This window comes from Pinus tabuliformis, chromosome Q (genome assembly GCF_031772625.1).
Source record: "Pinus tabuliformis cultivar Carrire ecotype Pingquan chromosome Q, CPIR1, whole genome shotgun sequence".
In the NCBI taxonomy this organism is placed as follows: Eukaryota; Viridiplantae; Streptophyta; class Pinopsida; order Pinales; family Pinaceae; genus Pinus; species Pinus tabuliformis.
The window spans coordinates 1,112,761,792-1,112,905,970 of NC_142296.1; the positions used below are offsets into that span (position 1 = coordinate 1,112,761,792).

A 144,179-nucleotide genomic window follows, 5' to 3' on the forward strand; every position below is an offset into this window, starting at 1 on the left:
TTAGTTAAAATTTAGGAAAAGCAAGAGTTTCCTTTATTCAAAATAAGGTTACCATCGTAAGCTTAGGAAGATCTTTTGAATACTTTAAAAACCTAAGTTTATGATAAGAAAAATCTTTAAAAAAGTCGCATCATAAAATGACAGAAAAACACCTCCATTTGGGTATAATCCTGGTATGTGCAAGATTCTCGTACTAAGCAATATATTGCATCGCAATAAGGTAATTCCAATGAGAAAGACTTCAAGATTTTCCGATTTGCGATAACCTCGATCGCAAGATCGCATATCACAAGGAATTGGCTAACAAAATATGGCAAGCATAAAACTTTTGCGATCTGCGATGTTGTGATATCGCGATAAAGCGATGGTTGCGATATTAAGCCAAATCAACTCTGCGATGTTATATTTGTGAGTCGGTGCGAGAGCACGATAGTGCGATAATGCGATGTCGCGATCTGCGACGATTGCGAACCAAATCGCAAAATCACTCCATCACGAATCTTTCAGGCATGCTATTCAAGAAAAGCCACTTACCATAATCTGACTCAAGATCATGCGCTTTTAATGATAATAAAGGAATTAGTTGTCATCTATTAAATGTAGACGTGTGCTTTTGCAAAGAATTACTTCACGTAAGGTGGCATATTTGATATATCTGCTGCATTTAATACTCTCCCATCACCTTTCTTGATCAGTCATTTCCATTTGTGAGCTGCAGGAACGAAGAACGAAGGGCGATACGAAGCCATACGCAAGAAGAAATGGGAAAGAAAAATAAGACTCAGGGCTCTGATGTGAAGGAAATGGCACCTTTATATACAGACACAGCTTGTAGCAGAGACGCGGGGATATCGACGTGGGAAAGCATGTACAGACTACTTGAAGAAGAAAACCCCAGAATAATGAAGGTTACCGCTGTCGCAGACTCACAGGGCTCTTCCGAAGCATCCTTAGAAGAACTAGCGTGCTCATTCCTTCATCGGATAGCAGCAAGGCCTAAAATTCTCCCATATATGGATATGATCAAGTGGATACTTGACAATGCAAAAACGAACGATAGACAGTTCAAGATTCAAGGACATGGGCTCATCGGGTCATTCGCTGCACAAGACTTAAAGCTCATGTATCATCTTCCTGAACCGAAGGCGACTTACAATTCACAATTCATTAAAAAATTTGTGGCAGAGAACCCAAACCTATCAGAGACCAGCAAAGATTGGTCTAGAAAAGATGAACCGCTCAAGAAAGATAAAAACGGTATGTACAGCACTGGTTCCCTCACCTCTCCGTATTGTTTTGCTACGGCCATGCTTTGTAGATTATTTGGGATGCCAGATATCAATAAGTTTTCGTCTGAATGGTTACCATTAATCGATGCTGCCCCAAATGTCGTTATTATATATTGGGCCAAGATATTTTCTGATAACCTATTCACGGCTATTATCAATTACCGGTCTAAAAGATCCATGTCTCAAAGGATCTATCTTCCTTTTTACCTATCCGCATATGTTATGGATTCTATTTGTTATGTGTCTAAATTTCCCGCTATGGGTTGGAAATGGACAACTCAGGACCCATTACCCATCCATGTTTATCATAAGATATTATGGGATTCTCAGTTCATTCCACATTTCTACCAGATTTGTCACGGGCTTATCTTACCCATGTATAGAATGATGTATGATAAAGAACCCCCGAGGTGCTCACCTGAGGCACAGATAGATATCATCCCCATTGCAAGATGGTTCGGAGAAGAATGGTTCACCTATATTAGAGTATTTGGAAGCACCGTCCCCCCTCATATCCTGCCTTTGTATATTCCTGACAAACTTCTGGCTCGAGAAATTGCATATCAAACTTGTTCAGAAGGCGGCATAACTAAAGACCTAAAAGACAAAAAGAAGGCCATATGGCCTCAGTTTCCTGTAGCTTGTAGGGTCTTTTCATTGTTCGATGTAGGTCACGCGTTCATCGAAGTAGAGAATGTGACGTGTCTACAATTATTTAAATTCACAGCAAGGCCATTTGACCCAAATGAGGTTGCCTAGGATTTCACAACGACAGTCGAGATAAAAGTGTTCGTTGGAAAGAAGGATCTATTTGATGATTTATTTTAGAGTAAAAGCTCACTCCAGGAAATTTTGCGGGAAGCTCAATCGCGATTGTCTCCAGATGACCTCCAAAGATTCATGGTATACAGGGAAAGAAGACTAGCCAGTGTTCCTCTAGAAAAGCTGCAACTACCTGCCAGAGAACCTACTCCAAGCATTAGCCTTAGTGGGAATTCAAGCGCTTCCGGATCTAAATCTAAGACTGGACAAGAGATGCCTGAGCATTCTAAAAGATCTGAAAACAACCAAGATAGAGGCGAAGAGTCAGCTAAGGACACCGCTCAGTCAATGGAATTTCCACAGCAGCAAGTTATCGCCTCCTCGTCAAGAGATGTCCCCCCTCTCGTCATTGAAGCACCACCCGTCACAACAGAATTAGATAAAGAATGGGAAACCTTCAACGAACTGATCAATCTTGAAGGACAGGCCCCAAAAACACCTGTGAGAAATACATAAGTAGCACAAGAAGTGGGCCCAGCGTTGCTCTTCAACGAGTGGGATGATCAAATCAGGGAGGCAGAACAAGCAGAATGGAAGCAGAAGGCGCAAGAAAAGGAAAAAGCGGTCCAAGCACTAAACAGGTTAAATTGGGAGTGTTACTAGGCATCCTTGGTGAAGCCGCATAGTCAGTGGATGACTGTGAAATGTATCATAAATGCGGCCAAAAAAGTGGTGCCAGCTCTCATAGATTATGTTTTCTCAGCCCAGCTCAAAGCAGAAGTCAGCCAGCCGACTCTCCTCAAACCAATGATGAATGCATGCTACTTTAAAGACCAGATTCAGAAGTAGCTTAATTTAGAATGTTGTTTTTTTTCTTAAAAATTAGATTAGAAAAAGGACGGTCATTTGAAAACCGCATCCTAAATTTTGTAAATAAACTATTATTAGAATTAGGAAGTAGTATTTAAACCCTTCTCATGCATTTAGAGAAGGGTCCAGAAATTTGTCAAAAACTTGTCCTCAGAACATGCACTTCTGCACCCTCAGAGGAGGCTTTGATGAATGAATGGATCGAGGTTTATTAATGTTTGCATTTGATATCTGCTACTGATGTTGCACTTCTGTACTCTTAGTAGATATTAGAACAAGTAGAGATAAATCATTGTTGCTTGAATCTTATGAGTAGGACCAGTCATAAATGGTACTTTTATCTCTTGGCCATTTCTGCTTATATTCTTAAAGTGATATACAATTTTTAGTTGTTTATATGTTATTGCATGAATGTTTGAGTTACCATTTGGCACTTTTGTACGGTGGAGTCATTTATTTATGTTTGATATATGAATAACTTATTATGCGATATGTTGTTCACAATTGTTTTGCCTAAATTTTTATGCAAAGTGGTTCATCTTAATTGATTTCCATTCTTATGATAGCTGAATGATCTTTATTACCAGTTATTATTTGAAATCTCTTTAGATCGCATAATAGAAGAAATACATCCCGGGTTAGCATAGATTAGATGTGTTGTTTTCATTAGATTACAATAGCATAGAATTAGATTAAAGTAGCTTAGATTAGAACCCTTAGATCAGCATCATCCAACTCTGCACACACACACACCCTTAGATTGGGAAACTGGTCCCATTATCCCCAGTCGGACCCGCTATACCAAACGGATAAGGAGCTGCCAACCAAGGTCCGGACCGAGGGGTATCCCCCTTGTTGTCGACCCGATTTTCGGGGATTCAATAGTGGGCCGGGACCTAAGCGTGCTGCCCCCCCCCCATACCAGCCGATCCACCACTTCAAATCTTAGTCTCGGTACATTAATGACGGGGACGAGGGGCCAGATCCATACGGTCGTCGGATGCTGGGAACGAACCGGGTGAGCCTGCTCTGTGATAGGGACTGTGTTACGGATCGGGCGCGCAACACTGCGAAGCTCTGGCTTTAGAACAAGTATCGAACCGCCCTCTTTTACCCCCTGCCTTTGTTGCTGCTACTCGATCTGCTACCATGTGTTCTGAGTGATCAATATTGTGTCATTTATTATTTTGAGTGTGTGATCATGATCAAGTTTTGTCCTTGTTCCCATTTACCTCATTAATCCCGCACTTAGCCAAATTCTGAAAACTTCTTTCTCGAGCAACTTGGCTTCACTCATCCCTCATGAACTATGTATTGTGTAGTCTTAGCCCTCAATATTAGCCATTTCCTCTTGGAACTACATAATGCACAATTCTTTCCTTCCAAAACTGCACACTGTGCAATCTCAGTGCTCAAACCTAACCTCTTGAGCTCGAAACTGCACAGATCAGCTCAAGCTAGCCTTCTTTTATTCATTGCGCAATGTTAAGCCTCAAGCTTCCAGGGTGGCTCCTTAAGCTACGCAAATGCACAATCCCTAGGCTTCTTTATCCCCAGAACTGTGCAAGCATAAACCTCAAGCCTCAAGCCTCAATCTTTCCTCCTTGAGCCCCTCAACTGCATAGTCATCCTGCCTTGACCCTCATGAACTATGCACTACGCAGTCTTAAGCCTCAGTACTACTTATTAACCTCTTGAGCTATGCAACTTCGTAATCCTTGAGCCAGACTCTCTGTGTAGCATCGAGTTCTAGCTCAAGCAGTGATTTTCATGAAGCATGTTAAGCTAGGAGTTATCAGACTAATATCATCTTGTCATGAGTGGATTTTTAGCTGTAGTTATTATATCTTGTTATGACAGGATGATGATGAAGGAGATTAAGAAGGAGACCCTGCTATAAGGCACCTTATAGCTACAAATATAAGTTGATCATTGAACAAGAATAAGGGATACCATATTGTGACAGTAGCTAGAGACCAAGATCATAGTGAAGACTCCCTGCCTTCAAGCCTTATGGAGGAGGAACAAGAATAACATGTACAATCTTAAATCAAGACAAAGATATAACAACAAAAATAATGGATTAACATTTCCATACAATAATTTAGTCCATGTCATCGATGTTATGTCATTTATTGTCAAAGTGTCATGTCAAGATGTTATATGAGTTATTAGTTGCCACATCATTTGAGGATTATGTAATTTTCATGTATGAGAAATGTAATGTAAAATGGAATTCCAAGAGTTATCTATAGAATGTGAAAAATCATGAAGGATTCAAAAGATCATATGGAAGTCAAACAGTCATGAGTGTAGTCCAAGAGTCACAAGGGAGGTGAATAGTCACCCGATTTCTTATATGTACACCCTCATAGTTCATGCAAAGGTCTTTTCATCTTGGCTCCTCCTACCAGGAATTAAAGAGGAAGATACTTCTTTTGGAGGAGCAAGTGGTCTCTCTAATGATCCATTATTGGATCTAGTGGTGTTCATTGTACTAATGTATCTTCGAAATTTTGCTTAATACTCGAATCTCATTGAGCCAGGACACTTTCATGCATATGTCATAAATTTTATAAAACTTTTCTTTGAATGTTTGCAATATATTTCGTTTTGATCTATATTAAAGAAAGTGAACTATTTCGGTGGCTTTGGTTCTTATCTTATTGAAGATGTGTTGTATGTGTTTTAACAATCATTGACGATATGTGAACTATTTCCCTAGTTGTTAAATGATTCATTCATATATATGCTTGTGTGTATTTATTAGATCAGTACTATTACTCCTATTTTAATGTATCAATTTTATTTCCCCTCCAGTAGAAGAACCTTGATACATCTACAACTAAACATTCCACAAGGCATACTCACTTGTTCATCTGAAAGTGCATGTGCATTACTCTCTTATGTTTACCATTCCAGTCAACAAAAATCTCTTAGAACATATGGTAGTCAGGCCTTATTTGCAGAAGGGCTCCCACACCAAACAGTGTGAAGTATAATTGGGACTTTTCACCAGGGAGACAACTTGCATGTTGGCAGGATTCAACACCGTCAACATCCTCCTTCAAGCACCAAAATGTTGACAGGGTTGGATCCCGCCAACATGCAAGGTGTCTCCCTAATTAAAAGTTTTAATTAGACTTTGTGTTTGGTGTAGGATCCCTTCCAGAAATAAGGTTCGACTGCCATATTTTCCTAGATATTTTCCTTGACTGTGATGGTTAGCATAAGAGAGTAATGTACATGTAATTTCGGATGAACAAGTGAGTATGCCTTGTGGAATGTTTAGTTACAGAATGTATCAAGGTTATTTTATAGGAGGGGAAATAAAAGTGAGCCTTTAAAAGAGGATTAATAGTATTGATCTAATAAATACACATTATCATATATATATGAATGAATCGTTGATTACCTACCAAAATAGTTTACATAAAAGCAATGATTGTTAAAATACATACAACACATGTTCAACAAGATTAGCACCAAAGCCACCGAAATAGTTCAATTTATTTAGTACATATGAAAATAACATATATCGCAAACATTCAAAGAATACTCTTACAACATTTATGAGAGACGCACGAAGGTGTGTTGGTTCAAGACCTTCGATTATTAAGAAAAAGTTCCAAGATACATCAGTACAATTAACAACACTAGCTCCAATAGTCGAGCATAAGAGAAACCACTTTCTCCTTCAAAAGAATTATCTTCCTCCCTAATTCCTAGTAGGAGGAGCGAAGGTGAAAATTCCTTTGCATGAGATATGAGGGTGTATATATAACAAATGGTGTGACTATCACCTACAGAGTTAGCTTATCAAGATCTACATTTAGCATATGAGTATTCATATTCCTTGTGTTAGTGTCGGTATCTTCATCCCTCCATCAGTGATCAAATTCTCTTTTTGCATACATTTTAGGTGCCCCATCCGATCAGCTGCATTCCATTAGGTCATGGATCAACTGATGGTAGTGGTCCATTATCAAATTTCCCTCATGTTCTTTACTTTCTAGCCTATTTTCACAAGTTCAGGTCATTTACAGTCATTTTTTGTCATTACATTTGCAAAAGCCATTTTTAGGGTTTTAGGTCTCATTAGGTCTAGGGTTTGCCACCATAGTCATGGAAAAGCTCAATAAACGGTCAGCAGGCACATGAGGAGGTCAAATAAGTTCATAAAATCAAAATTTCAATGATGATATACTCAATAAGTGAGTTTTTCCTCAAAACCCTGTTTTGAGGTAAAACAGAGTTTTATTTTCTATGTATAAAATTTTATGTAATTTTAATTTTTTCTATATGTAATAAGTTCAGAGCTACTACCCTTGGTCACCTTGCCAACTCCAGCTACTGCAAGAAACAAAAACATCAATGCATCAATTCATCAAGTGATCAAGAAGAGTCAAACTGCAAAATGAAAAACAGAGCTTTTAAAAGCAAAGTGAAAGAGACTTTAGAAAAGTGGGTTTGTAAATGAAAAATTAAAACCAAGGGGATATAAAGTTCTTCTTTGTGTTTGAAAGTCTTCATTTTGTGCAAAGAGAGTGAGCCAAAAGGAGAAAATCGGGTTTGTGGGAGAAAATTAAGCAAACAACCACGAAAATTTGTTGGCACTACGCACTTGCCTAGCGCTATGCATTTGGCGCAGGTTTTGAACTAGAATTTGGTCATGCGCTACGCATACAAAGTGTGCTATGCACCTGGGAGGCAGCGCTATGCATCTGTCTGTTGAGCTCCAAATCAAATTTTATCACCCTCCTCTGCCTCCAAATGCACAAGTAACCTCTCAACAAGTAAGTAAAGCCTCACATCTGGTCTAGCAAGGGATTTTTTCATTTGTTGGTGGTGATTTGTGTGTCTAAAAAACAAACCCTAGCTATCTCTAAAATTGTCTTGCCAAATTTGCATAGGGTTTTGTTTTCTGTTGTTAATTCCCCTTTGATTATCTTCCACACCCCATTCCCTTCCCTTGCCACTAAATTTCCCTAAATCAATTCCTCTTATCCCCCCAAAAATCATTGGCACTCACTCCCTATTACCAAACCCCAAACCCTATACATTATTCCTAAACATTAACCCTATACATTCCCAAAATCCTAATCCCATTTCCTATTCCCTCATTACATTCCCTCCACCATCAAAACCCTCATTTACAGTCATAGTATCAGTCAATCTCTCATTTCCCAAAAGGAAAAATAGTAGTCACCCTATTCACCCTCATACTTTAAAAAAAATCTCTTCATACTCATCATTTTTCACTCCAAATTTGCATGGAGACAGACTCAGCATATGAAAGGGATGATGAAACTACCAGTGATTCTTCCCAAGAGACTCATTCCCCAAGAAAACCACATAAAAGAGGAAAACATATCAGGGAGGAGCCCAACACTCTTACAGAGTTACTTGCTTTCCCTCTTGCAGTAACCTGTTTCAAACATCAATCTTGTTACTAGTTTTGTGAAATGGTGGAGAGGGTGTAATATCACCATGAGCTTGCTAGGTTATTTTTTCTTCATCTTCACCATGCTTAGGTGAACCTAGCTGGTGTCTCTTTCACCTTGACACCTGAAACCATAGCAGCAGCAACAGGCATCCCTAATGTGGGTGAACAGTGGAATAAGGGGCAGCATGTGGGCAGAGAGCATTATGAGCCTTACATCAAGGCTAGTTATCGGAGGCAAATCAGTAGGGTCTTTCCTTTCAAATACTTGCAAGATACTTATGCTCCACTCATGAAACTCATCATCAAATATTTCACCTGTGAGGGAAGGTTTTCCTGTCTATATACATACCATGTCAGATTGTTGATGCATTTCACAAGAGTGAGGATGATGAATCTCCCATACTTTATATGCAGGAATATTGAGAAGATGGCTCATTATTTGCAAAGGAAACCTCTTCCTCAGCATTTCAGTAGCATTTACCATTTCTCATTGATTAAAATTGTTGCTTTGCATCAGCTAAGCTTGCTAAATATTTCATGGGATATCTTCATTACAAATGAGGTTTTCAAAGGCCCTCAGTTGACTCCATCGATGCTTCATGAGGAAGGAGGGCCTTCAGACCAGCCATATGTTCATAAGACTGAACCTATAGGTTTTCCAGTGTTTTTCACTTATGAGAAAGGCACAAGGAGACTATTTGCAGCTGCCAAACGAGTATTATCTCCACCAGGGGTGGAAGGGGTCTCGTTCTCTTCACCAAACAACAGGCAAATGTTATCTTCACCTGGGGTGAAAGAGGCTTTGCCTTCTTCTTCAACAAAGTAGGTACAGGATAGAGGAAAACAGCCATTGCATGATGAAGGGCCTTCTGAAGGCCAAGACAGGGATTTCATTTTGATTGAGGAAGAGGACATTGATTTGGGCTCCCAAAGCTCAAAGCTCAAGGATGAGATCATCAAGGAGAAAGAAGCTGAGATCCAAAGCCTATCACTTGACCTTGAGAGGGCTAAATGGATCATTAATTACCTTGAGCAACAGAACAAGCAATTGGAGGACAAATAAACAATTATGGAGCTGCAAACCATAAGGGAAAACCGGCAATTGGCAAAAAGAAGGAAAATCAAGCTAACTTCACTAGAGCAAGAAATAGAGGCTGACCAAGAATCATGGTTGGAAAGAGTGAATATCCACCTTGAGAAGCTGCTGGACAAGGCTAACAAGGAGAAGAAAATGTTGCGCCACATGGCTTATCACTATTTGGCTCGGAACAAAATTTGCAAGACAAGGATAAGAAGCCTAAAAGCCAAGTTAAGGAGAGCCTTGAAAGTCAAAAAAGAGAAAGATAAGCTCAATATCTTGGCTGAAGCATCATTGGCCTAGAATAGCACATAAAGAGGATCACTCATGCCAAATTTCAAGAAATTTGGTGAATTTTTTGTCATTTTCTTATTTTTGAGGCAAAAAACAGGTTTTTTTGGCAGGCGCATAGCGCCACCGGAGCTACACTTTTGATGGGGGCCTCCATTTGCAAAAAAATTTACATTTTTGGAATCACCATGAAAATTATGCATGCTCAGAAATGACTGAGAAGTTTTGACAAGATTTGGACCTCCAAAAGGGCCAAAAACACCCAAAACGTGCCCTCTCTACCACTTTTTTGCCACACAGGAAGCAGTCTTCAGAGATTGCATTTTTGGAGGGACAAATGGACTCCAAATCGAAAAATTCAAGTTGTCCCTAAAAGTAGACTCACAAAAATTTCCAATGATCTATTCTGCACCTGATTTGGACTTCGGGAAGCCTTCCAAAACTGGCATGGAAAAAGCGCTACGCATAGGAGAAAATTTTGCCAATTTTGCTCAAAACTCAAAATTTTCGCCTAGTTTTCTATCAGTTTGACTTTTTCTCTCTCATGGTCAAATTCATGATGTAAATTGATGTAATTTTATGTAAAAATGATTAAAATTGACTTAAGGAGGTAGAAACATCAGTTTTAGGTGGTTTTGAACTAAATGAATTAGTTCCAATAGTTTTAGAGGCAAGTTGTTCCACTGCCTATTTTTCAGTTCCTAATTTAGATCTTGTTGAAACAGCTCCTTGACTCTTGGATTCGACCCCTAATGGCTAGCATAGGTGGTTTTATGCCTATATCTTGTAATTTCTTATTCATTTGTCAAGGTTGGACTCTTGTGGATGCATTGAGCTACTTTGTACATCATTTCTGCAGTTTGGCAAGGAAATAGACCAAGGTTTTGCAGCATTTTGTGGGATTCATGTGGTAATGTGATTTAGCATTGTTTTCTTCTCTGTAATTCAGATTATATTATGTTTATGTGTGCCATCATCTCTCTCTTTCTGCATAAATAAATGAATCAAGTTTGAAAGGTGGAATTCATTGGTGTTTCAGTGCTCTACCTTGGGGTTTATTTAGTTCTATATGTTTTCTACGGTTTGAAGAGGACTCATGATACTTGCATGCCCTCTCTAGCTCCTCACCAGTATTTAGACTTACCATTACACTCATTTCAAAGTGCTAAAGCACTTGCCTACCTCACCCCACAGAAATCTCTGCAAATCTGTGTTCATTTCCCGAACCCAAAGCTGCCTTCCCCGTCTGAACCAGCAACAAACCATTAAATTCAAGAAAATTCCTCTGAGAAAGCATACCTAGCCTAAAATTAGTATTTATATCAGTCATCTCAATCCTTCCTTGATAAATTTTCATTGATATTGACAAGGAGAGAGCCCTCTCCCGACCTGATAGGGCTAGCTACCAGGTTAAGCATGATTTAATGCTACCCTAGACCTGCCTTTCTCAACCTGAGGTAGATTTAGGCCCTAACACCTTGGTTCAAGCCAATGGTACCATTTACTCTCCTGTCGCAACTCCCTCTATTGATTTATTTGATTTTGTCTTTCCTTATGATGAGGCGATCATGGAAGTCATGTATCTAGATGAGTAGCCATGGGATGAGTTTCATCATCGTGCTTCAATCCCTTTTTAAACTGAATTGGGCATGTACCCTTTACAAATACTATAGCTTAATGGAACTGAGATTTTACCTTCCCCCTTCACCATTGTTCATGAGTTAGATGTAGAAGGAAACTTAGGTAACTTATCCAAGACAATGCTTATTGACATATCGATCAAAATAGATGTCCTAAAAAACATCCAAATTAGAGTGGGTTGCACTCCCAAGGAGATTGCTAGCTTCACCTACCTCTTTAAAGAAGTTTCTGCTTAGATTTATCAAGAAATTCTTGGCATAGATACATCTATCATTAAACATGACATCAATACATATGTTGATGCCAATATCGTTCAGAAAATATAGACCAGTCCACCCTCACAAGTCAACTACCATCAAGACAGAAATTGAAAAATTGCTCAAAGTTGATTTCATCTACCCCATTCCTCTGACGGAATGAGTGTCTAATGTAGTTCCTATCAATAAAAAACAAGGAACCATCTATGTGTGCATCAATTATTGTGATTTCAATATTTCTTGTCCAAAAGATAATTATCTTACACATTTCATTGACCAGATCATCAACGACTACGCCAGATGCTAAGGTTTTTCCTTTATGGATGGTTTTTCTTGCCACAATCAAATCGCTATTAAAACAAACAATTACCATAAAACTGTGTTCATTTATCCTTGGGGAAAATTTTCTTACCATAAACTTCCTTTTGGTATTAAGAATGCGAGATCCACTTTTCAAAGGGCCATGGCCTATGCATTTCATGATATTAGACAAATTGTTTAGGTTTATTTGAATCACCTAGCTCATATTCAAGCTATTTTTTTTAAGTGTCATTTTTATAACATTCGTCTGAATCCACACAAGTGCATTCTTAATCGAGTCTGGATGTCTCCTTAGTTTCATCGTCTCTAACACATGGGATGTAGGTTCCTCCCACTAAGGTCAAGGCAATTCTTCAATTCCCCCTCCTCAATCTATTATTCAACTCAAAGTTTTCAAAGGAAGGAAAAATTCTTACGTTGTTTTGTCATCAACCATGCCGAAATCATGAAAGGATTCATGCACCTACTAAATAAATGTGTTCCCATTTTCTGGGATGATCAAGCTCAAATATCATTTCATACCTTTAAAAAGGCTTTAACCTCTTATCCACTACTGAGTCCTCCTAACTACAGTCGCGACTTTGCGTTGTATCTTGTAGCTTCACCATCCTCTATAGACATGGTGCTCATTCAATAAGATGACACTCATTGTGAGCATGTCATCCATTACATCTCCAAAGGCCTTGTTGGGCCCAAAATCAGATATTTACATGTGGAGAAACTTTCTTTAGCATTAGTCTTTGTTGTCAACTAATTCCAACATTACATACTCATGTTCCAAACTATCGTTATTTCTCTAGAGAACCCTATGATACATATTTTGTCTCGTCATATCATTGGAGGGAAGTATTCCAAATGGATAGTTATACTCCAAGAATTTGACTTAGTCTTCACCACCACAAAATCCAAGAAAATCATTCGTCTTTGTTGAGTTATTGTCTAATTTTCCCTAAGTCGACACAGATGAAGTAGCCCATGATCCCATGCCAAATGAATTATTTTATTTGTTCAACTCTTCTAACACGTGGTACAAAGATATCCTTGTGTATCTTCAGACCCAACGTTTCTGCCAACAACTATCTAAAGGTGATCGTTGTCATATTCACCACCATGTGGAACATTATTTGGTTTTTAATGATACATTATATCATCGTGGTGTTGATTCTATTCTTCGACGTTGTCTTACTCATGACGAAGCATAACATATTTAAATGAATTCCATGTTGGGGCATGCAGCGGTCATCTTTCAAGCATGGCTACTTCCCAGAAAATCCTAGATGTTGGATACTATTGGATGACTCTTTTTAAAGAATGTATAACCACGGTCCTATAGTGTCGTCCCTGTCAATTTTTTACAAAGAAAATGGGCGTGCCCCTTGCCCCTCTTAACATGGTAGTTAAGATTTATCCCTTTTCTAAACAGGGTATTCAGTTTGTTACATGTAATCTCACTTTTTCTAATTTTCATGGTTACATTATTTTTGTCATGGACTACTTCAATAAGTGGATCGAAGCCATTCCTACTTTCAAGGCCAACGGAGAAATTATTGCCTTATTCTTGTTCAATCAAATCATTTGACAATTTAGTGTGCCTCAAACTATCGTCACAAACCATGGATTGCATTTCCAAAATCACATGATGTCTGAGTTGACATTTATGCTTGTTTTTGGCAAAGACCACTCGACTTCCTACTACCAAAAGGCTAATGGCTTAGTCAAAGTTGTCAACAGAATCCTCAAAACCATGATCTGATGGATAGTAGGTAACCATAAAACCAATTGGCATACAATGTTACATTTTGCACTCTAGGCATATCGGACCTCAATCAAGACTGCTACATGCTTAACACCTTTTCAACTAGTTTATAGCTTGGAAGTAGTCCTTCCTATCAAGTGATAAATACCATCATTGAAACTTGCCACTGAACTTCTGCCCAACACCTCTACTGAAGAGGAATGTTTGAACTTCATTAGTTATATGAAACTCATCAAGATGTTGCACTACCTCTCAAAGCTCACAAGCGACGAGTCAACCCTCAATATAAAAAACATGTTAAGCCTCACTCTTTCCAAGAGGGTGATCTTGTTCTTATTTACTACCAGAAGAATGACCTCTTGGGGGAAACAAATTTTCAACCAATCTGGATTGGTCCTTTTATTTCCAGATGAGTCCTTTTTAAAGGGGCATATGACCTTATAGTCTGTGATGGAAATCCACTCATGAAGCCTTGCAATGGGCTCCATCTAAAATTATTATGCCTAACATCCCATTAACATATGCTTTGTAACTTTATGTATAATTTTTTGTCTCTTTTGGTGTGCTTATTTTCTTTTGCTTGTTTTTGGATAAATGTAGTTATTTTCTTCATGCTTGTCTCATTTAAAAAGATGTCATCATCACCCTCACCATAAATTCGATACACGAATGGTGCCAGTCATCATACTCAACATGTTTCATCAGTTTCCTAGGTGCTTTATGCACCTACCTCAGACCTACTTAGTTCTGGAGGAAGCTTAGTTGGTCACGATACTAATAATTTTTTCTACACTACAATTATCGAACTCCTTTCAGAGGCTATTTCTCTCAGGCATTTCATACTAGGTAGTTAGGTTAGACTCCCAACTGATAATTATGCATCTGAATAATCATTATCACATTCATCATCCGATATTGCTTCGTTAATTTGTAAGGGTTCACCTTTTGGAATGAAATTTTGAGTTTATCACTCATGGGCATGATCCAAGAGCATCTAATGCATTAGTTGATTTGTTACAAAATTATGTGTTATATTGGCATTTGTCACATTCATTATAGTTACTAGCATGTGTGCAAATTTCCATCAAAACCTTACACAAAAACATAAAATATACGATAAAAACCAAAAAAACATCAAATATACTATAAACGCCAAATATACCATGTAGCCTAATATGGTTTAATTGTAGGAAATGGAACAATTTTTGAGATGATTTCTATGCATGGGCTCAGAGTAGACAACAAGGAGATAATGTAGGGGGTTTTCCACCTCTTTAACTCCCTCAAGCAGCCCAAGATCACAACAATTTCTCTCTCATCAGCTCGAGGTCATTGGCAGCCAAACAAGTGAAAGTAACAAGGTCATTGACAGCCAAGCAAGTGCAAGTAATGAGGAACGAGATCCACCATTATTGAGTTGTAGGAGACAAATATTCCTATTTTCTAGGGAGATACTAGTAGCTACCCTCTTTTATAAATAAGCATGTAGAAGAGATCATTACGATTCGTGTTTTGTTTTCAGCTAGGTAGTTATTGAGCTCAAGAACTTGGCACAGTTATTTTGATTGGTGTTTGATATATTAGACATTGATTCAATGATAATGAGAAAATTCTTATTGATTCATCATTGAGTTAGTTCTAGAGGGATGAGGCTCTTGGGTTTGGGCCCAACCCTATGGCTTAGGTATCTCTTGTGTATTTGTGTCTCTTTTAGTTTCAAAGCACTTCTTAGTTTCTTTCATTTCAGTAGAGAATAATCCACTAAAAATTTGTATGCAACCTCTACCTCATCTCTCTCATGGGAGCATGAATAGAAGGATTTACAACCACAGTCCAAAAGTATTATGTTTATGATTTATTGGAAGTATATTTTGTTAGTAATCTTAGTTTTCATGTGCTTTTTGTAGCTTAGGAGTTGGTTTATTGATTAGATCAGATTTTTGGCATAGATTAGATAGCATTTAAATTCAACTCATCTTTTCCACTATTAGTTGTTTCATTTTGTCAATGATAAATGGGTATATGCATGTGATGATTACAGTTTTGTCTGCAATTGTAAGCAAGGGAACCTTCACCACCTCCATCTTGGACTTCCTCATCTTCTCTTGTGAACCCCAAATTCTATCCAAAAAATTATGCTCATGAGATCACTTTCCTAGGGTCACTGAGAGCATCTCTCCTAGTGAAAAATAGGCCTTCAAAAGGTTCTGAGATTGGCTAGGGGCTTTGGCCACCCTTCACTCATTTACCTCAACCTCCATCCACATTTCCATACCCTTAAACCATCATTTCCACCTCTTAAACCTTCTCGACAGCCCTCATGTAACATTACAGGCCTTCCTGTAGCAATACATGGCACCTATATCACACCTATAGTAGCATGTTTCTTCACCAGTTTTGATCCTTGCTGCAATTTGGACGTAGTTTATAAGTATGGTGACACCCAGTTGTGACTTCATGATCAAGGAAGCTCTTAGGTCACTCCAAACCCTCCTTTTCCTTCACTACAAAAATAGAATAGTGTTAGTTTCCTTATCACATATTTGGCACAAATAGAACACTGAATTATATGCAAGTGTGAGCTAGTTAGATGGTACATAGAATTTTGAATTATGGTTTGGTAAGTTAGATTATTTTCCGCAAGTAGATATGATAACTAGATGGATGATTGCAAGGTAATGTAGTTTCCTTTCTGTAAGTAGTTTAGTTATTAAACCATAATTTCCACCTCTTAAACCTTCTCAAAAACCCTCCTGTAACATTACAGGCCTTCCTGTGGCAATATAAGGCACGTGTATAAGCTTCATGTAGAAATTCCCAGTGTAGATCACCTGACAATGCAATATACTAAAGAAAAATATTTGATCTACTTTTACAAACAAACTTGCTGAAGCTTAATCAATTTTGAGAAAGATCAAATAGAACACATATAATAGAGAATGAGAAATCAATCACACATGAACACAAAAGAATACTCTGGGGAAAGCCTCAGCTAAAAACCCCAATCTATGTATTATCATACAAGTGGAAATATCTTCGGATTACACAAAGCTTTAGCTCACAAGCTATCCAACTCTCAGTACAATCCCTCAATGCTGCTCATAGACTGAATAGACACAACATATGCCTTCCCTCAGTCCTCCAAGCCTCCTATTTCCTTGTGCAGTTTCTCCTGGGTCCTATAGCTTCCACATGTGTGAATTCACCCTTCACACAACTCACCAAACTCAGAAGTAACTGCGCAATCTCCAAGGAATGAATTCCTTCTGCATATAAGAGATATCCTCAATGGAATATTCCTGCAACTAATAGTACATTATCCCATCATCTGATCTCAACTGGGTCTCTGACTGAACTGACATGCATGAGTTATTTATGAGAGAATATTCAGTTATCTGAAGTACACTAGTTACATGCATGCATGCATTAACTAACTAAACTCACAATCAATTCCAAAAACTGTTGGAACTAATCTAACTAGACTTAACTCGGTTAACTGAGCTAACTCATTACAACTCCAAGTACAACTCCTCTTGATCTCCTTAATTAAGGGATAACTTCCTCAATCAGAGGGAAAACTGTTGCATGTCTTCACATATACTTCATGTTTGATTTTCTCAACCTAATTAACTCAAGATGAATTAATTAATTATTTTATAAACAGCTGCTAAGATCAAATTTGAATTTTAATTCTCAATTTTAGTTCAAGGACTAACTAAAATTGGTATGTACCCAAAATACTATTTATAACAATGTTATTTTTAGCACTTCTATATTTAGAATTTCTTGTTGCTATTTTCATCACTCCCTCTCAACAAGAAAGGGATTATATGTCACCCCAATCATGTCTCTGTGGAACTCTAACTTGCATTTTGACAATTCCTTAGTCAAAATATCTGCATCCTGCTCCTCGGTCGAAACATACAGCAACAACATGATCCTCTTCACCACACAATCTCGAAGATGATGATACCAAATATCGATGTGCTTGGACCTGTCGTGAAATATTGGATTCTCAGAGTTTGATACAACTCTGGTTATCGCAATAGATCATAGTTGGATCCATCCTCTGACCAAATAATCCAACTAGAATTTTCACATCCAAATGGCCTCACATGCTGCCTGACTGGCAGCCATGTATTCAACCTCTGCTGAGCTAAGTGCAATTGACCTCTGTTTCCTATTGTACCAAGAAACTGCAGTTGAACCAAGGTTGAAAATTCCTCCTAAAGTGCTCTTCCGGTCTGATGGACACGCTGCCAAATCTGCATCGGTGAAGCCCTAAAGCTTCACTCCCTCTTTCCATCTGTACCATAATCCATACTAATATGTGCCTCTGAGGTATCTCAGCACATGCTTCGATGCCTTCCAAAATAGCTTGGTAGGTTGAACAATAGCTTGACTCAGCTGGTTCACCGCAAAGCACAAATCTGGTTGTGTGTTCACTAAATACATCAATGAACCCACAAGCTACTGATAAATAGTAGCAACTACTACCTCACTTGAAATAGCATCCTCCTTCCTCCAGTTACCAGCTAGAGGAGTTTCATGGGATTTCAATTCTCCATGTGGAATCACCTGAGTATCTCATTGGCATACTTACCTTGAGACACAAACACTTCCCCATCCTTATGCCACACTTCCATGCCTAGAAAGTAGTGCATAAGACCCATGTTTTCCATCTTGAACCCTCTTGCAATGTCCTCCTTGCAAGACTTGATCAATTGATCATCACCTGTTAATATCAGATCATCAACATAAAGAACAATGATCAATGGCTTACCTTCTACCATGATGTGGTAAAGGTTCACATCCGCTTCACTCTTTGTGATTCCCAACTCGGTGAAATGGTTGTCAATCCTGGTGTACCAAGCATGAGGTGCTTGCTTCAGCCCGTACAAAGCCCTCTTGAGTTGGCACACATGCGACTCACAATTGAAGGTCTCAAAACCTTTCGGTTGATCTATGTACACCTCTTCCTCAATCTTGCCATTGAGGAACGCAGTCTTCACATCCATCTGATGGATCTTCCACCCCATCTGTGCTGATAGTGCCAACATCGATCTAATAGATGAGTACCTTTCTACAGGAGCAAAAGTCTCATAATATTCAATCCCCTCAACTTGTGAGAAACCACGGGAACCAAACCTTGCCTTATGTTTCTCCACATTGCCATCACCTGCTTGCTTTACCTTGTAAAGCCATCGGGAACTCACCACTAACTTATCCTCCGGTATTGGGACAACATCCCAAACACTATTTTGAACTATGGAGTCATACTCCTCCACCATAGTATCAACCCAGATTAGTTGCTTCACTGCTTCCTCGAAGGAATATGGTTCGGTCTCTACACACTCCCCAACTAGGACCATGTAACCAGTGTACCGCTTGGGTGATCTCCTATGTCTGTGCTAAGAGGATGGCTTTCCCACATTCTCTCTCGCATCCATCACCAATCTGTCAGCTTCCCTTGAGCATTTCTGCCCATCTCTGGAAGACTTTGGATGAGTGGATGTCTCCACTCCTGGATCCTCTGCATGCGGCTACTCTGCATCAGTCTGAGGCTCCTCCTCCTTAGGAACCAAAAGTTCTTCCTCTGCATGAAACTTGAGCTACCTCTCAAGGGAAACTCGCATGGCCTTCTGCTCGTCGAACTTCATATCTCTGCATACCACTGTCCTCTAACTGGTAGGCAATAACACCTGATAGTTGTGGGGTGTATCAGTGTACCCCACAAGTATCCCAAACTCATTTGTTGGCTCTAGATTCTTTTGTGCATGTTTGGTCACATGGAAATAAACCAATGATCCAAAGATCCTGTAGTGACTCACATCTGGTCTCTTCCCAAAGAAGGCCTCCATTGGTGTGTTCATCCCCAGTATACAATGCGGGCTTCTATTCTGCAAGTATACTATTGTATTGCATGCCTCAACCCACAAATGAAGTGGTGGGCTTTGGTCATGCAACATCGCCCGAGCTGCTCCCACAATCGATCTGTTCTTCCTTTCAGCCACCCCATTCTGTTGTGGGTTATGGGGTGTCATCAACTCCCGTTTAATTCCTTCTACTACACAGAAGTCATTAAACTGTTGGGAGACATACTCTCCACCATTATCGCTTCGCAAGGCTCTTATTTTCATTCCAGATTCTTTCTCAACCAAGGCTTGGAACTCACAAAACCTTGATAAGGTTTACTCCTTCTTCTACATGAAGTAGATCCAACATCTACAAGAAAAATCATCAATAAAAATAACATTGTACCTTTGTTTAGCGGTGGAGGCTGTATAGAATGGTCCACACACATCTATATGAACTCGCTCCAAGATTGCTCCAGCTCTACTATCTCGATCCTGAAAGGAATATTTTGCATACTTACCCAAGGTACAACCTTTGCATGTATCCACTTGCTCCAGTTTTCCCTTGGGAAGTATGGTAGAAATCTCTTGCATGATTTTCAAGGCCCCATGGTGCAAGTGGCCCAATCTTCTATGCCATATCTTGCCAACATCTTGGCTTTGCACCAACTCTGCTTTGGAACTCAATGCAGCACAGTTGTCTACCTCTAGCTTGTATATATTCTTTACTCGAATCCCAATCTTCTTGGTCTGTCTAGTGTCGATATGCCTTAGGAATGCCTTTCCTTTACTAAATACTACATCATAGCCTTTGTCTTCTAGCATAGCGACGGACACAAGGTTCTTCTTTAGACCAGGCACATACTTTACATCAGTCAAGGTGAGAGGAGCTCCATGCTCCCTCTGAAACACAACCGTACCTTCACCTGAAGCATAGTATTTTCCATCATCGCCCATCTCTATGCGCATCTGGAGGTCCTTCTCCTCCAAGGTACTGAATAGACTCTTGTCGTCGGTCATGTGGAATGAGGCTCCACTGTCCAGGTACCAAACACAACCCACCATCAATTAAACCATGCATGCGATGAGGGTGAAATCCAATTCAAACTGTGAGGCTAGTGCCTCACCATATGATCCCTTCGAGGATCCCTTCTTGGATTTCTTTTGTGGAAAATTTGTAGCATAATGGCCCACCTCATGACAATGAAAGCATCGCACTTTTGATTTTTCAATCTTCTTCCCACCATGGGAAGAACTTGATTTGGAATGGGAAGACTTCCCCTTCCCTTTCCTCACCTTACTCGCTAAGGCTAGATTTTCTTCATCATCTTGCTTTGATGAAGATCCATCTCTGGTGCTTCTCCTTATCTCCTCCTGCATTAGTTCCAACCAAAGTCATTCCTAATCTGGCAGTTTCTCTCTTCCATTTACTAAGTCTTGGTAGCTATGCCAGCTCTTAGGAAGACTGAGGAGAGCAAGACTCACCATGTCATCATCGGTTGTCGTGATCCCTACACTTGCAAGCTCATCCCTGCAGGTGGTGAGCTTGTTCAAATATGTAGAGATCGTGTCGCCTTTTCACACTTGATTTTCTAAAGCTTGTCTTTCAGCGCCAGCTTCCTCTGATCATTGTTGTTTTGATATAGATCCTTCAATGTTTTCCACATTGAAAACTGTGTCTCCTTCCCATGGAGACTCGAGACAATGTGGTCTCGAACTCCCTCCAGAAGGATTCTCCTCGCTCTAGCCACACATTTCTTCCATTATGCCAATTCTTGGGCATTAACAGCTGCTGGTTTGGGGACTTCCTGATCAATGAAGTCCTTCAAACCGTTGTCCTCTAATACCACTTCCATGCGATCCTTCCAGGCTATATAATTCAAGCTACCATCAAGGGCATACTCGAGTCTCAAATTGTTGAACGCCATTGGTGAAATTTGAGATGTGATAAGAATTCGAATTCTATAATCAGGAACTTCAAACTTCGAACTTCTCCCTTATTTGTATATTTTTCTTCGTTTTGATCACCTTTGCTCCAATACCATGTATAAATTCCCACTATAGATCACCTGATAATGTAATATACTAAAGAAAAATACTTGATCTACTTTTACAAACAAACTTGCAGAAGCTTAATCGGTTTTGAGCAAGATCAAATATAACATATATAATAGAGAATGAGAAATCAATCATAGATGAACACACAAGAATACTTTGGGGAAAGCCTCAGCTAAAAACCTCGATCTCTGTATTATCATACAAGTAGAAATATCTCCAGATTACATAAAGATTAGCTCACAAGCTATCCAGCTCTCAGTACAAACCCTCAATGTTGCTCATAGGCTGAATAGACACAACATATACGTTCCCTCAGTCCTCCAAGCCTCCTATTTCCTTGCGCATTTTCTCTTGGGTCCTCTGGCTGCCACCTGTGTGAATTCACCTCTCACACAACTCACCAAACTCTGAAGCAACTGCGCAATCTCCAAGGAATGAATTCCTTCTACATGCAAGAGATATCCTCAATGGAATATTCCTAAAACTGATAGTACATTGTCCCATCATCTGATCTCAACTGGGTCTCTGACTGAAGTAACATGCATGAGTTTTTTATGAGAGAATATTCAGTTATCTAAAGTACACTAGTTACATGCATGCATGCATTAACTAACTGAACTCACAATCAGTTCCACAAACTGTTGGAACTAATCTAACTAGACTTAACTCAGTTAACTGAGCTAACTAATTACAACTTGAAGTACAACTCATCCTGATCTCCTTAATTAAGGGATAACTTCCTCAATCAAAGGAAAAACTGTTGCAGGTCTTCACATAGACTTCATGTTTGATTTTCTCCAACTAATTAACTTAAGATGAATTAATTAATTATTTTACAAATAGCTGCTAAGATCAAATTCGAATTTTAATTCTCAATTTTAGTTCAGGGACTAAATAAATTGGAATGTATCTTGAAATGCTATTTATAGAAATTTTATTTTTATCACTTCTATATTTAGCATTTCTTGTTGCTATTTTCAACACAAATCTCAATAAGGATCAAAACTAGCGAAGAAACAAATCTTAGTAAGTGGGAAGTTGTTAGGTCACTCCAAACCCTCCTTTTCCTTCACTGCAAAAACAAGATAGTGTTAGTTTCCTTATCACATATTTGGCACAAATAGAACATTGAATTACATGCAAGTGTGAGCTAGTTAGATGGTACATAGAATTTTGAATTATGGTTTGGTAATTTAGCTTATTTCTACAAGTAGATCTGATAAATAGATGGATGATTGCAAGGTAATTTAGTTTCTTTTTTGTAAGTGGTTTAGTTCTTAAACCATCATTTCCACCTCTTAAACCTTCTCGACAACCCTCCTGTAACATTACAAGCCTTCCTGTGGCAATATAAGGCACATGTAGAAGCTTCATGTAGCACACTTGTAGAATCTTGTTTCTTCACCAGTTTTGATCCCTACTAAGATTTGGACTTAGTTTAGAAGGTTGTTGACCCCCAATTGTGACTTCATGATCAAGGGAAGCTCCTAGGCCACACCAAAACCTCCTTTTCCTTCACTGCAAAAATAAAATAGTGTTAGTTTCCTTATCACAGATTTGGCACAAATAAAACTTTGATTTACATGCAAATGTGAGCTAGGTAGATGGTACATAGAATTTTGAACTATGGTTTGGTAGGTTAGCTTCTTTTCTACAAGTAGATCTGATAACTAGATGGATTATTGCAAGATAATGTAGTTTCATTTCTGTAAGTAGTTTAGTTCTTGCCTTTTAATGAATTGTTTCCATAGCATTTTCAAGCTAAAGTTAATATAATTTAACTTTTCATAGTTAGAGGTAGCTTCTAAATTACACCTTCATTAGCTAGCTTTCATTCTAATTCAGTAGAAGGAATGGTCTTGGAGCATTGTTGATCATATGTCCTACTTGAGGGTGGCATGAGTAGAATCCCATCTATAGTACATATAGCATCGTCACCTCAAAGTTTGTATGAACCTCGGGTTGATAAATAGAGGTGAGGATCCCTTGGGAGTTTCAGCATTTTTGGTGTAATACCAGGGCTCACCACATTTTTGCGTCATTGCCAGGGAGGTGTTATAGACAATTTTGTGCCTTACAGCAACAGGCATGAATTGTCAATAATCCAAGGGATCCAAAGTTCCCTAAACATGATGTTCCTACCCCTAGAGGAACAAGGTCAGCAAACCAACAGCTCTCAGATCAGTTCTCCACCTGAAAACACTCAAAAACAAGCAATCCTGAAATCAAAGCAGGTGCTCCACTAGGCTTCTGCGCTGAAACTCAGATCCTCCATGGTGTACCTGCGTTGCAAAGCAAGTGGAACAAAGGCCACCTGTGTTGAGCGAGATGGGACAAGTGGCACACTGAGTCATTGCTCCAAAAAGGACACTTGGATCAGGGATTTCGCCTTGTGATGAGTCAGAGGCTCTGTTTCTCCAAGTGGAAGCAAGGTTCTCCAAGTGGACTCAAGAACTGAAGATCAACTAAAGATTAACTGAAGAGAGAGAGGACACAAGGCAGCTACACATCAGTTGCAAGCTGACTCATCCTTTCTCAATTCATCTATATATTGAGCTCTCTCCTATGAGCTCAGGAGGCTGGAATTTTGTGCAAAGTAATGCTATGCTGTTGGTTTCACTATAGAGCTATTGGGTGATTGCTTGAGGGAGGTGAAGAGGAGAAATTCTTTCTGCTGGGAGGTGTTGCTGGATTAGGACCTTCAATGGTTGTAACACTCTCAGAACCTTTACTTCTTCATTAATAAAAGCTATTGAGGTTCTTCTATATGCATTTGTTCCAATGATGTTTTGTGATAATTATATATTTGGTTTATGCTAATCCGTGAATCAGTTATGATTGCATGCCTCTTGTAGTCTCCTTCTTTGTCATTTTGCAGGATCTCATTGTAGCTGGGCCGGCAAAAGAGCAAAGAGCTGGGAGCAAGCGGCCATAGAGAAGAGTTTGGATTCGACATTAAGCGCAAGGCAACGGTTAGTGCATTTATCCACTCTCTTTTGCTTTCATAAAGAAGTAAACCTTAAGTAGTTTTCTTTACAGTTGTTGCTGAGGTACTATCACCCTTAGAGTGGGATAGGGTCATCCGAGTCGGATACTTTTCCCTACAACAAACTGGCGACTCCGCTGGGGATCGTATCTGTTTGATTGTTTGTAGTATTTTGCTATTCATTTCCTGAACAAAAGAGTACCAAATCGAAAAGCTTTTGACTATATCAAAAGCGAAGTAGAGGGCAGCTACTCTAGCTCATTTCTGAGCATGTTCATGATTTGAAGAGCTGGTCTACAAGGATCCTTGTAAGCTCTTAGTGATAGCTTTTCATCCTCCTAATCATCCCTTTGAGTGTGCTTGACTGATTGCTTCTGATTTGAGCAAAAACTGTGCATTTTTGAGAAAATTGTGACCCGGAAACTGTGAAAACGCAACTTTCGTTTTCCAAAGCAGGTAGTACACAGGCTACCTGCTTTGCAACGCAGGTCCCGAAGGGGCTACCTGCGCTGAGAGATAGACTGGCTGTGCAGCACCTGCGTTGGCCCAATTTTGCCTTGTGCAGTTGGGGTTTCCTCCCTTTCTCTTGCCTTTTTTCACTATAGATTTGGCAGCCAGTTACCAGTCTTGTACCTGTTCTGAAACCAACCTTACTTGCCATCATTCCGCCTCTGTTATATAACGAAATTGTACTTGTTCTTTGTATTTCTTACTCATTTACAATTTCCCATAACGAAGAGTAAACTAGTCTTGCTTTTGGCCTCTTAGATCTGAACCTGTGTTAGGCATTTTGCTGGTCTAAAGAGTTAGCTTGTTTGTTGTCCATAGCTGATTAGTCATTTTACTTTCGTCATTATGGTTTGATTTCATGCATTTCCAGTGATTAAGCAAGTAAATCTTAAGGTGTCTTTTGATTTTGGACAAGCTTGTTTTTTTTCACTTTAAATCGAAATCAAAGTTATATAACAACTTTCTTTTTGTAACCCATCTACATTAAGAAAGGGAAAAGAAAATACATGCATTGTGCATTTTGCATTTGACTGTTTGCTTGACGATTTAGGAAAAATTTTCATTTAGTGTGTGCTCTATGATCTGTGTGAAAAGATTTGCCTTTCTTTTCCCTCAGTAGTTAAGGTTTTCAAAGTTGAAAGATTGAAAAGTTTGCTTCTCATCTTAGACTGCATTCAGGGATTTGTTACATACATCTCGTGGTGATCCTTAAAGGCAAACTACTAAGCAAGATCAACATTAAAATAAATTCAATTTACATAACAACGCTTTGAAACATAACGCAAACACATAGAGGTCTAGGTAGAGACGTGTTCCGGCGTCGTTAAACATAGTGACTGTCGATCTCTACGAAGGTGGGTGATTCCTCCTGAGAGTCAGTGGCACTAATACGGACTTGTGCTCCCACGTACCGTCGCGTATATATTGGGAGACCCCTATAGGCAATTATCCTTTATCCATAGGAAGCCGTGTCGGCCGCCCTACTGATCGCGATGCAGTGAACACAACATTCACGAAGATCGACCACCCGTACCGTAAAACGTATTATGTGGTTTCGCGAAAAGTTTGGCACACCCTCTGCCTAGAACTCCAGAGAAGTTTCTTTTGGCCTTTTTCAAACTCTATAACTGAAAAAGTCCATTCGAGCATTTGTCACTTCGGGCTCGTTAATACATCGAAGGAGACTAGAGTCATCTTTAGCTTTTTCTCGACTCTTAAAACATGAAAAAGCAGAGTTGTGTCTAAAGCGTCGTTAATAAAATTTATTTTAAATCGGAACATAATCACCTGTTATTCCCACGTTGATCTTTCAGTTGAAAAGTATGGAGCCCACCAACCAAGGAAGTAACCTTGGCGGAAGTCCCAATCCCTTCTCCTCTTGGGGAGATGTTGGTGCGCCTCATATGGCCACATTGTCACTTCCAGGATTGACAATTGGCCTACCCGTATGGCTCTTTTCAACTAATGTAGTGCAGATCGCCACTAATCCTGAGCAGTCGAATCAACAGTCAGACCAGTCTAGAACTACCCACCAGCCTTCCACTTCTTACAATACTTCCTCTGATCCTTCATCTTCGCAAGGTAGAGCCGACAAAAGTCAGCCTCCCATGGAGAAGAAAGAAAAGAAGAAGAGAGAAAAGAAGCAGAAGGGGCCTATGGCGAAGGCGACTGGGGGCAAGCAAAAGACATCTGACAAAAATCCACACACTGCACCGACCGGGCCTAAATCGCCATGTGTCATTTGCAAAGGGACCCACTTCCATCGTGATTGTCCTTCTATTCCCCGGATACTAAGGGACTGGTCCCCAAGGTTGCACAATCCGGTAGCATCAACCTCTGGTAGTCATGTTGATTGCAGTCCGTCAACTAGCGAGAGTGAAGGATGAAGAGGGAAACCAAGATCACCCTGTATGCTGTGTGAAGGCGATCACGCCATCCACCGATGTCCATTCTTAGATGAGGCGAAGAGAGTTTTGGAAGATCGTCCGGTATCACCGTTACGACTTCCTCCTGGATACCAAAAACTCGTGCCTAATCCCTCGATAGTTGAAAATCCAGCTGGCCCGCTCAAGTGGTCAGCTGAAGTGTCGGTCATTGAGAATGAACCTACTGAATCCAGACCAGACGGAAGTCTAAAGGTCGAAACGGCAGTTGACCCGGTTCTTCCTTCAGAGGTTTCATCCTCAAATGACACCGTCATTGAAGATTCATCTTCGAATGACACCCTCACTGAAGAGAATAAGGATGACACCATCCAAATTCTTTTCATCAACACAGACTCTGATGAGCATCAGGGCAATGCGCCCATTCCTTTATCGCAGGAAGGAACATCGTCAGGGTCGTATCCGGCCGTGTATTCGGTCCCACCACCAAGCAACCTAGTTGTATCCTTTGATTGGAATCAACTAGGCAGACCCCGGTTACCAGCCAGTATCCCATTCAGAATCATAGTCCAAATCTACAGAATGGTGATGGCTGGAACTATCATTGATGAAGGGGCATCTGTGAGTATCCTTTCCTCTATTGCTTGGAAAGCACTGGGTTGCCCGGTGATTTTACCTAAGATAAGAAATCTATCAGGTTTTGATAAAGGAACCAGTCACCCGTTAGGGATTCTCCCCAATGTTCCAGTTACATTGAAAGGGAAGACAGTTCATATGAACATCATGGTCGTCCAGGGACCCTTGGTTTATAACTTACTCCTTGGACGAGACTATATATATTGCATGGAGGCAATAGTGTCCTCGCTCTTTAGAGTCATGTGTTTTCCGCACGAAGGAAGAATGGTCAAGCTCGTAGACCAACTTTCATTTCCAGGATCACGCATCGCAAATAGTCAAATACCATCCCTTAACGGTTTATTCACTCAAGGAATGCCACCACCCCCGGTTCTACTTCCCGATGAATGCGAGTAATTCGGAAAGAAAGAACTGGGACCCAGGGGGCATGCACCCTGGCCTGCCTTGGGCAGAGAAAACCTTGGGTATAAAGTTAATTTCCGCAGAAGAATGGACTAGTCCGTACCCCATCCGAAAAAGGAAGAGAGGGTTGTTCTAGGATAAAATTCTTTTGTCAAAGTTATGTGAGCGAAAAGATCGTCTCCCTTTGTCTAAAAAAGTAGGCTCTCCTAAGGAGGAGATCCATTTGTGGCAGCAAGTAGCCACCATATTTGAATGTCAAGCCTCACCCATTAAAACAATATGTTTTGAAGGATAAGTAGGGGCAGTCTCCAAAGAAAGAGATGAAATTGCTGAAACAAGTAGTCACCATCCTTAGCAACCTAATGATAGACATCGCCGAAAAGAGAGTTTAGTTTGCGGCAGCGAACAAAACCATTTTTCGGATAATAAGTAAGAGGACAGAATCTCGAAATTATACTTTATACCTGGGGGCATGCAAACCTTTTGGAGTGCAAGCACGGGACGACTATTTATTTTTTTTAAATTTTTAGGTCCTCCCTTTAAACCTGTAGGTCTAACCCGTTAAACTCGTAGGATTAGCCGTTTCCATCTTGCATAAAGAAAGGATGAAGGGCAAAAGTTAAAACCTGCCAAATTGGAGTAATTAGTGAGGTATCGCTCCTTAAATAAGATTACCTCACCTAAGGCATTCCTTGTATTAAGACTGGTAAATCGAGCAGTTTTAGCAATGTTCATGCTCGTTAAAAAATAAACGCAAGAATTCGAGCAGTTTTTGTACAGATTTCATGCTCGTTTAAAAAATAAACATAAATTGTGAGCAATCTTTCCCTACAGTTCAAGCTCATCCAGAAAAAATGAACCGGTAAATAACCTTGAGAAATGTAACCTTTGACTGCCATGTTAAAAGCCCTTGGTCGTGTTTATATGCCATCACCTCCATCCGTTCATTTGGCCAATCGTTCATCTCCATATGTTTGTTTACCCATTTTGAGGAACAGCTGCGAAGAGTGATTTCACTTAGCCATCCTTGTGACACTGCCGTGATTGGAAAATTCCAACCTGTACCTGGAATCTGCTGCTATCCCTGTTTATCACTCGTTCCTCAAAAGACGAGTCTTCTTTGAGCTCTTTTCACTGACTCGTAAAATATGAAAAGTTTGCCGAGTTTTGGCCTTCCAGCTCGTTAAAAGGACCAGAAGAGCTATCCCTCCTCTAGATTTTAATCTTTTTGGACCTGAGGGATTATTGCACAAAAAGATCGAGCGCTTGTTTTGTTCGGCTCGTTAAAGAAATCGAAAATTCATCCCTTTTGTATTGTTTTATACTTTTTCGGACTTAAGGGATTAGATGACGAAAAAGGAATTTTGGAGTTAACTTTCCGTACCTTTTCAGACTCTCTAAAAATGAAAAGGACCGAGTTTTCCTTGTCGTTAGACTCGTTAAAATGATTAAATAGCGACAAACTTGTCTTTAGACGAGAACGAGTTTCCCTATCGCTAGGCTCGTTAAAACATAGCGATGGGCTTGCCCGAAGGGCAGGTTATAGAACAAGCATATGTTATCCTCCTCAAGCTTGACAAAAATAAAGAGGTACTGGTCAGCAATGACTGGGGAAAAATTGGGAGAACCTCACAGCATTAATGGTAGCAAGTCGCTCTTGAACATGACACTTTGTCCTCCGTATCACATCGGGTTGGGTTGTTTCATTCACCGGTCTCATAACCATGGTCCTCGCCACACCATCCACAATTGGGGTAATGCTACCAATCCATCACATCAGTGTCGTTATATGTTCAAGAGATGTGGTTCTGCAAAGAGTCAATTGTGTCCCATCCACTGCCATACATTATCCTTCATCCACTTCATGGCCGCCACCCTGAATCATACATCACAGTTTGTTTTCACCTCATCACAATCACTAGCTCCGTTCCGTGTCACTGATGTGGGATTCATTAAGGCCCTCCTTTGACGGATCGCTCCTTGTCGACATCAGCTCATTATCCAAGGAGTTGATCTAGGAACAACCCCTTCAGTACTTTGAAGCTTGCATGCCTCAATGGCAAGTTTCTCACTTCCGGCGACAGGTATACATCAATGACCTTCGACCAGAAGATTTTGCATGGTGGTCGACGCCAAGTCCTTTATTCCCACCATGTGAATTGTACTGCCGTACCTTGAGGGTCATCATCCTTATCGGTGATTCCTCTCGCGCTTGTTAACAGTTCACATCATTGACCGGTAATCAAGTGATGTCTTTCCATGTTCGACTTCAAGAAATTCTCACATGGATCGACTTGTACGTCGAGTGAAGATCGGAAGAGATTGAAGACCCCGGATCTAGTTTCATCCATCCGGGCTGCGATATATATTCAGGACATAAATACATTTGATATGTACATCATTACAGCAGATGATCATTCTTCTCAAAGGATGATAATTTCAGCAGAGAATTATCGGTCTACAATCAGACGATCGTCTGTTCTATGTACGAAAATGTATTTATAAAGCTGAGCATGGGAATGCCCGCCTCAGCTAGATCATGAAAATGTATGAAAAATAATGTATTGTATTGTATCTTATTACAGGACACTTCTCAGCAGATTGAATGAACTTCGGATCCTCTCAATAAAGCATTTCACCCGATAAACGACCTCATACTTTAGGGGGCATCTGTTATAGACAATTTTGTGCCTTACAGCAACAGGCATGAATTGTCAATAATCCAAGGGATCCAAAGTTCCCTAAACATGATGTTCCTACCCCTAGAGGAACAAGGTCAGCAAACCAACAGCTCTCAGATCAGTTCTCCACCTGAAAACACTCAAAAACAAGCAATCCTGAAATCAAAGCAGGTGCTCCACTAGGCTTCTGCGCTGAAACTCAGATCCTCCATGGTGTACCTGCGTTGCAAAGCAAGTGGAACAAAGGCCACCTGCGCTGAGCGAGATGGGACAAGTGGCACACTGAGTCATTGCTCCAAAAAGGACACTTGGATCAGGGATTTCGCCTTGTGATGAGTCAGAGGCTCTGTTTCTCCAAGTGGAAGCAAGGTTCTCCAAGTGGACTCAAGAACTGAAGATCAACTAAAGATTAACTGAAGAGAGAGAGGACACAAGGCAGCTACACATCAGTTGCAAGCTGACTCATCCTTTCTCAATTCATCTATATATTGAGCTCTCTCCTATGAGCTCAGGAGGCTGGAATTTTGTGCAAAGTAATGCTATGCTGTTGGTTTCACTATAGAGCTATTGGGTGATTGCTTGAGGGAGGTGAAGAGGAGAAATTCTTTCTGCTGGGAGGTGTTGCTGGATTAGGACCTTCAATGGTTGTAACACTCTCAGAACCTTTACTTCTTCATTAATAAAAGCTATTGAGGTTCTTCTATATGCATTTGTTCCAATGATGTTTTGTGATAATTGTATATTTGGTTTATGCTAATCCGTGAATCAGTTATGATTGCATGCCTCTTGTAGTCTCCTTCTTTGTCATTTTGCAGGATCTCATTGTAGCTGGGCCGGCAAAAGAGCAAAGAGCTGGGAGCAAGCGGCCATAGAGAAGAGTTTGGATTCGACATTAAGCGCAAGGCAACGGTTAGTGCATTTATCCACTCTCTTTTGCTTTCATAAAGAAGTAAACCTTAAGTAGTTTTCTTTACAATTGTTGCTGAGGTACTATCACCCTTAGAGTGGGATAGGGTCATCCGAGTCGGATACTTTTCCCTACAACAGGAGGTGTCTAGGTAGATGTTATTTCTGCATAAGCATTGTTTTATGTTTTTGTTGAGGCCACGAAAATCGTTGCAACAACATAGGGGAAACCACCCGGTCCGGACCTTAGTACAGCTCCTTTTCCGTTTGGAATAGTGGCTCCGACTGGGGATAATGGGACCAGTTTCCCAATAATGGATAAAAGTGGGATGGATGAGAAACCTATGATGTATGATGGTGGTAAGCGAACAACTAAAACTATCGGCGAAATATATTAACTATAATCTAATCCCGGGACTTATCAATCTTTCAAAGCGTAGCGTTTGATAATCTGTGCTTTAAGGCAGGCATATAGATGACTATAACACTAAAGCATAGACGTTTAAACCATTTAAGATTGCTCTGCATAATTAGTTATGCAGAGCAATAATAGCAAATTACTACACATTGTCATTCATATCATTGCTACATGCATGATTAAAAGAAAGGGCATATCACAAAACATCCAATAGTGGAATGAAATGAAGATTTTTTGTTACAGCGCATACATGTATTCAACAATAGCAAAAATAATAACACAGCAATTCATATAAGAGGAAAGAAGACAGATGCAGATAAAAATACCATGTAAGCTGCTTAACAATCCAGTATATTAATCGCTATGTCGCAGTCCTTCCTTCAAACCAGAAAGCATTCCAAACAAGAGACAATAGTGCACAATTGTATAAAACAGCCTTCTCGTTAAATTAAGAACTATTGGTCGAGTTTCACAAAAGAATATAGACTGAAGCACAGTAGTGCAAACTTCAGCCTTTAAGTCTGTTACAAAATTTTACGACCCTTTCCAAAACAATGAAAGGGTCTATAAATACTAATCTAATCTAAATATCTAAGAAAAACTGAAAAGCTATTAAATTGGCATCAATAAATATTTTTCCATCTTCCTTGGCGATCTGGCAGTCGGCAGCAATGCTTCATTCGGTGGGCTCTTTGCCTTTAAACCTCAGCTGACATATCGCCAGCATTGGCTCTACTTCCGGTGGAGTGTTGAGACGCGAAGTGAGCTAGGCATCATATGTGGCATCCTGAATGTCGGGGATCAGGCATCCGAGAGCATCTGTTAAACACTTGAGGGCCGACCTTTGAGTGTGTGGCTTGATTAGAAAGAGCCAATATGCCTCGGAGGTCAAAGTATTTACTCCAGCGATTAACCTTCCCCTCTCCTCCAAGTCATGATAACTTGTTTGTTCAATCATGTTTGTTGTTGTTATGCTTCCAGGTGTGCACTGGGAGATCATGTTTGCCAAATAGAGTGTATTGTTGACCAAATCAATCATATTGTTGGCAATCATCTTACACCTTGAAGCTGCCCTTTCCGCTTTCATCATCTGAGTGTTCCATTCCACGAAGAGTATGTCTTTGTATGTCTCATAGATTCTAGGCAAGTTCGTTGCCTTCCCCACATCAGTATCTTGCCAATCAAGATATTCGGTTATGGTTTCTTCGACCTGATCTAGTTCATTTCTGGCTTGCTCTATCCGCTGACATACCGTTGTAGATATTTCGCATAATGGCTCAGCCTCTGTAAGTTGCTGGCATAGGAGTCTAATCTGAGATATTAATGCGCCATTTATTTGAGCTGCTTCTGCTCTGAAATCCTCCACTTTCCGGGTGCCCTTGATGTCTTCAAGTTGCGCTAATAGTCGAGCTATTTGCTCGTCTTTTGATTTCGTCATCAGCTCATTCGCCTCTCTCAACTGTGCCAATGCCTCCGACAATTCTTTCTGCTTCTGGATTGTGCTCTGGTCGATTCTCTGTTTTTCAGTCTGCAGTTGCTGGGTTAATATATTGTTTTCTTGCTGTTGTGCCAGCAACTGCTCTTCTACCTGCGCTGCCTTGTTTTTCGCCTCGGTTACTTCTGCTTGTAATGTACAAATCTCCTGGTCCTTAGTCTTCAACAGAAGACTTACCTCCGATGCTTTGTCAGTAGTCGCTGCAGAATAAGCTCCCGCATACTGCGACAGCTTTGTTAGATCATCGGAGGGATCCAATTCCTCCTTCCAAACTACATTGCCCGTGATTGTTTGCTCAGGAAAGATAGAAGGTTTATCAAGCCTTCGTCTCTTCCTTGAGCGCTTAACAACAGCTTTATACTTTGGGCTATAGAAAACATCCAGGCGAGGAATATCTTCCACCTGGAGAACAATTTGATCGGAAGGATCTATAGTAATTACCTCAACATCCTTTGAAATGGGTGGGCCGCTGGTTCCGCTTAGAACCTGAGAAGAAGTGGTTTCTGGCGCATCGCTTGTTTTAGAGGTGTCTGTATCTTTGGAGCCTTCCTTTCCACTGATAATGGAATCGAATTGGTTCCATTGTTTAAGCAATTCAGGATCAATGGAGCTCTGTTTATTTTGCTCTGTCTGGGATTTACTCCGCTCTTTTTCTTGTTCTAACCTCTGCTGCTCCTCTAACTCTTTTCGCTGCTGCTCCTCTAACTCTTTTCGCTGCTGCTCCTCTTGCTCTCTTTTCTGCCTATCTGCCAATTCCTTTTTCTTCCTATCTGCCAGTTCTTTCTTTTGTTTCTCCTCTTCTTCTTTCTTCCTCTGTTCCTCTATCTCTTTCTGCTTTCTCTGTTCTTGATCCTTCTGCGCCTTTTGCTGTTTTTCTATCTGCTCCTTCTTCTGCCTCTCAGCTTGCTCTTTTCTTTGCTTTTCTGCCTGCAGCTTCTTTTGCCTTTCCTCCTGTTGTTTCTTTTGATCATTAGTTGTAACAGGAGGTTGACTCGTCTGTTTCCGACCAGGCTCACTTGAGGAAGACGCTGGGGTTGTTGTCAATAAATCTAGAGGCAGAGTTTGCAACCTCTGCTCTCTAAGTTTATTGAACTCAGTTAACGTCTCATCATTATATCTCATTCTAGCAAGCTCTTTGGTCTGACCGATTGTATCGGCGGCGGCGAACAGGTCATCAAACATATCCTCTTGATGGTCAACTTTTGTTAATTTGGCCTGTTCTAGGGCAGTGTAGACAGTTTTACGTGGATCATAGAGTCTGCTTGGGAGAGTGGCCAGGGATAAAGCTTGCATCTTTGTTGCCTCTTTTTCTGCATGCTTGAGATCATGCAGAGTATAAACACCAATTCTCAAGGGAAAAGAGGGCCAGCCCCTCTTCTTTTCTTTCTTGAGAGTTTGTGTGACACTCTCGGCCATAATCTGGTAGGAGATTTCTCGGGCCAACAATTTGTCTGGAACATATAAAGGGAGGACATGCGGCTTGGCCTGGCTCCCAAAAACCCTAATATAGGTAAAATGCTCTTCTCCAAACCAACCTGCTACAGCTGGTAAGTCGAAGGAAGCGAGATAGGAGATTTTGGGAATAGGTCGATCAAAAATGGAATAATGAATAGGAACCATAAAACCATTGCAAATTTGATACAGATGGTCCTTGTAAGAGGACTTCCACAATTTCTGATGATACAAATGAATGGGTGAGGGGTCTTGGGTGGTCCACCTCCAACCGAGGATAGGAAACTCAGAATTAAAGCACAAGGTATCCATAATGTAAGCGCTATAATAAAATGGTGGGATTTTTCTTTCGGAGACTCTGGATTTGGCTCTAAAGTCACGAACAGCTACGGCCAACTTATCAGAAAGAATGGTGGCCCAATCCATGATTATACTATTAACAGCTGCTTCCATCAGGGGAACCATTTCTATGTCGAAATTAGCAGAGTCATGTAACCCCCATAGCCTACACATCATAATCCCCGCATAGCAATAGGGTGAAGCCAAAGAATCGACGGAGTACTTACCCGAGCTTTCGTGCTTGTGTTTGGCCGGATTCTGCCTCCAATCCCGGATGGGTTCAGATTGTACTTCATTCTCGGCTGCAAATTTCTCCACGAAGGCTTTGTTATAGATTTTCTCAGGCTCGGGCAAATGATACATTTGCCTTAGGTGCTCTGGCTTGAACGACCCGAAAATCCTTCCATCCATTGTGTGGAACGTTCTATCAATGATTGGAATTTCCTCGATTGCCCAGCGTACTACATCAGTGTAGGGAAGGACCTGCTCTCTGGCTGCTATCCTGTGAAGAAAGGAGTCGGCCAAGTCTTTGAGAGTAGCATCGGACTTCTTTAGTACATCCACACTAGCCTCTGTCACTGTCACTTCAGGTTGCTCAGCTTCTAATAGGTTATATGTGCCCTGCCATGAAGTCCTATTGAGACCAGTGCACGTAGTGTCTGAAATTAGGCCTTTCTTCTTATCCGCGGCAGCTTGTCCTGCAACAGATGCAGTAGCGGAGCCCGCGGTCCTCTTGGATTTCTTCCCCATCATGCTCAGACTTCTCTCAACAAATGAATTCTACACAAAGGCAAGAGAAATCGTAACAAGGAAATAACAATGACAATCCATAAAGGGAAAGATATATCATTTGAAGCGTGGTGATATTAATTCTCAAAAGTGGCTGCGGATCCAATCACTGGGAAGATATTGCAGATGCATTAATGGTGATTTAAGGCCTGCTACCCATTAAATGAGTATCACACCGTTATCCGGCTGAATGACCCCCTTAAGCGTGCAACAGATATTTTGGCGGTTAAACGCAAGTGTTCGTTAATCGAAGGGGCAAAGTTTTAAATACACATGCATTACCTTGTCCCTGCATTTAACGGCATTTTGAAACTTGCGCTTTATCAACTGGATATCAATATAGCTTTAAGGCTTCCAGCGATGACTTTTCGAGAATGCCGACCGCCGATGAGCGATATCGCATCGCATCGGGGAATAGATGGTACACAATTATTAGGAAAAGATCCTGCCGAGTGCCGATTGCGACATCGTATCGGACTAGTGCGTGGAAACATTACAAAGTGCATATAAAGTGATTTGCCGATTTCTGATTGCGATATCGCATCGCATCGGGGTAAGACCCGAACGCCTTATCAAAGTGCATGAGATCCTGCCGACGGCCGATAGCGATATCGCATCGGGTCGGGTGTATAACTTAAAGGGTTTCTTCCCACATGAGGGAGCGCCGATAGCCGATCGCCGATATCGCGTCGCGTCGGGGCGTGAGTTATGTGCCTTTTTTAGGTGTGCATGGAATATCGCCGATCGCCGATAGCGATATCGCATCGGCGGAGAACAAGGTGTTGTTTTTAATGTATTTCTCATGTCATTGCGATATGCGATCTTGCGATCGCTTTATCGCAATAACCAAAGATTGCTTTATTATTGGAACACTATTATTGAAAAAGGCTTCAATACATAAACTCATTTGATTATCATACCTTTTTGAACACAAAAGCATTGATGCCAATTAAATTTTAAAAGGGAGCCATTCCATATAATAATGAAAATGTTATGAAATGGGGGGTTGTTGTAGAGCACAAAAATTGGTGATTCGCTGGAAGAACCAGTTATCTCTGAAACTAATACAAACACTTAAGCTTTTCAAAACTAGAAACTCAATCAGAAGGGAAAAATTTTAATTTAACTGGATATTCGTGCGTTCTGAACAAAGTGAACTTATTCTGTTAACTTCTTCCCTTTTGGTTTCAAGAAAATAAATACATTCTAAGTCTTTAAAATAGGCCTTTATTGGTTTATAATGATAAAACAAAAACTTTCCCAAATCAGCTTTTATAATTAACCCCTCTGTCATAGGTAGAGCCTCTGTTGCCAGCAAACGTTTATAGTCTCGACAGGGATACCTTTTAACCATAGTATTGTTCACTTTTCCATTCACATAAGAGTGTAGTTAACAGAATGAATCCAAAATATGTTCTCATATTTTATTTTTTACCTGTTTTTTCTTCTTTTTTATTGATAAGATAAAAAGCCATTGTCCTGGTTTGGTGGCCAGCTGTTGACAATGCCATTCACTGGTAATAATTTAACTGAACAAGCTGGCTCGTGATGAGACCTCTTGTCTTGAAATTTCAAGCCATTACCCTGTTTTGGTAGGCAGTATTGGTAATGTCAGTCAAGCTATTTTCCTATGAACATGGTAAGCATGCTTGTAATAAGACCTCTTATCTTTAATCTTTTATATTTTAGAATTACACTCTGAGTAACCATAAACTTTAGTGAATGGGGTGAACAATTTTCTCCTTAAGAGCAGATGGATGACAGGTGAAGAGTTGAAGATGCTGAAAATGGGTTAGTTTCTATCTTAAAATGGATAACCTTTGGAGACCAGTTTTGAAAACAGAAAATGATTCACAGAACTTTTACCTTTTGAGAAGAGTCTTCAAAAGTTAGATTGTAGTTTCAGAACGCAAGGATATCTAATTTCCTAAAAATTGTTCCTTTTGATTGAGAGTTCTACTATCTAAAAGCAAATATTCTTATTATTTTTTGTGAGACAGCTTTCTCCAAACACAGCAAAAGGTCAATGGGGGTACTCTACAGTTTTATTTCCTACCGATCCTACAAACTACACAAATCTACAAAGAGGAGAAGGGATTACCTTCTCAATTAAAGAATTTCTTCAAGATCAGGCCATTAACAGGGAGAGAATCTCTCAACCCTGATAAGTCTTGCAATATAAAGGTTGAATGGCCTATCTTCTCACAGATCTGAAATGGTCCAAGCCACATTTTCTGAAATTTGGTATGCTTACCTTTATCTTCATGGGCCTTGTCCCATTTGAGAACTAAGTCACCAACTTGAAAGTGTTTGGAACCGGATGAGGTTAAGTCAAAGGATGCTTTGATGATTTGTTGATGTTTGGCATGAGTGATTCTGGCTTTTTCCCTTTCTTCTTCTAATTTGAGAATTTGGTCATGTCTAAGTTGGATAGAGGAAGAAGGAATCTCTTCAATGTACTGTACTAGGGCTAAAGAGGGTAGAACAAGATTCGTAGGCAATACTGCTTCTTTTCCATATACCAGATTAAATGGGGAGGAACCTATAGAAGCCTTTTGTGTAATCCTATCAGCCCATAATGCAAACACTAAAGATTTGTGCCAGTTTCTATGATTCTGTTCAACAGTTCGCTTAATGATTTTGATGAGATTCTTATTAGTAGATTCGGCTAAACCATTTCCCTGGGGATAATAATTAGCAGAATACTTCAGTTTAAATCCCCTTTTAATAGCGAAATCATATATAGCATTTCCTGAGAAATAGGAAGCATTATCAAAAACGAGAGCGTTTGGGACACCAAACCTGGTAATGATGAATTGGTCTATGAACTCGATGATTGCCTCTGAATTTGTTGTCTTCAAAGGAATAGCCTCCACCCATTTGGTAAAATAATCGGTAGCAGTGAGGATATACCTATGTTGTTTGGAAGATGGTGGAGTAATTTCCCCGATGATATCTAATCCCCATTGTTCAAATGGTTGTTCAATGTTGACAGGTTGCAGAGGGAAAGCTGATTTCCGTTGTCTTCCACTAGAAGTTTGGCAATTGAAGCATTTTCTTACGTATTCATGAGCATCTCTAAACAGAGTAGGCCAATAATATCCAGCATGAATAACTTTGTGAGCTGTTGTGTCTGCTCCAAAATGTCCTCCTGCTGGTCCATCATGTAGCTCCTGTAAAACCTTTTTAGCTTCAGGTTTCTCAAGACATCTTAACAGGATAGAATCATAATTTTGTCTAAAAAGCACATCATCAATGAGAGTGAAATTCTTTGCTTTTAACCTAATGGCCCTTTTATTTTTGTAAGATAAATTTGGAGGAGCATAACCGTTCTTCAAATAAAATATTAAATCTGCATATTGAGATTCAGAATCAGTGACACTTATCTGATTGATTGATTCAGTCTGATCCATATCGCTAGATTCTGGAATGTTTGATGCTCCTGCCAATATCCTACCAAAACCTTGGCCCCTAACAATCTTTGCTGGCTTTATTTCTAAGTCATATTCTTGAAGCGCTGTGACCCAATTGGCCCTTCTTTCACCCAGTTCTTTTTGAATTAATAGTTGCCTTACCGCTGGGAAAGGGACTATAACTTTCGTGTGAGTTTTCAAAAGGAAGGGCCTGTAATGTTTGACTGCTTTAAACACAGCAAAGGCTTGTTTCTCCACATCGGAATAATTTAATTCGGCACCCTGAAGATTTGAGCTAAAAAATGAAATGGGTGCTTCCAAGTTGTGAGCATTTGGCTGCGTGAGAACTGCAGCATAGGATACATCGGACGCAACGGTATACAATGTAAAATGATTAGAAAAATTGGGAGTATTCAAGGCTGGGGCATTGATTATTGATTGCTTGATAACATCAAAAGCTTGCTTTTCTTCTGATCCCCACTTGAAGACTGAATTCTTCTTGATCATTGTCTGAAGTAGTAATACATTTTGAGAAAAATCTGGAACAAATCGTTTGACAAAATTAATCTGACCCAAAAATGACTGCATCGATTTCTTATTGTGTGGGAAAGGGATTCAGAAATTTCCTTAATCCGATCAGGATCAATATAAATGCCATCTTTGGATACTATAAAGCCTAAGAGTTTTCCTTGATCAAGAGCAAAGAAAGACTTCTTTGGGTTTAGAGAAATACCATATCTTTTGCATCGCTGAAAGATTTGATTTAAGTCATGTAAATGATTATATCTCTTTTTAGAATATACAGTAATATCGTCTAGGTAGACGACTACTGATCGATTAATCAACCCTTTGAAGGCTATATCCATGGCTCTCTGGAATGTCGCTCCCGCATTTATGAGCCCAAAAGGCATTTTCTGATATGCATAAGTTCCCCATTTTGTTCTGAATGTGGTTTTAAGTTGGTCGTCAGGATGAACCAAAACTTGGTTATATCCGGAGAATCCATCAAGGAAGGACATCAATTCAGAGCCTGCTACTGATTGGAGGATTTGCTCCATAGTAGGTAATGGGAAATTATCTTTCAAGCTCGCTTTATTCAGGTTCCTGAAATCAATACAGATTCGAATGTCGCCATTTTTCTTTCTGACTGGCACCATATTAGAGACCCAGTTTGAATGTCGGACCGGAAAAATAATTTTGGCTTTCAAGAGCTTATTAAGCTCCGACTTTATCTGGCCCTCCAAATTTGGATGTATTTTTCTTAACTTTTGCTGAATTGGTTTCTGATCAGGAAGCATAGGAATGGTATGCTGGATAATAGATGTATCATATGTCTTTAAGTCATCATATTTCCAAGCAAAGACATGTTTGTTTTTTTTCAATAGTTTAATAAATGCTTCCTTTTCTTCCTGGGAAAGTCCTATTCCTAAGTTGATGTTTTGAGGAGCATCGTCAGTGCCTAGATTTATTAATTCAAACCTAAGGGTGGAACTTTGAAGCTTTGCATTAATTATAGGTTTAAACCTATCTTTGATATCATAAAGGTCTTCAAGCTTCACCACGGGTTTGGGAATTGAATTTTCATGAGGTGCTTGTTTCATCTGTAGATCATGATCCTCTTCCTCAATGACTTGATTGTCATAGGATTTTTCCGAAGTTAGAAACTGCAAGATATCTTCGTCATGGTTAAATACTCTCCAATTGGTGACATTGTCAGGAATTGAAGGCCTAAAAAGTAATTCTACAGAAAATCTATCAAGGCTGTAGTCTTCAGAAGGTAGAAGCTTAGAAGCTACATTGGCTAGTAGGTCGGCTGCTGAATTTTGTGACCTAGGAATGGAAGAAATGTTGAAGGCTGAAAAGTGTGAGGTAAGATCCTGTACTAGCGATTGATAATGCTTAAGGTGAGTCGAAAGGCAATGAATTGCATTTCTAACCTGTTTGACAATGATTTCCGAATCGCCGAACACTTTTAGATATCGCACTTCAAGGCCGATTGCTTTATATAAACCCTGGACTAAAGCTTCATATTCGGCTGTGTTATTAGTACACTCAAATTCTAACCTACAAGACAGCATTGTCTTTTCTCCTTGCGGGCTAACCAAAATGCAACCTGCTCCTGAGCCTTCGCTGGACTTAGAGCCATCAAAATATAAAGACCAAAATAAAGGAGTATTAACAAAAATATCTACATTTTTCTCAGCATCATTAAAACATCTGGACTTATCAGTTTGTGAAAAAATTTCAATCTGAGATGTAAAATGATTGACTGAAAAAGGAGATGGTTGGGCAACAAAGTTGCCAAAGAATGATTCTGACGAATAGTTCCCCAAAATGTTGTTGTTGAATGCCACAGGTTGGTTTTCTTGCTCAAATTCAGTAACTGTGTGGGTCATATGCTTCTCCCGATCGATCCTTATTTGATTCGGCTTTCCCTTGTAGGGAAGCCACATATGTGACCAATCTGTGGAAATATACCCATGCAGTTTTTCAGACCAATCTCTGCTTAAAATCAAACCATAAAATTCAGGTATGTCGGCAATTAAGATGTCAATCCTCTGAACAATTCTGGGGTTGGCTGACAACTTGATGGTTACAGAATTAATTTCTCCCACAACCTGCACTTTAGTCCTATCCAACTGTACAATATGAATGGCAGACTTCTGGGGTTCAATGTTCAGCTTAGAGCAAACTGAAGCTGGCATTATATTAGATGAGGCCCCTGAATCAATTAAACAGTTGTGCAGGTTTCTATTATAAATCTCATAAGTCAGCAGGAAGGGTGGAGTGTGAGAATTTGATTTATCTCCAATTAAAACTGAATCGGTAATTTCAACCATACCTGCAGGAGGCTGGCCTGAATCGTTGGCAGCTCTTGCACTGGGAAGGGGAGTAGAGGGAACAGCATTCAATTCTTTAAGAAGTAACTTTTGTTGATGCTTTAGTTTGCTAAGTTCAAACATGGTTATATTTGCCTTAGTTTTCTTCATGTCATCAACAATGTTATATTCCATTGAATCGGATACCACTAGTGTCATGGATGTTGAAGGAGAACTAGAAGTTGAAGGCTGGTTTTGGGGAACTACTACAGGTGGCTTCTTTGGGGGAACTTTTTCCTTTGCTGTAGCAGCACCTGCACTCCTCTTCTTTGAAGTTGCCTGGGCGGGTTCAGGAGTGCTTTTACTTCTTGTAGTAACCAGAAAGGCTTCTTCTTCATTCTCGGTATCAGAGTTTGGGAGTATAAAATCCCACATTCCGTGGCATTCAGCTACTTCTTCTTCATCATCGGTTTGTGAAGTTGTTTCCTCTTCCTCTTCTTCTTGGTCTGAATCTGCGTTAGATATAACATTGGGCGGCTTTGATTCAGTTTTCTTATAAGTTCTAAATGGTCTTTTGTTTGAAGTTTCGGCCACCTGCTTCTTTATCTCAACCATTTCGTTAGACAATGTTTTAAGGACCTTTTGTAAACCTTCCATGTCATACGGGTCCTTTGGGGTTTTCTTCTTGGAATCTTCTTTAAACGAGACTTTTTTAGCTTTTCTATCTTCCAAAGCAGCTTTCTTTTCTAGAGCATTGATGCGCTTTTCAACGGCAAGTGCCTCTCTCATGTTTTCAGCTAAGGTAGGTTTCCCAGCCCTGTCTACAAAAATAGCTATGTTGGCGGGTAGGGCTGTAATATACCATTCGCTTCGGATTTTTTCACTTGGTTTAGAAGCGGTAGGGATTTTATTCAGGAGTTTATTAAATCTAGCATTAAACTCCTTTATTGGTTCCCTATGCTCTATTCTCAGATTGGAGAGGTCGTTTATTAAAGTAGCTAAGGACCTATCATCTCCATATTTGGTGAGAAACTGCTCTTGGCATGTGTTCCAACTGGTAATTGAACCAGAAGGTAAGGAAAAATACCAGGATCCTGCTGATCCTTGTAAGGTGTAAGGGAAGAGTCTTACAACAACATCTTGCTCTGTCACTCCTTTTAGGTTAACTGCTAACATAAAGTTGTTGATGTGTTCTTCAGCCTGGGTCCCGTCATCTGGATTAAATTTAGGCAGCCATTTTTCGGGAGCATCGGGTAGATCATGCAATGGTGCAGGCATGTTGACTGCTCCTAGCCTAGTCCATGGATCTGCCATTATGATAGCGACAGTGGTTGACACTACTGTTGGGATTCCAGATGTATGGGAAGGGATCAAAGATGAGGAGTGAATAGGTTGGGATATTGAGGCTTCTGATCCCTGATGGACGACAATTTGCAATGAGGGAGTGGATGGTTGACCTCGCAGAGGAGAAAATGCAATGGAGGACGTGGATGAAAGCTCTTCACTATCAGATCCTTCAGTAATTTTCTTTACCCTTTTCCTTTTAGGTAAAGGAAACTCAGTGGGTTCAATACCGAGTTTTTCGCTCTGAAGTCTGGTGAGAGGGTGAGTGAGGTTGAATTGCGAAGTCGCACTGCTTTCTGATACCTCAGATTTCTGTGGTGAAATCGAGAAGCTCTGAAGTTTATGGATTAGAGACTGGACTTCAGGCGATTCAAGACCTAATTGTTCTGTGGTATGATGGGTTTGAGCAGTGGTAGTTGATTCCCCTTCTCCTTGTTTGGATACCGGCGAACCAGTATGCAAATGGGAAGGTCGAGGGGATTCGAAGGGGGAAATACTCTTGGAATGGTTTATAGGTTTGGACTTATGTGCCATTCACAGTTGATGCCCTCCTTCTAGCGCCAATTATGTTGAGGCCACGAAAATCGTTGCAACAACATAGGGGAAACCACCCGGTCCGGACCTTAGTACAGCTCCTTTTCCGTTTGGAATAGTGGCTCCGACTGGGGATAATGGGACCAGTTTCCCAATAATGGATAAAAGTGGGATGGATGAGTAACCTATGATGTATGATGGTGGTAAGCGAACAACTAAAACTATCGGCGAAATATATTAACTATAATCTAATCCCGGGACTTATCAATCTTTCAAAGCGTAGCGTTTGATAATCTGTGCTTTAAGGCAGGCATATAGATGACTCTAACACTAAAGAATAGACGTTTAAACCATTTAAGATTGCTCTGCATAATTAGTTATGCAGAGCGATAATAGCGAATTACTACACATTTTCATTCATATCATTGCTACATGCATGATTAAAAGAAAGGGCATATCACAAAACATCCAATAGTGGAATGAAATGAAGATTTGCTGTTACAGCGCATACATGTATTCAACAATAGCAAAAATAATAACACAGCAATTCATATAAGAGGAAAGAAGACAGATGCAGATAAAAATACCATGTAAGCTGCTTAACAATCCAGTATATTAATCGCTATGTTGCAGTCCTTCCTTCAAACCAGAAAGCATTCCAAACAAGAGACAATAGTGCACAATTGTATAAAACAGCCTTCTCGTTAAATTAAGAACTATTGGTCGAGTTTCACAAAAGAATATAGACTGAAGCACAGTAGTGCAAACTTTAGCCTTTAAGTCTGTTACAAAATTTTACGACCCTTTCCAAAACAATGAAAGGGTCTATAAATACTAATCTAATCTAAATATCTAAGAAAAACTGAAAAGCTATTAAATTGGCATCAATAAATATTTTTCCATCTTCCTTGGCGATCTGGCAGTCGGCAGCAATGCTTCATTCGGTGGGCTCTTTGCCTTTAAACCTCAGCTGACATATCGCCAGCATTGGCTCTACTTCCGGTGGAGTGTTGAGACGCGAAGTGAGCTGGGCATCATATGTGGCATCCTGAATGTCGGGGATCAGGCATCCGAGAGCATCTGTTAAACACTTGAGGGCCGACCTTTGAGTGTGTGGCTTGATTAGAAAGAGCCAATATGCCTCGGAGGTCAAAGTGTTTACTCAAGCGATTAACCTTCCCCTCTCCTCCAAGTCATGATAACTTGTTTGTTCAATCATGTTTGCTGTTGTTATGCTTCCAGGTGTGCACTGGGAGATCATGTTTGCCAAATAGAGTGTATTGTTGACCAAATCAATCATATTGTTGGCAATCATCTTACACCTTGAAGCTGCCCTTTCCGCTTTCATCATCTGAGTGTTCCATTCCACGAAGAGTATGTCTTTGTATGTCTCATAGATTCTAGGCAAGTTCGCTGCCTTCCCCACATCAGTATCTTGCCAATCAAGATATCTGGTTATGGTTTCTTCAGCCTGATCTAGTTCATTTCTGGCTTGCTCTATCCGCTGACATACTGCTGTAGATATTTTGCATAATGGCTCAGCCTCTGTAAGTTGCTGGCATAGGAGTCTAATCTGAGATATTAATGCGCCATTTATTTGAGCTGCTTCTGCTCTGAAATCCTCCACTTTCCGGGTGCCCTTGATGTCTTCAAGTTGCGCTAATAGTCGAGCTATTTGCTCGTCTTTTGATTTCGTCATCAGCTCATTCGCCTCTCTCAACTGTGCCAATGCCTCCGACAATTCTTTCTGCTTCTGGATTGCGCTCTGGTCGATTCTCTGTTTTTCAGTCTGCAGTTGCTGGGTTAATATATTGTTTTCTTGCTGTTGTGCCAGCAACTGCTCTTCTACCTGCGCTGCCTTGTTTTTCGCCTCGGTTACTTCTGCCTGTAATGTACAAATCTCCTGGTCCTTAGTCTTCAACAGAAGACTTACCTCCGATGCTTTGTCAATAGTCGCTGCAGAATAAGCTCCCGCATACTGCGACAGCTTTGTTAGATCATCGGAGGGATCCAATTCCTCCTTCCAAACTACATTGCCCGTGATTGTTTGCTCAGGAAAGATAGAAGGTTGATCAAGCCTTCGTCTCTTCCTTGAGCGCTTAACAACAGCTTTATACTTTGGGCTATAGAAAACATCCAGGGGAGGAATATCTTCCACCTGGAGAACAATTTGATCGGAAGGATCTATAGTAATTACCTCAACATCCTTTGAAATGGGTGGGCCGCTGGTTCCGCTTAGAACCTGAGAAGAAGTGGTTTCTGGCGCATCGCTTGTTTTAGAGGTGTCTGTATCTTTGGAGCCTTCCTTTCCACTGATAATGGAATCGAATTGGTTCCATTGTTTAAGCAATTCAGGATCAATGGAGCTCTGTTTATTTTGCTCTGTCTGGGATTTACTCCGCTCTTTTTCTTGTTCTAACCTCTGCTGCTCCTCTAACTCTTTTCGCTGCTGCTCCTCTAACTCTTTTCGCTGCTGCTCCTCTTGCTCTCTTTTCTGCCTATCTGCCAATTCCTTTTTCTGCCTATCTGCCAGTTCTTTCTTTTGTTTCTCCTCTTCTTCTTTCTTCCTCTGTTCCTCTATCTCTTTCTGCTTTCTCTGTTCTTGATCCTTCTGCGCCTTTTGCTGTTTTTCTATCTACTCCTTCTTCTGCCTCTCAGCTTGCTCTTTTCTTTACTTTTCTGCCTGCAGCTTCTTTTGCCTTTCCTCCTGTTGTTTCTTTTGATCATTAGTTGTAACAGGAGGTTGACTCGTCTGTTGCCGACCAGGCTCACTTGAGGAAGACGCTGGGGTTGTTGTCAATAAATCTAGAGGCAGAGTTTGCAACCTCTGCTCTCTAAGTTTATTGAACTCAGTTAACGTCTCATCATTATATCTCATTCTAGCAAGCTCTTTGGTCTGACCGATTGTATCGGCGGCGGCGAACAGGTCATCAAACATATCCTCTTGATGGTCAACTTTTGTTAATTTGGCCTGTTCTAGGGCAGTGTAGACAGTTTTACGTGGATCATAGAGTCTGCTTGGGAGAGTGGCCAGGGATAAAGCTTGCATCTTTGTTGCCTCTTTTTCTGCATGCTTGAGATCATGCAGAGTATAAACACCAATTCTCAAGAGAAAAGAGGGCCAGCCCCTCTTCTTTTCTTTCTTGAGAGTTTGTGTGACACTCTCGGCCATAATCTGGTAGGAGATTTCTCGGGCCAACAATTTGTCTGGAACATATAAAGGGAGGACATGCGACTTGGCCTGGCTCCCAAAAACCCTAATATAGGTAAAATGCTCTTCTCCAAACCAACCTGCTACAGCTGGTAAGTCGAAGGAAGCGAGATAGGAGATTTTGGGAATAGGTCGATAAAAAATGGAATAATGAATAGGAACCATAAAACCATTGCAAATTTGATACAGATGGTCCTTGTAAGAGGACTTCCACAATTTCTGATGATACAAATGAATGGGTGAGGGGTCTTGGGTGGTCCACCTCCAACCGAGGATAGGAAATTCAGAATTAAAGCACAAGGTATCCATAATGTAAGCGCTATAATAAAATGGTGGGATTTTTCTTTCGGAGACTCTAGATTTGGCTCTAAAGTCACGAACAGCTACGGCCAACTTATCAGAAAGAATGGTGGCCCAATCCATGATTATACTATTAACAGTTGCTTCCATCAGGGGAACCATTTCTATGTCGAAATTAGCAGAGTCATGTAACCCCCATAGCCTACACATCATAATCCCCGCATAGCAATAGGGTGAAGCCAAAGAATCGACGGAGTACTTACCCGAGCTTTCGTGCTTATGTTTGGCCGGATTCTGCCTCCAATCCCGGATGGGTTCAGATTGTACTTCATTCTCGGCTGCAAATTTCTCCACGAAGGCTTTGTTATAGATTTTCTCAGGCTCGGGCAAATGATACATTTGCCTTAGGTGCTCTGGCTTGAACAACCCGAAAATCCTTCCATCCATTGTGTGGAACGTTCTATCAATGATTGGAATTTCCTCGATTGCCCAGCGTACTACATCAGTGTAGGGAAGGATCTGCTCTCTGGCTGCTATCCTGTGAAGAAAGGAGTCGGCCAAGTCTTTGAGAGTAGCATCGGACTTCTTTAGTACATCCACACTAGCCTCTGTCACTGTCACTTCAGGTTTCTCAGCTTCTAATAGGTTATATGTGCCCTGCCATGAAGTCCTATTGAGACCAGTGCACGTAGTGTCTGAAATTAGGCCTTTCTTCTTATCCGCGGCAGCTTGTCCTGCAACAGATGCAGTAGCGGAGCCCGCGGTCCTCTTGGATTTCTTCCCCACAATGCTCAGACTTCTCTCAACAAATGAATTCTACACAAAGGCAAGAGAAATCGTAACAAGGAAATAACAATGACAATCCATAAAGGGAAAGATATATCTTTTGAAGCGTGGTGATATTAATTCTCAAAAGTGGCTGCGGATCCAATCACTGGGTAGATATTGCAGATGCATTAATGGTGATTTAAGGCCTGCTACCCATTAAATGAGTATCACACCGTTATCCGGCTGAATGACCCCCTTAAGCATGCAACAGATATTTTGGCGGTTAAACGCAAGTGTTCGTTAATCGAAGGGGCAAAGTTTTAAATACACATGCATTACCTTATCCCTGCATTTAACGACATTTTGAAACTTGCGCTTTATCAACTGGATATCAATATAACTTTAAGGCTTCCAGCGATGACTTTTCGAGAATGCCGACCGCCGATGAGCGATATCGCATCGCATCGAGGAATAGATGGTACACAATTATTAGGAAAAGATCCTGCCGAGTGCCGATTGCGACATCGCATCGGACTAGTGCGTGGAAACATTACAAAGTGCATATAAAGTGATTTGTCGATTTCCGATTGCGATATCGCATCGCATCGGGGTAAGACCCGAACGCCTTATCAAAGTGCATGAGATCCTGCCGACGGCCGATAGCGATATCGCATCGGGTCGGGTGTATAACTTAAAGGGTTTCTTCCCACATGAGGGAGTGCCGATAGCCGATCGCCGATATCGCGTCGCGTCGGGGCGTGAGTTATGTGCCTTTTTTAGGTGTGCATGGAATATCGCCGATCGTCGATAGCGATATCGCATTGGCGGAGAACAAGGTGATGTTTTTAATGTATTTCTCATGTCATTGCGATATGCGATCTTGCGATCGCTTTATCGCAATAACCAAAGATTGCTTTATTATTGGAACACTATTATTGAAAAAGGCTTCAATACATAAACTCATTTGATTATCATACCTTTTTGAACACAAAAGCATTGATGCCAATTAAATTTTAAAAGGGACCCATTCCATATAATAATGAAAATGTTATGAAATGGGGGGTCGTTGTAGAGCACAACAGTTTTGCATATAGTTTTGAAGAAGTAACATAAAAGAAAAAGATAAAAATTTATTTCATGCCTCGTAGGAGTAGAGATACTCAAGGAGAATTATTACAAAAAATCCCCACACCCTCAAACAGGCAACCTTCACTCTTCTTCGGTGACAGTTAGCTTCCCTCTCCTACTACAGGGGAGTTAGAAGACCCTCTAGGTAAGCAACCTGAAATCTTTGAAGAACCTATTGTGGAAGAATAAGAACCCACTTTACCTACCCAACCTATGGTTGAAAACATGAACAATGAGGTTTTCCCTACCAGAGAGTCTAATGGAGAGGCTAGAATGAAGAATATAAGCCATGTTGCCCTTCCACATTTCCATGGCTTAACCTTTGAGGATCCTGATACCTTCATGTTTGAATTTTTTGCTATTTGTAGTACCTATGGTTGTGCCTCTGATGATTGGAAGTTGAAAGTATTCCCCTCTACCCTTAAGGATGCAGCCTTGCACTGGTTTATGGGCCTACTTGGGGGTAGCATCACTACCTGACATCAAATGAAACAAGCCTTTAATGACAAGTACAAGGACTATTTTAGGTCCAAAGAAACCGAGGAAGAAATATTTAGAATGACTCTTAGACTTTTTGAATCCCTAGAAGACTATGAGGAGAGATTTCAATTGAGTTATAGTAGGGTCGAGTGCACCTTTGATCCTGAATCACTCGAACTAGTTCTTCTCCGAGGGATCCACGAGGACATGTTGGAGACCTCAACATGTTGTCTAGGGGATATATCTATCAATTATCCTATGATGACATTAAAATTGTGTTCAATAATCACTTTAAGGCTACTAGAAAGAAGGGTAGGGCTAGTTAAGGTTTAATTAGTTCTCTCCTTCCACAACATCCATCAAGAATGAGATTGGGAACATGTTGGAGGAATTTAAAAGTGAAATGTTGCATATATTTTATTTAAGTGGATACCATGCAGATCAAGAGGAAACAAGAGGAAGCAAAGAAATCCCTAGCTATTTTCTACCCTAAATGCACTAGAAGGCACCCCACGAATGAATGCCCATTAAATGTCATATAGGTTTGCTCAGTTTGTGATGAAAACCATACCATAGATAAATTCCCTTCTTTTCCTGGTTTAAAAATTGTATACCAAGGGGAAGAAGGTGGGGCTCAGTAACTCTAATTTATAAATCAAAGTAGGCCTCAAGGACCTCGACCATACCAACAGGGCATGCAAGGTGTATCTTACTCTTATTACAATCCAAACTAGAATGCACCCTTTCCACCCTGGTACTCTTCCACTCATCCATCATGGTCCACACCTCCTTCTTGGCCCTATGCTCCTCCATATCATCCTCAACATTTCAATCAACCATTTCATCCATATGCTCCCCAACCTCCTCAATGGAACAACCCATCACAAGGGTGGAGGCCTCAACTCAACCAACCTCCTACTTTACTGCCTCCACCCCAACCTCAACCACAACTCACTCATCGTACTCCACCCAAGTACCCTCAGATGCATGCTCAACCCAATATGAACCCAAATAACAAGCAAGCACAATAGTTCTATAGTGGAGAGACATCTTAACCTACCTATGTTGTGGAGATACAAGATATCAACCTTAGGTCTGGAAGAGTGCTTCCAGATAACCATCCACCATCTCCACCTGAAGAGCTTAAAGAGGAAAAGGAAGAGATTACCCCTCAAGTAAATCCACCTCCTTTTCCTGAGAGATTAATCCACCCTATCCAGCAGACCCCAGAAGAGATTGAAATTTTGGGAGAATTGAAGAATATGCATGTTAAAATACCACTTCTCCAAGATATTAAGGATGTTCCCATCTATAATAATATTATCAAGGATAAATGTTTCAAGCATACTAGGAGAAGAAAAATATACACACCCACCATCAATGTTGTTGGTCAATTATCTGATTTGATGCTCGGGAGAGCGATTTTCCTAAAATGCCTAGACCCTAGGAGTCTAGTAGTGGATGTGCACATTGATGGCTCATTGTCCCTCATACTTTGATAAATCTTGGGGCTTCCATCAATGTGATGACTAAAGAAACCCTGCTAAATCTAAACCTCCAAGGAGTTTTGAGAAATACCACAACAGTGCTGCAACTTGCAGATAGATCCACAGTAGATCCTGAGGGAGTTGTTGAGGATGCCATGGTCTCCATTGACTCTTAGGAGTATCCTACTGAATTCCTAGTTCTCCAACCCAAAACCAAGTTCAATGTCTATCCTCTCATCTTGGAAATGCCATGGTTAGCCAATGTTGATGCTTACATTAGTTGCAGGGACGGGAACATGACCATTAAGAATGGACATTTTTCTAAACAATTGGTATTGTATCCTCCTGCACAGCCATCCATTGAGCATGATTTACCCTTGTGGATAGAAGAGGAGGAAGAAGATGAAGTGTATCCCACAACATCCTACCCAATATGTACCCTAGATGATGTTATAGGAGGGGGGAAACCTAATGAAGATGACCTCATTGACCATATCCTTTAGAACCAACCCTGCAATACCATTCCTCTTGATGAGCTAGTGAGAGAATCTAGGAGCAGTCCTTGGACTTGAGTTATGCTCAGTTGACCCAAGTCATAAACATGTTAAAGTTGTATAGTTTGGCCCATCTAGAACCTTAAAGATTAAACCCTCTCTCTCGGCCAAACAAGAAGAGAAATTGTGCAAGAAGTTGAGAGAACAATTAGATGCCTTTGCCCTGAACTAGAAATAAATGAATGGGGTGCATCCCTTGGTTTTCACTCATCACATATACATCAAAGAAGGAAGCAAACCCATGTGGCAACCTCATAGGAGAATGAACCTAGCCCTTAAGGACATATTAAAGGAAGAATTGAAAAAGTTTTTGGATGCAGGGTTCATATACCCCATCTTAGATAGTGAGTGGATCCCCCCTCTAGTCTTAGTACCAAAGAAGAAGGGGAAGTGGAGGATCTATGTGGATTACAAAGAACTAAACAAGGCCACAAAGAAAGACCATTTCCATTTTCCTTTCACTGACCAAGGTTTTGATGGTCTTGTAGAGAAGAAGTTATTCTCTTTCTTGGATGGATTTAGTGGTTACAATCAGATCCAAATCATCCCTAAGGACCAATACAAGACTACATTCACATGTCCTTGGGTTACCTTTACTTATATATTCCTCTCATTCAGCCTATGCGATGCCCTTGCCACTTTTCAAGGGAAGTTTTGAGCATCTTTGTTGATCTTGTTCATGACTCTATGGAGATATACATGGATGATTTCACTCCATATGGGTGTGACCTCCTGGAGGCTCTCTATAATCTAGGTAAAGTCCTAAGAAATGTGAATTCTTAAAGAATGCAGGGACTATCCTTAGCCATTCAATATCTCAGGAAAGGATACAAGTGAACCTGAACAAGATTTCCATCATCAAAAGGGTCCCTACCCCTCAAAATCAGAGGGATGTTAGGAGTTTCTTTGGCTTAGCTGATTATTATAGAAGGCTTATCAAGTATTGTAGTAAATTGGCTTCACCATTCTTTGGATTGTTGGCCAAGGACTTAGAATTTTTTTGTACAAGTAGTTGTCAATAGGCCCTTGAGATACTAAAAGAGAATTGACCATTGCATCCATACTTAGGGGTGCCAATTGGGCTCTGCCTTTCCATATCCATACTCATGCATCAGACAAATTTGTGGGGGCAGCTTTGGGAAAAATAGATGATAATTTACCCTATGTCATTTATTTCATTAGTAAAAATATGTCTAGGGATGAATTGAACTACACTGTCACTGAAAAAGAACTCTTATCTATTGTACACTCCTTAAACAAATGCAGACACTACATCATTGTATACCAAAATTTTGTGCATTTTGATCATGAAACTATTAAATATTTGATGAATAAGCCTGTTGTGAATGCTAGGATCATTAGATTGTTGTTATTGTTACAACATTTTCATGTGACTATCATTGACAAGCCACGAAAAGAAAATGTAGTTGCATATTTTTTGTCTAAACTTATTTTGCCTACAAATTTTGAAGATATGGTCGTTGATAAACTTCCAGATGAAAACATATTTTCTATCTCAGTGCTCTCTCCCTAGTTTTTTGACATAACCAACTACTTGGTTATTGGGATATTTCCTCCAAATATGTCATCCAGGGAGAGGAGCGAAATTGTAAGGAAAAGTTCCCCTTTCACTTGGATTGGGGGAAATCTTTTCAAACTGGGACTACATCAAATTTTAAGGAGATGTGTCAAGGAAGAGGAGGTCTTTGACATCCTCTCATCCTACCATGATGGGCCCTGTGGGGCCATTTTACTGCCCATAGAATAGCTTTCAAAGCTTTACAGGTTAGCTGCTATTGTCCCACTCTCCATAAATATGAAAGAAGATATACCAGTAGATGTGTTTAGTACCAGAGGATGGGGAAACCCACACCCAGGGATGAGATGGATCTAAAACTTCAAGTGGCCTTAGATCCATTTGACAAGTGGGGCATGGATTTCATTGGGCCAATTGATCCAGCATCAGGGCAAAAAAGGTACATCATTATGAACACTGATTACTTGATAAAGTGCATTGAGAAAAAGGATGTTAAACCATCAACAATAGAGAAAGTGGTTGAGTTCTTAAGGGAAAAAAATTTCTACAAGTTTGGGTATCCAAGGGAGATAGTCACCGATCAGGGGGCTCAATAGCATCACATTTGATTGATAATCTCTTAACACAGCATAATATAAAACACAGAACATCCACTGCCTATCACTCTCAAGCAAATGGGAAAGTAGAGGTTACAAATAGGGCATTGGAGAGTATCCTCACCAAGGTTGTAAGGAGCAGTAGGAGAGATTGGTCAAAAAAATTAGTGGATGCCACTTGGGCCTATAACATCACTTGGAAGACAACTACTGGGTTCACCATATATTATTTAGTTTCTGGGGAGAAAGATCTGCTTTCTATTGAGTTTGAATATAACACTTTGAGAATGGAAACCCAATTGGAACAAGAAATGTTGCTCCAATTGAATGGCTTGGATGAGTTCAAAATGCAAGCCTTCCCAAACACTAAAGTTATACAATTGCAAAGGAAGGTCTGGCATGATAAGAATATCAAGGAAAAAAAAAATTCAAGAAGGGGATTGGGCCTTGTTATATGATTCTAGGTTCAAAGATTTTAAAGGAAAAGTGATGAAAAGATGGTTAGGCCCATACCTAGTAGAAAAATGTCATGACAATGGAGTTTTCCAAATCAAAACCATTTATGAGGAATGGATCCCCTTGCTTGTTAACGGTTATAGGCTAAAGTTATATAGGAAACATATGTCTAAGGCAATATTCATCAGTACAATCAACAGAGAAGTCAATGTGATTGAGAGTTTCTTAGCTTCTAGTCCACAACACTTTTAGATGTTTTTTGTTGAAAAAAAGAGAAAAAATAAAAGGCTTGGATGAAAACCTCTATGAGGCATCTGAGGCAAACTCCTGGGTTGCAAACCTCTCTGAGGCAACCTAGGAGAAAAAAGAGAGAGAGAGAGAGAAAAAAAATAATAAAGATCCCTATGTGAAAACCTCTCTTGAGGCACCTAAGGTAGGCATGCAGGTTGAAAACCTCCTCTAAGGCAGCCTATGTGTACCAAGAAAAAGAAAAAAAAAAAAACAAAAGGAAAGAGTTTTACCATGTCTGCTGACTTTTTTTTCATTTTCTAGGATTATATAAAGTGGAAGCTTTCATGGCTACAGGGCCAAAAATTTCAAGATTTCTTTCATTCTTCCAGCCATCCACTTCATATCCATCATCTCCACTCATGTGAGCACCTATCTCCACCATCCCATTAGCCTAAACTTCAATTTTCACCTCGTCTCTAGACTACTACAGGAAGGTCTTGTGGTGCTATAGGAGGGTTCTGAAAAGATACAGAAGGGAGATATGAGGATAAGAATAGCCCAATAAGAACCTTATGACTTTGAAAATTATGAAGAATCATCCCCCATTATTCTCCACCATCCATCCATAACTCATCCATCTCACTTCACAGAAAAATTTACTCAAATCCTCCACTTTGCCCTACTTTTGAAAGAATATATAAAAACACAAAAGCCATCATCTTCATTTTTACAAGTCTACACTACTCCCTCGTGATCCTAGAATTGTCCTTGGGACTTGTTATAATTTCTCTCATCACCCCCATGCAGATTGGAGATCCCAGAGGAAAAGGAAAGGACTACTACAGGAAGAAAACCTCCTCCTATAGTAGCATATGCACAGATCATAGAAAGCACTGATCTTATTTTTTTCTCATCAGAGGGGATGATGGAACCTTATGAGACAACTCTAAAGAAGTGATATCACTCCCAGGATAGCCTTTCTACCACCAATAGCAACTTGAACATCAACAAGGTACCTACACACACAACAAACACAACAATCAAGTATCATGAAGAGAAATGAAGAAATACATAGTAAATAAGCCAACAAGTCAAATCCCTCGATTCAAATGATATGGTCCAACTCCAGAATGCAAATCCATGCATAAGTTTGATCATGAGGTAGGCACAGGTATGGAAAACTCTTACCTCCTCCGTATGTGTGAATAACAAAAATGTATAAATGTAACACCCTCCCCCCACATCTACCCAAGCAACCAGCCAACCGGGGTAAACATGGGACAAGAGGCTAATATGATTGGATTCAACCTCCTCTGTGACTTTAAGGAGGTGGAATAGACAAAAACACAACATACATACCTTCCACATCAACTACAGAACTCCTAGGAACCATTCCAACCACTTAGGTAGCTAGCCCCTGGGTCCCACTGAAGTTTTTGACCACTTGACCTCTAGACGCTCCCATGTTATAGGCCTGCCATCATCCAAGAGGCATTGGATGCTCTCATGAAAAGGCATGCTAGTGTCTAGGGACTATTTTTCTCAGTGTTGTGAAAACGTCCCTAGGATTTCAGCCACTTTTTCAAGCCCAGAGCCCAGGTCACTGCCTAGAATTGAATGACACCTTTAGAATAGTAAGATAATAGGGAAACAATGATGCAAAAGTAAATACTTGAAAAAGCTCTTAACCATACCCCTACTAGCCATGATAGGCATTTTGTCAAACATATCACAAATATGTAATCTATAGGTGTGTTGTAGCAACTACAACCACCCTCCAAAATTTTGGCTCACATGCAAATTTCGGAGCCTAATTTGCATCCTGCAATGGATCATCCTTGGTCACTTGATGGTAAGCTAATGATCTCAAGATTCCCCTCCTTGATCTTAAGAGTTTTCTATGTTCTCATCTTTTTGCAACATGTGTCATCTCTGGGCATAAGGGAATGTTATTTTTCTTCAAGGGAATTGTGTGTGTATGAGTGATTGTCATCACATTGACATGTTTCACACTCACTTCACGCACTCTGATCAAAAAGGTTGTTGCATCGAGAAAATTATGTCTTATGCATTCTGGATGGTCTACATTGTATCAATAAGTGTCTGTGTGAGATCACAGTCGATTCCTATCACCATTTACACTTGTGTCACTGATCTCACACTTAGCCACTTCCCAAAAAACCTACCCGCATTCAGCTTCTCGGAACTTTTCACTTTTCTTTCGCAACCATCAAGCATCCTCCCTTCCTGCTGAAACCCTGCAACCTGCAGAGACCCCAGCCAGCACTGCTCTCCAAAAATGCACAAAGCAGTCAGGCAGCCAACACTGCTCTCCAGAAATGTGCAGAATAGGCCTCCCAAGAACCCCATCCCATAGTAGTCTCATGTGACTCAAAACTGTGCAGTGTTGTCCAAGCTGTTATGTTTGTCTTGCATGCAGAAACTACATAGATGGGCCTCCCAAGGCCCCATCCCCGTAGTAGTCATTTCCTGTTGAAACCGTGTTGATCCATCACCGAGTGACTACAGGAAAAGGTGACATTCTGATATCACTCCCAAAGAGTCGAGGAGAAGTACCAAGAGACCAAGTAATGGAAAAGATCAGGACTGCATGCAAACTTCGTCGAATGCATGATCATCTCAAGGGTAAGTATGGTAAGTGAAGAAAACCTTTCTAAGTAAACCTCTCAGTTGAGTTTGCAGGACTTCTTGTCATTTTCATATCATCATGTCTTATGTAACATGCATGTGTGCAAACACAAAAGTCATTTCATGTGTTTCCTCTACATGTCTTGCTCCCTTTTTTATTGTTTGACCAACTGTCATCTTCAGCATGTTGATTGCTATGTCATGCATGTGACCTTGTTCTGGTGATGTTGAAGGTTTTCATATGATTTGTGTTTTCCATGTAAACATCTACCACACTCACACACAATGTTGTAAGCATTGTCGCGCAAGTGTCGTCACGATCGTCCGAAGGTCTATCTGAAGTGTCACACTTGTCGCTTTCATCATTAGACAGTCCCGCAGTCAGTCACACAAAGCATATGTTGAATTGTTCATTCGAGATGTCTTTTCATCAAGTCATGTTGAGTATGTGTTTGAAAGGTCATGTATACACGAGTTCACTCTCTCACACACTTAGCCATTTTTCTGAAGATCTGTCGACCGGACCACACTCCATTAGTTGGACCTTCGCTAAGCTGCACTACACAGTCTCAGTCATCCATGACCAAGCACTACTGCCATGAATTATGCAGAGCTTGAGGTTGCCTCCCAGGCAGTCTGCACTATGCAATCTTGGCATCGACCTGGTCGACTGTCACCCAGAAAAACGCAGAAGTTTCCCAAGAAGCCATATCAATCTATGCTACCTACAAACCAATCTATCAAGCCTCTCGTTGATCAATTGGAGAGTTTGACCAAGCAATGACCCTGGGCTTCACACCTCCAAAAAAATGTGCAGAAGATGTCAGCATGCCCGCCTCCGCTAACTGAAGAAATCGCACAGACATGAGGGACATGCACCCGCTACCTATCACTGCACTGCCTCTGAAAATTTTGTAGTTCTATCAGCCAGTCCCCCTACCAGCTAACCTGCTTCTCCTCCTGAAAATTGTACAATTTTATTGGACTGTCCTCCAGGTGCCTGACACCCCACTTAACCCAGAAACTACGCATATGTGTCCTGCATGCCTGCCTCCTAGTTCTACGCAAATTTGGCCAGTAAGCTCCCGCAGCCTGCTCCCAACCTCCCCTAAGAATTTGCATAGTTTTCACTACCAGTGTCCTCCCTGCTACCTACACTGCCTCCCTGAAAAAATTGTGTAGTTATTCCTCCCAGCTATGCTAGATCCCACAAAATTTCACTGCTATTCTAGACTTCTCATCCTAGCCTCCTAGTGACCTCTACGCAATTTTTCTCAACAATTTCCCAGATCCCCACATCATGGCTTGACATGTGCTCTGCACTATTTCAAAGCCTTTTCCTCTCTCCCAGTCACCTGCACCTGAAAACGAAAGATGGTGCATCATGGTAGACTAGGAGATTTCTATATTTGATGTCGTCTCATCATGAGTGATTGCAGATACAAGTATATAGATGAGGCATGGTGCGACAACGAACGAGATGAATAAGGAGTGCATGCTAGGAGACTTGTTTGTGAATGGAGGAACACACGAAGTGTACCAAGTAGAAATCAAAGGAGACACATGTGCATGCATGAACTATCAAGCGAACACCAAGACCATTAAGGCTCTTCGCACTCTGCCATGCGGAGGTGAAGCTATGGTACACCACAAGCACACTCATCACTTAGCAACACAGTAGCTCGACATGAACAATGCAACTAGCATGTGCACACCTGCAACATCATGTCGAGTTGTGTCATGAGTCACCTCGACCACATCACTATTTTGGGTCATAACTGTGTAATTAATGCAATGTAATGTGGAAGTCCAAGAGACCCTCGAATGAAGTCAAAGAGTCATGTATGTTGAACCATCATTAGGGAAGTCAAACAGTCACAAGGGTTAATTTCACCCTTTTCTATATATACCCCTCATTTGTACATGCAAAGAACTTTTCACCTTGGCTCCTCCCACATAGCCTTGAGATTCTGTAATCTTTTCTTTGAAAAAAAAGCATTGGCTCCATGGCCTTGCTATCAGAATTAGTGATATAATGGTGTGAGGATGTGCCTTGGAATGTTTTCTTAATTCAGAGGCATGTTAATAGGCCAATACGTTTTCACACATCTATTGTATTTATTTGTAAGACTATTATTTGGACGCTTGTAATGCATGTTGCTTTACCCTATATTAAGACGGTTGAACTATTTTGATTTTTTTAGTACATATGTTGTTGGAAATGTGTTGTATTAGTTGTTAACGATGTCTCACCCTTGTGGCCTATTCCACCGAACACTCAACAGATTCATTCTTGTAAACTTGTTATAATGACCGTTGCACTCGTGTGGACTATTCTGCTGGGTGTTATACGTGTTATATGTTCACCTTGTGGTTGTTACTACTGCATCTGTGTGGACTAATCCTCCCTAAGTTGCGCATGTCTTGCTATGTTGTGTGTCTCTAATAGAGTTGGGACTATTCCATTTCGACTTGAGACTCAATCTCACCCTCTCCCTTTACAGTGAAATAACCTTGACACAAGTGACACTTAGCACTCACCAGGCACGTGAACCTCGATGTTCGAAGGCTAAGTAAACCACTCCCATGTGTTGACAAGCAAGAGATAAGGCATATCTTTAAGATAATGGAAATCGGGCCATCATACCATATGGGACTCCTACCCCAAATGGTGTGAGGTCTAGTTGGGACTTAATATCGGGATATCCCTTGAATTTTGGCGGGTCTAGCAGTGTCAACATTTTTGGCTTTAATACAAGGGCTAGATGATAAGCTGAGTCCTCACAATCTGTTTTGGATCTCCACATACTTATCATGAATAAACACAAAATTTCTCTTCCAGGCTGTATGTCTTATGGGAACGACATTAAAATCTCGGAGAAGCTCTATAATTTCTTGTCACAATACACATATGGAGGTGAAGGCAGAATCGCCTAGCTTGAACATAGAATGGCCTTAGTAGTTATATATCAAAAGTATAAAATCCATGAATATTACATGACGTGTGTGTTGTTCGCACACACGCTTCGAGGGCACCCACTGCATTGGTGTGCCACAATACCCCAGAACTCTAGTCACTCTCTCATTCAGTTGATCATACAAATAGATCGTGCTTTCCATCATTTTGACCATCAAGCACTCAATAAAGAAATTATGAAATTACGGAAAGCACCTGATGAATCCATTGAGAAATTTCACACACACTTTTGTATTCTTGCATATCGATTTCCCGAAGATGAAATTGATTGGGAATTTCTTAATGGAATATTTAAGAATCTTCTTTACATATCCAAAAATCTGCAATTCTTATAATCATTCAAATACGTCCCAGCATACCTCGGAGTTATAGTTTCCAAATCTAAGACGGACAAGGTCATTTTCATAAGTGATTTTCCATCCTATTCTCATCAAATATTGCTAGCTCCGCAGTGCGAGGTGGGAGAAGGTGCGAGCACATATATTGAACTATCACATCCTCCCACCCCACTTGCTCTCAATGTCTACATAGATTTGGCTTCAAATCTTGTTGGTTTTCATGTAGATTTGTTCCCTCAACCTTTGTCCCCATTTTCCATTGATCCTCCATATTGCATTGTATTGTGTTCTTTTGTTCCAGACTCCACACTTGTTGTGAACGTGGATCAAGTTGTCGATGGAGTTGGTGTTGTGCAACCAACCTACGCTATCATTCATGATGAGTGTGAAGAAGAACCTGTGGTGACGGATGACTCCCTTCCATCCGCTCCTCATTTGCTCTATCCTGACATCTCTTATGATTCTGCCATTCTTGATTTTCCTTGTGAAAATCCATCTCTGAAAGTTCCTACTTCCGATCATTCATAGGACACATTAGATTTTAGCCTATCCTTACATTGCGGAGAGGACACATATTCCTCTAAAAATCCATCCCATCTGTCATCTATCATTTTTGAAAACACGGAGGGTGAACTTCCTTGTTTCTCATCTACCCCTCTGCATGATTCACTAGATCATGAGAATGTTGATGAACATCCTAAATTTTCTAATCGTGGTTATCGTGATCTACGTACTTCTTCATTTGATCATGGTGTTGATTCACCCGATGTTAATCTTCATAATCCACTGGTCTCCGATGATCTATCTATTGACAAAGTTGAAACCACTCAGACTATCAAGGAACTTCAGCCTAAGATGATGGTTATGTTAGGCCCTCATTGTCCTGAGGATAGTTCCACTTCTGATCAAAAAAATTGTGAAACACTCAAGGCTCCTCATCACTCATATGTCTGCACTTAAGATCAATCCAACACACAAATTTCACTTCCTCCACCAGAATCACATGATCCCATCACTCATGCATTAGAGGAATCATACACAACAAGCACACTTTGCAAGGTGTAAGTTGTCTCTCTTTCTCAAGTTTTCTTGTCTGTCATTGTCAAGAGAGTGTGTATGTTTATCATATGCATGTAGTGTGTCATGGCACCATGTTAAGTCCAAAAACTGTTTGTCTTGTGCATTCGCTCTTTTTTTTATGTGGATGTTTTAGAACTCGGAGTGTGTTGATCTTCATTGATCTATATTTCTTGTTCATTGGTTTACATACTTATCTTTTTTGACTTCGCCAACATGGGCCAACCAATGCATCAATGGTTGCATTGAAAATATCACTTCACGTGAGTAGGCCCATGCACCGTTTAGCGTAGGATTAAGAGTAGTGTTTTATTTCTTTCTTTGATTCGCTTCCTGTTTTGCATGTTTTCTTTCCTTACTTACTTGTTTTCCTTTGCTTGCTTTATTTCTTTGCTTACTTGTTTTACTTTCACTTTACTTATGATTTTTGTTTTTCGCTTCCTTTGCTTTCTTTTACCCATAGGTTATCCTCTCGTGAAACCTTGTTTGGCTCTCGACACAAGCTGGGAAAATCTAAGAGGACTTGTACATCTATCAACACTTGGTTATTTTTTGTCCTATCTCTTTATGAAGATCTTTTTGTCTTCATTCGATGATGTTGCGATGAAAAATACATTCTATTTAGAGTGAATCTTGGTGAAAACACAACGCTTGCACTATTAACTAGTACCACCTACTCTAATTGGTTCTCTTGTGTTAACCCTTGTCAACTCAATCAAGTAGAGTAAGGTGAGGGGGGAACCTTAAAAATTATTTCATAGGTATATATAACACACTTCTCTGAAGGAACAACCTCTTTTTCTCTCAATAAGTCGGGATCCCTCTTCCACCTCTGAAATAAGTAGGTGCCTATGCACAATTCTTTTAAAAATGAAAAATGAATAAGGCAAAAGAAGAGAAAGGTTTCCTGCACACAGAGCCAATGCAAGTAACTCCACTGGGGTACTGTCCAAGCCTGTTGGCAAAGGAGAAACACCAAAGATGAAACTTAAACTCTGACAGTTATATTATTTGTGCATCAATATACCCCTCAGCCCCAATCGAACAACTAAGTTGACTCGGCTTGGAATGTGTGCTCACTGACCAAGAGAATGGTAGGGACTACATCTTTCACACAAGCTAGTGTGGAAGCCATCATGATCAAAGAATCAAACAATACTTCCGAAAAGGTTAGACTCCCTTTTCATGAAATAAAGTCCATATACAGATTTGGAGTTCTACCAGTGTGTCTCCAATGTTGTAGCAGCTACAACCACCCTCCAAAATCTTGGCTCGCATGCAAATATCGGAGCCTACCTTGGATCCTGCGATCGATCGTCCTTGGTCACTTGTTGGTAAGTTGATGATCTCAAGCTTCCCCTCCTTGATATTAAGAGGTGTCCATGTTCCCATCTTTATTTAGCATGTGTCATCTCTAGGCATAAGGGAATGTTGTTTTGCTTCAAGGGAATTGTGTGCATATGAGTGGTTGTCATCACATAGACATGTTTCACACTCACTTCATGCACTCTTGTCATGAAGCTTGTTGCATCAAGAAAGACATGTATTATGCATTTTGGATGGTCTACGTTGTGTCATTAAGTGTCTGTGTGCGATCACAGTCGAGTCCTGTCAACGTTTACATTTGTGTTACTAATCTCACACGTAGCCCTTTCCCAAGCAACCTAGCCTCATTCAACTTCCAGAAAAATTCCACTTTCCTTCTGCAACCATCAAGCTTCCTCCCTTGCCTGCTAAAACCTAGCAGCTCAGAAAGACCCCAGCCAGGATTTCTCTCTAGAAATATGCAGAGCAATTTGGCAGCTAGCACTTCTCTCCAGAAATGTGCATAACAGTCCTCCCAAGACCCCCATCCTGCAACAGTGTCCTATGCCTCAACACTGCGCAGTGTTGCCCAAGCCGCCCTATCTATCTTGCATGCAGAAACTGCACAGATAGGCCTCCCAGCACCCCATCCTGACAGCAGTCACTTCCCACTAAAACCGCATTGATCCATCATCGAGTGACTACAGGAAAAGGTGACATGATGAGATCACTCCCAAGGAGTCGGAGAGAAGGACCAAGAGACCAAGTAATGGAAAAGATTAGGACCGCATGCAAACTCCGTTGGATCCATGATCATCTCAAGGGTAAGTTACTAGTAAATAAAAACATTCTAAGTACACCTCTTAGTTGAGTTTGTAGGACTATTTGTCATTTTCATATCATTACGTCTTCAATAACATGCATGTGTGCAAACAAAAATGTCATTTCATTTGTTTCCTCTACATGTCTTGCTCCCTTTTCGCTTGTTTGACCAACTATTGTTTGTGTAGGTTTTAACCCCATACAAAAATTACCTACATACAAATTCTAAAAACAAAAAATAAACAATGGTGAGAGCATAACACATTAAAACAAATATACACAAAGATTTTCCCCTAGATCCCAAAACCGGGACTACCAGATTAATTTTTCATTATATTCCTTTCAATGTTCCAATAGATATATATACATGTCGAAGCAACCATAAACCCCCATCCATTAACCCTGGATTAGAACATAACCATAGTTCCCTTGACCGGATCTACAAAATACCATGGAACGAAAAACCATCGCGCGCAAAACCATGTGTGAAATCCATGCACAAAACCATAGGTAGGTTCACCCACCTAATATAGGGTCCAAAAAAACTTTCCCTAGGGCGCTACCCCAAACCCTGTAGAGGGGGGCTACCGCACCCCCTGTGACCCCCCTGCTACACCCGATGCAATGAAGGAGAGACTCTGCCCCCCCTCTAGCCCCCCGATTTAACTATTGGGGCTAGTCATGGAATGAATATAACACAACCAAACATTATCCCACTTGTTGTTTTCTTTCCACAGGAGAGCTTAGTCATTGATCCAACAGCCATTGTTTCTCTACACCAAGAGAACTTCTCAATGTTCACAAACTTTGTCAATGCACTTGCAGTATTCTTCAAAGTGTCCACCTTTACCAGCACCACCTTTTTGTCTTCTACCATATCCCTCACAAAGTGATACTGAACATCAATGTGCTTTGTCTTTGAATGATAAGCAGGGTTCTTTGCCAATAAAATTGCACTTTCGTTGTCACATTATATCCTTATAGCTCATTGTACTAACCCCATACTTGAACACAATCTCTGCAACCAAATTGCTTCCTTGCTTGGATGAGTGGTTGTCATGTATTTTTCCACTGTAGTTGACAGTGCCACTATAGATTGTCTCTTACTCATCCAACTGATTGCACCTCCAAATAGGTTAAACACATACCCACTTGTAGATCTTCTCTGATCTAGATCTCTAGCCTAGTTTGCATCAAAAAATCCATGGATGTCCAAAACTCTGTCCAATCCTGGTCTTCCTTGGTAGCACAAACCATAATCACTAGTGCCAGGAAAATATCTGAAAACCCACTTCACTGTTGTCCAATGCTCCCTTCTTGGTTTTGACATAAATATGCTCAATACTCCCACTGCATGTGAAATGTTTGGTCTAGTACAGACCATCGCATACATCAGGCTACCGACTGCACTTGCATATGGAACATAAGACATTTCCTCCTCCTCTTCTTGTGTCTTGGGACACTATTCAGCAGATAACTTTACACCTACAGGAATAAGAACCTTCACCGGTTTACTATCCTGCATATTAAACCTCTGCAATATTGTCTCGACATACTTCATTTGGGTTAACCAGAGCTTCCTCTTTGCCTGATCTCGTTTAATTCCCATGCCCAAAATATAGTTTGCAGCACCAAGATCTTTCATGTCGAATTTGGAGGAAAATTGGGTCTTCAAATCTTGGATAATTTATTTGTCATTTCCAACCAGCAACATATCATCCACATACAAGACTAGATAAATAACACGGTCACCAATTAATTTAAAATACACAAAGTGATCTACTTTGCTTCTAGTGAAGCCAAGTCCCTGTATAAATGTATCAAATTTCTGATACCACATCCTTAGTGACTATTTTAACCCATACAGAGACTTTTTTAACTTTCATACCAGTTCTTTCTTACCCTTCACCGCAAAGCCTTCAAGTTGCTTCATGTAGATCTCTTCTTCCAGATCCCTCTGAAGAAATGTTGTCTTCACATCCATTTGTTCTACCTCAAAATCAAAAGCAGCAACAACAAATAAAAACAATGTAATAGAAGCTACCTTGGCAACAGGAGAAAAAATATCACCAAAATCAATTCTCGGTACCTGGGAATAACCTTTTTCTACCAACTGTTTCTCCACCTTTCCTTTTGCATTCATATTCTTCTTGAACACCCATTTGCTACTAATGGGTTTCCTTCCTGCCGAAAACTCCACCAGATCCCAAGCCTCATTTTTGTGCAAAGATGCCATTTCATCAACCATGGCCACTTTCGAGAGTTTACCATCCTCTAAATCTACTGCGTCCTTCATAGTTCTGGGATCATCATCAGTAATAGATAACGAAAATTTTGAACAGAAAGCAGATGGACTATACCTTTCTGGTTGCCTTCTTTCTCGAACTGATCTTCTCACAATCAGAGTTTGTGGCTCTTCATCTTCTGTTTCATCTTCTATTGTAGAGTCTGATTCTTCCTCCTTTAGCTCAAACTATATTTTCTCAGATTCCTTTCATAGGACTTCATGTTTAATAACATCTTTCACCTCTATAAACACTACATCTTGGTTGTACACAACCTTCCTTGTTACTGGGTTCCAAAGCTTATAACCTTTTAAACCATCATTATACCCAATAAAGATGTACTTTTCAAACTTACTATCCAACTTTGTTCTTTTCTCCTTTGGAACATGTACATATGAATCACATCCAAATACCCTGAGATGTGAAAGAGAGGGTTTCTTACCAGTCCATACCTCTTGTGGAGTCTTATCCTCCAATGTTGATGAAGGTGATCTGTTGACCAAGTAACATACAGTTTCCACTGCCTCTGCCCAGAATTCATATCCTAACCCGGCACCACTGAGCATGCTTCTTTCTCTTTCCATCAATGTCTTGTTCATTCTTTCTGCAACTCCATTTTGCTCAGGTGTGTATGGAGTAGTCTCCTGCCATGCTATACCACACTTCTTATAGAATTCTTTAAATTTCTTCTTGAAAAACTCTCCATCGTCATCTGTCCTCATCACCTTTATCTTCTTCTCTATCTGGTTTTCCACCAGAGCCTTAAATTCTTTAAACATGTCAAAGACTTCATAGTTCTTCCTGAGGAAATACATCCATGTATTCCTTGAGAAGTCATCTATAAATGATACATAGTACATAGACTTACCCAGTGATGGAACCGACATAGGTCCAAACACATCATTGTGCACAAACTCTAATATATGTTTCACCCTCTTACCACCAAAGGGGAAACTCACCCGATTCTGCTTCCCATATACACAATTTTCATAGAAATCAAAATCTAAAGAGCTATTAGACATACTTTCTACCATACCTTTACCATGAAGTATTTGAAGGCCCTTCTCTCCAATATGTCCAAGCCTTTGATGCCATAGCATGGTCTTTTCTCCAGAGACCACTAGATTTTCTGCTCCACTTTCAAGAATCACAAAACTATTGCACCAATCAATAACAGTGCTACCTTACAGCTTTTACAGAGTTCCAATCCAAACTCCCTGCATCAATACCAGTGCTCCATGAACCATCTTGTAGGTATCTTTCTCGAACACTGTTTTTACACCTGCATGATCCAGCTTTCTTATAGAAATCAGATTTCTGGCTAATGTAGGAATATGCAGAACAACCGGAAGTGTTCTAATACTTCTACCTTACAACTTCAACTTGAATTTTCCACGACCAATGATTCTAGCCTTTCTTTCATCCCCCAAGAAGACATCACCACCATCATATTTCTCATACTCGTAGAACCACTCTCTATAGGGAGTGAAGTGAAAGGATGCCCCTGAGTCAATCAACCATGCCTCATGATCTACATGTGTACTTGAGGAAAAAGCCAAGTACACATCCCCACCTTCATCTAAGGTGGTTTTCGCCGCTGTAGAAGGAGAATCATCAAAACCCTTTCCTTTCTCAGGAGCTTTAGATTTATGGTCCCTTTTGTAGTGCCCTTCCTTTCCGCATTTCTAGCACACCTTTACAGGTTTTCCTAGATATTTGGATCTCCCAGTTAAGGACTTATTTTTGTTTCTGTTCTGGGACCGTCCTCGTACAGAAAAAAGCATCACCATTTTGGCTCTCCATATTTTTCCATCTCATCTCCTCCATCAACAAGGATGATACTATTTCATCAAACTGCAAGGCAGTTGCATTGCTGCCTATTGCAAAAACCAGACTATCCTACGAATCTGGCAGAGAACATAACAAATTGTTGCACTTATCATCATCTGAAATTTTAATATCAATGGATAATAACTGGTTTACCACAGTATTAAATGCATTCAGATGCTCTGTCACCGAGTCTCCATCTTTCATCCTCAGGTTATATAACTCTTTCGGTAGGAACAATTTATTCACCAAATACTTAGATTGGTACAAAGTCCCTAACTTGTCCCACAAAGCCTTCGTCGTAGCTTTCCCTTATACATTCAACAATATTGAATCTAAGACACACAATCATATTGTGCTTTTTTCCTTCCAATCCAACTTCTTCCATTCTTCATTGGACACTCCTATTGGTTTATTACCTGGATCTACTCCGGTCCACTGATCTTTATCCACCAACAGATCCTCCATCTTGAGTTTCCACAACTCAAAACTCTAACCATTAAATTTCTCGATCTCTATCTTTCCATTTCTTACCATCTTCTTTCACCACAAGAATCGATGCCATAGATCTCCCACTGAACAAGGTCTACCACAGGCCCGAGAAAAAACCCCTAAGCAACAAACGCGTCCCCTTGAAGCCAAAACAACTCTGATACCAAATGTAGGTTTTAACCCCGTACAGAAATTACCTGCATACGAATTCTAAAAACAAAAAATAAACAATGGAGAGAGCATAACACATAAAACAAATATACAAAGAGATTTTCCCCTGGATCCCAAAACTGGGACTACCATATTGATTTTTCATTATATTCCTTTCATTGTTACAATACATATATATACATGGTGAAGCATCCATAAAACCCAATCCAATAACCCTGGATTATAACATAATCATAGTTCCCTTGACTGGATCTACAAAATACCATCGACCGAAAAACCATCACACCCAAAACCATGTGCGAAATCCATGCACAGAACCATAGGCAGGTCCGCCCACCTAATATAGGGTCCAAAAAAAATTCCCTGGGGCGCTGCCCCAGACCCCGTAGAGGGGGGCTACTGCCCCCCTCAAAACCCCCAACATGGCAAGCTACCACGTCCCCTCTATCCCACCGATTTAACTACTAGGGCTAGTCATGGAAAGAATATAACACAACCCAATAGTCTTCAGCATGTTCATTGTTATGTCATGGTTACGACCTTGTTTTGGTGATGTTGAATGTTTATGTATGAGTTGTGTTCACCATGTAAACATCTACCGCTCTAATACATGATGTTGTATGCACTGTTGTCACGGTCGTCCAAAGGTCTATCCGAAGTGTCGCACTTGTCGCTTTCATCATTAGACAATCCCGCAGTTAGTCACATGGAGCATATGTTGTCTTGTTGGTTCAAAATGTCTTCTAGTCAATTCATGTTGAGTGTGTTTTCACAGTGTCATGTATACAAGATTTCACTTGCTCACACACTTAACCATTTTTATGAAGATCTGTTGACTAAACCACCCTCCTTCAGCCAGACCTTCGTTGAGCTGCACTACGCCGTCTCAGCCCTTAGTGACCAAGTACTGCTGCCCAGAATTGTGCAGAGCTTGAGGCTGCCTCCAAGGCAATCTCCACTGCTCAATATTGGCATCTACTTGATTGACTATCACCTAGAAAAACGCAGACGTTTATCAAGAATCCATCTCAATCTGTGCTTCCTGCAAGCCAATATAGCATGCCTGCCTCCGCTGATTGAATAAATTGCGTAGCCATGAGGGATAGGAACCTGCTACCTATCACTGCACTGTCTCTAAAAATTTCGCAGCTCTGTCAGCCAATCCCCCTATCAGCAGCTTGTTTCTCCTCCTGAAAACTACGCAGTTTTCTTGGACTGTCCTCCAACTACCCGACACCTGACTCAGCCTAGAAACTGTTCAGACATGTCCTGCATGCCTGCCTCCTAGTTCTGCCTAGTTTAGCCCAGCAAGCTCCAGCAGCCCATTCCCAACCTCCCCTAAGAACCTGTGTAGTTTTCACTGCTAGAGTCCTCCCTGCTAACCGCACAACCTCCCTGAAAAAATTGCGCAGTTCTGCCTCCCAACTGAGCCAGATCCTTCAAAATGTCACTGTTATTCCGGACTTCTCATCCTAGCCTCCCAATGACCTCTACGAAATTTTTCTCCATGGTCCTTTGGAGCCCCGCATCCCGGCTTGACATGTGCTCTCCGTTGTTTCGGAGCCTTGTCCTCTCTCCCAGTCACCTGCACCCGAAAACGAAAGATTATGCATCATGGTAGAATAGGAGATTTCTGGATTTGATGTCGTGTCATCATGAGTGATTACAGATACAGGTACATGGATGAGATATGGTGGGATGAAAAACTGGATGAATAAGGAGCAAATGCTAGGAGACTTGTTTGCGAATGGACAAACACACGAAGCATACCAAGTAGCAAGCGAAGGAGACACATGTGCATGCATGAACTATAAAGCGAACACCAAGACCATTGAAGACTCTATGCACTCTTCCATGCGGAGGTTAAGCTATGGTACACCATGGGCACACTCATCACTCAACAACACAGCAGCTCGACATGAACAACGCAACCAACATGTGCCTACCTGCAGGATCATGTCGAGTTGTGTCATGAGTCGCCTCGGCCACATCACTATTTTGGGTTATAACTGTGTAATTAATGTAATGTAACGTGGAAGTCCAAGAGACCCATGAATGAAGTAAAAGAGTCATGTAAGTCAAAGATTCATGTAAGTCGAACAATCATGAGGGAAGCCGAATAGTCACAAGGGTCAGTTTCACCCTTGGCTATATATACCCCTCATTTGTACATGCAAAGCACTTTTCACCTTGGCTCCTCCTACATAGCCTTGAGATTCTGTAATATTTTCTTTGAGGAGCAAGCAGTGGCTCCAACGCCCCGCTACCGAGATTAGTGATGTAATAGTGTACGAATGTGTTGTAATAGTGTACGAATGTGTCTTGGAACTTTCGCTTAATTCAGAATCCTGTTAATAGGCCAACACGTTTTCACACATGTATTGTATTCGTTTGTAAGACTATTCTTTGGACACTTGTAATGCAGGTTGCTTTAACCTGTATTAAGACAGTTGAACTATTTCGGTTGTTTTAGTACATATGCCCTCTAGAAATGTGTTGTATCAGTTGTTAACGTTTTCTCGCCTATGTGGACTATTTTGTTGGGTGTTGTACGTGCTATCTGTTCACCTTGTGTTTGTGAATGCCACATCCGTGTGGACTACTCCGCTAGAAGTTGTGCATGTCTTGTTGTATTGTGTGTCTATAACAGAGTTGTGACTATTCCCTTTCGACTTGAGACTCACTCTCACCCTCTCCCCCTGTAGTGAGAGACCCTTGACACAAGCAACACTATGCACTCACCAGGCACGTGAACCTTGTTGTTCAAAGACTAAGTAAACCACTCTCATGTGCTAACAAGCAAGAGCTAAGGCATATCTTTAAGATAATTGAAATTGGGCCATCGTATCATATGGGAATCCTACACCAAACGCCGTGAGGTCTAGTTGGGACTTCATATCGAGGAGACCCCCTGAATGTTGGTGGGTCCAGCACCATCAACATTTCTGGCACTAGAAGGAGGGCCAGATGACAAGTTGAGTACTCACAATCTATTTTGAATCTCTGCATACGTATCATGACTAAACACATAATTTCTCTTCCAGAGTGTATGTATTATAGGAATGACTTTGAAATCTTGAAGAAGCTCTAGAATTTCTTGTCACAATACACATATGAAGGTGAAGATGGAATGGCTTGGATTGAACACAAAATGGCCTTATCAGTTATATATCAAAAGTATAAAATCCATAAAGATTACATTATGTGCGTGTTGTTCGCACACATGCTTCAAGGGCACCCGCTACATTGGTGTGCCACTCTGCTCGAGCACTCTATTCACTCTCTCACTCAGTTGATCATAGAGATAGATTGTGCTCTCCATCATTTTGACTGTCAACCACTAAATAAAGAAGTTATGAAATTACGTAAAGCACTTGATGAATTCATTGAGAAATTTCACAAATGCTTTTGTAATCTTGCATATCAGTTTCTTGAAGATGAAATTGATTTGGAATTTCTTGATGGAAGATTTAAGTATCTTCTTTAAATATCTGAAAATCCACAATTCTTATAATCATTTAAATACATCCCAGCATACCTCGGTGTTATAGCTTCCAAATCTAAGACGGACAAGTTCATTGCCACAAGTGACTTTCCATCCTCTTCTCATCAAACAACTTTGGCTCCGCAATGCTAGGTGGGAGAAGGTGCGCGCACGTCTGTTGAACTATCTCATCCTCCCACCCCACCTAATTTCAATGTCTATGCAAATTTGGCATGAAATCCTTCTAGTTGTCACGTATATTTGTTCCCTCAACCTTCATCCCCGCATTCCACTGATGCTTTAGATTGCACTGTCTTGTGTTCTTCTATTCCAGACTCCACACTTTTTGTGAACAAGGATCAAGTTGTAGACAAATTTGGTGTTGTGCAGCCAAACTGCGTTATCATTCACGTTGAGTGTGAAGAAGAACCCATGGTGAATGATGACTCCCTTCCATCCACACCTCATCCACTATATCCTCACATCTCTTATGATTCTGCCACTCTTGATTTTCCCTGTGAAAACCCATCTCTTGAGTTTTCTACTTCCGATCATTCAACGGATACACCGGATGTTAGCCTATCATTACATTGTAGAGAGGACACATCTTCTTCTGAAAATCATTCCCATATGTAATCTGTCATTTTTGAAAACACAGAGGGTGAACTTCCTTGTTTATCATCAACCCCTCTGCATGATTCATCAGATCATGAGGATGTAGATGAACATCCTGAATTTTATGATCGTGGTTATCGTGATCTACATACTTCATCATTTGATCATGATGTTGATTCACTCATTGTTAATCTTCCTAAGCCACTAGTCTTCTATGATCTATTTATTGACGAAGTGGAAACCCCTCAGGTTGTCAAAGCACTTCAGCCTGAGCTGATGGTTATGTCAGGCCCTTGCTATCCTGAGGATAGTTCCACTTCTAATCAGAAAATTTGTGAAACACTCAAGGCTCCTCATCACTCATCTGTCTGCACTGAAGATCAATCCAAAGCACATATTTCACTTCCTCCACCAAAATCACATGATCCCATCGCTCAAGCATTGGAGGAATCATACATAACAAGCACACTTCCAAGCCGTAAGTTGTATCTCTTTCTCATGTTTGCTTTTCTGTCATAGTCAAGACAGTGTGCATGCCTATCATCTACATGGAGTGTGTCAATGCACCATGTTAAGTCCACAGAATGTTTGTCTATGCATTCGCTCTTTTCTTTTCTGTGGATGTTTTAGAATTCGTCTTCGTTTATCTATCTTTCTTGTTCACTATTTTACATGTATATCTGTCTTTCCTTCACCAACATGGGCTAGCCAATGCGCAGGTGGATACATTGGAAATATCACTTCACGTGAGTAGGCCCATGCACTATTTAGCATAGGAGTAGGAGTAGTGTTTTCTTTCTTTATTTGCTTCACTTCCTAGTTTGCATGTTTTCTTTGCTTACTTGTTTTTATTTGCTTACTTGTTTTTCTTTTGCTTTACTTCTTCTTTTTTCTTTTTCCTTCCTTTGCTTGCTTTTACCCGTAGGTTAGCCTCTCGTGAAACTGTGTTTGGCTCTCGACAAAAACTGGGAAAATCTAAGAGGACTTGTACAGCTATCAACACTTGGTTATCTATTGTCCTCTCTCTTTATGAAGAGCTTGTTGTCTTAATTCCATGATGTTGTGATGGAAAATACATTATGTTCAGAGTGAGTCTTGGTGAAAATGCAATGCTTGCACTGCTAACTAGTACTGCCTACTCTAATTGGTTCTTTTGGGTTAACCCTTGTCAACTTAGTCAAGTAGAGTAAGGTGAAGGGGGGAACCTTAACAAGTATGTCAGAGGTATATATAACATACTTCTCTGAAGGAACAATCTCTTGTGCTCTCAATAAGTTAGGATCCCTCTTCTGCCTCTGAAATAAATAAGTGCCTATGCACAGTTCTTTGAAAAAATAAAAAAATGAAAAAGGTGAAAGAAGAGAAAGGATTCCTACACAGAGAAGTGATGCAAGTAAATATGCCAAGGTGCTAACCAGGCTCACTGGAAGTGTAGCGATACTTGTGTTCCTACGTGACTCCGTCGAGGTACTGTCCAGGTTTGCTAGCAGTAGAGAAACACCAGAGATGGAACTTAAACTTTGACAATTATATCACTTGTGCATCAATATACCCCTCATTCCCAATCGAAACAACTAAGTTGACTTGGCTTGGAATGTGTGCTCACCGATCAAGAGAATGGTAGGGACTACATCTTTCACACAAGCTAGTGTGGAAGCCATCATGATAAAAGAATCAAACAATACTTTCGAAAAGGTTAGACTCGCTTTTCACGAAACAAGGTCCATATTGAGAGTTATAGTTCTACCAGTGTGTCGCCAATGTTGTAGCGGCTACAACCACCCTCCAAAATTTTGGCTCGCATGAAAATTTCAAAGCCTATTTTGGATCATGTGATCGATCATCCTTGGTCACTTGTTGGTAATTTGATGATCTTAAGCTTCCCCTCCCTGATCTTAAGAGTTGTCCATGTTCTCATATTTATGCAGCATGTCTCATCTCTGAGTATAAGGGAATGTTGTTTTGCTTCAAGGGAATTGTGTGCGTGTGAGTGGTTGTCATCACATAGACGTGTTTCACGTTCACTTCATGCACTCTTGTCATGAAGGTTGTTGCATTAAGCAAAGTATGTCTTATGCATTCTGGTTGATCTATTTTGTGTCACTAAGTGTTTGTGTGTGATCACAGTTGAGTCCTATCACCGTTTACATCTATGTCACTGATCTCACACTTATCCATTTCCCAAGAAACTAGCCTCATTCAACTTCCCGGAAGTTTTCACTTTGCTTCTGTAACCATCAAGCATCCTCCCTTGCCTATTGAAACCCTATAGCCCGCAAAGATCCCAACCAACACTACTCTCCATAAGTGCACAGAGCAGTCAGGTAGCCAACACTGCTCTCCAGAAATGCATAGAACAGTCCTCCTAGGACCCCCATCCTGCAGCAGTGTCGTGTGCCTCATAACTGTGCAGTATTGTCCACGTTGCCCTATTTGTCTTGCATGAAAAAACTATGCAGATGGGCCTCCCAGGGCCCCATCCTAACAACAGTCGCTCCTGTTGAAACCGCATTGATCCATCGTCGAGTGACTATAGGGAAAGGTGACATGTTGAGATCACTCCCAAGGAGTCAGGGAGAAGGACCAAGAGACCAAGTAATCGAAAAGATCAGAACTGCATGCAAACTTCATTGGATGCATGATCATCTCGAGGGTAAGTATGGTAAGTAAAGAAAACCTTCTAATTACTCCTCTTAGTTGAGTTTGTAGCATTTCTTTTCATTGTCATATCATCATGTCTTTAGTAACATGGATGTGCGAAAACACAAAAGTCATTTCATGTGTTTCCTCTACATATCTTGCTCCCTTTTTGCTTGTTTGACCAACTATCATCTTCAGCATGTTGATTGCTATGTCATGCTTGTGACCTTGTTTTGGTGATGTTTAAGGTTTGCATATGAGTTGTGTTCGCCATGTAAACATCTACCACACTCACACATGATGTTGTAAGAATTGTCGCACAAGTGTTGTCACAGTCGTCGGAAGGTCTATCTGAAGTGTTGCACTTGTCACTTTCATCATTAGACAGTCCCGTAGTCAATCACATGAAGCATATGTTGTCTTATTGGTTTGAGATGTCTTGTCATCAAGTCATGTTGAGTATGTTTTCGCAAGGTCATGTATACACGATTTCACTCGCTCACACACTTAAGCATTTTTTTGAAGGTCTATCGATCATACCACCCTCCATCAACTGGACTTCTGTTGAGTTGCACTGCGCACTCTCAGCCCTTAGTGACCAAGTACTACTGCCCCGAATTGCGCAGAGCTTGAGGTTGCCTCTCAGGCAATCTGCACTGCGCAATCCTGGCATTAACCTGGCCAACTATCACCCAGAACAGCATAGAAGTTGCCCAAGAAGCCATCTCAATTTGCATTGCCCGCAAGCCAATCTATCAAGCCTCCCACTGATCAAATGGAGAGTTTGACCGGGAAGTGACCCCGAGCTGTCAGCATGCCTGCCTCCGTTGGTTGAATAAATTGCGCAGACATGAGTAATAGGCACCCGCTACCTGTAACTGAATTGCCTCTGAAAATTGTACAATTATGTCAACCAATCAGCCGACCTGTTGCTCCTTCTGAAATCTGTGCAATTTTATTGGATTGTCCTCCAGCTGCTTGACACCCCACTTAGCCCAGAAACTGCACATACATGTCCTGCATGCCTGCCTCCCGTTTCTATGTAGTTTTGGCTAGCAAGCTCCTACAGCCCGCTCCCAACCTCCCCTAAGAATCTGGGCAGTTTTCACTAGCAGTGTCCTCCTTATTGCCCGCACTTCCTCCCTAAAAAAAATTGCGTAGTTCTGCCTCCCAGTTGCGCTAGATCCTACAGAATTTCACTGCTATTCTAGACTTCTCATCCCAACCTCTCAGTGACCTCTGTGCAATTTTTCTCGACATTTCCCCAAAGCCCCGCATCTCAGCCTAACATGTGATTTCCATTGTTTCAAAGCCTTTTCCTCTCTCTCAGTCACCTATACCCGAAAAAAAAAAGATGATGCATCATGGTAGACTAATATATTTCTAGATTTGATGTCGTCTCATAATGAGTGATTGCAAATACAGGTACATGGAGCGATGACAAATGGGATGAATAAGGAGCACATGCCAGGAGACTTTTTCATGAACAGACAAACACACAAAGCATACTAAGTAGCAAGCGAAGGAGACACATGTGCACGCATGAAATATCAAGCAAACAACAAGACCATTAAAGACTCTGCACACTCTTCCAAGCAGAGGTAAAGCTATGGTACACCACGGGCACACTCATCACTCAACAACATAACAGCTTGACATGGACAGTGAAACCAGCATGTGCATACCTACAGCGTCATGTCGAGTTGTGTCATGAGTCACCTTTGCCACATCACTATTTTGGGTCATAACTGTGTAATCAATGTAATATAACATGGAATTCCAAGGGACCCGTGAATGAAGTCAAACAGTCATGTAAGTTGAAGATTCATGTAAGTCAAATAATCATGAGGGAATTCGAACAGTCACAAGGGTCAGTTTCACCCTTAGCTATATATACTCCTCATTTTTACATGCAAAGCACTTTTCACCTTGGCTCCTCCCACATAACCTTGAGAATTTGTAATATTTTCTTTGAGGAGCGAGCAGTGGCTCCAATGCCCCATTATCGGGGGTTAGTGATGTAATTGTGTACAAATGTGTCTTGGAACTTTAACTTAATTCAGAAGCATGTTAATAGGTCAACACGTTTTCACACGTGTATTGTATTCGTTTGTAAGACTATTCTTCGAACGCTTGTAATGCATGTTGCTTTAACCTGTATTAAGACAGTTGAACTATTTCGGTTGTTTTAGTACATATGTTGTTGGAAATGTGTTGTATCAGTTGTTAACGATGTCTCGCCCATATGGACTATTTTGTCAGACACTCGACAGGCTCATTCTTATAAACTTGTAATAACGACTGTCACACTCGTGTGGACTATTTCGCTGGGTGTTCTATGTGCTATATATTCACCTTGTGTTTGTGACTTTTGCATCTGTGTTGACTACTCTGCTAGAAGTTGTGCATGTCTTGATGTGTTGTGTGTCTCTAACAGAGTTGGGAATATTCCCTTTCGACTTGAGACTCAATCTCACCCTCTCACTCTGCAGTGAAATAACCTTGACACAAGTGACACTAATAACTCACCAAGCATGTGAACCTCGCTATTTGAAGGCTAAGAAAACCACTCTCAATTGCTGACAAGCAAGAGCTTAGGCATATCTTTAAGATAATGGAAACTAGACCATCGTACCAGATGGGACTCCTACCCCAAATGGTGTGAAGTCTAGTTGGGACTTCGTATCGGGGAGATCCCTGAACGTTGGATGGTCCAGCACCGTCAACAAGGTGTAAACAACAAATTTAAGCATAAGGATCTCATACTTATATAAGAATCGCTAAGAACCATTTTTCCCTCATATCATTGGTTGCATTATGATCTATTAGGTCATAGATACATTTCCCATTCATTTACAAGTTAAAACATGATGAGATCCATACATATCCACTGTCATAAAACACGTACATAACCAACATAATAAAAATATGAATACCAATGAAATCGTAGCCATATGATCCACATATAAACCAATATAATACTCATAGAAATACACAGAGAAACAACCTCATATTGATGATGCAAAATCCAAACACGGGATGGGAGTACCACATTCCACCCAACCATAGAATGGTTGAGCCAAATCTCTCTTCAGCCATTCACCCTTGTGCCATATTCCAAGCATGAATGTGGGACTCAAACCAAAAGAACCAACCAGGGCATCCCGAGGCTCAACCACCTCACCCTCATCAATAGAAACTAGGATTTACCATAATCCATCCCGGATCACTGGGCCAACACAATGAACATGTAATAATATGCTTTACCATGATCTCCACCTGATCACTAGGCCAAACAAGCATGGACGCCACCAGATTTCTCCACCTACACCGTGATGAATTTTCTTGTCTCATAATCTCTCAAGCTTTACTGCAATCCACATCGGATCACTAGGCCCTAAACCAAGATCCACTCTCCAGGCTTTACTGCATATCCCAACTCGGGATTACTAGGCCCAACGGAGAGTAATCCACCTCTTGGCTTTATCATATATCCTGCCATTCATTTGAAAGGATTGCTAGGCCCATCGAGGCAACACAATCTTGGCTTTACCACAACCCACAGTCTGGCTCAAGGGTTACTAGGCCATTGGCTTTACCGTGATCCAAAATCTAGTTTAGGGACCATTAGGCCATCTGCTTTATCATTCAGAGATCCACCTCACTCAACTTCAAATCCATCCAACAATTCAGCTCAACCAAAACATGAGAACCCCATCACACCATGGCTATTCGAGAATGGCAAGGCTAGGCTGAAAACTCTGTTACACCTCGCAAAACACATGCCATAATAGCAAAAGAACCACATGTAATACCATGCATACCAAATCTAGCAAGGAAAATACACATGCAAATAGATACTTGCAAAGAATATTGTTGTAGTTTCTTGATCCTTCTCTTCCTTGCTTGATCTCTACTTCCTCTTGCCTTCTTTTCATTTCTTGATCCAATTCCAAAATGCTCCAAGAAAACTCTAAGTGTCCAAGAGTGCGAGAGAGAGAAAATAATGAGAGAGCTCCAAAAACGAACTAACAAAAGGCTACAAACTCATCCTCATAAGCCTTTTCATCAATTAGGCCTCTATTTTCTTCATTTTCCATTATTTTCCTTCATTTTCCTCCTCACATGCAACTTGTGACCTTTCACCTTCCTTTTCTCCTAATTTCCATTATTTTCATAAATAAATGTGCCAAAAATGCTATTTTGCCTTTCCAAATCCTTTGTCATTACCTTTGTCAATTTCCTTAGCCATAATAAACCAAATGAACACCCACACTAGGATGTTTTTCCCAACATCCAGCTTGGAATAAGTGTCCCATCAACCATGGTTATTTTTTTTTCCTTTATTAACTTTTATTACTTGGAATTTTCACCAGTGTTGTTACAATAAATGTCGAGAGGAGATGTTTTAATAAGTTGGAGGTGGGGAGTTAACTTGGCCATCCTCGGCTAGTGAACTAAAAGTGATGGTAAACACTCATGCAACATGGAGATTTCACATCAGCCGAGTTGGGATCAAAAATAGTTGGTGGTGATTACAAGGGAAAGATAAATAATTACTCATAGTGGGGACAACGGTCCAAAAGAGGAAACCCCGTGTAATGCTAGGTCACCACAACGCTCCAAGCCTCAACTCAAAAATGGCATATTATATACTTGGGCTCAGTTTATTTTGCATACTCGCTCATTTCAAAAATAGTTGGAGAGAGGAAAAGCTTGGTGTGCCACCGAGGAGTTTCGAACCCCGTTCTGCAATTGCAACATGAAGGAGCTACAGGAAAGCCTACAATTGCTACAAGAGAACCAAGAGACTGCTACAGGAAGGTTGAGAAGATGAAAAAGGGCCATAGAGGTTCAAATTGATTATAAATTACCATATTCATCCCAGAATACTTAACAAGAAGTAAGTATCACCATCTCCCTTATCCATCCATCGAATCGCATGCAAATTCTACTCAATTCTAGAGACAGTGGCAGTATAATTGTGAAATTAAAAGGTCTTTTTGAGTAGTATAGTGATTTAAACATAGGAAATTATTATTAACAAGGAGTTTTGACTCACTGTTGCCACTGAATTGAACACTAAAACTATAGAAGAAGCATATCTCCCTCACTTAATTAAGGAAATAAAGAAGAGATGGGGGGAGGATTCAACAGGAGGGAGCCCTCAGATACTAAGAGAATCCACCTACACACTCATGTGATAGACATTTTTAGAAGACACCAATGGATATGATTCTTCAAGCTACTAAAGGGGTATGATGATGACCTTGCCTTTGACTTTTCCATGGCTCTAAATTCCTAAATAGAGGACAATGCCACCACTGTCCTGAGGGGGTTGGATATCTTTCTCAACCCTAAAACAATTAGCAATATAACAACCCTACCTCTAGGGATCAAGTGGAGCAGAGAAGGAAAATCCACTAGTTTCATTACTAAAAAGAATTTCTTCATTGCCAATGAAAATCCTGTTGAGGACAAGAATGGAGTTAGGATGGAAATCCTAACTTATCCTTAGGAAGAGGTGGCCTACCATATTCTGAAGTACATACTCTGTGAAGGAAAAATGAGTGTAGTATATGCTTACCACTTTATATTACTTCATGAACTCACGTTCAAGGCAAAATTTCCTCTTGCTCAAAGACTTAGTGTGCCATACTTCCTCTTACATTCCATCAGGGAAATGAGTCAAAAAGTAAGAGATGGAAAACACCAACACCTAGGCCACCATGACCTCATTAAATTGATAGTAATGGATGCCTTGAAAATTTTGAGAATCTTTGTCCTTTGGTCCAAACTCATAGACATTGATTGAGAATTTCATAGAAACACAAGCCCTCACACCAAGAGAGACCCCAGACTCTAGTGTTGGATGAAGAGAGGGAAAAACAAAAGGAGAAGAAGAAGGGTAAAATACAAAAGAGGAAGAGGAAACAATGTCATAAGAAAAAGAAAGAGGGACAGAAGCATAAAGGACAACAAAAGAAATAAAGGTAGAGGTAGGAGAATAAAATGATGAAAAAGAAGAGGGGGGGAACAAGAAAAGGAAACATTAAGTCCTAAGAGGACTATTGAGCCTAGATAAACAAAGATACCCCCAAAGAAAACAAGTTTGTCTCCAGGAGCCACTAAACATGAGGTAGCTGCAAATTTAGCTACCTTAGGCACCCCAGTCAACCCTAAAAGGAAGAGACAAAGGCAAGCCCCCCAATATTTTAAGACCAGGAAAAGAACCAGGATCAAGCAAGGGAGGCCAAAAACTCCCACAAAGGTCCCCATCACAATTGATGAGTCCCCAAGCAAGAAAGAAGAGGTAGGATCAATTGAAGGAAAAAATGAAGAGGCCACCTCTCCAAAACCCAAAACAAAGACTCCTATATCATATGTGAGGAGGCCTACCACCAGATCAACCTCCCTCAAACAACCCAAGACACCAAAAATCATCCAACAAGAAGAAAAAGGAAGCTACATGAGGGAAATATTATGATATAGGAGGGAAAATGTATGCTACAGGAGGCACAGAGGATACTACAGGAGGGGTAGAATATGTTTCTAGAGGAGCAAAATGTGCTAATAGAAGGGAAGAATGTGACACAACATCTATAGGCGGTAGCAGTCTCCCCAAGAACATTTGATAAGGAATTCCCAAAGCTTCAAGAGCCTAGTCCACAACCTAGCCTAAGCTCCTATTACAAACCCATTGAAGGAGGGAGGATTATTACCCAAAAAATTTCAATCCCACTTCTTTATGAGCTAGAGACAAAAAGAGGAAGAACACACAGATAGATGCAAATTTCTAAATCCAAGGAAGTAGAGGATGTAGGCCTCATGGAAGAAAAGTTACTTAAAATGAGAATAGAATTAAGTGAGTTTAAAATGAGAGACTCTACAATGAAGGAGCAGCTATAGGCAAAAAATATGAGGTTGAGAGAGAAGCTACAGGAGAAAGAAACACAACTTGCAACCATGGAAATCCTCTCCATGGAGGCATTGCAGTGCAAACAACCATCGAGGTCTTATGCCCTCTTTCTCAAAGAACAATGGTTGCAATTCCAAATTAAAACCTTATAACAACAAGGATCTAAGCCCTTTCAGGATTACAAATAGTTCATTGAATTTTGAAACCAAGCTAATATGGAAGACAAAGAAAAATTGGCTAAATTTTGAATACACAACCTCACTCTGACATATATGAATTTTTTGGATCCCAATGAAAGATTGGTGGATACATAGTTCATGGACTTAGCATCCCAGATGACTAATGAGGAGGCAAGAGCTGAGGAAGTGAAAAGAGTAATGGAAAAGGAAGAAAAGGAGCCATTGTATATCATAGTAGAGCTAGTGAGCCAAATGGTTGTCATTAGTAATCATGGCATCATCTTCAATTATGTTGTTTTATCACCTAAATACCTTGCCAACTAGGAACAAGACATTATATTTTGAAGACACATTTAGGTTGTTTGGAATAAAAATCCTGCAAGCCTGCCAGAGGAAATGGACTCTCTTACCCCACATCCTTCAAATTAGAGAATATCACTCCCCTGAAAGGCTAAGGAATGCCTTGGAGATAACACCCTTATATAAGAGGATCATGAAAAGGTTGAAATTCAAGTGGATAGGACTAAAGCTTAGTCCACTCTTGATACTAGGCCTACATGAAGGAAGAGATGAAGTAGGAGAGCAAAAGGAGTGGACAGAAATAGAGAATAATGTAAGTTTTTATCCCCAAGAGAGAAAACCATCTAAGGAGCCTTGGGATGTCAGGGAGGCCACCAGGGCCATGAAAGAGATGCACATGGATTACTGAGTTGCTCAGAGGATGAGAAACAATTCCAGTAGGGGGGTGATTATGAGGCTCATCAATAAGTACATTATAAGGGTCATGATGCCATCCTCCAGCTTTAGAACTATCTCTTTCTCACATTTATTTACATTTTTTGTTATAATATTCTTAGTGAGAATGACAAAAGATGTTTATCATGTCATGTGGCCTAATATGGTTTAATTGCAAGAAATGGAACAATTTTTTAGATGATTTCTATGTAGGGGCTCAAAGTAGACAACAAGGAGATAATATAGGGGCTTGTCCACCTCTTTAACTCCATCAATCAGCCCAAGATCACAACACTCTCTCTCTCATTAGCTCGAGGTCATTAGCAGCCAAGCAAGTGAAAGTAATGAGGTCATTGGCAGCCAAACAAGTGCAATTAATGAGGAACACGATCCACCATTCTCGAGTTGTAGGAGACAAATATTCCTATTTTATAGAGAGCTTCTAGAAGCTACCCTCTTGTATAAATAAGCACGTAGAAGAGCTCATTAGGATTCGATTTTTATTTTTAGCTAGGTAGCTATTGATCTCAAGAACTTGGCACTATTATTTTGACTATTGTTTGATGTAGTAGACATTGATTCAATGATAATGTGAAGTTTCTTTACTTATTCATCACCGAGTTAGTTCTAGAGGGATGAGGCTCTTGGGTTTGGGCCCAACCCAATGGCTTTGGTCTCTCTTTTATATTTTTATCTCTTTTAGTTTCATAGTACTTATTAGTTTCTTTCATTTCAATAGAGAACAATCCATCAAAATCTATGATTGTAGCCTTTACCCCATCTCTCTCATGGGAGCATGAATAGAAGGATTTACAACCGCAGTGCAACAGTATTATTTTTATGATTTCTTGGAAGAATATTTGTGTTAGTCATCTTATTTTGCATGTGCTTGTTGTAGCTTAGGAGTTGGTTTATTGATTAGATCATAGTTTTGGCATAGATTAGATAGCATTTAAATTCAACTCATCTTTTCCACTACTAGTTGTTTCATTTTGTCAATGATAAATGGGTATATGCATGTGATGATTGCAAGGTTGTTTGGATTTGCAGGCAAGGGAACCTTCACCACCTCCATCTTGGACTTCCTCACCTTCTCTTGTGAACCCCAAATTATGTCCTAAAAATTTTGTTCATGAGATCATTTTCCTAGGGTCATCGAGAGCATCCATCCTAGTGTAAAACATGCCCTCAAAAGGTTTTGAACTTGGACAGGGGATTTTTTCACCCTTCACTCATTTACCTCAACCTCCTTCCACCTTTCCATACCCTTAAACCATCATTTCCACCTATTAAACCTTCTTGACATTCCTCTTGTAGCATTACAGACCTTCCTGTAGCAATACATGGCACCTGTAGCAGCCTCCTGTAGCATCCTATTTCTTCACCATTTTTTATCATTGCTGCGATTTGGACTTAGTTTATAAGGATGTTGAGCCCTAGCCATGACTTCATGATAGGTCACTCTAAACCCTCCTTTTCCTCACTACAAAAACAAAATAGTGTTATTTTCCTTATCACATATTTGGCACAAATAGAACATTGATTTACATCCAAGTGTGAGCTAGTTATATGGTACATATAATTTTGAATTATGGTTTGGTAGGTTAACTTATTTTCTGCAAGTAGATTTGATAACTAGATGGATGATTGCAAGATAATGTAGTTTCCTTTCTATAAGTAGTTTAGCACTTTCCTTTTCATGTATTGTTTCCATAACATTTGCAAGTTGAAGTTAATAGCATTTTCCTTTTTATAGTTAGAGGTAGCTTCTAAATTGCACCTTCATTAGCTAGCTTTCATTCTAATTCAGGGGAAGGAATGGTCTTGGAGCATTATTGATCAAATTTCCTAGTCGAGGGCGGCATGAGTTGTTACACTAAAAAATGTCACCATGACTATTTGCAGTTAGTATGGCTCCATCCACTGTCATACTATCCTCCTTGGCAAGTCTCATGCCTCTGCTCTTCATGTCAAACTTCAAGAAAGAGAGAAAAGTCATTTAAAGTCAATTATCTCTGGTACGCAGTTTCTCTTAGCCTTACCTGCGTGTACGCAACCCAAGTTCACAATACCTGCGTACTTGTACGCTCTGTATGTAAAGGGGTGGGTGCGTACCCCTGTAAAGGTCAAAAGGCGCGAGTTTCATCTTAAAAAAGTTACTTGTGGTCATTTCTAGAGTCTTCTAGAAGCTTGTTTGACGTGTATGAAGCGCCTCCAGATGGTTCATGTATCCCTACCAAAGAGGAACTTATCCCATCAAGAGGGGAGCTATCCCATCCAAAGAGGGGCTTATCCCATTGATGGTGGACCTGAATAACTTCCTCTATAGCACTATAAATACAGGCATTGGGCCAAAGGGAGGGGAGGTTGAAAGTTGAACATTCCTAAGGGTAGATGCTGTTGGAATTAGGACTTCCTTGTAGAAGCTTGTGAGGAGAGATTACCATCTTTGCTTGTTTCATTTGGAAGTGGGTGAGCTGATCAGAGTAAAGGAGAACTCTTGTGGACCCTGGGAAGGACCTGCACAACACCAAGGCTCAGGTTGTAATGGTTCCTTTTGTTACCTTTTAATACAAATTAGTCCATTCTTCTCAACAATTTGTTATTTATGAGTTGTTTCATATACTCCTTGGTCTATATGTTAAATATGTTTTATTTTATGTGATATTCAGGTGCTATTTAATCGTTTGATTGTTAGTGAATGCAGGTTTCGAAGAGAAGGAGGAGCTCATCCGAATCAACGAAGCTAGACTACTACAACAGCGTTGGGTTACAGGTAGGATCTAAACACTTGATTTCTCATATTGTAAATGCATATTTAGAGGAGGATTGCTCTTATTTGTCTTGTTTGTCACTAGAAAGTCTTAGGCTTCTAGGGAGGTCGGTTGTGTCCACACTAACGACTCTTTCCGCATGACAAAATGGCGACTCCGCTGGGGAATCCATGAATGTGTTTGAGTTCTTTTTGATTTGATATTTTGGTCTGAGAAAAATCGCTTGTTTTCTGATTTTTGGCTGTCTAACTGTGTATTTGGGTGGGTTAGCTTAGAGTCAAATTAGATTTTTATTTTTCTTAGCTTTGCCAGCAGTACGCAGCCTCTGAGTTAGGCACAGTGCATACTTGTACGCACTGCGTCTTTGTGCACAGGGCGTACTCGTGCCTGTGTCAACAGATCACCTGCGTACCCATGTCAAATTTGAGAAAATTTCATTTTTCCTCTTTCTGCTCTTTAGATTTTGTTTTTAAATTGTTTTTACTGCCCAGATCCATTGGTTTACTGTCAGAGATCTTCACCTGAACTTGTCCCGTTAGTGTCGAGGGTTTTGGTGGAATTCATAGGGATTTTGCCTTAGGGTTTGATTTTTAACTGGTCCTGTAGTGACTTTGGCGTTAGAGGTTGTCAAACTTTGGATCTCCTTGGTTTTGATCAGTCCTCTTAGGAGTCAGGCCTGTCATAGAAGTCACCCTTGTGAGAGACCTACCTTTGTGTCTTCTCTTTGCGAATCTCGAAAATTTTGTTTGTTAAAGCCTTGAATTTCATTCTTGAGAAAAAAGAACAAAAAGATTTCGATTTTGTTTTTTGATTAGTTTATGATTCTGCATGAACTGATCCTTAGTTGCATTTTGACTGAGTAAAACATCCGGGAATTATCCTTGTAGGCTTTTGTCCTCATTATTTTTTGCTTTTAGGTAAATTTCCTTTTAATTTGCTTTTGAGTGAATTTGATTTGATTGTCTTAGATTTGTTAAATTTGATTTGATAAATAGTTTTACATGCTTTATTAATATAGAAAAAACACAAAAATTCTTTTGGAAAAAGTTTGTTTTGGTAGCATTTGTGGTCTTTTGGGAGAAAAAGGAAATTTCGTGAAGTAATTAGTGGTCATGAGTTGTATGTTTTGAAAAGATAAAGAAATTGTTTCTTTGATTGTCTTTGCCAAGAAAGTTGTTTTCTATAAAATTTGCATTTTCCAACTCTCTTAGCTAGGAGATTCATTGAAAAAGAAAAGTAGTGTAAATCATCTTAGGTTCATCTTTGTAGTGGTTGCGAGTCGAGTCTACACACCACCAGTTTCATCTCCACTACCTTTTTGTCTTTAAGAAAAACCATAAAATTAATGCTTAAAGTAAAATCAACTTAGTAACTTTTATTTACTAGGGCTCTGAAACACCAATTTAGATCAGGCTAGTGTCTTGGAGTAGGAGAGTAATTAACTCTCCAAGACAGCAAAACCAAACAAGTAGCTCATCTTGTGGTAGGATAAATCCAATTGTTTCATTTGTACTCTGGGAAAGCTCCTCTTAAAGGAGAAGCACGAGCTCGTGTCCGAACCAGTGAGGGGATCAATCCTCCCTCGTTGGGAACGACGCCAGACACGCACGTATTACAAACGGTAAACCTCGGATTAACCATTGTCGAGCAGCCAGGGGTCACTTGTCGGTAAACCTTGGATTATTGTCAAGGAGCCAACAAGGGGATTGAGCTTGATACTCTGCCCTTGCATGCTGTCGAAGTGTAGACTGTTCCCCCAGGTGCATTTGTTGTTGTTGGTAACCTTAGTGACCATTATCTTTAGGATTCTACCGAGGTGACGGTGGAGGGAAGATCCCACTGTACCTGGAGCAGACGTCGGCTAGACTCACTTGGATTTTCCGGGGGGTTCACTTCACTCGAGACGGTTAAAGTGGAGGAACTTGTGCCGGTCTATTCATTAAGCAGGTTGCCGGGGTAACTGTTCCACCCTCCATTTCTATACTGAATTCGGCGATGTTGGGCTTCATCACCAACTAGTGTTTTCGGTCCGGAAGGCTATTGTTTGTGCATGGTTTGACGCCCTAGATTCTTTAGGCGTGTGATTCAAATTTGTCTGGTTCTTTAGAGACTTTAGGTGGTTTGCTTTGAGATTTTACTTTGTTTGCGTGTGCAGTAGTTAAAAGTTTTTAACTGTGGTGGAATTACCGAGACAATCCCGTCGACTTCGGGGCAAGTCTCCTGAGGTTGTTTCTGTGGCCGAATTGTTGAGGAAATCCCGTAGACTTTGGGGTGAACCTCCTCAAGACGTCCCAATTCATTACGAAGGTTTAAAGGTCCTTGTAACTCCTAGTGGCAGTAAAGTAGGTTCACCTGAAGAAGGAGAATCGTCATTGGTAGTCCATCCAGATTACCAAGGTCTAGAAACAGGTTATAATCCTAAGGCAGTTGCAGTTTCCGAGCTTGCTGGTAGTTTTTCATCTACTAGTGATATAGGCGAAGAACCTGAAGTATCTGAACCTGTTACTCCAACTTCTAGTGCACCAGATTCACCTAGGGTAGAAAGAGTCATCACCGAAAATCTTCCTGCTGGTTTGATAGCTATTGAAGAACTTGCTCCAGAGGAAGAATTAGGCGTATCTATCCTTGAAGATTAGCCTACTATTGATCTAAGGGAGCGTGAATCTATCTTTTACAGTCCTCCTAGAAGTACTACTTGGTACCTTTCGTTAACCAATTATTTAGACAACTCAGGGATAAATTTTTCTCCACCTCGTACTCCTTTTCCACCTGGAGGTATTTATACTCCTGTAAATATGTCTGGTCAGTCGTCCGTGTTCACTCAATCTCCTGAATCTTTCTTGTACGGCGGTCCTTCTGTTCCCTCCGGGTATCAGTCACTTTCTGGTACTTTTGCGGGCGCATCTCCTCAACCCATTGAACATGGGTTATTAGCTGGAAACAATGGTAATAAACCGTTGGGCGTAGGGGACATTTACATGATGTCAGGTTCAGTTCCCGGTTCCCCACCTCAAGGTGGCCAATTACCGCCTGGGGGGCAACCTCAAGGTACACAAATTACGTCTGGGGGGCAACCTCAAGGAGAGTATGTACCCATAGTACAATACATGCCTCAAGGTCAACCCCAGCCTCAATATGTACCCCAGGGTCAACCTCAGTATCAATATTTACCTCAAGGGTATCAACCTCAAGGTCAAGGTCAACCCCAGTATCAGTATTTACCCCAAGGTTATGAACCTCAAGGTCAATACTCGAGTCAAGGTTATCAACTACCTCAAGGTCAGTCATATGTTCAAGGTATGGGAACTGTACCTTTCAGTTATCAATCCTATCCTCAATCCGGTTATGGATCTCAGTATCCTCAACCTGTTACGGGTCAATACCCCGGAATGATAGTGTGGGATCCATCACAAGGTCAACAGGTGTTGCAGCCAAGTATACAGTTGTTAACTCAAACTGGACAACCCGTAGTTTCTGGTTCACCCCAGCAACCGCAACCTGTCCAGTCAAATATTCAAACTTCGGTAGTTACTCAGCCGCCAATTGCACCTAGTACTCCATCTCAAACGACTGCTGCAACTACAGCAACATCTACCGCACTTACTTCTGGAGTATCGACAGCTCCGGTTTCTACTGTCTCTGCAACCACTCCTCAGACATCTTTACCATTGTCCGGATCTACGATTCAAACCACGGTTCAGATGCCTGTAGGACAGCCTGGTTTAAGTACTGTTGTAACAAGTCAACCTCAATTTACCTATCAACAGTACCAGGGACGGTACCAATTCGGTCCTGCTGTCCAACAACCAGTTTACCAGTATCAACCGTATCCTGGGTACACTTATCAACAACCTCAACAACCCCAGTATGGTCCGGTTAATCCTGGTTTTCCAGGAGGATATAATATCCCGAATGCGTTTCTTGTTCCAAGTTATCCTGGATATCCTCCTCCTGGGACTGGTCTTGTGACCCAAAGTTTTAGGGATCCTAATCGGCAATTACCGTTTATCGCAACTTTGGATTTACCAGACTTGACGCGCCTAACGAACGATCCAATACAATATCTTCCGTTCTGGCCGCCAATGCCAAATAAGTTGCCCAGTGATATACCCAAGTTCGAAGGTAAGTCTGGAGAGGATCCGTCCAATCACGTGATGACTTACCACCTCTGGTGTGCTTCAAATTCCATCTCGGATGATTCGATCCGCTTACGTCTTTTCCAACGTACGCTCATTGGTCTCGCGGCCAAGTGGTACATTGAGTTACCACGGGCCTCTTTTTACAATTTTAGTCAGTTAGCTACCTCGTTCCTAACTCATTTTCAGTTGCTGGTCAGATACGATAATGGTACTGAGTTATTAACTTCATTAAAACAGTCAACCTCCACTTATATTTCCGATCATATACATGAATGGAGACGTCGACGGCGATTAGTGAAAGTTTTTATTCCAGACCAAATCTTAGCTGAATGGTTTGTAAAATCATTATTACCTAAGATTACTAAAGATGTAGCTAAGGCCGGAGTAGTTACTGAGGAGCAAGTCATTGCTCAAGCCCAGTACCTTGACTTAGTTTACACTCAGTCGGGTACGTTGCACGAGAAGATCCCGGATCTTCCTAAGTCAAATCAAATCGTTGTTGCTCCTTCGGGGTCTCATGCTGCTGATGGCATGATTAGTACGGTGAATACTAAAAGTAAGAAGAAATCCTCAAAGAATTCTTCTCCAATAATAACCTTACCAGACTCCCCGACAGGAGAGTCTTCTCCTGAAATTACCGCCGACATTCACGCTGTAGAGTCATCTACGGCTAAATCAAAAAACGGTGGTAAGAAGAAAGACAAGAAGAAGGATAAAGCAGACAAGGCTCCAAAGGAGAAAAAAGAGAAGTTGGAATCTAACGACGAAAAGCGCAAACCTCGTTATCCTTGTTTAATTTGTGAAGAAGATCATTTCACAAGAGATTGCCCTCGTCGGGCAGAGGTTGTGAAAATCGTTAAAGGTTCCCCAACTCCTGCTGTTTTGAAAGATCCATTTCCAAAGCAGGAGAGTAAAATGATAGGTTCTTCCTCGAGTGCCAGTGAAGAACCCATATTGATGATGTCTCATGTACGGATTGCGACTCGATCGCAAGATTATGGTAGTAAGAGTCCTGTTGATGGCAAAGAAGCAGAATCTTCTCATTCTAATCCATCAACCTCAACTCCCGGTTCCGATCCACTACAGATCGAGAAACCTAACCCGGACTTGGTAATCAAACCACCCGCCAAGGGTATACTTCGAAAGTCTGCTTTCAATCCACATGCGAGAGCAGCTCAAAATTATAACATTGTTGAGGATTTAGCTGTTTCACCCTCAGCAATGTCGGCTTTGGAAGTGCTGCAATCATGCCCAGCACAACGAAAATTACTCTTGTCGGCTATAGGAGCTGTTGATATTCAGGACCCGAATCTGATAATCTTTGATCTAGAAAATAGTACACCGCGTCTCCCTCATCAGATGGCTTTCCAGATCCCAGTGATAGTCAAAAACAGGCCAATTCATCGGACTGTAATTGATGAAGGAGCTTCTACGTGTATTATGTCGATTCAGTGTTGGAGATCGCTTGGTTCTCCTTCACTGAACCAATCCCCGACAATTCTTAAGGCCTTTGATGGCCGTGGGTTCCATCCGTTTGGCATTCTACAGGATTTGCCTATAGGGGTTGAAGGAAAAACCGTTAGTCTGGATGTGGAGGTGGTTGATGCCCCTCTAGATTACAACCTTCTTTTGGGTCGCAGTTGGTCTTACGCTATGACAGCGGTCGTGTCATCAGTCTTCAGAGTTATAAAGTTTCCACACAATGGTAAAATCATGACGATAGACCAGCTGGCTTACTTTTCATCCGACCCAGTCTCTTCAGAGAGTATCCAGCATGTCGGTAAAATGACTATCCCTTACAAGGATGTTGGTGTAGGATTAGTTAAAGATTTCGGTTTACTGGGAACTTTTCCTTTCCCTCCAATCAACGCAGACCCTTCATTTGCTTTCATTCATATGATTACTTCAGACACTATTATTTACGATGATCCTTGGATTGTCCCATCTGAATCTGAGATAGACTCATTCGGTGATGCCATGCCTTTGAGTCCATATGAAATTGCTTATGAAGCCGTGCAGTCTTTTACCGACTCGCGTTCAACCCAAATCGACCAAATGAATGTGGTCCGTGAGGAATCACTTTTCACATCAACCTTAGAACGGATAACGTTTCCTGAAGTTGTGTCATCTGACGAACAACTTCGTGAAATCCTAAGTGTAGACGATCTACCATGGGAAGATCTTCATCATCGATCTTCGTTTTTTACCTAAGGGTGATGACTTTGAAAATGATTTTTCATCAATTTTTACAGCTGAATATGTCAAGGACGCTCAGAATCCCATGAAACATCCTGATTCAGAGTTGAATTTGGGAAACATTTCCCAAACTATTGCCATTGACATTTCAGTCAAAACCGGAATTATTGAGAACATTCATATAGGTGCCTCGTGTACAGATGACGAAATTCAAACATACAAGGTCCTATTTCAAGAATTCCGCGACGTGTTTGCCTGGTCCTATGAGGAAATGCCAGGAATTGATCCCTCCATTGTTGTTCATGAAATCAAGACCTACCCGGACGCTAAACCCGTTCGGCAACGTCTGCGTCAGATACACCCTAGGAAAGCGGCTGCGATTAAAGCAGAAGTCGAGAAGCTGTTGAAAGCAGGTTTCATTTATCCGATCCCGTTAACGGATTGGGTATCGAATATTGTTCTGGTTAACAAAAAACAAGGAACAATAAGAATATGCATCGACTATAGGGATATAAATCGTGCTTGTCCAAAAGACAACTATCCTACGCCCTATATCGATCAAATAATTGATGATTGTGCCGGCAGTGAAATATTTTCCTTTATGGACGGTTTTTCCGGTTACAACCAAATCAATATTCTACCTGCCGACCAACCAAAAACGGCTTTCATTTGTCCCTGGGGGACATTTGCTTACTGCAAATTACCTTTTGGACTTAAGAACACCGGAGCCACTTTCCAACAGGCAATGTCTTACGCGTTTCACGACATCAAGCACATTGTGCAACCGTATCTCGATGATTTGCCTGCTCATTCTTTACATCGAGCTGATCACCTTGTTCACTTACGCGCTATTTTTATCAGGTGTCGGCATTATCGAATTCGGTTGAACCCACACAAATGTGTCTTCTGCATAGAAGTGGGACGATTGCTAGGATTTGTCGTTTCAAAAGCCGGCATCCGCGTCGATCCCTCGAAGGTCGAAGCTATCATCAAATTGCCTCCTCCTTCGAGTTTGCGCCAACTCCAAAGTTTGCAGGGGAAAGCAAACTTTTTACGTTGATTCATTCCTAACTACGCCGAGGTTACAAAGGGTTTCACCCGGTTGTTAAAACAAAACGCTCAATTCTCTTGGGATGAGATAGCTCAGAAATCTTTTGATGCACTTAAGCACGCGTTGACCCATGCACCGTTGCTGCATCCTCCCAACTACAACCAGGACTACTTTTTGTATCTCGCCGCCTCCCACTCCACCATTGGAATGGTCTTAGTTCAGGAAGACGAAGTCGGAACGGAACATGTGATATATTATCTTAGTAGGACGTTAAATCCTACTGAGCTAAAATATTCGCATGGGGAGAAATTGGCCCTGGCAGCTGTTCAGGCTGTCCAACGTTTTCGTCATTACATTCTTCTCCGTAAAACTACAATGATTTCGGATTGCAACCCTATGATCTATATTCTGACTAAACAATTGCTAGGGGGCAAGTACTCCAAATGGATTGTTATCCTGCAGGAGTTCGATTTGGAGTTCGAGAAGTCCAAGTCTAAGAAATCCTTAGTTTTTGCCGAGTTAATGTGTGATTTCCCGCGTGCTGACACAGAAACAGTGGCAGAAGAGCCCATTGCAGACGAATCTTTGTTTCTTATCAGCACTTTAGATCCGTGGTATGGGGATATAATCGTCTATCTCCAAACCCAATCCTTTCGGCCCGAAGCTTCAAAGTCGAAACGTCGGAAAATTCGATTCCAGTCCCAACAGTACAAAATTATTGGAGATACTCTTTATCGTCGTGGGGCGGACTTGGTTTTTCGTCGTTGCTTAACTCATGAAGAGGCAGAAAGGGTTCTGAATGACTGTCATTCTGGAGCATGTGGCGGTCATATGTCTGGGTATGCCACAGCTCAGAAGGTGTTGCGTGCTGGCTATTTCTGGCCGTCCATGTTTAAAGATTGTATCATTGTGGTCCGGAAATGCCACAACTGTCAAGTGTTTGATCGCAAGATGCGCGCACCACCTGCTCCTCTCCACCCTATAATTGCCGTTGGTCCTTTTGCTAAATGGGGTATCGATTTTATTACATGTAACCCTCACTCGGCCAGGGGGCATGCGTATATCATCCTTGCGGTTGATTATTTTACTAAGTGGGCCGAGGCGATGCCTACATTCGAGGCAGATGGCAAGACAGCTGCGATTTTCGTATTCAATCATATTATTGTTAGGTTTGGTGTCCCACAAGCGATAATCACTGACCATGGGCGCCATTTTCGAAACATTATGATGACAAAACTTACAAGCCAGCTTGGTTTGCGTCATGATAGTTCTACTCCTTATTATCCCCAAGCAAACGATTTGGTTGAGTCCATCAACAAAGTTCTAGTTATCATGATCCGACGAATCATTGGCATTCATCGGTCGAATTGGCACAACATGTTATTTTCAGTACTTTGGGCATACCGAACCTCAGTAAAAACATCAACAGGGTTCACTCCTTTCCAACTAGTTTATGGTTTGGAAGCAGTGTTGCCCATTGAATGCGAAATCCCATCACTTCAAATGGCTATCGAATTACTCCCAGCCACTTCCGAAGAGGAGAAGCGTTTGTTATACTTAGCTAAATTAGATGAGACTCGACATGATGCTGCTTTGGCAATCGAGACTCACGCAAAAAGGATGAAAGCTCAGTATGATCGTAACGTGACCCCTCGTAATTTTTCGGAAGGAGACCTAGTTCTATTATATGATCAAGCTAACGATAAATTAGGTGCTGGAAAATTCGTTCCCATGTGGCATGGGCCCTACATTGTCAAGCGAAAGCTAGCAAAAGGGGCCTATGAGCTGGTAGATTTTGATGGGGACTCTTTGGGTAAGCCCAGAAATGGACTTTACCTAAAGAGGTATTATGCTTAAATGGTGGGTATGGAGATTTAGTTAGGTTAGTTAGGTTAATTTTTCTTTCTAGCTGGTGTGTTTTGTTAGTTTAGACAGTGTGCTTAGCTTAGAGAGTGTTTTTCGTCGTTATTCTGGCTTATCTTGGTTTTACTCTTGATTTTGCAGATGTCGACGCCTCTCCAAACGTACATTGGATTTGCTGATGGTGCTTGTCGTAGTACATGGAATATCTCTTCCGTAGCTTGGGTTATCTATTCGCCCTCTGACGAGTTAGTTTCTATGCATGGGGTGAGCCTCAGTCAAACAACAAACAACATTGCAGAATACAGTGCAGTGATTGAATTATTATCTGAATCTATTTCATTTGGGATTCGGAGTTTGATAGTGAGGTTAGATTCTGAACTCGTTGTACTACAGCTTAATAGAGTCTATGCCATTAGAAATCCAGTGTTATTAAGATTGTTTTTGAGGGTGCGTCTCTTGGAACGTGAATTTGATTACATTGAATATCAGCATATTCCAAGGTCTTTAAATACATTAGCAGATGCAATGGCGTCTCGAATGTTAAATAGACATTTGTAACAATCATAAATGTAAATTTATAAACATTTCATCTCACATGTTTAACAAAATAAGCCGGTAATAATGATATATATAGATAGGAGTGTGTCAAAAATATACATCGTCTTCGATCATAGGTTGAAAAACACCTTATGATCGACAAAAATGATATTACAAAAAACCAAAAATGTCACATGTGTCTACAAAAAATGACTAGCCAATCACTGGTGGTGCTCTCTATATGAGACCACTGCCCGCGCTACCCTACACAGGAACCTCCTGAAAGGTCCTGGGACTGCGACCACATAGCGCTGAAGTCGGATAGGAATATCGTCTATAGTCGTCTCTGGTATGTCCGTCGTGAGACGCTCTAGGTCCTGTTCCAGCTCGGCTAAGATCTCTGCGGCCGCATCCTGTGGGGCTGGTGCTGGTGCAACTGGTACTCTTCTCTCAAAAGCCCGGAGATTGGCCAGACGCCGTGGGCCTACATCTGCATTTTGAAACATTTTTGCTGTCAGTTTTGAGACGATATATAAAAAACAAAAAAATAGATAATTTAAAAACTTGTGAAAAATGAAGTACCTCTGTCGTCCCATTGTTCTCCCTGTGGAAGAACCATGTCCGGATCATTGCGAAAATCTACTCCGGCATAAGGAAAATCCTGAATCGCAAAGAACTGGCTCTCCAACCAGTGAAAGTAACCCGCAGGAAATCGGACAACTCCCGCTCCCTCATCAGGATGTCGGGCCATTACCGAAACCCATCGCGTCAACTTAGGCTCCCGAGGAGGCCCAACTGGAACAGTAAGATGCTGGGGGATTAGCATTGGAACTCTCTCTAGGGCAAAGCTCATAACTAAAGGCCCATATCCAAAGGTCTTCAATTGTCCGTTCTTTGCCCTAGTCAGTTGGCCCTTCATATTGGCCAACACAGCATCGCACCAGTTGAAAATGGTGCCTCAGAAGCAATCTATAGCCATCCGCATTTGGGAACCAGTGGCTATGTGCAAAGCGGCAGCACTGCAAAGTCTGGTAACTGTAAAGGCAATTACCATAAGTTCAGGTCGGGATATGTATTTGATTTCTATCCCCTTCTCCTGGTTTTGATTGTTGCACCACTCTAGCCGGAGACTAGCAAGGGATTGGCCACCCGGCCTAGTCCCGAATAGAGACAGTTGCTCGCCCCTGTTAGGCAAGCCAGTGAGAAAATATATGTCGGAGGGCTCTATCTCGAGCTGGTGTTCTCCGATGTAAAAACATTGATCCTGAATATTCCACCTTTCAACCAGCCACTCTAAGAATGGCACCTGGGCTCTCATGCCAGGTATGGCCCAGTACTTGTAGAGACCGCATGCCTTTAAAGCATCAATGGAAGGTTGATGACCTATTGCGGCCAAATCGACATCTTCGTGCTCTCTTTCACGCCAATCTAGCATGGTGGGCAATCTACACACCAAAAAACATTGATTAGAATTCATTAAATCAAATTTTGATGGTTAGGTTTTGAGTTTGGGTTTTGAAAATCCGCTTTGCGCGGAGTACGCACCCCGCGTTCAGAAAACAGAGCGTGGGTACGCAGCTGTTCTGAAGGTGGGCTGCGTACTCCGACCATTTTCCCATATACGAAAATGTCGGGGTACGCAGGTCACCCATGGGGCACCTGCGTACCCCGAAAAGCGGACCCTAAAACCCCAAACCCTCCAAAAAATCAAACTAAAACTTAAAATGGAATTCTAAACGGATGAAATTAAAGAGGAGGATGTTGTGAAATACCTGAAAGAGACGGTGCTCGATTCCGACGGTTGGATTCTCCGCAAAGTCCACGGGAAGTTTCTTGTCAAAAGCCCTTTTCTCACCCTCAACAGTAAAATGGTAAAAATGACATGGTAAAAAGTCTTTTTATAGGTTTTTTGGATAAATGAATGCTAAGTTTGTTTATTTTTCACCATGAAAAGATATTTTTCAATATATTTTTGACCATCTTAAAAAGGTATGAGTAATGTGTTGTTTTTGTGCAAGACAAAAGGACTTTAGGGTAAAATCATCATTTTTCACGAACCAAGACATCAGAGTCATCTTTTAAGCCCCTTTTCTGACTCCTAAAACATGAAAATATTGCCGAGCGTTTCTTTTACACTCGTTAAAATGGAATTAAAAGACGGTCTTCTTATAGCCCTTTTCTGACCGTAAAAACAAGAAAAGATTGCCGGATTTTTGTCGTTTCAAATTCGATACTGGAAATAAAACGACATGCCTCTGATCGCTTTTTACTTTTCATGTCAAAGGCATTAATCATGAAAGTACTCCTTGGTCGCAAGGCTAAGCGGTTCTCTCAGGTATTATTTTATACTTTTTCAGGCTTGGGAGACACAAATTTACGAAAAAGTTCAACCTGGAGTCTTCTTTAGTTTTTTTCAGACTCCCTAAAAATGAAAAAACAGCGAGTTTCTCCTATACTGGACTCGTTAAAATTTCACAGTAAAGGACCTGTTCGATTACAAACAGGAACGGACCACTCCTTCTTAGGGTTCGAATCAAAACTAAGTTGGACTCATCCGAAGGATGAGCTTATAATCAAGCATATGTTATCCTCCTCAAGCTTGTAAAAAATAAAGAGGTACTTTCCAGAAATGGTGGGGGAAAAGAGAGAAGAATGAACCTATTTGTTATCCTTTGTTACAGAAGAACCTTATCACCGCTCTTGAACACGACATGTTTCATTCACCTGGGTTGGGAAATCCTTTGCCTTAAAGCTGATAAAACCACTTTGAAAGTCTTCAACCATTTCTGGGTATTAACTTTGGGTCAATCGTCACCAAGCCATCTGTCGTGTCGTTATGTGTTCAAGAGGTCTCTGCAAATAAACCATTCATATGCAAAATACTTGTCATCCATTTGACCATCCCTGAGTCAGTCCTTACAGCAACATTTCTTCAACTTGAACAATGATTTCATGTTGTGGGCTTGCCTGCAACGGGTCGCTTTCTATCGACATCAGCACATTATCTAGAAAGATGACTTAGAAATCGTCAGTACCTTGAAGTCTGCCTGCATCAATGGCAGGTTTCTCGCCTTTGACGACAGTTTACATCATTAACTTTCGATCAAAGGATTCCGTGACGTGTTCGACATCAACCCATTCATTCACATTTCATGGATTGTACTGGGTACTTTGAGAACCATTGACATCACTGGTGGTCTCTCTCATACTTGTTAACGGTTTACATCATCGACTGGTAATCAAGTGGTTTCTACCATGTTCAACATCAACTCATTTATTCACATGGATAGAATCGTACCAATTCAGGAAGTAGAGATGAAGACCCTGGATCTAGTTTCCACCATCCAGGCTGCGAGGAGTTTTGTATTCATTATATAGTAGACTAACCATAAACAGATGGTTGCGTCCATACTGTGTCTACAAAAGTCTACGATTGTGATGTACTGCAAAATCATTCTTGTATCGGAGCAGTAGTTAGATTGTTAGTTAAAGTTTTCAATCTGAGTATGGGAATGCCTACCTCAACGATGATATCATCTTATATATGTATTTTGTGTTGAATATTTGCAGGTTCTGACAGGGCCCTCCGCAAGATACTCCTTGAAATGATATAGTACTTCACCCTTCCTAGATCATATAAAACCCTAATCTACTACAGGCTTCGCACTTTAGGGGGCAATCTGTTACACTAAAAAATGTCACCATGACTATTTGCAGTTAGTATGGCTCCATCCACTATCACTCTATCCTCCTTGGCAAGTCTCATGCCTCTGCTCTTCATGTCAAACTTCAAGAAAGAGAGAAAAGTCATTTAAAGTCAATTATCTCTGGTACGCAGTTTCTCTTAGCCTTACCTGCGTGTACGCAACCCAAGTTCACAATACTTGCGTACTTGTACGCTCTGTATGTAAAGGGGTGGGTGCGTACCCCTGTAAAGGTCAAAAGGCGCGAGTTTCATCTTAAAAAAGTTACTTGTGGTCATTTCTAGAGTCTTCTAGAAGCTTGTTTGACGTGTATGAAGCGCCTCCAGATGGTTCATGTATCCCTACCAAAGAGGAACTTATCCCATCAAGAGGGGAGCTATCCCATCCAAAGAGGGGCTTATCCCATTGATGGTGGACCAGAATAACTTCCTCTAGAGCACTATAAATACAGGCATTGGGCCAAAGGGAGGGGAGGTTGAAAGCTGAACATTCCTAAGGGTAGATGCTGCTGGAATTAGGACTTCCTTGTAGAAGCTTGTGAGGAGAGATTACCATCTTTGCTTGTTTCATTTGGAAGTGGGTGAGCTGATCAGAGTAAAGGAGAACTCTTGTGGACCCTGGGAAGGACCTGCACAACACCAAGGCTCAGGTTGTAATGGTTCCTTTTGTTACCTTTTAATACAAATTAGTCCATTCTTCTCAACAATTTGTTATTTATGAGTTGTTTCATATACTCGGTCTATATGTTAAATATGTTTTATTTTATGTGATATTCAGGTGCTATTTAATCGTTTGATTGTTAGTGAATGCAGGTTTCGAAGAGAAGGAGGAGCTCATCCGAATCAACGAAGTTAGACTACTACAACAGCGTTGGGTTACAGGTAGGATCTAAACACTTGATTTCTCATATTGTAAATGCATCTTTAGAGGAGGATTGCTCTTATTTGTCTTGTTTGTCACTAGAAAGTCTTAGGCTTCTAGGGAGGTCGGTTGTGTCCGCACTAACGACTCTTTCCGCATGACATGAGTAAAATCCCATCTACTATGGATATAGCATTATCACATCAAATTTTGTATGAACCTCGGGTTGATAAATAGATTTGAGGAGCCCTTGGGAGTTGCAACACTCTTGGTGCAATACCAGGGCTTACCAGCCTCATCAAAGGCACTCTCTCTAGGAAGAAAGAGACAATCATTGTACCGTACCCAAATTATCTTTTGTCCCTAATCTTGATTGTCATCATTTCTTCTTTCACATGCATGAGAAGGCTCTCACACCAATCAAATACATGTGGTTGTATGCAATCCAACACTTGCAGCATCTGGGATTTAGTCGCTACATGCTGACTTTTAACCCCATCCAATTCTATAAGCATCCATAGAATGGACCTCAATGGTCTCTCCATTATTATTTCAATTGGAATCTTGTTACATACCTTGGGTGTACCAGGTGTGAAAAATCCAATGATCAAGTCACTTTTGGTTCTAGGATCAGCCCTTCCTCCTGTCAAGTTTGCTCGTGCACCCTTGCATGACAAACCAATGAGGAAGTAGATATTGTCTTTCTCAATTCTCATCTCATGATCCCCTACTCTAAACACCCCCTAGTGTTTTTCTCACATTTAAATGATCATGGCTAAGAGCTCTTATTTGGCCTTCATTAGATTGACCCAAGCATATTCTAGTAAATTGCATCTCCTTGGAGCTACCAAACATGTTGGATCATTAAGCATTTTCAATTCCTCCCGTTGATGGAATATTTCTCTCCACAAAATCATCTTATAATATTTAATGAGCCCAGTAAAACCTTTACATCAGTTTTCATCCTAGTTTTCAAGCTTTAGAAACAAGAAAATGTGTTTTCTCCTCCTTTGGTCATGCTAACGTGGGCTCTCTTACCCTATTAGAGTGTGCTAATGTGAGCCTCCATTTTGTGAAGTACGTGTTAACACGACCCACATTACTGAGCACTCGTGTTACACAACTAAATGAGATAGGTATTTCTTAAAATTAAAATTTTACTTGTGAAAACTAAAATAAATGAACTTAAAGGAAAGTGCAAGATCCAAGCTCTTACCTGAAACTGACGGGAACTGAAATGACTGCCTGGGTTGTTCGCAATGAACCTTGAAATATCTACTTCTTTTCCTCTCCAAATAGCTCTCCCAAAACTGAATTGGTGCAAATGAGGAGTCTCACTACTATTTATATACATTAGAGGTATGCCTAAACCTTGGGTTTGGTCATTTTTAAGCAGGTTTTCCTTATTTTTCTTACCATCAATCCCAGTAACTATTGTACAATATGTTTTATATGTTATGATGTTGTTTTAAGTGGTTTTTTGAGCATCTTTGATAGTTACGCACCCAAAATGAGCCTTATTTTTAGGGACTTTTTCTCACTCATGAAACTGAAAAAAACCCTGAGTTGACTTCTTCAGGCTCATAAAACTCCTATGAAGAAGATTTAACCCATTATTTTCCTGTCTTTTTCTCACTCCCTAAACTGAAAAAGATACCACAAGTTTTCTTCATCTGACTTGTTTCAAATTTTACGAAGGTTATCAAGTTTACTTTGCTCCCATCATACTCATAACAAAATAAGGCGAATATCTATTGAGCATAGTTTTATCACTTTGTGTGGACTCAACGGACTAACTATGGAAAAGGAACTATGTGAGGTATACGATTAAATCTTTGTCTTAGCCAGTCACTGACCATGACAAAGGTACCTCTTGGAATCTTCTTTAAGATATTTTAAGACTCTCTAAACGTGAAAATGCCACTAATTTTATCCTTACTGGACTCGTTAAGCCTAAGTAGATTGGGAAGAAATTGGAAGAAATCATGGTTACTACTATCTATGTTGGTTCAAATTTTTGGTAATAGTCTACTATCCATCCCTTGAACATGGCACTTACCCCACATATTCCTCTTTTTTTAAGTTATCTGTGAACCATACCGCATTATGAGCCTTTCCATGATACCATGATGTCTCTGCATATTCGTGTCTTTCTTTTCTTGGTGTTCCTAAGCCTAAGTTGCCTAGTCTCTTTGGTGTCATTCCTTCTATTGTTGAAGGGATAGTCTACTCTATGTTGACCTTATCAGCCATTTTCTCATATGTCATTTTTCCCTAATTCAGTGCATCCTACTATTATATACTATCTCTAAACTCAATCATTTTTGCCTCATTTCACGTCAATTGATGTAGGACTCCTTATTTCCTACCTTTGACAAATCCCTTCCTATCAACTTCAACACATTATCTAGGAAGCAAATTGAAAAAAATCATAGCACCTTGGAGCTTGCAGTCCTTAGTGGCAGGTTTATGTGCATTTGATTAGGGGTTTTCCTTATTGGCTCCCAATTGAATGATTCTATGATTGTTTGACAACAAATACTTTATTCACACTCGCTAGATTGTATTGTGCATCTTGAAGACCATCGTCCTTATCGGTGACCATCCTCGGGTATGTTAACAATTTTCATAATTGGCCAGTAATTAGATGAATGCTCACATGTTCAACTTCAGCTCATTTATTCACATGTGCAGAATTATGTTATTTTGTGATGGTGGTGAAGACTTATGCTAGAGGCTTGCATAACTCAGCCTTGTTTCCTCTCCCAAGTTGTGAATATTGTTTCTGGAGATAAATATATAAAATTGATCATTATGACATCAATCCACATTGTGCTTATCGATGGACACAATCTGTCATGGATCCCCTGGATATCATTCTGGTTTAGCCACTAAGAATGGGAATTTCTTACTCAAGACATGATTTTATATCTCACATATGTTCATTGTTTGTAGGCATTCTTTTGCTCTGACACTTTGAAACTCTCTATCATCAACTATGTTATAAAGTATTTTTACCATCATCTTCTTCTTTGACCTCACTTTAGGGGGCATATTTTAGCCATAAAAATGCCTCCTCATCATCTCAAAGCAGAAGTTCATGATTTTTCCTGGAATACACCCCTTTTTAAATCCTTTTGAGGCTATAACCCACTTTGAAAGACTAAATTAGGGCATTATAATGTGGTCCCTAGCTCAATAACCAATGTTACCCTATCTAGTAATGCTCTATATGTTCACAAATCTTGTGTTACCAAACCTTCACGTAGAAATGAGAAAAAATCATGAGTTAACTCACTCTGTCTCCATTGTTCACTCAAGTAAACTCTAAAAAGGTGGAAGAGGATTGCCTCAGAGTCATCCATAGATGTTTCCTATCATAAAAAAAGCCAATAAAGTGGGAAAAAGAAAAAAATCTAAGGAAACATCTTTTATCCTATGGATTTTTCATGAATTGTACTGAAGGAAGAATTTGGTAAACTTCATAACCTCCCCTTGCTTGTATATTGGAGGCTAGGCCATTGATATTGGGATCATAATTCTTGTACTGTTATGTTTTCGAGATCTTGCTTAAGAGAGAGAGAGTTTGAAGAGCTAGGAGATGGAGGAGTTCATGCTACAACTACATATGGTTGTAGTCTTCCTTCATTTACTTAATATATATATCTAACATTGTTTCTCCCAAATTATTGTCCATTACTTATGCACCTTGTGATTATTTTACAATTATTTGAATTATGATTTGTTAGTGATGTATTCAATGATGTTTTTCTATTCATTTGTTAATGCTTTGATTTTATAAGGTTTATATGTTGTGAATATCAAAAAAAAAAAAATTCTTTGTGTGCAATATTGGTCCTTAGAGTTGGTTGGGAACACTTCTCAACCACATTTATTACTCCAACTGATCTACGTGTGAGGATAGTCAGGTTATATTTCACTTCTACTTTTTCAATTCCAATATATAGCTTATATTGTTGAATGGGTCCAACCATAGAATAGTATATCCCTTGATCTGTTTGTCTTAAGTTTCAGAAAAACATGAGAGGGATTCTTGTCTATCTAGCTTAGCACAAATCCCTATAGTAAGAGGTAGAGGCAGAGGTTAAAACAAAGATAGAAATAGTTGAAACGGAGTTGGTTGAGCTTCACTTAGTAGAATCAAAGGTTCAAATCTCCTATGTTGTTAGAACTACAAAAACATCAAAGCCATGAATAAGAAACAAGGGAATGGAAATATCTAGTAGGGGTAGTTACATCAAGCACAACATGGGATGTCAAATAAACCATTAGGGAAATGAATGGAGAAAAGAAGATTGTTAAACATACATGGAATGTGAACAACAAATGTGAAAGGATATCGTGTGTTATCTTTATTATTCACATGATGTACATTTTATAATACATTGGAGTGATTGTTTGATTCCATATTCCAAGGTATCTTGAACTCCCTTTGACTGCTCACATTCCACACCAACCCTTAGAGGATTAGGTGTCTAGCATTCCCCCCTTTAATATGAAGGGGTATGTATGAGTCCAAGAAGAGAGATGTAATACAAAATGTGCAAAAATGCATGGCAACACTAGGTTGCATGTGCTCTCTGAAATTTTGGTATAAGGGGGTGGTTTAAATATGACCACCAACACTAGAATGCTTAGTGCAGTTAGCGAAACTCTTCCAAATATGGCAAGAAGCTGAAATATTCTGCTAGAGGAAGTGTCCCTAATTATTTGGAGAGGGAGAACTTCAACCTGGAAAAGGGAGGTCTACAATCTACGGTGATTTAAGGATGACCACCAACTCTAGAATGCTTAATGCAATTCCTGGAACTCTTCCAAAACTGGAAAGAAGCTTAAGTCTTTTACTAGAGGAAGTGTCCCCAATTCTTTGAAGAGGGAGAAGATCAACCTGAAGATGGAGGTCTCAACTCTGCATAGATGGTTTGAATTTGACCACCAACCAAAGGCATGCTTAGAGGCAGATATGTCTTTGGATATAACTCTGAATCTGGTATGGCAGGTTGTGGCTTAGGCTCGCTTGATGTGGATTTGAAGCTTGTAGATGACCATCACTTCCCCTCTTGTTAGATACAAGGTTAGATGATGGAGAAAACTCAATTGAAAGCCTTTTCAATACTCTAGAACAAATTCTGACATATGACTGAAATATATTCTTGGTTGTTGAAGCTCATTGCCAAGAAGTGATCCATCCAAGGTGAATCTTTGTTCTTGCAGGAGGTTTGTTTTTGAAGCATATGTGTGAAGAATGAGTACATTGACCACAATTCTTGTATATATGAAGATCAAAACAATGATCTTTCACATGGCCAACTCGGTCACAATGTTGGCATCTGACATTCTGTAGTGATTGTCATGGAAGAGGAGTAGGATATGAAAGAGGTGAAGATGAAATGCCATGGAGAAATCCATCATTTTGAAAATGAATGGGCTTGGAATAGTGTAGAGTGTGAAGAAAAACCTCCTTATCATATCCAAGACATGTTATTTGCTTATTGTGGACAAGCTCTTCCCAAGGTCTATTGATGGTCTTGGGAAGTGTATGTTTCATTTCTGCATGTGCATGCAAATCTAGTCCTTCATTGGGTACTAGATCAACATTATTAATTTGTTGTTGATGGGAGTTTGTCTCAATGTTACTGATTTGACCACTTGCTGATTGCCGATGGGTGTCATGATTCTTATGTTGTTGTAACTCATATTGTTGAAGCTGAGATTCAAGCTGCAAAAATGCAATCTTGTCATGTGCATTTTTTAGGCAAGTTTGAGTGTCAGTGAGAATGACATTGTTGATTTTCACTGTATCATGAGTAGTAGAGAATATCTGAGTTTTTAGGAACTCTAATACTTCACTAATTCTAACCATTTTCTCCAACCTTACAATCAATATCTTAGGCTAGAAATTTCACAAAACTTGTTGGAATATCACTGCAACATTGAATTGTGATGAAAAAAGAACATGAATATGCCACAAAATTCAACACATCAATCTACGCAATCGATTAATATATAGTGGTGCAATCCTCAAATATGAATCAACTCAATTAATATTCCATGTCATATATAACCAATGCTAATTTGAAACATCACATTCACCCACGAATATCAATCACAAATGTGCATATGACATTTCACATATGAACTCAATGCTAATTTGAAACAACACATTCACCAAGGAATATCAATCACAAATGTGCATATGACATTTCACATATGAACTCAATGCACCAATTAGGGTCTACAAAATATATCAACTCATACCATGGGGTGCTTTCAAGAGCCTTTCAATTCAATATATATAAAGAGCAGTCACTATATAAATTTCCAACGCACATATATCACATCACTTCATGGTAAAATAAGTAAGCCATCACTCAATCATTATATGTCATCAGATGATCATCACTCAATCATTATATGTCATCAGATGATTTTCAAAAACTATTCAACGCTCAAACCAATGTATACCATTTACGCACCATTACACGCTCCTTCAGAAATATATCGACTCTATTCTGCAAAGAAAAATCACCTTATGTTCCCTTCAATTTGCCTTGGAGTGGCGCACAGGCCTTAATCTCAATCAGTGGGGGAGTGGATTATGAACCTATGACAAAAGTTATAAACCATACCAACAGTCTCTGCCCAGGTTATGTCGCAATTGATGCAATGGATAGTGTGGAGTTACGGTAACGCAGTGCGCGGTATATGTAAAATAGTAAATGGAGTGTTATATCACACAACGCCAGAGTATGGAGGCAATCTGGTATCACATGAGCGTGGAGTATGAATGACAACATTATATCACACAACGCGTGGAGTATGGAGGCAGCGTGGTATGGTGGGAGTTATAGGAGTTACGATGGGTAGTTGCAATGGCATGGAGGGTGATATGTGTTACAAATGTGTTAAAAATGCAGTGATATATAGCGTTTGGAGTATGTAATATATGGCAGGTAACAAAGCGCTATATGGAGAGTGGCCCGGAGTGTGAGGTATGGGATTGAGCGTGTGCAACTTATGTGGATTATGGATCGATGTCAGAGTGGTGCAAAATTCAACCATTGGAGTGGTGCAACCAACCAGCCATACCACTTCCGCTGCGCAGTGGGGAGAGGGCCGAGGCCAGGAGCGAGGTGCTATGAACCGAAGCCACAAACGAATGCAGGCAGGCAGCATATGATAGTGGTATTATATGAATGGGAGGGATGGTAACAACTTTCGGGGGGATTGGAGGTGTGTACTAGTGGAGAATGCTTAGTAGTATTGGAGTCGACCGGTGGGAGGAGTGCATTGTATACTGTTATGTAAGCGGATATAAAAAAATGTGCAGTGGGATATTCGGAATGGTATTGACACAGGTGGAATATGGAGTGGTATTACATGGGACCGGAGCCACACAGGGGTGTATAGTGCATATTATACACACATGACAACATTCATAGATATATGCCACACCATATTATCAAATCCAAAATATAAATTGTATCAAAGACAAAACCTCAGCCTTTACAAAAATACTCACAATGGATATTCGTGGCAGCCTTGAGGAATATAAATGCACACCATATTATCAAATCCAAAATATAAATTGTATCAAAGACAAAACCTCAGCCTTTACAAAAATACTCACAATGGATATTCGTGGCAGCCTTGAGGAATATAAATGCACAAAAAATTGCAAAGAATATGGTAGGGAATATAGGAACAAAATATGGTAGAGAAATGATAGGAGTTACAACATATAAATTAATTTGGGAGTAGGTTTTAATATCATGTTAAGCATATTTGGAATGCGAACAACAAATGTGAAAGATAATCATGTGTTATTTTTATTGGAGTGATCATTGGATTCCATATTCCAAGGTCTCTTGGACTCCCTTTGACTTCTCACACTCCACACCAACCCTTCAGGATTAGGTGTCCAACAAAGATGAATAGGTTGCTCAGAGGATGAGCAATAGTTTTAGTAGGGGGGTATGATGGCCTTCCCAATTTGATACAAATTAAGACCCATATAACCTTTCCTAGGCACATTTAATCTCTCCTTCTGCACTTAATAATGTATTTCTCAGCTTTAATAAGTTTTTAGGAAATTTAGAGATGATTGTCATATATTATGTATTTAATGTGTTTATTGTGTAGGAAATTGAGAATATTTGGCGTAGATCGTGAAGGAATCTATCCAAGAGAAAAATAAGAGATATGACCCTACTAAAGGAGGACCAAAACTCAACTTGATTAAGGAAAATATTACTCCTCCATGTAGTTATGAGGTCACGGGGAGAAATATCCTATTTTCTAGGGATTTTGGAGGGAAGCATCCCTTTATTCAAGGAGGTTCCTCCTTATCTATTTTTGTATAAACAAGGGGCTCAAGAATCCCATTAAGGAGAGAAATTCTGGAGACTATAGTCAACGATATTGATATTTCAGTTCTGTCATATTTCATGTATGAACACATTTCTTGATTAATGAAAAGCACTCTTTGGTTTCCAGATTGATTTCCCTTTAAGGGACATTAGCCTCCTTGGGTTAGGGTCAAACCAAGGTGCTCAATCCCCCTTCTTATATTTTTACTTTCCATGCATTTAGTTTATTCATGCATTTATGCAAATCTCATCTCTAAAAATATTATCTTTTACAGGGTTAGTGAATAAACTTCTCTCTAAGTTTGCTTATGTAACTTGCTTTCATGAATTTATAAATAGTTTCTTTCATGCAATGATACTCTTCTCATTTATCAATTCAACTCATCCTTTTTGTTATTTGATTTTCTGCAACTAGTTAGTTTATCATCCATTCATGCATTATGCTTCCAGCTAGACAATAATGTTTAATTTAGATAATAGTTCTTGGGTATAGTTATTTTCATTTTTGTGAACTTATCTCACTTAGATCATCATCCTTATCCTCATTGTTACACATTTATGCAATGCATTAGTACATACATTTTTGTCTTGTTAAGCTACAGAAAATTCCATGTTTTCCTACTTGTATGAATTGATATATTGAAGGTAATTGAGCTTGGGAAAGACTTAATCACCCTTTTATAACTGCCCTTCACCTTGTTCATCCCTCAAATCGCATGTAGGATTCCTAAAACTTCTCTCGGGTCTATCTTCTGTAGAAAAACAGGGGCGTCATGTAGCAGTCCATTGGTTGCATTAGAACACCTCCAGATTTGCACTCAAAGCATGTTTATCATTCCTTAGCACATTACAATGCACACAAAACCTTGGAGATGGAACTTAAAAGACCAAAGACCCCATAGAATCCTCAACCTAGTAGTTGTAGCATTCTTTTTGCAACTTAGGGTTTTTTGTTTACACGTTCTCTTTCAGTTGCAATTTGGTTTCGCAAAAATAATAGAATAGACTTGGTAATTCTAGCTTTCTTGAAATGATTTGCTTTCCTTTCTTGCAATTAGACTAGGTTTATTTATTTTCCTTTCCTTTCTTATAATTAGACTAGGTTTATTTGTTGTCCTTTGCTTTCCTTTAATTAGACTAGGGCTACTTTATGTCCTTTACTTTTATCCAAAGCTATAGTAGGTTTACTTATTATTCTTGCTTTCCTGCAGTTTCTGAGCATTTCTCATATCCTAGATATCAAATGTGGTCTCTATACAGCCTAGTTTCTCTTTAGTTGCATCATATCAACCAAAGAATAATACATTGCATACTGCACACGTAGTGTTGACCCCTCTTAAGTTTGTACTAACCTAGGGTTGATAATTAAAGTTGAGACCCTTAGGAGTTTCAAAATTCTTGTTGTAATACTGAGGGCCATCAATATGCATAAACATCTAAAACACTATGATTTCAGGTTGGAGATGATGGACCGCATGCTACCAAGGATTGAATAGCATCTTGGTAGTCCTCTAGCAGCGGATAGACCCTCGGTGGACCCAACAACCCCTATGCTCATAGCAGGCTCAAATTCTAAACCAATTCCCTGATTATGTGATGGACTATGTTTATTGTTTTCTCTTTGTAGCAGATTATGATTATGGCTAGATAGGTCAATATCCTAGCATAGGCTTGTTTCGATGCAATTATGTTAGTTTTTGTTTGTCTCTTATATCCCTTTGGAGGGTACAATTTTGGTTATAGTCTGGTCTCGCATGCGAGAGATCGACATGACTTATGGTAACTTCTGATGTAATCTCCTACTTTTTAAGCAAGAGAATTCTATATATATATATATATATATATATATATATCTCTTGCTTAAAAAATAGGAGATTACATCAGAAGTTAACATAAGTCATGTCGATTTCTCGCATGCGAGACCAAACCATAACCAAAATTGTACCCTCCAAAGGGATATATATGTGTGTGTGTGTGTGTGTGTGTGTGGTTACAAATATGAATATTTATTATTTAAGTTTATTTTAATGTGATATGCACATTGTGGTTTTTTAATAATAAACAAAATTTGTAATTTTATTAATACTTTTTTTTTGTAATTTTATTAATAAAAACAAACTTATAATATAACAAATTGAATTGATTTGAAATGATTTATTATTTTTATTAATTTCTATAAATTTGGCTATTAAAAATAAGGAATGAATCTTAGAAATCAATGGTGAGGTTAGGTGGGTATTTTGCTACTTGGTAAAACATGAGCAAACCAAAATACTTAAAATAAATTTCAAGTGGAGGCAAGTTGGAGGAGGGGCTGAAATGACATTTTGCACCCTAGTTTTCCATCCTCTCCTTTTGTATGAAATAAATCCATCATTCTTGAGTATGGAGAGGAAGGACACGTGGAATTCATGCAAGATTACATATTCATGTCAGTGAGCGTTTTTTATTCTTGAAGGGTTCACAAATAATCAAAGGGGGGACTAATTTAGGCATCCAAGATTAATGTGGGTCCCTTGAACAACCCTATGCAAAGTGAGATATAACCTCAATGACCATTAGGTGATTTCACAGAAAAAGGGAGTGGATATTCAAATAGGGGTCAAGGAAACAATGAGTTTCATTTGGTTAATGGCAAAATCAACTCAGTTTCATGCTCAAGACAATGTTTTCCTCATCTTTTGGTGATATTGATGAGCTAGTGGTCACACGGCAAGGGAAATTGGAATATTCCAAGCCTCTTTCAAACTTTGTTGCTTTTTTAGTGGAGTTCCCATTAGTGGCAATATGGACTATGTTGGAAAGAAGAGCACAATAAACAAAACTTGATAGCTAAAATGAAGATGGTGGAAGACAAGCTAACAGAGTAGTTAGGAATGAATAACAATGATGGAACTATGAACATGAAAGTGGTGTTATCTCAGTTCAAAATTTTAGACTTTGGGGATGAAATGAAAGCTCTTAGGAAGGTAACTCTATTAAACAGTAGGGTCATCCTAGGTAGCTAAAAAAATTTGGTAGTTGCAAATGAAGGAGACAACAAGAAATTCCAATCAAGCCTCTAAGAACACCAAGAGACCAGAAGCAACTTTTAAAAGTATCAAGTGACTCTACTTTTTTATTGATTTCAAATTTTTGTTGTATTACAATGTGATAGAATTACTAAACATGTATTGTAAGCACTTCTAAGTACAAGCTTGATCCAGGTGGATGTTGGTGGCCACCCACCAACCCATTTGGACCCCCACAACTGTCTCTTTCAGTCTTTTCAGTTTCCTAAATTGTAGCACAGTTTACTATTTTTAGCAGTTTTTCGGGTCCTGAACTTCCAGAGCAGTTTTGAGGCCCTAAACGACGTTTTTTTGGGAATCTGGCCAACATGGGTCCATGGACCCATGTTGCCTCCCAAAGTGGTAATACTCGGATAGATCTTTCTAACGAGCTATCGTACGCGTCAAACGGAGATCGTATGCCAAAGTTACGACCCCGGGAAATTGATGTACCAATTTACCCAAACGGGGCCCACAATTTGGCGTTTCATCTTCTAGGGTTAGGTTTCGGGATGTGAAGGGTTTTCCATTGTTTCTCAACAATAAATAGGCCTTCAAGCCTCATTGTAATACAGTTCGGAACAGTTCAGAGGCATGTAGCCACACATCTCTTCTCAGAGATAAGCTACCATCGCCCTAGCTGGTTTATTTCTATTTCCGGTTGTAAGCATATTTCAGTATTTTCCATTAATGAAATGAAGTATTATTTCCGCTGCATCTCTGTATTTATGGTTATCACATCTCTGTATTTATGGTTATCTCTATAATCTATTGCGTTCCTGTTTAAAATCCGGATCAGTGGTATCAGAGCGGTCTGCTTTTTCTCTGTTTTTCTTTGCATGTCCCCAACAAGGTCGGGATATAAGGAGTTAGGGCTTGAACTGGTCGAACCTTTGCAAGACCAGCCTCAGAAATCTCGACGGCCTCCCATGGCGGATGAGAAGAAAGACGAGGGGGCAGGAGATCCTATCAAAATCTTGCTCGAAGAAGCGCTCGAGCGGCAAAGGAACGCGATGATGGATAGCTTTGCGCAGATCCTTCAGCGGCTACCCAGAGGCGACGCATCAGCTTCCAACAGCGACTCTGGAAATGCCACACCGTTTAAGGTACAAGTGAATTTTGAAATCCCCATCTTCAAGGGTAAAATAGACGCAGATGCCGTAGATAAATGGTTAAATCTACTAGATGGGTATTTTTCTGTTCATGAATTTTCAAGTCGGGAAAAGATTGTTTTCGCTCTTCTCAAAGCAGCCCCCCACGTCAAGGACTGGTGGGAAACCTACTGCGAGCAGAAGGATGAAAGTACAGGATCACTATTTTCGGCCGCACCCACTTGGAATGACTTTCGGGATGCCATCAAGGAGCAGTACTACCCTGTCGGAAGCTATGAGGACAAATACATCAAATGGACCACATTGCGGCAGGGACGAGACCAAGATGTGCCGGAGTTCACAAACATTTTTCATACCCTTCGCACACAGTTGGGTATCAAAGATTCTGAGCTGCATCTGGTACTTAAATACCGCGGCTGCCTACACAGATACATCCAGGAAGAGATGGGGTTCTTGAACATCCCCTCACTCGGCACAGCATACCGATACGCTGTCAAAATCGAGCAAAAGTTCAAACAAAAGAAGCGAGACTTTGAATCTGCAAATCCGAAGCCCAAAGGACAAAGCCAAGGTGGGGTGACCGAAGACAACCCGTCGAAGCTGCAAGAAAAGAACAACACCACGAAGCCGAAGAAGGACACAGGAAAGTGGTGTGAGTTCCACAAGAGTCCCACTCATAACACAAGTGAGTGTCGGACCAAGCAGTCGTTGGTGGCTGAGTTGAAGGCTTCCGAATCAGATGCATGTTCTGATCCTGAGCCAGAACCCGACAAGGGGAATGGCAAAGGGAAGTAGATCATTGATGCGGATCCCAGCGCCACTGTTGCCACCGCCAAGATCCAGAAAGATGAACCCGAAAATCCAGAGGAAGGGGAGCGTCTTTTCCACTCACAGATGTGGGTGAAGGGTTCGCCACTACAATTCATTGTCGATAGTGGCAGCCAAAAGAACTTCGTTTCAGCAGAGGTCGTGAAGCGGTTGGGCCTACCAACTACACCACACCCACAGCCGTACAGTATCGGGTGGCTTCATGAAGGACGAGATCTCAAAGTTCGCCAGCAGTGCCGCCTTCCCTACAGCATCAAGCCCTTCACAGACGAGGTATTGTGTGATGTTACACCTCTGGATGTTTGTGATGTACTATTAGGCCAACCATACTTGTGGAGGCGACATGCTGTGTATGAGTCTAGGCCTCGTGCTGTCATTATTTCTTTGAATAATTCATTATACAGGATACCGGAGGTAGCCCCACCTACTGCCACATCCTTGATCACTACCAAGAAAGGCAGAAAGCTCATATCACAGACCAGGAAATTCATCTGTCTGGTTCACTCCCAAAATAAGGGGAAGATCGTTGCTACATCCATGACCCCTGCAAAGGGTTCCTCCACGCAGCAGCAACAACAAAGGGATACGGTCATGACAGAACACAAGAAAAACTTCTCCTCACCCACAGGGGTACCACATAAGTTTCAGGTGGGCAACAAAGTTTGGTTACATCTGCAGAAAGAACGCCTTACAAGAGCCCATCAGAAGCTCCGACCACTCCGACATGGTCCTCAAGCAGTACCAAGGCTATGGGCAACAATGCTTTGAAGCGCAACATTCCTCCATTCCTTCGCTTGCACCGAGTATTCAATGTGGACCATCGTCGACCATGCTTTCCACCATTTCTGGACACATCAGAGATTGCATAACAACTCACCAGAGAACCAACTCAACAGAAGCTTCCTCATCTCAAGGAGGAACTCAACGCAATGGGGACCATTGCTTCCTAAGGGGGGAGGAATGATCCAGGTGGATGTTGGTGGCCACCCACCAACCCATTTGGACCCCCACAACTGTCTCTTTCAGTCTTTTCAGTTTCCTAAATTGTAGCACAATTTACTATTTTTAGCAGTTTTTCGGGTCCTAAACTTCCGGAGCCGTTTTGAGGCCCTAAAAGACGTTTTTTTGGGACTCTGGGGCAACATAGGTCCATGTTGCCTCCCAAAGTGGTAGTACTCGGATAGATCTTTCTAACGAGCTATCGTACGCGTCAAACGGAGATCGTATGCCAAAGTTACGACCCCGGGAAATTGATGTACCAATTTACCCAAACGGGGCCCACAATTTGGCGTTTCATCTTCTAGGGTTAGGTTTCGGGATGTGAAGGGTTTTCCATTGTTTCTCAACAATAAATAGGCCTTCGAGCCTCATTGTAATACAATTCGGAACAGTTCAGAGGCATGTAGCCACACATCTCTTCTCAGAGATAAGCTACCATCGCCCTAGCTGGTTTATTTCTATTTCCGGTTGTAAGCATATTTCAGTATTTTCCATTAATGAAATGAAGTATTATTTCCGCTGCATCTCTGTATTTATGGTTATCTCTATAATCTATTGCGTTCCTGTTTAAAATCCGGATCAAAGCTAGACTCAAATGACACAAATGATAAGAGATATTAGGACATAGGAGTAGGAATGACAAATTTTAGTTGGTTACTCAATTTTCATTACATGTAAATTCACTATAATGATTACATGTAAATCAACTATCATTATAGTAGTGTTTTCATAATACAAAATCTATTAATTTGAATTTGATTAATTCTATTTTTCTTCAATAATATAATAAACTAGTTAATTTGTAAGTATTATCTATACAAAATAACAAATTAATAATTATTATCTATATAACGTATTATCTATATGATATAATAATATGTTCTTATAAAATTTCTTTTCATATTAATAGTTTTTTCAAATGTCCATATATTTATGTTATATTCTTCCTTAAAAATAATAAAACTTTTGTATTAAATAATAATGAAAATAATCACAATGGTCTTATGTTAAGGTTATGACTTAAGTAGACATAAAATTGATACATGAGATATCCTTATTTGTGAAACAAAGACCTCTTCCATATAATACTTTTACTATTTAATTTAGTATAGATATTTTAGAATTTAAAAGTTTTAATACCTTTATATACTAGGATGCTGAGGAGTTGTTTCATTTATTGAAAGCACTTTTCAATTGTTGAAATCTAGTGGTATAGAAACATAGAGTTCCCATTGATCGAAAAATCTAATTGCATTTTAATATTCAAGTTAATTGAGAATTGGGCAAGACTCTTACCGACATTGTTTCATAAAACTTGAACCTTTGGATCATGGTAAAACTTTGCTTGCGCCTATATGTTTTTGCAAAATTCTTCTTAGATTTGTGTTTGGAAAGAGAATTCATTTTTCACAAAACTAAGTGTCTTTAATACCATATTAATATAAGTTTTGTGAAGTGTTAACAGAGAAATATGCATTTATGAGGTTTCACATATAATAAAAATTAATTGGATAGGACATAATCAAGGATCGAAAAATATAATCAAGGTTATATTTTAATTTCAAGGAAAATTATTGGTTAATTCTCTTATGCGGGGAGCTAAAATAAACAATGTTTTTCATTGGAAAAGAAAGGAAAAAAAATTATTAATAATAATAATTTTATGAGAATATATTTATATTTTTTATGAAGAATATATATGAGGAATATACAAGAAATAGTCATTAAGAGCTTAACATGTTATATGTAAAAATTGTTACTTGGATAGGTGTGTCTATTTTAGAATAGGGGTTCTAGGATTCTAATTTAATCATCATTAATTATTAGGTCGATAGTAGGGATTTAATATCTACGAAATATCATAGAATATTCATAATAGTATACACAAATCAAAGATTGAGATTTGTCTCTAATATAATTATGCTCTGTTTTCCTTTTTAATTAAATTGATTAACTTAAAAAAAATGTCATATGTACAAGTGTCATATGAAGTGAATTATGATTTTTTGGACATGTGATATTGATAAGTCATTGTATTGGCTCATGGTATTTTAACAAACCCTATTTACAAATTAAGAATCTCCACGGTAAAGTGAGAATAAATCTCCATAGTTAAGAATAGTGTTCTGTGTTTTTCTAAATGTATAAATGTTTAACATATATATTAAGCCTTTTTATAATTAATAATAATATTAATTTTAAATTATAATTTAGTTGTTTTTTTATTATTATAATTTGAGCAGCATGAGATGTATGATGTACTAAGTGTTTTGATAGTTCTTGTGTATTGATGTCTATCAACATTTACTAACCATTTAATTTATATGCATACCCTAGTATACTAGGATATTGAGGAGTTACAAAATCTCTTTCAATTGTTGAAATCTAGTGATATACAAACATAAAGCTCTCATTGATCCAAAACTATGTCATTGCATTTTTTATCAATTAAGTTAATTTAGAATTGCTCAAGACCTTTATGGACATTATTCCATTAAACTTGAGTCTTGGATCATGGTAATACTTTGCTTGCACTTATATCTTTTGTGAAATTCCTCTTAGATTTGTGTCTAGAAATAGAGTTCATTTGTTACACAATTATCTGGCTTAAAATTTGAGTATTTTTAATGCCATAGTAATATAAGTTCCATGGAGTGTTAGTATTGAAGTACCTCTTATAAGGCTTCACATATAAAAGTTTATTGGATATGACACAATTAAAGATCAAATTTGAAGATCATAGTTATATTTCAATTTAAAGGGCCATTGTTGGTTAATTATTCTATGTTAAAGAGCTAACTAATAAACCATGTTTTTCATTTGAAAAAGAAGTAAAAAAAAAAAAATCAACCAAACAAATTAATACATATTATTATTTTTCCTATGAGAAATTTCTTTATATTCTTTACTAGGAATATACAAGAAATGCTTATTAAGAGCTCAACATGCCATATGCAGGAATTGAGACCTAGGTGGGGGGATAACAATATTTCTCTCAACCACTCAAATTAAGACTTTATGTAAAACTTGATTTCAATAATGTAAGTAATCATTAGATTGATACAAATATATGAAAATATATGCACACTAATTAATTTTAAAATATCACTGTTTTTATTTTTTTTGGTTCGACAAGTGGAGATACTTACGAGTCTTGAACCGATACCTTAACATCAAGGAGTGTCTTAATAGTATAAGGCAATCGTCTTCTATTCAAAGCCCCATAGGTTGATTTTAAAATATAATTGTAAATCAAGTTATGTATGTGGTTTCAACTAAGGTAAGTCTTTTTCTGACATAAGGATCAATATAAGAAAAGGTGTAATACATGAAAATTAGGTTATTAATTAGTTGTAAATCTTGATTGAATAATATGCAAACAGTCGATTCATGAAGAGTTACATCTCTTCAATATTTACATGTATCAATGAGAGCCATTTCATCTTTGTAACCCAATCATTCTAATATTAATAAAATATGCATTTATTATATATTAGCTTAGGTTCCTTCTAATTGATAACATATCCAATTGTTTTACTCAACATATGTCTTCATCACATAGCTATTATATAAATTGCATGGAAGTTGAATATAAATTACATTATTACAAGTCTTCAGGGCCACATTTGATCTCGAGGCCTATATTGGCTTGTAATTAGAGTTATGAATTGTTCAACCTCCCATCTACTTCTACTGTAATCAACATTTCAAGTCTTCGATTGCTAATTATTTATTTTGTGTAGTTCCACCTACCTGAAATATAGTTTCAAGTTTGATCTCAAAGAGTCTCACTATATATTTTTATTTGTTCTAGTCGAGGTTAATTGTGGGTGTGCACCATAAAAATTTTAAGTATGTAATTTTTTCTTAAAGTGTAGAAATTTTGGTGAATCTTACTAGTCCCTAATATACAAGTTATAAAATGTTTGGTAACATTTTTGTAAAAATATCTAAATTTCTATTGATTTTATAAGTCTATATAATTTTTTGGTGATTTTTAAGGTAAAATAATTTTATTCTATAAAATTTGGGCAAATCATTTTTAGAATTAAAAATGAAAATTGGTGAATATTTTTGAAAAGCGTGGAAAATTAGCCCATATGTTAAGTTTAGCCACCAAAATTTTCCTTGGTGTGTATTCCTTGTGTATGCACAAAGAAGGTAAAGGTGGGCCTCTTAACACTTCTCGTTCAAGAATAAGCAGGAACAAGTCGTATGCTTACTAAGGTTGTTAGATTTTTATTATCATAAGAATCTTCCTCATATTTGAGGTCAATAATTCAAGTTCAAAAGGTTTGAGAATTTATTTTCTACAATTTCAAGTAGTTGGCTAGAATTCACATATATGAAAGTTATCCACCATTTTGCACTTGAAGTCATACAACTAGCCATACAAACCATGGGTCCAATCACATACAATTGCTACACTTTTTTAGGGAAGGAACTATGAGGAACTCCGAAAATTCAAAAAAGGCCACATGTTCCATACTCAATGCATCATCCAACATACATTATGTAACACAAGATTAAGTGAGGAAATAAAAGGATTAAGATACTTAGTAGTTGATGTCTCTAAGAAACTTGGTGATATAAATAAACTTTCCAAAAATCTCATGAGTGGGATGATATCCCCAAAAAAAAAATTAGAGATATGGAAATTAGAATAAAGGCATGAGACAACAACTACATCAAGCTTAAGAGCCCATTCAAATTAATGAAAATTAGGGATAAGGGAGCAAGTGGTGTGAATTCTCACTGCCTTTTTTCCACCACAAAAACATTCATCTAATATGGGGTCCTTTAATAGATTATATTCAACCGAGAAATTGACATGTCAAGATTTTATGAAGAGGATGATAGAGAGAGGAGAAGATGGATAAACCAACTTGAATGCTATGAGTTGCATCAAATGTATGATGATAAAAAGAGAATTCATTATGTGTCATTGCACATTGAAAAATAAGTGTGGTTGGTTCTCATGGTGGCACTCAAAATCCCAACAATAATAAAAGGCTTAGATACATTTTAAAAAAAAAACATATTTTCAAAAAATTTTGGGTCATCGAAGAAAATGAAGTCTTTGCCAAACTCACTCAATTGCAATAGTTTGGTTTGATGGATGAAATTTTCAATGATTTACATGTGTTGGCTACTCATGTCCTTGAACTATGAAATGCTGGTCTCCTACAAATCACTATATTAAGATTGAAATAAAAGATAAGAAGCAAACACAAATGGATAGATACCAAGGACATAAAGAAAGCATGCTTTAAGTCCAAAATTGCTAAAAAAAAAATTGATGTCATATCTGCAACCTCGTTGGTTCCATGTAAAAAAATGAAGCTCAAATGACATTCCCTATAACAACAATATTCTGCTACTTGATGAAAAGAATGAAAATTATCAATATTTGAAATGCCATGCACTTAATTAGACCCTAGGCCACAAATGTAAGAAAAAAAAACTACCTCCTTGAGATACGTAATAAAGATACTGACAAAAAAAAAAAAAAGCAAGTGATTTATCTCTATCTAACACAAAATTATAAAATTTGAATGAAAAATCCAAAAACATTAGAAAATCTTACAATGAAGTACAATCCCAACACTCCCTAACATAATAAGTATTTCTCAACCCCAAACTTTTAAATTTTTTTGTTACATTATAAAGACAAGAGCAACCATATGTATAGATAATAGCACTTCACTTCATGCAATAACAAAGCCATTAAATATGTTCATATAAGCTATTTATAGCTTTCAAATCATATTATTGAGAAATAAACTACTTCATTAGATGAGAAATGTCATAAGATAATTGCAAGTTTAAGTCTACTATGTATGCCATGGCAAAAGGAGTAAATATAGTACTAGGAGCACAATGCCTAGTAGTAGCCCAAGAGTTGAAGTTGGGTTAAATTTATAAAAAAGAAATCGTATGTTAATTGTGTAATATAAATTAGATTCAAATTTTTTATAAATTATATTTTAATAATATAAATGTAAAACAAAGTTGTAGTTAATAATATAATATAATAAAAAAAATTGTGTAATTCTTGTTAAAAAAAATTAATCATTTTGTTATAAAATTATAGTTAATATTATAATATAATAAAAAAATTAATACAACAAAAAATAATCATTTTTATTATTATCAAATTCAATTATTTAAAAAAAACTTCTTGAAAACTTATTATTATAATATTATTCACTCCACTAAATACTAAAATTAATAATCTAAAATATATCAACAAATATTCAAAATTAAAATTATATATATACCAATTTAAATTCACAAAAAAAACATAAAACACCAATAACATTTACCAAAATCCAGCCCATGTCGAAAATCTCGCTTACCAGTTCTGTCATTTGCGTGAGGCTTCTTCTTGATATGACTCTTTTTGCATGACTTTTTTGCTTTTTGTCTTTTTCTTTGCGTTTAAAAAAATTCAGTTATTATTATTATTTAAAGACCATTTATAATTAATTAATTAATTGTTTATAATAAAAAAATCAAATTTACATTCATATCAATTACTTTAAATATTAAATCATTAACTTTTTTTTTAATAAATTATTTCTAAATATTAAATCATTAACCTATTTCCTTATTTAAGAAAAGATTTTTCATTTAATAAATTCATTCCCAAATACGATATTCCCTAACTTTAACGTAATGAAATGTAATGATTTAAGTTTTATGAGACTAAAAATAGTCTATAAAAATTGACGCTGAGCTGGTCTAACTTTTCAACAATCCCCTCTATAATAAGACAATGCCAATGCTAACATGTTCTCAAACTTTCTCTGATGTCTTTGAATGCACCACATTCCAAAATGAAATTTTTTTCCGATTCCAGACATGCAAAATGTACACACCCGTTCTTCCCAAGCTTCTTTAGGCCTTTTTCACAGTCGTGTTTCACACGGAAGTTGATATGAGTTGGTTCTTAATTGAGCAATAAGAACCTTTGCCCTCCACGAAATGTTAGCTCCAATGAACTCTTTTTGTTGTAGATCACATGGGGTTGAATTCCTCATTGTAATATTTCTTCTTTCTACCCAACTCTTTTCCCCATACCTTTTTACAAAACTTCTCCATAACAAAATCGTTTAGGTCCTTGCTATTTGTGGGACAATCATTGAGGTAGATATTCCATTTTTGCATCCATGTGTAGTTTTGTTTCATCCGTGTTTTCTTTCTTTCACTCATGCCTTCATTGAAGGTAACATTAGGCCATCTACCTACTCTCATTTGCTCAATTCTTTTTAAATATCTTATCAGCTGCACCATAACTATTGCTTCAATGTGTGTTGCTCATGTTTCACTCAACATTATCTCATAAGGTATTGAACTTTTTATTTTGAACTTGCTCATGATAAAGAGTTTTTGGATTTTCTCAAATTGTTTTCATTTTGAGATGGGAGTGTTGCTAGCCCACAATTCACACCCATATAGCATCAGTGGACAAACTAGGAGTCCAAAAAGCACTTTAATGGTTTTCCAATCCCATAACTCTGCCTCTCTACATCTGTTTTGAAGAGCATATAATGCTTTCCACCCTCCTAAAATTCTCTTCTTTCTGCAGTTCTCGTTTGTTGTTGAAATAAATGCCAAGGTACTTGTACTCATTTACTTCTTTAAGAATGTTGTCTTCAAAGAAGAAAGTATGTTCGCTGTGCTTCCTTTTATTAGAAAAAATCTTTCTTTTGGCCTTGCTAATATTGACTTGCATCCCCACTGCTCTACAAAAATGTTCAAAGGCATGTAAATGCATTTGCAATCCATGGTCTGATTTAGAAATCAATACAATATCATCAACATATAAAAGAAGTTTTATCACGAACTCCCCCATTTTTATTAGGCGCCACTTAAGTTCTAATTTTGACTTTCACTTCTTTATAAAATCTATGGACAGCCACTCTATAATGTACAAAAATTTCAAGTTTTTCCATTCTAACCTACCACTTATCCCTAAACACTGTGTAAAAACAAAACAAAAAACAAAATACTTTTCTAAATGGTAAGACATTCCACGTCCATTATTCTATATCGAGATGATTGTAAAAATCTATGCCACTAAGCATTGGCGGGACCTAACGTTCAAAGTCGCCATTGCTTGCTTACTACGCATTTGGCCATCGAGGAATTTCGATTATTTTTCCAATTGGAATGAAGTATTTATTACCAGTTCTAAAATAAGTTCACCGATCGTGATTTCAGCGCAGAAAAGTAAACGGAGGTAGATGGCTCAGAGTCGCCACGCTGCACAGGCTGAGGGCGGAGCCAAAGGTCCACCTTACATGATCACTGTGTGCATGAATTTTACTTGAAGGAATTCTGATAATCTTCTTGGTTTGGATTGGAATTCAGGCAGGCATGTGCGTGGCTTTATTTTTGGTCGCCAGAGGGAGGGGATGCCTTCCTGAGAGAGTCCGGAAATTGGCCATGCCATACCCTGGGATTCCAAATTCTATGGTCTCCTGGCTCAACATTTCATATTCATCGGGTGTTATTTGATAAGGGGAACCTAGCCTCGGATCTGCAACCACGGAAAAAGCAGGCCATGAATTGGTAAGTTTTTCATGGTGTATTCGTGTGAAATTTCTCGTCCACTATCACAATTGAAGCAGTCATTATACTATGGATTATTTGAGTTAATAAAGCAATTTTAAGTTAGAGGTAAAGATAAAATTATCTTCAATCAGAGACGATTACATCCACTCGGATAAGAAATGTTGATTTTTTTTGCCATTAAATAGCTGCGGGGTGAATTGATAACGTTAGAATTCGAGTGGGAGAAAGATAAAATGCAAATTGAGCATTACTGGTTGTGAACAGATCAGAAACAAACCATTTTGATATCTCGGCCAGTCTAAGTAATTGAGGGAGTGGGATTGGATAATGGAAGAGTACTCGGATGAGACTCAGGCCCAACCCAATGAGAACTCTTCCAAGCACAATAAACCGGGCAATGGTGGGTTACCTAAACTTTCCATGCTTCCTCTGGTCGCTCTTATATTCTATGAGGTCTCTGGAGGTCCTTTTGGTATAGAGGATTCTGTAAGAGCAGGAGGTCCACTCTTGGCTTTATTGGGGTTTATCATATTTCCCTTTATTTGGAGTGTCCCTGAAGCCCTCATCACAGCAGAACTTGCCACTGCTTTTCCTGAGAATGGGGGGTATGTGCTCTGGATATCTGCTGCATTTGGTCCCTTTTGGGGTTTTCAAGAGGGTCTCTGGAAGTGGTGCAGTGGAGTCATAGATAATGCTCTCTACCCTGTCCTCTTTCTGGATTACTTGAAGCATTCATTCCCAGTTTTTGCTAGAGGCTGGACACGAATATCAACCCTTCTTGGAATCACTTTTTCTTTGACGTATCTAAACTACAGAGGATTAACCATTGTGGGCTTTGCTGCAGTAGGCCTTGCAATCTTTTCTCTTATTCCTTTTGCTGTGATAGGGGTGTTGTCCATTCCCCGTCTTAAGCCTCGACAATGGCTGATCTTTGACCTAAGGAAAACTGACTGGAGAGGATACTTCAACAGCCTCTTCTGGAATCTGAATTACTGGGATAAAGCCAGTACCTTGGCTGGGGAGGTGGAATCTCCAAGCAAGAACTTTCCAAAGGCTCTTATGTTTGCAGTTATTTTGGTGGTTTCTTCCTATCTAATTCCACTGCTCGCAGGTACAGGGGCTATAGACCTATCCACAAGTGATTGGAGTGATGGATATTTTGCAGAGGTGGCAATGTTGATAGGTGGTGCCTGGCTGAAATGGTGGATTCAGGCAGCAGCAGCAATGTCAAATATGGGTTTGTTTGAAGCAGAGATGAGTGGCGATGCATTTCAGCTACTTGGCATGAGTGAGATGGGCATGTTGCCGGAGATCTTTTCACACAGGTCTGACTAATTCCTACTCTTAAACTAAAATTTCATTTTACAGGACCTGTTTAGCTAACCCATTGGGGAGAACTTAACTGGAATATATATGTCACATGGCTCTATTGTCTATGTAAAGAAATAGACTATTTACAATATGTTCAAGATGTGTTACAGAAAAAAGGTACAAGGTCATGAAATCTATTTTTCATTTGCTCCACAGGTCCAAACATGGAACTCCCACTTTTAGCATTATCTGTTCTGCTACTGGAGTAATCGTTTTATCCTGGATGAGCTTTCAAGAGATTTTGGAGTTTCTGAATTTTCTCTACTGTATTGGGATGCTTCTTGAGTTTGCGGCTTTTGTTTGGTTACGAATAAAGCATCCAGATCTCCAACGGCCTTACAAAGTCCCTTTAAATACATTTTGGGCCACTGTCCTCTGCATCCCACCCTCAGTATTGCTCATTATTGTCATGTGCTTGGCCGCCTTTAAAACTATAATTATATGCAGCATTGTTGTCGTAGTAGGCTTCTTACTGTACCCCTGCATAGGATACATGAAAGCAAGGGAGTGTTTGAAGTTTGCTAAGTCAGAAAAGGAAGTCATAGTACCAACTTCTGAAGGTCACGAACAGACTGAGGAAGATGCTGACTTGTCTTATGAGCCTAAGGAAAAGGATATAGTTATCGATTTCCAGGGAAAAGTGGGGAAAGAATAATACCCATAGCAACAACTGTGGATGTTAAAGGTGATCTTTGACATTCCACTTTAAATGGGTACGCTGAGCTTTATGTTTGTATGGAATCTGGATCACCAACTTTCAGCTGTATCTTTTGAGTATGAAGATTGCATGATGTAAATTCATATCAATCTATTACACATGTCTAAAGAACTGGTTCCTTAGGGTTTGTGATGAAGGTTTAATAATGGCTGCTTGATGTTTATTTTATTCTGATGCTATTTTCTTTGTTTCTTGAAAGTTATATATAGTCTTCTACCATTTCAGTGTTTTATATTCTGCGGTGTCCATTGACTGCTTACTCAAATCTCTGTAAAATAAATGTGGGTCTGTGTTTGACTTATATGCTATTTTGATTGCCTTTTATGCAAAAGAGGCAGGTTGGACTGTAAACATTTCATGGAAATGTTCTCATCAGGAGATTGACACCATTTTTCTTATAGATGTTTTGAATTACTCTATTAATAAGCATATACATCACATTGAGTTTTTATTTCTGAGTGAACCCTTTTTTTTACATTTTAACACCCTTATCGGTGCTACTGCTACAGGTAGCCTATCCATATTACTGAACAAAAAGATCCTAAATAATCGAAAAATTCACTGAAAGAATAGACTGAACTCTCCCGCTCAAGTTGGCGTTGTAGAAGATATAATATATTTTTTAGATAACTCGGTTACAAGCTCGGAAGCTTTAGGCTGGGCAAAGCAGTCTGGTTGAACCTCAATGATCTTTTCAATCTTTGAATATTGATGTGTCATGTCGTGTCGAGTGCAAATTCAACATTTAAAAAAATTAGGAATCTAGCTTTCTCATATCCTGCAATTAGTGCTCCAATGATTTTGATTATCCGAAAGACAAGGAGGCAACATGATAGTAATTTAGGCATTAGACCCATTATCATTCGTGATTTTCTAGGGGCTTATGTGAAGATAACTTATAAAAGTCACTGACTTCTCGACTGCCTTGTATAAATGTGTTAGAACCACAAAGAATAAGTTTTTTCTGGTTAGAACTGTTGCCTCAAAATCTAGCAAGGCTTGTGAGAGGGCTCACAAGGCAAGGGCTAGAACCTAATGCAGCATTGAGGTGGCTGCCACTATCACCTTAGCACTCCACCTCCTGCTCTTTAGGGGAATTTCACCACACAAGAGGTTTTCGAGTATCACTTAAGGGTATTTCAAGTCAATAAGATCAAGGCGATGTGAAGAAGGCTTGATCAAGGTACTTCTTACTTGGAATAAGGCATAATTCTTTGTGTAAAGGAGCAACGTACCTACAAAGAAGCCTAGAAAATAGCACTTGAAGCCTAGACTTTCAAGATATGATTCAACAATAGAACATTTATGCATACAAGCACAAGGAAAAAGCTTGCTTTGAAAGATGTGATCAACCAATCGAATGACAAACCTTAAATTAGCCCTAAGTTGAAGCCTTGTTGCTGATTTAAGGTTTCAAGAGGCCTAAATTGCTAAGGGTTGATGATGTTAGCCCTAATTAAGCAATTTCTGCCAATGAAAAAGCTAGATTTTGAGTTAACAAGGTCACACAAGGTGGAAACAAGCCAAATCAACTCCAACATTGACTTGAGGCAAGCCCTAGTTGAATCTAGCCCTTACCCTAACCCTAGTGGCTTCTCTTAAAGGTCCTAAAAGATAAGAAAGAGACGAAAAAGATGAATTTTTAAATGTTTTGATCATCAAGAGGGATCTTGGTGCCTTTTCCCTGCTAGATGATGGAGTCTCAAGAACTTTAACGATGGAAATATCAAATCTTTGAAGGGAGCAATGGGGGAACCCTAGTTTTCACTTCTTAGCCCTAGCTATCATTTTATGAGGAGATAGATTCACTAGAAAATGGCTCACTAGGAAGTTTTATAGAGAGTTAAAGGATAAAAGATTTAGCATATAATAATTACCAAGAATTCATATAAACATATGCATTTAGACAAGGAACAATAGAAACCCTAGCAATATTCCATTACATGCAAAACCATAAAAGATATTCAACAAAATACTCACAATTTATCTAAGAACATGCCTTCTTTCAATCCCAAAATGATGTCTCCACAACAAAAACTAGTCTCCAATAGCCAAAATCCACATAAGATCACATCTCCACAAGTAGCGAAGTACAACAAAGCAAGTCGAGCTCTTCTAGAGAGGCTAAAATCCACAAATGTGATGATGAACAAATGAAAGAGGTGATCCTCTATTTATATGAGGTCTATCACCTCTAATAATTGACTAAAATCCCCTAAAACAAGTTTGATTTGAGTAGACATAAAGTAAAATTGGGTTACAAGCCAACCCACTAGCTCAACAACAAAATATGCCAATAAAATCCCACATGTGTGAGCCATAAGCCTCTAAAAAGGATGACGTCATGCCCTTTTAGGGCTCAAAATGCTCCAAAAATGCACTAGAAGGGCTACAAAGGTCTCCAAGCATCATTATCGCCAATTTGAGAGAATGTCCTCAATCAAGCCTCAAAGCATCTCCATGTGTCCAAAATCCAGTTGTGGGTGCCCTACATCATCTCTATGGGTGCCAAGTAGACAACGTAGTGTGCTCTCTCTCTAGCATTGGGGTTCCATCAGGTGCAACAAGCCCTCCTCAATCATCCTGGGGGATAACCATCCTCGTCTAAGCTCTGGATCAAGGCATGCCCATCAAGTAGTGTTAAGGCCAACCTAGGGGCATGCTAGGTCCACTAGTACATCTTCAAGAACCCTCCATGTCAAGTAAGACAATCTTAATGTGACAGCCACTGGCCAATACCCCTTTATTGTAAATATTATAGCTAGCCTACTAGGTTGAACCTGACTAAGTTATTGGGACACATATTCCAAATTTTTGGGAAGGAGATTTGCTTGAGGAGGCCTAGTTTCTATTAATGCCAGCATGGTGAACCGACTCGATACTTTAAATGAATTGATTGCACATTAAATACGACTAAGAAAGGAATGGATGTGAACCATACTACTCTTTGGAAAAAAATATGCAAGAGAGATAACAAAAATTAAATGAAAAGTATGGTTGCACCAACAGACTGGAAAAGTAGGTTGAGAAATAGCAAAAGGAATTGTCGCAACAACATTCCCACTATGACACAAAAACAGAACCACCATGACCAAGATGGAAAGGGCAGGGTGAATAGTGTTGGAAAAAAATTGTAAGAGGTAGAGACCCTCAGTTCAAACTCAGGGCCAACAAAGGATCTGATGTAGTTTAGCGCAACGCCAACATTTTCACCTTACCCAAGAGAAGTAAGGCATCGCACCTGAGGCGTGTCAAGACTTGAATAGGAAAATAAATTAGAACCAGACATCAAGGAGTGTTACGACAACGATTTATCATCCACATCTATTCTAGGAAATCACATTATCAGACATGCAACAGGTGCAAAGTAGAGCTTGTGACACAACTAAAGAGACATATAACATTCACATTCATGCAAAAGAAAATTTTAAAAGGGCCACATAAACCAACACATTTAGGGGCATAGAACAGTCACACAATTTCTTTTCATTAAACATAAAGGATCTAGTAGAATGGAAGAAGTGTGTAACCAAGGCAAGGAGAATCATATTGGAGGGAGTGTGAGACCACATTGTCTCAAATCTCCATGGGAAAGATACTTTGTATGCAATGTGGCAAAAACTGATAGATTTGTTCCAGAATAGTAGTGACCACAGGAAGTTGGCGCTCAAGGATAAACTTCGAAATATCAAGATGCAGACGAACAAGACTATTCTAGAGTACCTGAGAAAGTTCACACAATGTCGTGATGAACTTGGTCAAGTTGGTGTCACTATTGTAGAAGATGGTTTGGTAAGCCTAGCCCTTATAGGCCTTCCCAAGAGCTGGCACAACCACAAATAATTGGTGAATGGGAGGGAGAAACTACCAAATTGGGAATGCCTATGTTCCGATTTGGTACTAGAGGAAATAAAGCAGAATACCAAAGACGAGACTTCATCCAAGGGAGAGGATGAAGAAAATTGTGCCTTGGGGTGGAAAGGCAAAGAAGGGAAAAGGGAAGAAATCCCAATCCAAAGAAGAATCTAGTCAAGGGGGCAAGAAGAAAGACTTGTCTAGATACTAATCATTGGTTTCACAGTTCGAGCTTGACTTTACTCTCATTGTATGCATGGCTAACATAGTGATGGGGAGCATGTGGTACTTGGACAGGTGCCTCATTCATATGACGGGGAATAGAGAATTTTCAGTGATTTGGAGGAGAAAAATCTCTAGATGCACATCGAGATGGGAAATGATGGAAGTTACAGTGTGACCGGGATTGGTACAGTCACCTTTTAGAGAGAGTTAGGCACCCTTCTCAGACTCAAGGATGTGATGTTTGTTTCGGGTCTAAAGAAAAATATCATCTTTGTTGCAGTTTTGGAAGACTGTGGTTATGATGTGATCTTTAGCAAAGGAAAGGCATTCCTGAGACACATAGCCACAGGACAGGTGAAGCAGATCGGGGTTTGTGTGAAGAACATCTACAAGCTAGATGTGGAGGATTGTGTTGCATTGAGCACAAAGGCAGAGAAGGTGCAGAGCCACGATGTCGGTGAAATTTGGCATAGAAGACTTGGCCATTTGCATCATGGTGCTTTGAAGATCATGCAACAGATAACCACATGCCTCCCCAAAGGAGCACTAGAGCAGCAAGATACATGCAAAGGGTGTACCTTGGGGAAGTACACAAAATCCACTTTCCATGATAGCGATAATAAAGTACATGCAGTCCTTGAAAGGATCCACTCTGATGTATGTGGACCTTTCTCGATAGCCTCCACTGCTAGGCACACATATTGTCATTTTTATTGATGACTTCTCGTGGAAGTGTTGGATCTTCTTCATGCGGAAGAAGGATGAGACATTCTCCAAGTTCGTAGAATTAAAAGCACTAGTTGAGAAAGAAACAGATAATAAGGTGAAGGTTCTCGGGAGCGATAATGGAGGTGAGTATGTGTTGAATGAATTTAAAAAAAAATGCGTAAAATAAGGCATTCGACGAGAGTTTACATCACCCCACAGCCCATAGCAGAATGGGGTGGCTGAGAGGAAGAACCATATCATTGTGGGAGCAACAAGGGCAATGTTGCATGACCAAAGCCTACCTCTGCACTTTTGGGTTGAAGCATGCAACACAATGGTCTATTTGCAGAGCAGGAGTCCTCATCGGGTTCTTGGCATGATTCCACCAAAGGAGGCTTTCTCAAGAGAAAGTCAAATGTGTCACACTTTAGGATTTTTGGAGCCTCTATTTACTGCCATGTCTCAAAAGAATCAAGGAAGAAGCTAGAGCCAACAACAAAATTTGGGGTATTTTTGGGTTACACAGAAACTCCCCACAACTACAGTGTGTACTTGTCATCCCTTAGAATGACAATTGTATGAATGGATGTAAAATTTGATGAAGACAAAGCCATGCGGTCCTCTCTTGAGAGGGAGCTTTAGATCCCACTAGAAGAGGAGCTTTTAGCTCTAAAGGAGGAACCTCAAGAAGTTGTGGAGCAACCATAGATTGAGGAGTAGGGAGTGGAGACAACCACTCAAGCAGAACCATCCATAGAAGGCAAGAAAAGGAACAAGGAAGTTGAGAGACTTGTGCAGGATGCGAGAGAGAATGTGGGTACTCCTTCAAATTACCGCAGGCAGAGAAGGTCACGATATCGGTACACTGGCTACATGGCTCTAATAACTGAGCTAGTAGAGACTAAGGCATCCTCTTTCGAGGAAGCAGTAGAGAAACCTGTATGGGTTGATGCAATGGTGGAGGAGTATGAATCCATTGTAAACAACCATGTTTGGGAAGTGGTCCCAAGTCCGGCAAACAAGCAGTTGTGGGTTCGAGATGGATCGTCAAGGTGAAGCATGCAGCAGATGGAAGCATAGAAAAGTACAAGGCAAGATTTGTGGCCAAGGGGTACTCTCAAGTTGAGGGGATTGAATATGAGGATACCTTTTCTCTCATGTCAAGGTACCCATCCATTAGATCAATCCTTGCTCTCGTTGCACAGATGGGGTGGAAGATCCATCATATGGATGTGAAAACAACATTCCTCAATGGATTTATTAAGGAGGAGGTGTATATTGAGAAACCAAAGGGCTTCTAGACTTTTGATTGATATTCTCATGTGCATAGACTCAAGTGAGCATTTTACAGTCTCAAGCGAGTGCCCTGTGCTTGGTACACCAGGATCGATAGTTATCTCACTGTTTGGGCTTCACCAAAAATGAAGCGAATGCAAACCTCTAACTTATCTTGGTAGAAGGTAAATTGTTGATTATTGTCTTATATGTTGATGGCTTGATTTTAACTGGTGATGATCAGATCTTGCAAGGAGGACCTTGCCAGAGAGTTTGAAATGAAGGACATGGGTCTCATGCACTGCTTCCTCGGATTGGAAGTATGGAAAGGTGATGGGGAACTGTTTGTCTCTCAGGGAAAGTATGCCAACTAGATACTTCCGAGTTTTCGCATGGACAGATGCGAACCCATGGAGACACCTCTAGCGACCAATTGGAGGAAAGAGGATGCCACTTCAGGTGAGGAAGTGGATGTTACTTTTTACAGGCAGTTGGTGGGTTCACTAATGTATCTTGTGAACACAAGACTAGATATGTGCTATGCAGTTAACGAGTTGAGCCAAGCTATAGTTAGGCCAACCAATCTATTTTGGAGGGAAGTTAAGCATGTTTTACGATACCTCAGAGACACTATCTAATTTGGACTATGGTACAAATGAATAGAGGGAGTGACGATGTGTGGCTTCACAAATGCATATTGAGCGGGGAGTCCATCAGACCGAAAGAGCTCATTAGGTGGAATTTTCATTGTTAGGTCCGCAGTAGTTTCTTGGTACAACAGGAAGAAAAGATCGGTGGCACTCAGCTCGATAGAAGCAGAATACATGGTTGCAAGTCGAGCAACATGTGAAGCGATCTGGATGAGAAAGATAATTGTTGGATTGTTTGGTCATATGATGGATCCAACTATGATCTACTGTCATAATCAGAATTGCATCAAGCTCTCTAAAAATCCTTTTTTTCACGATCAATCCAAGCATGTTGATATCCGGTATCATCATTTACGTGATTGTGTGCAAAGGCGAATAATGTTGTTACAGTAAATTCTGACAAAAGAACAAAATGTTGACATTTTGTCAAAGGCCTTTTCAAGAGGGAAGTTCGAGTTCCACGGGTGTAGGATAGGGGTGGTTGATAATCCCTTTCTTGCTGAGAGGGAGTGTTGAAAATGCAACAAGAAAATTTCAATTTGACTTTGTCTTGGTCAAACTAGGGAAAATTTGAATTTCTATTTCAACGGAAATATTGGAGGTAGTTAACTGAGGTGATATGGAACTTGTCACTCAGTTAACTTAATTAATTCGAGTTAGGGAAGCTTGAGTTCAATTCAGTATGATTGATTTCTAATTTGTAGCAATCTATTTCAGTTAAATTGAGTTATGGTCAGTTAAACTAGTTCTAATTGTTAGAAGAACTAGTGGAGGTCAAGTTGTGGAAGTGGAACTTCAACCACACTCAATGATCAACTAGTTAACTAATCAATCAACCCAAAATAATTGATGCATGCAGAGAATTCAAGTTACCCAATTGATATGGAGATTCCAAGGCAGTGTACTATCAGTTGTAGACTATTCCAATGTGTATAAGTGGTGCATGCAGTCAGAGGAAGGACCTAGAGGAATTGCACAATCCAATTGAGGGAATTTCCTAAATAATAGGGGCTAATTTCCTCAAGGAACAACGCAAGGAAATAGGAGCTTGGAGGGCTTGAAAATTGGCTAAGTGTTGGCTAGAGTCAGTCAGTCAGGCAGAGGGATAGACTATACACTTGCAGGGTGTGCTCAGGCTTGAGCAAGCATATGTATTTCATCTCTATTCTCTTATTAATGCAATACAGATAGGAAGGGGTTGCTAATTTTTCATAGGGCGACATTGTTCTTTGCTTTGATAATTTCATTTCATCATTAATACGTTAAGTTCACCCTATATCATCATTACATTATTCAGATCTACACCATTATACATCAACATATGCAATTATCTAGAAGAAAACAACATTATCATCATCATCATCAATGCATCGAAACATAAAAGGAACAGTAGAAGAAAAGCATGCATACACATAGAGACACCAGGATTGGTCCAAGACCAAGGAAAAACCCACTTTGGGAAAACCCTTGCAAATCATCTTCTTCTTGGATCGTCGTCAAATTATGCAGCAAAAGAAAGTACAATGATCCATAACTTTATTTATGTAGCAAGACAATAACGATATCCATGAAACATATCTAATCATGCTAGAAATCAAAACCCTCATAATGATGGTTGTAATGTGCTATCACGAACTGATTTCAATTGTTGTATATTGTTGTCATTGTGTTGAACACTGTTGAGCACTGTTGTCACTGCCAATGAACCCAATACATATGTTTGCAGTGGATGCTAACAAATCAGATCTACAAATCTACAAATCTATAGACTTTTATAACAACAGAGAGAAACCTAGATCTACCACATTACTGAAGTCAACTGAAGCTAAGATGTGAAACCCTAGATCTGAACTCGATCGCTCTCATAAAAATTGTTTGTGTGTGACCGAAACTCTCTAGTCGCTCTCTCGGATATTATGTGAGGGCGACTGTGACTACTTGGTCGCTCTCAGGAAGATTGTGTCTGCGACCAGGGTGCAACACACCTAAAACCCTTGGTCGATCCCTTGAAGTTATTGTGCATGTGTTCGGGACAATCTGGTCGCTCTCAGTACCACTCTGTGCGAACAACCGAGGACTGATACCTCTAGAACTGCCTCTGAATCCATAGTCTCCCCTGTAAGCCTCTGTGTCAGCGTCTATGGGTCTCTAGTCGCTCTCATAGGCTTATGTGCCAGCATCTAGGGACTAAAATGCCCAGTTTTGTGCCAACGTCCGAGATCTAGAAGACCCTAACTCAGAGCGAACCTCACACCTGTGATTTTGGACCCTTGCGCGAACTCCTTACGCCGAACCTATGCGAACCAAGACAAAATAGAAGAGAAGATGTGTCTAAATGATCTTGAGGACTCTTCTATTTATAAGCTTTCCTGAGGGTTCACTTGGGGTTAACGCTGACCCAAGCTGTTACTCATGTGGTTAGGGCCGACCCATTCCATAATACATGTATGAATAAAATAATTCATAACTCAACTTCTGCTTGACCAAATTGGGTGATTTTCAGGTCACTTTTGGTCCTCTCGAAAATAGGAATCTAATTCAATCATCATCTCGGTCATTTGAGTTGTCCAAGGTGGAATTTGACCGCATTTGCAAAAATTAACACTCCCCCACAACTAGGGAGAATTCCACCTACCAATATATGTCCATCGATCAATATACCATTCTGGGATCTTCAAGTGTCATCATGTACCATCACAAATCATCTCTTCCATGTAGTCATCGTTCCATGCCCATCTCAAGTGTCTCATCATCACAAATCATCATTGTACATCTTGATCTATCCTTTTCTTATTCATGCTTATCTCTTGATTGTTCGTGCTCGTATTGATCCAAGATCTTTTACTTACAGATGCATCGGAATTACATATAACAAAGTTAATTAAACATGGAACTTGAAAAAAGCACATAACAATGCAGAAATAGTCAGAAGAACACAAAAACCATGACACAATGATTTGATTACGGAGTTCGTTTAGTTTGGACTACGTATCCGGGCCCTGCTCAATAGTGGGGAGGCATAAAAGAGATAAAAGTACAACAACAAGCAATTACAACCCTTATACCTCCAAGTTGATAGATGGGAAGAGAATGGAGAGCCCAACTTTGAAAACAGATAGAACCACTGAACTCCTGGCGAAAAATAATGCAAAAATGCCTATCCAAACTCCCAATTTGGATAATCAGGCCTTTTGCAACCTTCTCGAAAAGTCCCTGCTGGTCAAGGCGAGGTTCCAGCCTGTTGCCAGGGGTCAGGGTCTGTTGTATACAATAGAATTTGAGTTTCGGCGAGTCCTCCCTGCATTTCTCCGACACAATAGTCATAAATATAAGATCATGGCGGCATCCCTCAAAATTAGGGTAGTTCCAACATAATACCCAAGGTTAGCAGGCAGAAGGATTCACAACAACAACCCTTCCGCAATAGAAAAGCCAATGTCTAATAAAACAACTCATTACAACAACGCATGGGTATCGGTGGCGGGTTTCTCGGCGATTCCAGCTTATCAGCGGACAATCCAAGCCCAGACACAAGCATCATGCGATATCTATGGATCCGACATGAGTATTCACCGTATGTCATAATGTCTCGCATCTGGCTCTCCCATCACACTATCACAATCGACATGAAACCCTTGGTGCATTGATCTAGCGCACTGCAACATTTGCAGACTCATCGAGTGTATTAAGCATAATATATAGTATATCGGGTTCGGGCCCCTATGAAATCGTAATCGAAACTTTTCCCCCAAACCACATCGCAAGCACCAGCCTTTTCGTGCGATTGCGATATGCAATGTATATCGCATCGCAACTAAGTCATGTCAAGGCCGATTCGTAACCCCTCTAGCTTGCGATATGCGATATCGCAATCGCAGTCGGGAATTCCAGGGGACGATTCTTCCTTAAGCGCTCCTCCTTTTCACCGGTATGCGATATGAGGCATCCAGTGGCATCCTACCACGTGGTGCTCCCTTATTTATTGAAACTATGCCATGTCATCTTCTCCCTGCTACTTGGACAAGTCAAACTCAAACTTTGACTTGCTCTAACTTTGTCATCTGGACTTGGATTTGAGTGTCGTTCGCACCGTTGGAATTAGGATGACAAGCAATTCAATCTGATGCTAAGTTTATCCAGATTCTGCCACTTTGAGTTTTGAGCCTTTTGTCATGCCACTGGTACTTTTCTAAAGATCCACTTGGATCAATCCTCCCCACTAAGAGCTTTTGGACCACCAAAAGACTTTTCAGTCAATTGGTAAGTGAGGAAATTGCTCCCTCACTTTTTCCTTCTCCATCCATCGAGCTTTGCTTGGATGCATTCCTTTGAAGCCAACACGGATGTACTCCACATCTCCCCGTTGTGAAGTTTTGGTCCTCTGGTCGAGTATGATATCTTCAGGAAACTTATCTAGATACTCAGGTGAAAAATCATCCACTGTAGGAATCTGTGAAACCTCCTCAGTATCCATAATCAATGGAGGTTCATAAAGCTTCAGGTTTTCCACATTTACCACGGAGTACATTTGCATATAAGCAGGCAAGTCAAGACGAAAAGCATTGTCTCCAATCTTTGCCAATATGGTGAAGGGACCATATCTAATGGGTCTCAGTTTCTTCCCTTCTCCCTTCATCCTATCTTTGCTAATATGGAGCCATACCTTGTCCCCAACTTGAAACTGATGGTCAACTTGATGCCTATCATGTCAAGCTTTATACCGAGCTTGAATCTTCTCCAACTACTCCTACACTGCCTGATGAATTACCTATATTCATTGAATGAACTTTCGTGCTTTGTCCCTATCATCTCATCCATTTCCATCCTCCTCTTTCCCAAAGACCATGTCCAAGGGATCTCTGGGTAGATAGCGAAAACATGTCTCAAACGGTGAGCTTTGTGTAGATGAATGTGCTGCTCGATTGTATGTATGTTGCACATAAGGAACTTGTTCATCCCACAACTTGGGATGTTTCCCACAATAGCCTCGCAACAAGTGTAGCACGATGCGGTTGACAACCTTTGTCTGCCCATCGGTCTGTGGATGAAATGTTGTACTTATTTTCAGCTTGGTGTCCATCATTCTCCACAAGCTGGTCCAAAACTCCCCAAGAAAGTGGGAGTCTCGATCTGACACAATAGATGTGGGCAACCCAAAATGGACCCAAACATGCTGAAAGAAAAGAAAATTAGTCTGCTCAGCAGTGACCTACGTTTTACAAGGCATTAAAATACACATTTTACTAAACCTATCCACAACGACATATAAATAGTCGTGACCTTTCCTAGACATTGGTAAATCTCCTACAAAGTCCATGGACACACTTTTCCATTGTCGACTCAGAATAGGAAGTGGTATGTAGAGCCCAAGTTTTCTATTAGAGGACTTTGAAACAGAACACAACACACAACCCTTTACAAAGCGAGTCACAATGTTTTTCATATGAGGCCAAAAACAAAACCTCTGCAAATGATATAAAGTTTTCTCAATGCCAAAATGATCAGACACCAGAGAGGTATGAGCCTCTGGGATTACATGAACCCTTTCATTATTAGGTATACACAGTTTGTCAAGGTGGTACAATATATTTCCCTGCAAGCAATAATTGTCCACCTGCAATCCACAAGTCAGATTTGAATAGATTTCTTTAAAATCATTATCATTAGCATATTGTTCAGCATAACTTTCTAATGACAAAGAAACATTTTGCAAAACTACAGATGCAGAAATAGGAGGACGAGAAAGCATATATGCTACTTTGTTGTTGGTGCCCTTCTTATATTTTATTACCAAATGAAACTATTGGAGGAATCCCATCCATCTGAAGTGATGGGATTGTTGAAGCTTGGTCCGTGACTAAAGATACTACAAGGACTGATGATTCATGTGGATGATGGTCTCCTTGCCGATCAGATAGTGTTTCCACTTCTTTACACTCTGGACCAAGGCATACAACTCCCAGTCATACGTAGGATAATTCACAACAGCTTGGGAGAAAGTCTCCAAGTGGTAACAAACTGGTTTTATTTGCTGCATCAATACAACACCCATGGCATATCCGCTGGCATCTATTTCAATTTTGAAAGGTTGTTAAAGGTCTGGTAAGGCTAGCACCAAGGCCGTGTTGATCTTCTCTTTCAGTGTGTCAAAGGATTTCTGTTGTTTTCCTCCCCACTGAAAGGCCTGCTTCACACTAGTCAAGGCGTGCAAGGGGGCTGCGATAATGGAAAAGTTCGCTATGAACCTTCTCCAATACTGCACCGCACCCAGAAAACTTCAGACTTATGTGACATTCGTGGGCTCAGGCCACTTCATTATCGCCTCCACTTTAGAGGGATCTATCCTTAATTGCCCATTACCGACAATATGGCCTAAATAAATCAGAGAAGTCTTTCCAAACTCACACTTTGACAGTTTCAAATATAATTTCTCTTTCTTTAGAACATCAAGCACTTTCTTTATGTGACACGTGTTCCTCCCATGTCCTACTATACACAAGAATATCGTCCAGATACACAAGAACAAAATGATCAAGAAATGGCTGAAATAAGTCATTCATTACCCTCATAAACGTGGTTGGAGCATTGCACAATCTGAATGGCATCACCATCCATTCGAACATCCCCTGCTTGGTTTTGAATGTAGTTTTCGAGGTGTCATGGTCTGCAACTCTAACCTAGTGATAACCACTATGCAAATCCAACTTGGAAAAATAAACAACATTTTTTAATTGATCTAACAATTCATCAATGTGAGGGAGAGGGTATCGATTCTTCACCATGATCTTGTTCAGTGCCCTGTAATCCACGCACATTCTCCATGTGCCATCTTTCTTGGGCACCAACACGATTGGTGAGTCGCAAGGAGAAGAACTTGGTCTGATGACTCCCTGATTTAACAGTTCCTACACTTGTTTCTTGATCTCCTCCATCTCGATAGAAGCCATCTTGTACATGCCAACATTTGGTAAAGGGGCATCCTACTGCAAATGGATCTCATGTTGGATTTCCCTTTTAGGGGGCAATCCTCTCGGTTCCTGAAACAATTCATCATAGTCAAAAACAATTTCAAATAATTCCTTCTTATGATCAAGATCACAACCTCAGGAAGCGTGAGCCGTCTCGGCTTCTTTCACCCTTACTACCATGAGCATGCATCGTTTACTAGAATTAACTAGTCTTTTAATCTATCCTACACTGACAAGGCTAGCACTAACTTTTTTGTGATGAGCTCTGACTATATACTCTACCCCATCCATGGTGAGGTGGTATTTGTTTTCATGCCAAAAGAAAATAACATTTTTGTCATATAAATATGGGCTTCTCAAGATGATTCCACAGATGTCCAAATGTACTACATCTAACTCTACCTCATCAACTAATTTAGAACTGATTACAAATTTGTCCCTACATTGCTTGGTGACCTGCAATTTGGCTTTATCGCTTACCCAACCAAGCGAGTATGGACTCGAATGAGGTTTAGTTTCAAGGCCTAACCTTTTCACTAAGGACTCTGAGATTAAGTTTTCTTGGGAACCTGAATCAAACATAGTTTCCACCTTTGTGTGCTTTATGACAAATCTAATGTGGAACAAATCAATTCTCTTTTGCTCATGACTCACAGGCTCATTCAACTAACTAGTGCTTGCAACTGAATTAGAATTATCATTAATAGAAAGAGTACCTCTTGCGCCCACGGCTGTGATCAATGTTTCATCATCGGAATCTGAGCCAAGGCCCTACGTTATTGCCATTGTCTTATGCTTCCCCTTTCCACCGAATCTCTTCAGTCTCAGTTCCAAATGCAGCTTCCAGTAGTGGTCCTCGTCATGCCCATCCTTCTTGCAGTGAGTGCACGATGGTGTTGCTCCGCTCCCCTTCTTGGCAGCGATGGTCTTCTTATCCTTACCTTTTCCTTTCTTCTGGAATTTGCCATGCTGAGGTTTGAATGAAATCTTCTTGGTTTGGTCATCTCGATCATTCTTGCCTTGGCTTTCAAGATGTATAGATTTAACGCTGGTTGTATCAATTGAAGTAGGCTCGAACAGTAATAACGAGTGTCTGATGTAACTATGTAGCGCACCTATGTACTTAGTTACAGTTTTGGGCACATCTAATGAGATGCCCAGATTCAATGCTTGTTTCCGAAATTCCTCCGTGAAGCTTTGTACATTCTGGCCCTTACCTTGCCTTAAATATTGCCAGTCCATAAGTGCCTTTTGCTTATAACCCAGAGGGTGGAACTGGTCCTTTAATGCAGAAATAAAACTAGACCAAGAGGACAGAAGGTTACCTGACTTCGTGTTGCCCTTCTGTAACTTGCTCTCCCACCAAACGAGAGCAGTGCCGCTCAGCCGAAGAGATGCTAACTGGACTTTCACCTCATCTTCTTCAATCTGCTGGATTCGGCAATAAACCTCTATCTGTCTGATCCAGTTATTGAGTTTTTCTGCACTACATTCTCCATTGTACATGGGCAGGTCGAACTTCACATCTAACTTGAAGAACAGTTTCTTAGAGGTCTGTTTGGAATTTCTATGAGAGTGATGAGAATTATCACTGGAGGAAGGAGAGGGAGGAGGATCTTCTCCACCACCTTCTTTATTTGTTAATTCATGATCATTGGCATCCTTTTTCTCATGCCCAAGTGCCTTCTCAAACTTTACGAACAACTTGTCTAACTTTCCTGCCATATTATAGAATACTTTTGGAATTTTGTTCCTCTTCTCAACAAGCTTCTTCATTGGCCATGTTTCTTCTTCGTTGTGCATGTCCTGCTTTAGAATCAAAGGAGTTAAGCATTGCTTCTCCTATTCACAGCTGGTTCTGTGTTAGCATAAACTCATGCAATTCGCATCTACAAAGGCCTGCTCTGATACCAAACTTGATCCAAGATATTTTACTTACAGATGCATCAGAGTTACATATAACAGAGTTAATTAACCATGGAACTTTAAAAAATCACATAACAATGCGTAAATAGTAAGAAGAACACAAAAACCATGACACAATGATTTGATTACGCAGTTCGTCCAGTTTGGACTACGTCTCCAGGCCCTGCTCAATAGTGGAGAGGCTTTCTTTTTATTGGTGGCATAAAAGAGATAAAAGTATAGTAACAAGCAATTACAACCCTTATACCTCCAAGCTTTGAAAACAGACAGAACCACTGAACCCCTCCAAGCTTCAATCCCTTGATGTTACTGTGCATGTGTCCGGGACATCCTAGTCGCTCTCAGGAACACTCTGTGCGAGCGACTGGGGACTGATACCTCCAGAACTGCCTCTGAATCCATAGTCTCCCCCATAAGCCTTTGTGTCAGCATATATGGGTCTTTGGTCACTCTCATAGGCTTGTGTGCTAGCGTCTAGGGACTAAAATGCCCATTTTTGTGCCAACGCCCGAGATCCAAAAGACCCTAACTCAGAGCGAACCTCACGCTTGTGATTTCGGACCCTTGCGCGAACTCCTTACGTCGAACCTATGCGAACCAAGACAAAAGAGAAGAGAAGATGTGTCTAGATGATCTTGAGGACTCTTCTATTTGTAGGCTTTCCTGAGGGTTCACTTGGGGTTAAGACTGACCCAAGATGTTACTCATGTGGTTAGGGTCGAGCCATTCCATAATACATGTATGAATAAAATAATTCACAACTCAACTTCCGCTTGACCAAATTGGGTGATTTTTAGGTCGATTTTGGTCCTCCCGAAAATAGGAATCTAATGCAATCATCATCTCGATCATTTGAGTTGTCCAAGGTGGAATTTGACCACATTTGCAAAAATTAACACTCCCTCTCAACTAGGGAGAATTCCACCTACTAATATATGTCCATCGATCATTATGGAATCTTCAAGTGTCATCACGTACCATCACGGATCATCTATGTCATGTAGTCATCGTTCCATGCCCATCTCAAGTGTCTCATCATCACAAATCGTCATTGTACATCTCAATCTATCCTTTGCTTATTCATGCTTATCTCTTGATTGTTCCTGCTTGTATTGATCGAAGACATTTTACTTACAGATGCATCGAAATTACATATAATAAAGTTAATTAACCATGGAACTTTAAAAAAGCACATAACAATGCAAAAATAGTCAGAAGAACACAAAAACCATGACACAATGATTTGATTATGGAGTTCATCTAGTTTGGACTACGTATCTGGGCCCTGCTCAATAGTGGGGAGGCATAAAAGAGATAAAAGTACAGCAACAAGAAATTACAACCCTTATACCTCCAAGCTGATAGATGGGCAGAGAATGGAGAGCCCAACTTTGAAAATAGATAAAACCACTGAACTCCTGGCGAAAAATAGTGCAAAAATTCCTATCTAAACTCCCAATTTGGATAATCGGGCCTTCTGTAACCTTCTTGGAACCTACCTCCTGCTTAAAGCGGGGTTTTGGCCTGCTGCCAGGGGTCAAGGTCTATTGTATACAATAGAATATGAGTTTCATCCAGTCCTCCCTGCCTTTCTCTGACACAACAGTCATATATATAAGATCATGGCGGCATCCCTCAAAATCGGGCAGTTCCAACATAATACGCAAGGTTAGCAGGCAGAAGTATTCACAGCAACAACCCTTCCGCAATAGAAAATCCAATGTCTAATAAAACAACGCATGGGTATCAGCGACGGGTTTATCGGTGGTTCTAGCTTATCGGCGGACAATCCAAGCCCGGACGTAGTCTTCCTGCGGTATCTATGGATCCGACATGAGTATTCACCGTATGCCATAATGTCTCACGTTTAGCTCTCCCATCACATTATTGCAATCGACATGAAATCCTTGGCATATTGATCTAGCACACTGCAACATCTGCGGACCTACCAGGTGTATTAAGCATAATATATAGTATATCGGGTCCAGGCCCCTTATCGCAGTATCGCAATTGGCGCTCACCGTGAAATCGCAATCGACACTTTTCCCCCGAACCACATCGCAAGCACCAGCCTTTTCGTGCGGTTGCGATATGCGATGTATATCACATTGCAACTTAGTATTGCCAAGGTCGATTCGTAACTCCTCCGGCCTGCAATATCCCTGCTACCTGGACAAGTCAAACTCAAACTTTGACTTGCTCTAATTGTGTCATCTGGACTCAGATTTGAGTGTCGTTCACACCATTGGAATCCGGATAACGAACACTTCAATCCGATGCTAAGCTTATCCAGATTATTCCACTTTGAGTTTCGATCCTTTTGTCATGCCACTGATACTTTTATAAAGATCCACCTGGATCACGTATGATAAACATTCTCGGATCTAGAAGAAGAATAATTTGATACCGGAGAGGAACTCAAGCTACCACCCTCTATCTATTAGGCTGCTATCTAGAATCTCTGTCACCGGGATACTACCCGGATTATCATCAATCATCATTGAAGAGCATATCATCAGGGAGTACATCTCAACCTGGGATCACATCGGGGAGAAATAGGTTCCACCCAAACCGAGCAATAGGGAAATTCATCACACAGGGGAGTAAACCCTCGACCCTAGAATTTCAACGGGGAGCTTTACCCTCAACCCGAAATCTTATTTCCTATCGATCTTCCCAACAATGACTCTCAGTAGTCATGTGGTAGAACACTTGCATCATAATCGCCTTGGGTTGTACACCCCCAAGTACACTCTCAACTCATTTGCCAGACGAGGAGTGGTACTCCCAACATGCCTGACTTGTGGGTATGATGCCAACTAGGGTATACTCTACAAACACCAGATAGGGGAGTAAAACGCTCAACCCTATGGGTAACAGATAGGGGTAACTCCCTATTGTCCAG

The 144,179-nt window shown here is 39.9% G+C and overlaps 1 protein-coding gene across 2 annotated transcripts; it reads left to right on the top strand.

Moving 5' to 3' along the window:
• The first annotated feature begins 123,152 nt into the window (after positions 1-123,152).
• LOC149223401 (putative polyamine transporter At3g19553) lies at positions 123,153-125,835 on the top strand. Of its 2 annotated transcripts, XM_089385830.1 has the most exons (3): positions 123,153-123,575; positions 123,764-124,903; positions 125,106-125,835. In XM_089385830.1, the coding sequence occupies exons 2-3, from the start codon at positions 123,906-123,908 to the stop codon at positions 125,602-125,604; spliced, it is 1,497 nt and encodes a 498-aa protein (XP_089241956.1). In that variant the 5' UTR covers positions 123,153-123,575; positions 123,764-123,905; the 3' UTR covers positions 125,605-125,835. The 2 variants fall into 2 exon arrangements, with proteins under 2 accessions (XP_089241956.1, XP_089241955.1); XM_089385829.1 differs by having other exon boundaries at positions 123,153-124,903.
• The last annotated feature ends 18,344 nt before the right edge of the window (positions 125,836-144,179 follow it).

Coding starts and splice junctions, on each gene's coding strand:
- LOC149223401 (XM_089385829.1), top strand. CDS start 123,906: ATGGAAGAGTACTCGGATGAGACTCAGGCCCAACCCAATGAGAACTCT. Junction 124,904..125,105: donor CCGGAGATCTTTTCACACAG/GTCTGACTAATT, acceptor TTTGCTCCACAG/GTCCAAACATGGAACTCCCA.